The sequence below is a fragment of the Diabrotica virgifera genome, chromosome 2 (assembly GCF_917563875.1).
Source record: "Diabrotica virgifera virgifera chromosome 2, PGI_DIABVI_V3a".
Lineage (NCBI taxonomy): Eukaryota > Metazoa > Arthropoda > Insecta > Coleoptera > Chrysomelidae > Diabrotica > Diabrotica virgifera.
Genome location: NC_065444.1, coordinates 76,420,906 through 76,565,084, shown reverse-complemented (window position 1 = coordinate 76,565,084; position 144,179 = coordinate 76,420,906). Strand labels below are relative to the sequence as shown.

General features: G+C 33.0%; 3 protein-coding genes across 3 annotated transcripts; all 3 read right to left on the bottom strand.

Annotated features, from left to right (window-relative positions):
- Nucleotides 1–73,979: 73,979 nt before the first annotated feature.
- LOC114334517 (cytochrome c1, heme protein, mitochondrial) lies at nucleotides 73,980–105,457 on the bottom strand. The gene is made up of 5 exons (XM_028284579.2): nucleotides 105,167–105,457; nucleotides 104,963–105,010; nucleotides 103,022–103,170; nucleotides 83,764–84,056; nucleotides 73,980–74,540 (listed from the first exon to the last, which is right to left on the bottom strand). Exons 1-5 carry the CDS (start codon nucleotides 105,236–105,238, stop codon nucleotides 74,179–74,181), a joined length of 924 nt encoding a protein of 307 aa, XP_028140380.2. The 5' UTR covers nucleotides 105,239–105,457; the 3' UTR covers nucleotides 73,980–74,178.
- Nucleotides 105,458–113,197: 7,740 nt separating this feature from the next.
- Nucleotides 113,198–120,054, bottom strand: LOC114334515 (golgin-45). The gene is made up of 4 exons (XM_028284577.2): nucleotides 119,366–120,054; nucleotides 117,979–118,178; nucleotides 116,009–116,345; nucleotides 113,198–113,476 (listed from the first exon to the last, which is right to left on the bottom strand). The coding sequence occupies exons 1-4, from the start codon at nucleotides 119,900–119,902 to the stop codon at nucleotides 113,318–113,320; spliced, it is 1,233 nt and encodes a 410-aa protein (XP_028140378.2). The 5' UTR covers nucleotides 119,903–120,054; the 3' UTR covers nucleotides 113,198–113,317.
- A 4,712-nt stretch (nucleotides 120,055–124,766) lies between these two features.
- LOC114334516 (charged multivesicular body protein 5) lies at nucleotides 124,767–132,636 on the bottom strand. The gene is made up of 4 exons (XM_028284578.2): nucleotides 132,467–132,636; nucleotides 132,085–132,402; nucleotides 125,165–125,401; nucleotides 124,767–125,101 (listed from the first exon to the last, which is right to left on the bottom strand). The coding sequence occupies exons 1-4, from the start codon at nucleotides 132,533–132,535 to the stop codon at nucleotides 125,057–125,059; spliced, it is 669 nt and encodes a 222-aa protein (XP_028140379.1). The 5' UTR covers nucleotides 132,536–132,636; the 3' UTR covers nucleotides 124,767–125,056.
- Nucleotides 132,637–144,179: the final 11,543 nt, after the last annotated feature.

Sequence of the window (144,179 nt, the reverse complement as noted above, 5' to 3'; positions counted from 1 at the left end):
TAGAACTAATTTTATGATAAAACTTACCGTTTCGCGGAAACTCGGTAAAAACCATATTTGGTGACCTTTGACACCCGCGTAAATTTTTTAGCTCGGGTCGGAGTTATGAGGACTTTTTAGATTTCATTTATGATGGTGTTTGAACAATCCTACCAATTTTCAGCTTGATGGTAATTATTGTAACCTCACTCCTATTTTTGAGTCTAACTAGACCGGTCTAACGAAGCAGCAATAAAAGTAGGATGGAAAAACTATTTCGAGAGTATGCTAACAGATCAAGTACAAACAGACACAGCCCATGCAGTACCTGAAATCAAGATAACAGAAAATCTAACCAATATAATGATAATGAATGAATTAACATACCCACCCACAAAACAGGAGATAATGGACACCATTAAAGCACTGAAGAATAATAATGCCCCAGGGATTGACAACATACCAGCTGAAATTTTCAAAATTGGTGGGCACACACTGATAGATAGATTCCATAAACTAATAACAGACCTGCAGAACACTGAAGAAATTCCAGGAGACTGGAAAAAAGCAATTATATGCCCAATCCACAAGAAGGAGGACAAACAACTTAACTACAAAAACTATAGAAGCATATCCCTACTCTGTGTGAGTTATAATAAATATAAGTTGTTTAGGTTTAGGTGGATCGTAAACGTCATTTCACAGAACAAATTAAAGGAGAATACCAGGCCGGTTTCAGACCAGGACGGTCTACTATTGACCAGCTTTTCAACATAAAACAAATATTACTTAGCCTGGAAGCACGACATAGATATAGTCGGTTCGCTAAGCTCAGACAGTGATTTTAGTAAGTAATTTTGCCAATTTCGTAAAATTGGCATAAAAATAATTACTAAATAGTTTGTAATTTTGCCAATTTTGGCTAAATTGGCAAAAAAAAATGACCTACTAAAATCACTAGCCTGTTGTGTCTGAGTTTGGCGAACCGAATATATCTACCAAATCTTTGTAGATTTGTGACAAGCTTATGTTAACATAAATAGAGATAAAATGTACATGTATCTTAATTTTGTGTGAATTTGTGTATACCAAGGAAATTGGTACAGTTAGTTCAAGCCACCATGACTCACACGTGAGTGTGAGTCAAGTCACCATGAGTTCAAAATCAATTGACAGATTCCTTCCAGGTATTTAAAGGGCTAAGACAGGGAGATGGACTAACACCGTCTCTGTTTAATATATGAATGGAATATGTTATAAGAAAAATGTCCGTAAACCCAAACAAATTATTTTTTAACAAGTCTAAGCAGATTTTAATGTACACAGATGATGTAAACTTGATGGGAAGAACCGTAAGAGACACCAAAGAACTTTATGTGGAGCTTAGCGAAAGAAATGGGGCTGGCCGTCAACGTAAATAAAACTAAAGCGCTAATACAAGCAAGGAAACAACAAAACTTGCACAATTTGACAATAGACGACGCTAATATTGAAGTAGTAAAACATGTCACATACTGGGTGTACAGATAACTGTGTACAGCAGCGAGGAGAAGGAAATACGGAAATGGATAATGCTGCCTAACAAAGCATACTTTTCTTTGTCGCAGGCGTTTGGATCCAAAGACAATCATAAGGAAGTAAAGTTTAGAATATATATTATAAAACCATCATACGACCAATAACAATATATGACGTAGAAATATGGATCATGACAGAAAAGACAATAAACCTTATAGTCCAGAAAGCCACTGCGCATCCGCTAGGAAAAATATTCTAATTCGGATTTTTTGCACAATCTTACTCAAAAAGGACTCCTTTTAACAAATTGGCATGTTGTAAGGGCCAAAAGGTGGTCAAAACTTTTTTAAACGTTTTTTTTTTGTTTTTTTCCTAAAATTATTTTTTTTGCATGGAACAAAGTTTTTTTAGATTTTTTGGATCATTCCAAACAGAAAAGGTCTTTAGTGACTTTTCTCTAAAAATGATAGTTTTTGACATATAAGCGATTAAAAATTGAAAAATTGCGAAATCGACCATTTTTAACCCTCAAAAACTATGTGAAAAAGTTAAAATTTGAATGTTGCCAAAGTAAGTTGATATTCTTTAAACATCGATTCATGAAATCCCAAGAGTTTTTTGCAGTACAATATTCAAAACTCCTTTGTTTTTTAATTGATAATCAAGCGTGCGCGACACTATTTTCCACCGACAGTATGGTGCAAATAAAAGGAATAAATTCGTTATTTCGTAAACCGGCGACTTTAAGGAAAAATCCCGAAACAGGTCGATTTGTATTTTTAAGTTACGATATTATGGCATATATGATATACTACTGACGTCATCCATCTGGCCGTGATGACGTAATCGTTGATTTTTTTAAATGAGAATAGGAGTCGTGTGCTAGCTCATTTGAAAGGTTCTTCAATTCTATATTTAGTAATATAAACATTTATATAATTATTTATACAGGGTGTCCTTCTAATTCTTTTTTGTCAAATAATTTAATTTAATAAAAATTTTTTGGACACCCTGTCTAAATAATTATGTAAATGTTTACATTACTGAATAGAGAATTGAAGAACCTTTCAAATGAGCTACCACACGACCCCTATTCTGATTTAAAAAATAATCGATTACGTCATCACGCCCAGACGGATGACGTCACTAGTATACCATACATGCCACAATATCATAACTTAAAAATAAAAATCGACCTGTTTCGGGTTTTTTTCTTAAAGTAGCCGGTTTACGAAATAACGAATTTATTCCTTTCATTTGCACCATACTCTATACACATGCAACGGTGGAAAATAGTGTCGCGCACGCGAGATTAGAAATTAAAAACAAAGGAGTTTTGAATATTGTATTGCAAAAAACTCTTCGGGATTTCATCAATCGATGTTTAAAGAATATTTACCTACCTTGGCAACATTAAAATTTTCAGTTTTTCACATAGTTTTTGAATGTTAAAAATGGCTGATTTCGCAATTTTTCCATTTTTAATCGCTTATATGTCAAAAACTATCATTTTTAAAGAAAAAACACTAAAGACCTTTTCTGTTTGGAATGATCCAAAAAACCTAAAAAAACTTTGTTCCATGCTAAAAAAATAATTTTAGGAAAAAAACAAAAAAAAAACGTTTAAAAAATTTTTGACCACCTTTTGATCCTGGCAACATGCAAATTTGTTAAAAGGAGTCAGTCCTTTTTGAGTAAGATTGTGCAAAAAATCCGAATTAGAATATTTTTCCTAGCGGATGCGCAGTGGCTTTCTGGACTATTATTAATACTTTTGAAAAGCCGATATTAAGAAGGACATTGGGACCCATTTTCGACAATGGTATATGGAGAATAAGGTTCTACCACGAGTTAGAATTACAAAGAACTCTCTATAGCAAATCATGCAAAAATACAAAGATTACAAATATTGGATAGATGAAATAGTGAAAGAATGTAAGAAAACTTTAAAATATGCTGTATAGGACGGAATACAATGCGAATGATAATGATAAACGCAAAGTATCCGTATTTGCAAAAAAGAAGGTATTATTACTATATTAAACAATGGTACTATTAGCTGAAACAGCTAGTCCAGAAAGCCACTGCGCTAGGAAAAATATTCTAATTCGGATTTTTTGCACAATCTTACTCAAAAAGGACCCCTTTTAACAAATTTGCATGTCGCCAGGACCAAAAGTTGGTCAATAATTTTTTAAAAGTTTTTTTTTTTGTTTTTTTCCTAAAATTATTTTTTTTGCATGGAACAAATTTTTTTTAGGTATTTTGGATCATTCCAAACAGAAAAGGTCTTTAGTGACTTTTCTCTAAAGTGGATAGTTTTTGACATATAAGCGATTAAAAATTTAAAAATTGCGAAATCGACCATTTTTAACCCTCAAAAACTATGTGAAAAACTGAAAATTTGAATGTTGCCAAGGTAGATAGATATTCTTTAAACATCGATTGATAAAATCCCGAAGAGTTTTTTGCAATACAATATTCAAAACTCTTTTGTTTTTTAATTGCTAATCAAGCGTGCGCGACACTATTTTCCACCATTGCATGTGTGTGTATGCAGTATGGTGCAAATGAAAGGAATAAATTTGATATTTCGTAAACCGGCGACTTTAAGGAAAAATTCCGAAACAGGTCGATTTTTATTTTTAAGTTATGATATTGTGACATACATGGTATACTAGTGACGTCATCCATCTGGGCGTGATGACGTAATCGATGATTTTTTTAAATGAGAATAGGGGTCGTGTGCCAGCTCATTTAAAAGATTCTTCAATTATTCTCTATTCAGTAATATAAACATTTACATAATTATTTATACAGGGAACCCTTGACACGATAGAAGAGGAACGGTTATGTATGTGTATGTTATAGAGTAGAGCTTCACGATATTCGATAAAAATATTGATATTGTATTGATATCGTATCGAAAATCGATACGATACCGACACAATACATTCCTTAGCAATATTAATGTCAATACGATACTCATTATCTGAAATCAATACAATACTTTTTTATTGTCGATACACTTGCCTCGATATTATTGATAATATCGATATCGAAAAAAAAAGAAAACGCCACGAGAGTGCTGCATAAGGCCTATATACCCCAGGCTGTGGGTGAAAAAACGTGATATAATTCAGGAATTTTTGAAACCTATCAGGTGTTGTAAAGGACGATGCCAGGAATAACTTCTACTAAAATGTGACCAAAAATATTGTGAGCTTTTTTATTTATTGCGATTTTCATTTGTTAAATTTGCAATTTTTAAAGATTTTTAATTTTGCAGCTTAGGATATTGATTCTAGAGAAAAACTTTTTAATAAAAAGTTGTAGTAAATTAAAAAACCTACAATTTGAGCTATAATAAGTTTAATTTCGTTTATTGGTTATTGCAAAACAGCCTGCGAAAAGTCCAAAATGGCCGTTTTTTACAATTGCGTTATTTATTGTACAAATATTTTTTTTTATTTTTTAAAGCTTTAAAATGAAGATCTTTCAATTCCAAACATAAAAAAATTGTAGGGCCGGATTAACGAATTTGTTGCTTAGATATTATAAATTGATTATCCCAAGAGGTCAAATGTTGAAGGCTATAACTTATTGAAAAAAAAAATCATAGAGAGTTGGTGAAACATCCAATCTCCTTATAAAGAGTCATGTTTTCATATTCTGATGTAAATAAATGCGTAAAACATTTTTAAACCTCAAATTTTTGGGTTTGAAAATAATGGGGCAAATATCGTTAAAACATTTAGAGCTGAAGCGGCCCTGTACATCCTATGAGTTTCTAACTTACAGATTATTGTTGCTGAAAACGAAACGAAGATTTATAAAAAAATTAAAAATTTCTACGACCAACTGAAGTCGAGCTAAATGTTGGGTTTGAAAATAAGGGGGCAAATTTCGTTAAAAACATTTATTAGAGCTGAAGCGGCCCTTTACATCCTATGAGTTTCTAACTTACAGATTATTGTTGCTGAAGACGAAACGAAGATTTATAAAAAAATAAAAAATTTCTACAACCAACTGAAACCGAGATAATTGTTTCTTTTTTCTTAAATCGTAGTGCCTTTATTTATAACAATTAAGAAATTATTTTACAGTCATTGACTAAAGAAAGACTTATTTTATTTTAAAATAAAAATTATTATAAAATATAGTTACATTTAATTATTGAAAATTATTTTTAAAATCGGTGCTTTTGCGAGCTGCCGAATTTTGCAAACCGCCCGGCTCGCTTCAAATCCCCGCGCTTGGAAAATTTTTACGTAACTTGTATTAAATTTTGACCGAAAACAATTTAATAATATTACCATTATAATATACAGTCTATTTACCACTGTATTTGTTTTTTTTTGATAAACTTTTATATGTGAAATCTCATTTCTGAAGAAACAATATTACAAAAATGATACGTATACATATACAGAGTGAGTTTTATGTATGAAACACTCAATTATCTCGGAAACGGCTTGCACGATTTTTATAGATTCTGGTGGATAAGGTTTTTCTGAGGCGGCCGATATTATAGTGGCAATTACATTGTTGTCAGATTTTCCGTTTTTCCGGAAATCTAATGAACTTTCTTATTTCGAATAGAACACCCTGTATATTTTTTACGTTTTGAAGTCCTAAAGAAATACTGACTATTTTTCATGTTATATTCCCTATACCTAAATGCCATAATTTCGGAGTTATTGCTACATTTATTTTAAAAAACAATTTTAAAGAAATTATAAAAATCGATTTTTTCCGTTGAGGTAAATATTACTTTAGGTTCTTTGAATCATTGGGAACAAAAAAGATATTTTGTAATTTTTCTATAAAATCAATCGTTTCCGAGTTATAAACACTTTAAAACTGAAAAAAATCGAATAATGACGATTTTCAAGGTTCAAAAACACAAATAAAAAATGTAATTTTAGAAATTAGGAAGTACCTAAATTCTAGCTCTATCCTTTTTCTAGGAGCTGGTCATAAGAGTTTTTGGTACGTTTTATTCTAAAACATCGCTTTTTAATTTGTTAATAAAGCGCATATGAGAGGACGGGCGATCGGGCTGTATTAACAACTAAAAAAAAAAATTTTTTAATATAAAACAACTTCAAATATTTTATAATATTTTTTATTTTAAGATAAAATAAGTATTTCTTTAGTCAATGACTGTAAAATAATTTCTTAATTGTTATAAATAAAGGCACTACGGTTTAAGAAAAAAGAAACAATTATCTCGGCTTCAGTTGGTTGTAGAAAATTTTTGTTTTTTTATAAATCTTCGTTTCGTCTTCAGCAACAATAATCTGTAAGTTAGAAACTCATAGGATGTACAGGGCCGCTTCAGCTCTAAATGTTTATAACGAAATTTCCCCCCTTATTTTCAAACTCAAAAATTAGAGGTTTAAAAATGTTTTACGCATTTATTTACATCAGAATATCAAAACATGACTCTTTAGAAGGAGATTGGATGTTTCACCAACTCTGTATGATTTTTTTTTCAAAAAGTTATAGCCTTCAACATTTGACCTCTTGGGATAATCAATTTATAATATCTAAGCAACAAATTCGTTAATCGGGCCTTACAATTTTTTTTATGTTTGGAATTGAAAGATCTTCATTTTAAAGCTTTAAAAAATAAAAAAAAATTATTTGTACAATAAAAAACGGCCATTTTGGACCTTTCGCAGGCTGTTTTGCAATAACCCATAAACGAAATTAAACTTATAGCTCAAATTGTAGGTTTTTTTAATTTACTACAACTTTATATTAAAAAGTTTTTCTCCAGAATCAATATCCTAAGCTGAAAAATTAAAAATCTTTAAAAATTGCAAATATAACAAATGAAAATCGCAATAAATAAAAAAGCTCACAATATTTTTGGTCACTTTTTAGTAGAAGTTATTCCTGGCATCGTCCTTTACAACACCTGATAGGTTTCAAAAATTCCTGAATTATATCCTGAAATCGACCTATTTTTCACCCACAGCCTGGAGTAATATATATTAAACAGTTAGAATATTATAACAGTTAGATGCACAAGCGCGTATGCTCTCCATTAGTGCGAGAGAGAAGGACGATGAACCCAATAAGTCAATCAGTTTCGATATTTTATTTTTAAAGTCATCAGACAATATCGACCTTTTTGGAAAAGGAAATTGAAAACTACTTGTAATCTGCAAGACCTGGACCAGATACAAATATTTTATTATGGTGGAAATCATATAGTAGTGTTTTCCCCGTTTTATCTTGGATGGCTATGGATATTTTGTGTGTTCAAGCGACGTCCATACCAGTCGAGCGGCTTTTTTCTGAAGCAGCGCTGGTACTAACGAATAAAATAAGCTCTTTAAAAGATAAAAGTATCAAAGAACTCATTTGTGTGAACAGATAGATGAAGAGGATCTTCATCAGATCGAACAGATAGATGAAGAATCGTTTTTTTTTTATTAATTTAATTTAATCCTTTTTATGTCGATTCGTTACCGAGTAGTATTGCCAATATCGATACACGATACGATACGATACTTCATTGGCATAATCAATACATTACTCAATATGTACTTAAAAAGTATCGATATTGTATCGTGTCGTGAAGTATGTATGCATAAAGTATGTATGTATGCATAAAGTGTGCCTACAGAAGAAAGTTACAACTACATACTTATATTGCACGATATTCTGAGGAGTAAGTGGTTTTGCTATATTTACATGAAAGTCTATTTACCATTATTCGTAACAACGACAAGATAATGACAAATCAACCAACGATGTTGATAACTTGCCGGAGTATTGTACTCGTAGACATTTTCTCTCCACAATCGGCAAAGCAAAGAGTGATTTAAAGGAGCTAATTGGTATTCTAAGTACGCGACAACCAGGTACTGGTGGCGCCTGAAAGTCGCCATGAAACAATACGAGTCAAGACGTGATATATAGAATAAATTCTTGCTGCCTACTTCTTACCTGTGCAATGGCGATAATGACGACTGTTCTGCGAAACGAGGACAATTTGAAATAAACAAATTTTCAAAATAGCGTCTGTCATGCCGTTTTGTCATTACATTACATGTGTCATGAAATTTGATCTCCCTTTTATAACATATTTGAGTCAACAAACCATATATTCAATAATAGTCTGGGCTGATTATCGGAGAATAGGCCATTTTTGGGAAAAGTTATTTACCAGCAATTTTATTGCTGGAATCGAATTATAAGATCCTATATATTAATAATATAGGTATGCAAAGTCCTCAGATAGTGTGCTACTTTTTTTATAAACAAAATGGCGCCCGAAAATCGTGTTTTTTTCAATTATTGCTCTATAACTCCGAAGATTTTAATTTTACAACAAAAACTCTCAAATAAAAATTCACCGTGATTAAATTATGCATAGAGACGTGTTTTTCCCGATCTGCTCCGATGAAAATTTTCCTCGGAAAATGCGGGTTTTCCCAACAAAATCTTTAATTTTCAAATAAAGTTTTAGATAAGTAATTATCTACCAATATTTAAATAATTTGGTGACTTAAAAGCCTTCTTGGTTTAGATTATCGTTCCAGAAGCTGATGCAAATTAAACGAATATTTTAGCAAAAATTTAATTGTTAATTAATAATTTACGGTCGCAATAATAACCAAAATAATTATGATACACTGATCAAGCTTTGAAATCTTATAAACATGAGATGCCTTTTTAACATTTTGTCGACAAAATATAAATCTTTTATTTTTTTGCACAATCTTTAAATGCTTAAAAAAATAGTTATAAACAAATTAACGTTTCTCAGAAAGTTTTTATATATTGTAATTCTAAAAAATAGCTAAAATGCGCATTTCAAATATCTTGAAAATGAATGCTTTAAAACTTTTTTGCAACCATTTACAAAAAAGTTATGAAACAGCAAAATAAACATACGATTACTACGGTGTTTATACATTTTTTTAATTCTTTCAAAGCGTAGAAGTGAGTATAATGTACAAGCTAATTATTTACAAAAAAATATCTATTATCAATTTAATGTTTATATTTTAATTAAAGATTATAAATATATTTTTTTGTAATTTACACGCGCGAAAGTAGAATAATACAGCACTGTAGCTGAAATTTTCACTCTGAGCGACGACCGGCCGCGCGAGACGTACACTTTTATAAATAATATATGCTGCGTGTCAGTCGCTTCGAGTGAACATTTTAGCTCCGACTCTGTATCAGGCCTACTTTTGCGCTAAAAATTACAAAAAAAAGTATTTTTAATCTTCGATTAAAATATAACCATTGCACTAATTTTTGATATTCTTTGTGAGTAATTAGATTGTACCATAGACTCACTTTTAAGCTTTGAAACAATTAAAACAAATTATAAACAACGGAGGATTCGTATATTTACTTTGCTGTTTCATAACTTTTTTGCGAATGGTTGGAAAATTTTTTTAAAGCATTCATTTTCAAGACCTATGAAATACGCATTTTAAGTATTTTATAAAATTAGAATATAATAAAAAATTTCTGAGAAATGTTAATTTTTTATAACAATTTTTTTTAAACATTTAAAGATTATGCAAAAAAATGAAAAATTTATATTTTGTCGACAAAATATTAAATAGCCATCACACCTTTATAATCTTTCTAAGTTTGATCAATGTCTCATGATTATTTTGGTTGTTATTGCGACTGTAAATTTTTAATTAACAATTGAATTGTTGCTAAAATATTCGTTTCATTTTCACCGGCTTCTGAATTTATAATCTATACCAAGAAAGCTTTTATTTCACCAAGCTATATAAGTATTGATAAATAATTATTGGCCCAAATAATTTATTTGAAAATTCGAGATTTTGTTGGGAAAACCCACATTTTCCGAGGAAAATTTTCGTCGAAGCAAATCGGAAAAAACATACTTTTATGTAGAATTAAATTGGGGTGAATTTTTATTTGAGTGTTTTTGGTGTAAAGTTAAATCTTCGGAGTTATAGAGCAATAATTGGAAAAAATACGATTTTCCGGCGCCATTTTGTTTATAAAAAAAGTAGCACACTATCTGCGGACTTTGCATACCTATATTAATAATATATAGGATTTTATAATTCGATTCCATCAATAAAATTGCTGGTAAATAACTTTTCTTTGTACTTTACTAATTAGACCAGCGTATTATAAGCCAGCGTATTTTTTTTTCAAAATTTAAAGATTATGCAAAAAAAAAAGAAAAATTTATATTTTGTCGATAAAATATTAAATAAGCATCTCATCTTTATAATCTTTATAAGTTTGATCAATGTATCATGATTATTTTGGTTATTATTGCGATCGTAAATTGTTTATTAACAATTGAATTGTTGCTAAAATATTCGTTTAATTTTCACCGGCTTCTGGAATTACAATCTATACCAAGAAAGCTTTGATGTCACTAAGTTATTTAATTATTGATTAATAATTACTTACCTAAAACTTTATTTGAAAATTAGAGTTTTTGTTAGGAAAACCCGCATTTTCCGAGGAAAATTTTCGTCGGAGCAAATCGTGAAAAACATATCTCTATGCAGAATTTAATTGTGGTGAATTTTTGTTTGGGTGTTCTTGTTGTAAAGTTAAAATCTTCGGAGTTATAGAGAAATAATTGAAAAAAATACGATTTTTCGGCGCCATTTTGTTTATAAAAAAAGTAGCACACTATCTGCGGACTTTGCATAACTATATTATTAATATATAGGATCTTATAATTCGATTCCAGGAATAAAATTGCTGGTAAATAACTTTTCCATGAATTTTGCTAATTAGCCCAGAGTATAAACAAAGTGAAGTGAAGTACGAATTAAAGTCATCAATACATTTTGAAAAAAATATTGTTGTATTTATTTAATTATATTTTTTATACTTTACTAACACATTCGCAGGCGTGTCTGCAATTGCAGACACATAATATGTGTAGGGACAAGTCTGCTACCTAAAATATGTCGTCTGTTATTTCAGAAACAATAATAGGTACATAAAATATGCCATGAAAGCATTTTTCGCTTTCTGCAAGAAAGAAAGAACACCGAGCTCCTCCACCAAAAAATGCTGATGTTCTGAGTCCAAAATATACCTACCAAGTGTCCGCGAATGTGTAACAAATTACGTGTTTTTTTTCATTCCTTTTTCTTCTTCACGTGCCTTATTAAGGCTTCTCGATCTTCTCCAAAATGGATTAATTTTCCTGCATTTGATATTTGAGTCTATTTACGAATGTTTTTTTAACCAAGAAACTTGTTTTCTTCCTACACTTCTACGGGCTCTTTAAGGATCAGTTGTATTATCGACTTCCCCTCACTATATATTCTCTATTTTTATTGACCCTTTGTAGTACTTCCTCTACCGAAAAAGAAAAACGCCAGACAATGTTGCGAACACTGCACTATCAGTCTAATGTGCCACATACTAAAAGTATTTCTCAAGATTATTCATCGAAGAATATAAACGTACGTGCATAAAAAATCGGCCCACTTAAAAATTTGGTCATTTTTGATGTCTTATATTTTCTAAACCTGTTGGCCGATTTAAGTGATTTTTTGAACATGTTATAGCCTGATTCTTTAGTAATACCAATGTACAGTAGAACCCCGCAAATCCGAACTAATTGGGGGGACAGCCTGTTCGGATTCCGAAAAGTTCGGATTATCCGAAAATTAGCCTAACTAATAATTCAAAGCTTTCGTTGTCGTTGATTTTGATTCGCAACATGTTCTAGCAAGAGTGTGGACAATTTTTTTGGGACTCAAGTTGACTAGAAGTAAGTTTATGTTTAACCTTTTTAACCACTACGTGTAAAGTATGTATGTATTCATTTTTAAGAAATTTTAAAATGTAAAAGTCCTATTAATCCTACATTTTTTAATTCTCTAGTTTTACTCTCTATAATAAATGTTTTTAAATTTTTGTCTTAAATTTTTATATTTTTTTCACTTTTCATTGGTTCGGATTTGCCGAACGTTCGGATTTGCGGGGTTCGGATTTGCGGGGTTCTACTGTAATAATATTGTTGCTAAACAGGTAAATTTTCATTGTATACCGGGTGTACTAATCAAACTGTGTTTTTTTCTCAAAGTTCGCATCACTGTGTGAAATATTCTAGCATTTATAAAATACTAAAATTAAAACCCAACTATAGCCTCAGGTTTCTTAACATTCTGTTTTTTTATTCATTCGTTTATATTGGATAATAAAAAAGTTAGGTAATTTAACAACTAGACATGTTCTTCATCAATACACGGTATTTCTAAATAAGTGCGACAAACTTTAAGGGGTAGTTCTGCATGAAAAAATAATGACAGTTGGCTTTATAAAGGTATGTCCGCAAATGTTTCGTTTCCGAGATACGGGATGTTGAATTTTTTCTTAAAAACTGTTTATTTATTTATTGCTTTAAAATCAGTTGAGATATGCAAATGAAATTTGGTAGGTTTTAAGAGATATTCTCCTTTTCATGAACATTTTTCAGTGCGTCACAAATTATAGAAAAAAAGGTAAGTCCGTGATAATACACATTTATGACATTTATTCTAACGTGACATTTTAGTTAAATCTGACAGTTGTCAAATTTTATTTTCAATTTGGAATAAAACCAAATCAATTGTGTCTATTGCATTTATAAAATGGTATTTTCTTTCATTTGTATAGTCTTATAAATTGTACAGATTATATTGATAATATTATTATTTTATTTAATAAATAATTCTTTTTTGATTATGGCGCCATCTATCGACAACTAGAATAATCACCGAACTAGAATAATTACCGAAGTATTCCCAGACGTGCCTTTTTTTCTGTCACATACAATTTAATGCGTTAGAGAGAAATCGAAAAACTGTGACGCACTGAAAGATGATCATGAGAAAAAGAATAGTTATTGCGGATTATTTGACATAAAATTAAGAATTTAATATTCACCATGGGCGTACATGCGGGTAATATGATTGGTCATATTACCCGTATGCGCGCCAATGGTGAATATTAAATTCTTAATTTTATGTCAAAAAATCCTCAATAACTATCTCTTAACACCTACCAAATTTCATTTGCATATCTCAACTGGTTTTAAAGCAATAAATAAATCGTCAGTTTGTAAGAAAAAATTCAACATCCCGTATCTCGGAAACGAAACATTTGCGGACAAACGTCTATCAAGCCAATTGTCATTATTTTTCATGCAAAATTACCCCTTAAAGTTTGTCGCACTCATTTAGAAACACCGTGTATTGATGAAGAACATGTCTAGTTGTTAAAGTACCTGCCTTTTTTATTGTCCAACATAAACGAATGAATCAAAAAGCAGAATGTTAAGAAAATCTGAGGCTATAGTTCGGTTTTAATTTCAGTATTTTATATATGCTAGAATATTCCACAGAGTGATGCGAACTTTGAGAAAAAAAACAAATTTTGATTGGTACACCCGGTATGCAATACCTGTTTAGCAACAATATTATTACAGTGGTATTGTTAAATAATCAGGCTATAACATGTTCAAGAAATCACTTAAGGCGGCCAACAGGTTTAGGAAATACGATTCATCAAAAATGACCAAATTTTTAAGTGGGCCGATTTCTATGCACGTAACTTTATAAAAAGTTATGAACAAGACATTGGACAAACTCAGTTCGGATTTAGAAATGTTCAAGGAACCAGAGAAGCATTATATGCAGTAAATGTGCTTATACAGAGATGTTTAGATGTAAACCAGGACATCTGCTTCCTAGATTACAAGGCATTCGATACGGTGAAACATAATCCGTTAATAAAACTACTGAGAACAAAGAACATCGACACATAGGGATACAAGAATAATAAATAATCTGTATTATGAACAAGAAGCTGTCGTAAGAATAAATAATTTAAAAACTAATAAAATAAAAATCAAAAGAGGTATTAAACATGGCAGTGTCTTGTCGCCATCACTGTTTAATGCATACTCAGAGGAAATATTCAAAAAAACATTAGAAGATGAAGTAGCAGGCATAAAAATAAACTGCCTACCCATATGTGAAATTATATATCCTGATGATACAATACTAATAGCAGAAAATATTACAGATCTACAAAGAATTTTAGATAAAGTTGTTGCTACGAATGAAGAATTTGGTCTGTCACTAAACATAAAGAAAACAAAACTCATGGTTATATCAAAGAAAAATTATAGAAACATCAATCTACACGTAAATGATAAGACGATAGAACGAGTTCAGAATTATAACTATTTAGGGACAAACATTAATAAAACAAACGATTATACCAAAGAAATCAGAGATAGAATAGAAAAGGCTAGAAGTGTATTCAATAATATGAGACAAATATTACGTGGTAGAGACCTCAGTCTAAATCTTATAAAACGAGTACTAAATTGTTATGTATGTTCTGTTCTTTTATATGGTGTGGAGACATGGACTCTTAATAAACAATGTTTCAATAGATTGGAGGCATTTGAAATGTGGACATATCGAAGAATGCTGAGAATCTCCTGGACAAATAGAATAACCAACGAAGAAGTACCAAGAAGAATAGAGAACAGCAAAGAGATACTGGATCCAATCAAAATAAGGAAACTACAATATTTGGGTCATATAACACGTGATGACACAATAATGCAGGGAAAGATTCAAGGAAGGCGCAGCATTGGTAGAAGAAAATTGGAGAGAATGTTTTGGATGCAGCTCAACTGAACCTTTTCGGACTGTAGTGTCAAAAGTTAAAATAGCGAGACTGATTGCCGACTTTCGTCGCGGAGATGGCACGTTGAGAAGAAAAAGTACTTTCTAAACTTTATCTAAACTTAGACGGCGTTTGGGAAACACTGTTCTAGCATATTGGTCATATTTTTTCTCAACATCTTTGCTTGTTCTCATGTCTTTCAGTTAATTGTTTCCATCCTTTTCGATTTTACTTTTGATGACATCTGAAATAGTGATATTGCGCTAATATAATTTCTCTATCCGTCTTAGCCTGACTTATATATCGGTAATTAAATAATCAGACCCAATATCTGCTCCACGACATATTGTCACTTAGGCCTGGATACCACGTACCAAAAAAAAGTTTATTAATAGCAAGCTGAAAATTTGTTAGTAGCTTAGAATAGAATAGAAATATGCTTTATTGTCACTGAAAATTATACAAATTTTATGGACAAAGCTTAATATAAAGTCAGAAAAAATAAATAAATAATAACAATAACAATAACAAATACAATTTTCTGGAATTTGATAAATCGTCAATATAAAAAAAAATACAAAAATACAAAATATAAGTTAATAAAGTAAAGAAAAGAAAAAAAAAACAAAATCGATATATTGCAACAATTAATAGAAATTGCGAAGTGAACATACAACAAAGTAAACTATAGATATGTACATAGGAACTAATAAGTTTAAGCTGCTGCATGTGACACCCAAATATAGATAAGTTTGGTTACTTGTACATTACTGTAATTTCTTAGTTAGTCATTAAGAAACTCTTCTACTAAATAATATGGTCTTTTAGATAGATGAGCTTTTGTCATTTTACGGAACTTGGGGAAAGATGTTGCAGATTTGAGTTGTAAAGGAAGATGGTTGTATAGTTTTTTTGCGGAATATAATATAGATTTCTTTACTAACTCAGAGGACGGGATCGGTAAATAGACATCAAAAGTTGAATTTCTGGTGGAGTAGTCATGAAGAGGCCTTGCTGGAAAGACATGCATGTGTTTACGAATAAAGCAAACAGATTCTAAAATATATAATGATGGAAGGGATAAAATTCCGTGATCTTTGAAGTAACTTCTGCAATGTGTTGTTCTTCTGAGGCCAAACAGATACCTTATTGCTCTTTTTTGTAATTTAAAAATAACATCTAATTGGGCAGCTGTACTAGAACCCCAAAAAGGAAGACCATATCGAAGATGAGACTCGAACAAGGAAAAATATGTTAGTTTAGAAGATGCTAAATTGAGTTCTTTCGAAACAGATATTATAGTATAGCAGGCTGAGGCGAGTTTCTTACTTAACAAATCGATATGAAGGGACCATTTGAGGTTGCTGTCTAAAAAAATAACAAGAAATTTTACAGAATCAACGGTAGAGATCTGGCTGTTATTAACAAGCAGGGGTTGAAGAGCACTTTTATAGTATAATGCTTACTGTCTTATCCACGTTAAAAGAGAGTAAATTAGAGTCAGACCAGGTTTTTATCGTAAGTAAATCAGAAGTTATAGTTGCATGAAGAGATGCAATAGTTGAGTTGCTCCAAGTGATACTGATATCATCAGCAAAAAGAAAGATTTTTCCATCGATTTTTAAATCAGTGATGTCATTTATAAAGATAAGGAACAGTATAGGACCCAATACTAAACCTTGTGGTACTCCACATACAATGTTTTTGAGACTAGAGTCAGTATCATTTGCTCTAACTAGTTGTTTCCTATTAGAGGTAAGATTGGAACCAATTCGAAGAAATAAATCGAATTCCATAGAAATTTAGTTTTTTTATCAATATGTCGTGATTTACACAATCAAAAGCTTTGGCATAGTCACAAAAAACAGTGGCAGTATAAAGTTTATTGTTTATTGCTTGGTAAACCTCATGAAGCACAGAAAACATGGCATCAGTGGTACATTTATTAGTTAAAAAGCCGAACTGATTTTGGGATAAGATGTTATCAATGAGAAAGGACATAAGTCGGGTTTTTATAAGTCTCTCAATAATTTTGGAGAGTACCGGTAGTAAGGCAATAGGTCTATACTTGCAAGCATTAGATTTTTCACCACCCTTATGAAGAGGAATAATAATGGCTATCTTTAGGCACTCTGGGAATTTGCCTCTTTCAAAGGAATCATTAATTAGTGAGACAAGGATTTCCAACACATTTTCTGTGAGATTTGAGAAGATTTTTATGGATAGTCCATCAGTACTACAGGATGATTTGCTTTTGATACTATTGATCGTTTGGATCAGTTCAGATTTATCGATTGGTCTTATAAAGGGGATGAATTCGAGAACACTCCTGAATTAGGGAGATAGGAAATGGGATCTTTTTGCGGCAAAATAGTAGAAGTTATATTTTTACTCACATTAACGAAGTATTCGTTTAGATTTTTTTCTATTTCGAAGATCGTTTATTATGGACCAAGTTTCTTTTGCAACACTTTTAGAGCTTCCCAGACGATTTTGATAGTAGGATTTTTTAGCTGATTTGATGAGTTTTAGATAGGTCACCCTGTACTTGGTGATATATTGAGTGACAGAGACGTTGGTAGCAAACTTCTTGATATACAATAGTGAGCGCATATTTTTGGCTGATATGCGGATACCTTTGGTAGCCTAGGGTTTGTGATGTTTTGGCTTAATTGAAATTAAAGGAAATGCCTTATTGAAGATAGAGACAAGCTTTTTTAAAAAATCGTTGAAATTATAGTCCACGTCCGCAAAAGGAAAATGCCACTCAGAAGTTAAGCATAAATTTTGAAATTTATGAAAATTTCGAGCGGAAAAAATCCTACCTAAACGTCGGGTTTTCGAGGAGGGTTTGCTGAAGATGTTAAATTTCGTATATACTGCTTTATGATCTGATAATCCCGCATTAATAATTGTAGAGCAGACATCAAGGCGTAAGAAATCTGATACAATACAGTCAAGTATGGAGAATTAACATGCATTGAGAGACCATACGATTCAAATATGTTGACTAAGGACATTTGGGTAGCACAAGCAGCATCATAATTAATGTTGAAGTCCCCGCATAAAATTTTTCTGCTTTTATGAGGCAAGTCATCTAACAAATTTAGCAGGTTCTGAAAAAATAGTTCCACAGGAGAGTCAGGTGATCTATAGATGCAAATAATGTAAAGATTAAGATTTTTATTATAAACTAAGGAAAACTCAAAGAAGGCTTCTTTCGACAGAAAGTCATATTTTGTTATCAGAGAAAAATCATTATTCAGACGTTCGGAAACAATTAGCGTCTCTTTGCAAAGACAATGACGTCGACTTTGCAAAGTAACAAGACACTTACTCAACACACACACTACACATTACTCCCCTGACTTAGTGATAAGTTATACAATTACGTGGCTAAAGGTTCTAGTTCTAAACCAAAGCCAGAATCAGAGAAAAAAAAATCATTATTTCTAGAAAGAATTAGGGTGCCTCCATGAGCTGAACTTTGACGATCATACCTAGCAGTAGCAATTGTAGTATATTTTTCTACAAACAAAGACTCGTTGACTTCAAGCCAGTGCTCTGTAACAGCAACTATCGGGGAAAATCCTAATTCCTCTAGAAACAAAAATAATTCGCCAGTTTTATTTCTTATAGAACGAATATTAATCAGAACCATACTAAATTTGTCATCACTAAAATTATTCGAGGTTTCTAGTTCCTCAGAACACGTCGTATTATTTAAAAATTTCGTCTTCGAGAGCTAGTGGAATAATAATTTCGGTGATATTCCCTTGATTTTTGTAGATGTATGATTCTTTCTGAAATTAAAAAGACTTAAAAGCAGCAAGATCAGCTTCCACCTCAGCTGGTCGAATTCCATAGGCATCATTAAATTCCTGAAAATTTTTCTTAGCTCTTCAGTCTTGGTAGGTAGTCCTTCGGAAGCCAAAAATAGTTTTACACTGGTATTGGTATATCCATTATAAAATACTGAGGCAGGCTGGTCGTGTAGAAAAGCAAGATGTAGCTTAATTGCTTTTAAGATATCCGGTTCCCTTAATCTTGCTAGAAGATATCGACTGTTTGAGTTATTCGTTAATCTAACTCTTGGTGGTGTTAAAGGATCCAAATTTATGGATGGTTCCAAAGTATCTTTCTTAACGAAATTAATTTGGGAACGGAACGGATCTTTAGATTTGCAAATCTAAACGGTGTCTAGTCTGACCAACTTTGATGTACGGGAACACTGGAACAGGGGAAGTCTTAATTGTGGAACAGGTCACAGGTTTCAAACGTCAGACTACGAAAACGTCCCATGTATTTTGTCGGACAGAACTTCTAATTGATTTGTGACCCTTTCATTAAACTCTCATGTAAAAGTCGGACTGTTATTTGCCACCAATATAATTCCTGTCATTTGACACGTTCGGACTTATTAAAATGCCCAACATATTGGTCATAAATTATATCATAGATTATGGGGTCAAAAATAGGTTGATTTAACCTGATTTACCTATATCCAATAGTGCACACAAAAAAGTTACAGCCCTTTGAAGTTACAAAATGAAAATCGTTTTATTTTCATATATCGAAAACTCTTGTAGATTTTTTATTGAAAATGGACATGTGGAATTCTTAGGGAAGCAACATCTTAAAAAAAATAAAATGAAATTTGTGCACCCCATAAATATTTTATGGGGGTTTTGTTCCCTTAAACCCCCCCAAACTTTTGTGTACGTTCCAATTTAATTATTATTCTGGCACCGTTAGTTAAACACAATGTGTTTAAAACTTTTTTGCCTCTTACTACTTTTTCGATAAGGCAGTGTTTATCGAGATATTTTGAATATTTGTCGAATCCACCACATATTGTTATATGGTCAAGTACGATTCTAGAAACTTGTTAATATAATCTGAAAATTTATTTATAATTTATATTTTTATAGGCTATTGATTATATTCAAAATAAGATAGCTAAAAGGAACTACAACGTTAACGGGGTTTTATTATTTCATATGGTCAATGGACATCTATATATGAAAAAACCGCGGAGTGCTACCATTTAAAGGGGTGCGTTTTTGATAAATGGGTGGATTAGTCCCTGGGCACAGGTTACATTAGGATGAGTTCTATGCACTTTTGGTACAAACATATCTACATAAAAGTTGTTCCTGGTTAAATTTCCTATCTAAATATCACTTTTTAAAGTCAATGATAATTTTTTTTACGAAAATATATTCAAAAAAAAGCACAAAGAAACCCAAAAGAAAGAAATTTTGTTTTTTGTCCCATAACTTTTGTCCACGAGGATATAGGCATAGATATTGCTTTACAGCAAAAAAACCTACATATTTCTTCTTTAAAATGTTGTTTGGTAGAGGTAATTAGGATTTATAGTTTTCGAAATATGATTTTTCAAAGTTCGCCACTCACAGCAATTTTGGGCAATTTTCCTTGTTATTTCGCTAATATTGTTCTGTAACTTTTTTCTACTTAACTTTAGGTATATTCAATGGTACACGTAATAGGAATAGAAATCAATTACCTTTAAAATGGCCTACTGTATAACGTTGTACGACTTATTTTAAAAAGATTATGCTTTTTCAAGGTTTTATACTTTTAACGATTTTTTATAATATAATATAAAAATAAAATAATATTATTATATAATATATTATATAATATTATATATAGTATATATTTTATAATATTATATTATATATTATATATACCTAATATAAAAAATAATATTATTTTTTAAATTTTTTACGATTATTTTTGAAATTTCTCATTACAACTTTTTTTTTCATGTACATGAATATACTATATATTGCTCAATAAAGAGGGCTTTCTTTCTGTTCTTTAAAATGGTGTATCATCTACGTATATTTAAATATGTAATGGAAACCGAGTGATTATTTGATATTTTTTTACCTGTATTATTTAAAATTATTTCTTTTACAAAAATTACATAAACATTGGTCTTAGAAAACATCACTTTAGTTAAAATTATTTAAACGTTGACATTTAAAAAATTTTCAAAATCAAATTCCATCTGTTCGTTAGCATTAGCTTCAATATTTTCCTCTGACACCTGTTATCTTAGAGTTCCCACAATTATTACCCATGCACATGCACCCTTTGCAGAATATTGAACAACTAATTCCTATGTTCCTACAACCGCAGTTTTTTTACATCCTTTGGTACATTTACATGTTAATCTTTCAAGCAAAGCTTGTGGTGCAGGAGCTTTGAGAGTAAATATTAGAATTAATTCATATTTTGAAGTTTGCCCGTCCGAGTCAAGCGGTACCAAAGTATTACCTATAAAAAATAAGATTCAATCATAACACACAATCACATAAAAAAGTTATAATGAGGAATTTAAAAAATAATCCTAAAATCAAAAATCGTTGCAAGTACTTATTACATTTTGAAAGAGCATATCTTATTCAAAAATAATCCTAGAATTTTTTATAATACACCATTTTAAATTAAACAGAATAATCTTTCTTTTTTATTATATAATATATACCTAAATGTAGAAAAAAAAGTTATAATGGGAAATTAAAAAAATAATCGTAAAAAATATAAAAACTCGTTAAAAATATAAAGTCTTGAAAAAGATAACCCCTTTAAAAGAAGTCGTAAAACATTATACAGTAGAACATTTTAAAGGTAATTGATTTCTGTTCCTCTTACATGTGCCATTGCCTATGCCTATAGTTACGTAGAAAAAAGTTACAGAACAATATTTGCGAAATAACAAGGAAAATTGCCCAAAATTTCTGTGAGTGGCGAAATTTGAAAAATCATATTTCGAAAACTGTAAATCCTATTGACCTCTACCAAACACCATTTTAAAGACAAAATATGTAAGTATTTTTTCTGTGAAGCAATGTCTATACCTATATCACCGCGGACAAAAGTTATGGGACAAAAAACCAAATTTCTTTCTTTTGGGTTTCTTTGTGCTTTTTCTTTTGAATATATTTTTGTAAAAAAAAGTATCTTTGACTTTAAAAAGTTATATTTAGATAGGAAATTTAACCAGGAACAATTTTTATGTAGACGTGTTTGTACCAAAAGTGCATAGAACTCACCCTAATATAACCTGTGCCCAGGGACTAATTCACCCATTTCTCAAAAACGCATCCCTTTAAATGGTAGCACTCCGCGGTTTTTTCATAAATAGAGATTCATTGACCATATGAAATAATAAAACCGCGTTAACGTTGTAGTTCCTTTCTATAGTACATAATCAATAGCCTATTAGGTATATTTTGAAAAAGAAGCCACATCTCGATACAAGGTGACTTATCAAAAAAAGACTAAGAGGCAAAAAAGTTTTAAAAATACTGTGTTTAACTAATGGTACCGCAATAATAGTTTATTTTAAACGTACACAAACATTTGCGGGGTTTAAAGGAACAAAACCCGCACAAATTTTTTATGTAAACATATTAAAAAAGAAGGCGCATCTCGATAAAAACTGGCTTATCGAAAAACTAGTAAGAGGCAAAAAAGTTTTATAAACCTTGTGTTTAACTAATGGTACCACAATAATGAATTAATTGGAACGTACACAAAAGTTTGGGGGGGGGGGTTTAAGGGAACAAAACCCCCATAAAATTTTTATGGGGTGGAAAAATTTAAGTATAATTTTGTTTTAAGATGTTCCTGCCATAAGAATGATACGTGTCCACTTTCAATAAAATATCTCTAATAGTTTTCGATATATTGAAAAAAATCGATTTTCATTTTGTAACTTCAAAGGGCTGTAACTTTTTTTATGAGCACATTTGTACTAAGGTAAGTTAGATTCAATCGAACTATTTTTGACCCCAGAATGTGTGGTATAATTTATGACCAATCTTTTTGGGACACCCTGTATAAATAGACTAGGGCGGATCTGTTTTGAGGTGGATGTGAGAGGTGGCATTCGGATTTTTTCATATAAAGTTAGGTGACAACTTCAATAATTATAATTGACTTATGCTCCTTCTCAAATATGCCCGGAACATTAATAAAAAAATTTAAATATTTAAAAATTTCGAAAAATATCGATTTTTTTTTACTTTTATTGCTTATAACTTTAAAACGATTCATTTTGGAACAAAGTCGTAGGGAAAGAAAATAAAGATAAATTGAATTTTGTATAATATGCGCTGGTTTAAAATGTCTTAAATTATTACCCATTCTGCAAAATAGTAATAAATAGAAAATAAGGGGGCAAAAAAGACTGTTTTTATTCAATGTTTTTCATCCGCTTTGGTTGCACTTAGAACCTTCATAATTGTCTTAGAAAATTCTTTACAACACACTTAAATCGTCTACTAAATTTCATTAAAATCGACCTATTAGATTTTGCATAATAATTTTGCAATCTAAATTTTTTTAAAAAAGCTCAAATTTTTTAAAAACTTTCTGAACAAAAAGTAGTCTCTTTAGAAGTTTTTTTTGCTTATAAAGAAGTTCTCTACCTACGTTATACACTTAACAGAATTAAAATCTGAAAATTTAAGCGGCCCAGTACCGTTTTAAAGTTATAAACAATGTTTTGGCTTATAAACAAATACAGTGAGGACGTTTGAGTTGGAATAAATGAATTTTCTTGAGAATGGGAGACTCTGGAGATAAATCCCGAAACAGATCGATTTTTATTTTTAAATTATAATTTTTTGGCATAAATATCATACTAGTGACGTCATCTATCTGGGTGTGATGACGTAATCTAAATCTAAATATTTGAATTAATTTAATTCAAAATTTTTTTAATTCAAACCCTGTATAAATAATTAAGTAAATGGTTATATTAGTGAATACAAAATTGAATACCATTTCGATTGAGCTATCACACGGCACCTATTCTCATTTAAAAAAATCATCGATTACGGCATCACGCCCAGATGGATGACGTCACTAGTATGATATAATATACCAAAAAATTAGAATTTAAAAATAAAAATCGACCTGTTTCGGGATTTATCTCCAGAGACGCTTATTCTCGAGAAAACGAATTTATGCCAACTCAAACGTTCTCACTGTATTAGTTTATAAGCCAAAAAATTGTTTATAACTTTAAAACAGTGCTGAGGCCGCTTAAATAATCCGATTTGAATTATGTAAAGTGTATTAGATAGGTGGAGAACCTCTTTATATGTAAAAAAATTAGCAAACTTCTACATGGTCTACTTTTTTTTCAAAAAGTTTTTAAAAATTTAAACTTTTTTAAAAAAATTTAGATTGCAAAAGTATTCTGCAAAATCTATCAGGTCAATTTTAATGAAATTTGGTGAATTATTTAAGTATGTTGTAATAATTTTCTAAGCGAATTACGAAAGTTCTAAGTGCAACCAAAGTGGTTGAAAAACATTGAATAAAAGAGGCGTATTTTGCCCCCTTATTTTGTATTTATTGTTATTTTGCAGAAAGGGTTTTAATTTAAGACATTTTTAACCAGTCGTTTATCATTCAAAATTCAATTATCTTTATTTTATTTCCGTACGACTTTGTTCCAAAATGAATCGTTTTAAAGTTATAAGTAAAGAAAGTAGAAAAAATCGATGTTTTTCGAAATTTTTAAATATTTTAATTTTTTTATTAATGTTCCGGGCATATTTGAGAAGGAGCATTAGTCAATTATTATTGTTGAAGTTGTCACCTAACTTTATCTGCAAAAATCCGAATGCCACCTCGCACATCCAAGAATAGACGCTTTTTCACAGATCCGCCCTGGTCTAAAAGTTTACTATTGAATAAACTTAAAAACAACTTGCTAGTTTTCAGAATCATAAACTTGTCAGGATAACACGTTCCACAATAATTTAAATCACGTTCCACAATTAAAATTTCCCTGTTCCAGTATTCCCATAAGTACATCAAAGTTTTTCCGACTAGACACCGTTAAACTTTTAACAATTTTTTAGCTTGCTATTTAACTTTTTTGGTACGCGGGATCCAGGCCTAACTCCATTATTTCACTGGTAATAATTAATAAAAAACAAATAAAAATTAAACATATTAAACACGTGCAAGGAACACTTTTTTTTCTTTCTCCCCTTCCTTATGCCCTTTCAGGTGTAGGATTTGGGTTTATATAGTTATGTTACATATTATTAACCCTTCCATTCTTTTAGATTTCCTTAGATATTAATTATTCCTTAGATATTATTTAGATTTCCTTAGATATTAATCTCTTCCATTCTTTTCTGTCTTGTGCTATTACATATTTTCATTTCTTCAAGCGTTTTCTGTTTAATATTTTCCGCATCTACTATGCATTTGATGTATCCATTTTTTCCTCGGTCTGCCTTTTTTCTTTTTTGTAATATTTCTTATTTCGTGAATTTTTCTCGTTATTCAACTGGGTTTCAATCTCATCAGATCCATATGTCCATACCAGTATAATTGTCTCTATTATTTTGTTTATTATTGGTTCCTTTTTGGTTATCCTTCTTATTGTCTCATTTCTTATTCTATCCCATTTGGTCTTTCTGACTATAGCTAGTAGATGTCTCATCTCCATTGCGTTTATCCTACTATTATGTTTTTTCTGCAAAGCCCAATTTTCACCCGTAATATTGTATCGTCGGTATCTCAATCGTATTATATATTTTCATTTTTGTTTCTTGTCACAATTCTTTTTTCTTATAACTGGCACTAGTGAGTAGTACAGTTTGTTCGATTTTTTTGTTCTGTTTTTACTTCGAGGTAATTATACCTCCAAGATAATCATATGCGGTATCTATTTCCAGTTGAGTATTTTTGCATTTTATATTTATTTCATTTTCTTCCTTTTCGCCCATGACCATTATTTTATTTTATTTTCTCGATGTTAATTTCCATTTTTAGTTTCTCTATTTCCTCTGTCCATATGTTTATAAGTTTTCGCATTTTGGTCGCCGAATCTGCTATAACGACTATGTCATCCACACCAATAAGGTTTCTATTTTTATTGGCTGTAATTTTTGGTATCCTATTATTCTATTGTCCGTGTTTGGTTGGTTCTTTCTCTAGTATTTCTAATCAGTTCGTTCATTACTATTATGAATCGTAGCGGGCTAACACTGGCTCCTTGTGTGATACCCCCAGTGACGGATGTAGAGATTTGCCTTGGGAGGGTAAATTTACCTCGGGGGGGGGGGGAACTTCCACCAATCGAAAGAGTTCCCTTCATTTTCCTAACTAGCGTGTTTGCTGTGTTGAATTTGCTTTTTGTGGTTTCAGTTTCATGTCAGCTAATATATTTTTATGTTTTAACAATTTTTTTTCTTTAATTTTGGACCTTGCTGTTCTAGGGAGAAAATTTCCCCATTTTTCCTCCCCGTAGATCCGCCACTGGATACCCCTCTTCACTCTTCTCAATTTAATTCTTCAGATCTGTCTCCTGCTATCTGTACACGTCCTTTTACTACTCTGTAAATATTTTCATTTATTTTTATCAGTGAAATTGGTACTTTCATTTTCTGCAAACATTGCCATATAATTTTTCTTTCTATAGAGTCGAACGCTGCTCTTAGATCTATGAATGCCAGAATGAGCTCTCTCCCACGAGTCAATACTTCTTTTTATTATACATATTTCTAATGATTTAATGTTATTACTATTTTCGTGTATATTTTAAAACATATCGATGAAAAACATATGGCTCTATAATTTTCGCAGTTTACGTGTTCTCCCTTTTTGTATATTGGCACTATAAGGATATTTTGCTAGTCTTTTGCAATTTGTTGCTTTTTCCATGCCTCTTTGTATATTTTCCATATAATAGTCAGTTTATTCCTTCTTCTCCCATGCACTTTACCATTTCCAGATCTATGTCATCATCCCCTCCAGCCTTGCCTGTTTTTACGCTTGATACTTCCTGTATTACTTCTTCTCTACTTATTTGCTCTATTTCTTTATTCTCGTCATCTTAATATATCATTGTCATCTAAATTTATTTTCGTAGTATTCTTTCCATACTTTAGCTATCTGTTCTGCATTTGTCTGAATTTGGTTTGTTGTATCTATACATTTGTATCCTTTGTATCCATATAACGAAAAAACTGGATGAAATAATGTAGAAACAAAATATTAACCTGGGAAGAGGCAGCAATATTCTGTGCAGGGCAACCAATCAGTTTCCCTGAGGGTCCGTTTCGAAAACCTATGACACTTCCGGGGTCCGGATTTATGCTGCCTGTGTCTGACTGTTCTGATTCGGTTTCTTTGTGGATTCTTGTTAAAAAATATCCCCTCGGGCGAAATTTTTGGGCAGAAATTGTTTGATATATTTTTTAACAAATTCAAAACATCACCTTTTTTGCCCGCGAAAATATGTTTTTAGCATTTTTGGGTCATCTTAAATAAAAAAGATCTGAAAGATCTGTCATTTTATTAAAACAAGAGTTTTCAAGCATCGCAAATGCATTTCGCATTTTTCAGATTTTAAATCGCTTATAACTCGAAAACTATCAACTTTTCACAAATATGACAAGAGACCTTTATTGTTTATAATTACCCAAGAAACCTAAAAATACATTTTTCGAGGCAAACAAGTAATTTTGAATTTGCTTAAAAAATTGTTTCACCCGGCACCCTTCTGATTTGTTTAAAGGGGACATTTTTGAACAGGAATCCGCAAAGAAATCGAGTCAGAAACATTTTTCATATGAAAGTGGCCTCACACATGGACTAATATGGAAAGGAAAACTAATAATATCTGATTGTTTTTTGGTTACTGTATACAGGGTGAGGCAGATAACTGGCCTATTAGAAATATCTCGAGAACTAAAGGCAACAGAATCATGAAATTTGGAATACAGGGGTTTTGAAGGATGATCTATTAAATGAAAATATTTTCATCTCTTTGCAACTTCCGGTTATACCTCGTTATACTTATACTTCGTTTATACTCCGGTTATACTTCGTTTTTTTAAATGGGATACCCTGTATATTTTTACATTGTTGGATTCTCTTCGATGTCTTCTTTCTTAAAATATGAGGTTTTGTAATGTTATACAAGGTATTTTAAAAGATAATTACTTTTTTTTATTAATTTCGTAGCAATATTCACACTCTGTAGAATTGTAGTAGTTTGAAGTAGAAATGATTTTTAATATAGTCTACTATTGTTAAGAATCATTAGCATAGCTATATTTTCAATTTTAGTATACAGGGTTGGTCGAAACTCGGAATGAGTATTTTCTGAGTTTTCTTAAATGGAACACCCTGTATTTTAGTATTGTAATGAAATGATATTTTATGGTACTTTTTTATTTTTTAAGCATTGCCTATACCTAACTGCTTTAATTTGTGCTTAATTGTTAATCGCACCAACAATCTTAACTACGTAGGTATTTTGATAGCTAAACCATTATTGGTAATTTTAAGAATCAGTCTGGATTAATATGTATTCATTTCTGAAAAATTATTTATAATTGAATATTTTCACGGCCAACCTAATAAAATTTTACGTATTTTTTGTTGCAATTAATGTTAAGCTTGAATCACCAATAACTCACAAATTAAAGCAGCTAGGTATAGGGAATACTTATAAAATAAAAAAGTACTATGAAATATCATTTCATTACAATACTAAAATACAAGGTGTTCTATTTAAGAAAACTCATAAAATATTCATTCCGAGTTTCGACCGACCCTGTATACTAAAATTTCAAAATTAGCTATACTAATGATTCTTAACAATAATAGACTATGTTAAAAATCACACGAACGTAAGCAGAGTTTTTAGTGTCAAACTATTACAATTCTACAGGGTGTGAATATTGCTACGAAATTAATAAAAAAAACGTAAATATCTTTTAAAATACCCTGTATAATATTACAAAATCTCATATTTTAAGAAGGAAGATATTGAGGAGAATGCAAAAATGTAAAAATATACAGGATGTCCCATTTAAAAAAACGAAGCTATAAGCAACTTCCGGTGTAACCAGAAGTTGCAAAGAGATGAAAATATTGTCATTTAATAGATCATCCTTCAAAACTCCTTTATTCCAATTTTCATGATTCTGTTGCCTTTAGTTCTCGAGATATTTCTAACAGGCCAGTTATATGCCTCACCCTATACTTTTCTGTAAGTTTTCCTGGTACAATAAATAAAATATAAATTCATTGTGTATTGTTTTGATGTTATTATCAGTATATTTTGAAAACAGCAGTATTGTAAATTGTTACTGAGAATATGTTAAAAATTAGGAATTTATATTTTGAATGCTAATGAAGTTTTTAGACATCTTCAATTTTGTAGAAAGGAAACTGAGGAATTTAAAATAAAAAATCATAGTACAAAATGCTAATTAACATGTTATCTATTCGAAATTAGTTTCAATTCAAGGTGTTTGTTGCAAACTTATTAAATCTGAAAATTATTTTAATTAAATGCACATCTGAAAAGTACTCCTACTTAACGTATAGTAGAGAGGAAATGAATATAAAAAAATGCACATGGCAATTTTATATTACAGCTTACTTAATTTCAAAATTAATGATTAGTAAGTATAACAAATAACAATAAGGGGGAAAACTCTTTACAAAATTAAATTATCAGAAAGAAAAAATAACATTTTTTATGTACAACCCTGTCTGAAGTTTGGAGTGAGTTTAGTGCAACTGAGTCTCATTAGGTAGTTGAGATATTCATCTGTTAAGTGAGATCTCTACCGATTTGTAATAAAGTTCATTCTTGATAAAGCGGCTTCGCACACATAAGTTGAGTCAAACATAGTACACAATTTCATGGCCAAACATTTTCAAAATTGCCAGACACTAGGTATATTCTGAATTTATTGACGGTCCGCACAAAACTAGCTCACGGTCCGGATGCGGACCGTGGTCCGCTAATTGGTGACTCCTGTTCTAATGCATGACAAAAAGACTTACAATAGTTGTTGTACTTGAATGTAAACATCTAAAATACAATATCGCATATTAAAACTTCCGACAAGTCACTAGCAACTCGCTGTCACGATTAGTCCATTTTGCTCTTTTAATTTATTCTATTGGTTTTTATCGGGATGAATCTAACAAGAGACTTTGCATTGTTTCGCATTGAATATGCGCTAATCTTTTATCTGCTGATAATATCGCAGACTAATAAAATCTTCTGACGACCATTAAAACAATCTTGGAGGCCTTCAAGATATAAGTCTGAACTCTTCTCTTCAAAGAGTTATAATACTGGGGCAGGAGCGGGTACCGTGAATTTAAAGGGAATAAAAGTTTTTATATTTTCATACTGAGCAATATCCCATCAGATCACAACCTCCTTGCCTCGAAAATGAAACTAAGGGTAAAAAAAGATAATAAAATAAAAAAAAACTAAGGTAGGGGAGACCGGGGCAAAACCAGGCTAGGGGCAGAACGGGAAATGCATCGGTGTGCATAACTTATAGTCGTCATAATATCGGCAATAGCGCCATTCGAACGAACGTGGGTTGACTCACTTCAGTTGTAGCAGTGTATTATTCTCAGAAAATACACTACTACTTATGCAACCAAACTTACCGAGATTATTTAATATTAGGAGATTGTTCAACAATCTGTCACAAGACTGTCACTTTTGACGTTTTTGAAAAAGGGGAAAGGTCTTTCAGTTTTGATGGTGGAAGTTTTCCGTCAAGTTTTATAGAAAAATAAGTAAATGTCGTACAGTGGATGATCTGGATCATTTAGAAAGAGTATTCTGGTTATTGAGTGGAGGAGAGTATTGGTTGGTGTTGATTTTTGTTTAAAGACAAGCAAATCTTTGTTGAAGGTTGTGCAAAGGATGGATCAGTCTACACTGTAAGCCCTATGTTTTGTCACTTTGTCAGCTACCGTGCCGTGGAGGCTTTTAGTAGCAGTACGTTTGCCTGAACATATTATTTATTTGGAGATTATTTATGTTTAATTTATATCATTAATAATATCTATAATTTGTTGAACTCAGCATCTCAGGTACATAAAACCCAAAGTGCTGACATTTTTTTTTTGTTCAGTTTTTATAGTTTTTAATTCGGTCTTTATTAAATTTAATTTGGGTAAAATAGTAGTATAAATAAGCGTCCTCTATACAAATAGTACCTTTAGGTTTTACAAGTTAATTTTTTTATATATTTAACGGGTTTGTGTTTTCTATCTTGTTTGACTATTTTATGTTTAGTTTTTTTTTGGTTTCTTTGCTACATTATTGTTAAGACTTTTTAATAAAATAAATTATTAATAATTGTCATTTTTTTACGATTGTCATTTTTTTATTATCTTAAATTTTTTTATTTAATCCACCTACATTTCAGATAATTTTACAGAGTAATTTGGCTATCAGTTAGTTCCTGTTCGATTGTATCCACAAGGTAAGTTTAGGTAAGGTAAGGTAAAATCCTACGCAGGTAGGTTGGCGTCCAACTTTTCGTTTTCTTCTTCGTCTTCTTCTTCGTCTTCTTTCCAATTTTCTTTAATTTCTTTATCTACCGACCACGACCCCTCCGAATACTGTAAGGGGCAACGGTGCACTTATTCATAGGTATATGTTGGGACCTTCAGGCTGTTGCCATTTTATAGGCACCTAAGGTTGCCGCATAGTCATTAGAAAGAAACTTTTAGTCACGTAGTGTGCTTCTTTACAGACATAAAATCCGTTTTTTTTTGTTTTGTTAAAAATTTTGGTTATATTTATAGAAGCGCTATAAGATCAGTAAGCAAGTTTTATCACGTTTTTCATTCAAGTATGATAGATTTACTGAATTTTAATATTGCCTACTGTGAACCGTTTTATATCTTTTACGTTAGAAATTACTAATTTTATTTGAAATGATGTCGGTTGGGGCAAAGCGGTCGGGGCAAGACGGGATATTATCCCATCTTGCCCCGCTCTCCTAAATTGCCACTACTTTACAGCATTTAAACTTTGTAAGAAGAATCTGACTAAAACTAAAGAAGAAAATCAAAGAAAACTAAAGAAGAAAACGAGATGGACACTGACTCATCAGAAGATGATGAAAATTGTGGTTGCATCTACTGTGGATACCTACTTATATTTGCATTCTACTATTATATTTGCAGTCGACTGAAGGATGGGTAGTGTGTAGTGTCTGCTATGGATGCAGTGGCGGATTAAGAATCTTGAGGCCCCTAGGCAACCCAAGCTAGGAGGCAGGAGCGTCATTTGAAATTTTGCTAGGGGGAGGGCAAACATTATATATACAATACATTATATATGCAAACATAATACAAAATTGATCTATTTTTTGGAAATTTCAGTCATTTTCAGAGTCAGGGGGGGGGCAAAAGCCCCCCTGACTCTATCAAATGACGCCCCTGCTAGGAGGCCCCTCAAGAAACTTTTATCTTTTCCCTCCAAAACCCTTTGATAACCCCTCCATCTCCGACCGGCATCTCTTTGATATATTAATATTAGTGGACATTTTGTAGATTTAAACTTAAAATTTTTTTTTCATTTTGTAAAACGTGTTGCTTAAAGAAAAAAAAGAAATACATAGTCAAGAAACTATTTATATAATTTTTATTAAATTTTGCAATAAAAAATTATTTTAGTCTTTTTTTTGTCATAGTTATCCATAAACGAACGATTCATTTTAAAGTATAATAATAATTTTTCTAATAATGAAAACAAAAAGAAGGGCGTAGAACAAGCATAGTATCCTACTCACATGTAGTGGCTATTACTTATTCTGATGAATAACGACACTCACCTTCGGCTCGTGTCGCAAACTTCATCATCGTGAGTAATATCCATCATCACAGACATGCTCGTTGAATGATATACCACTACTTATTATTACATAACTATGTAATTATAAATAATTTTGGATTAAATATAGTTTGAGTTTTCAAAGCCTTATAATTATTATAAAGCAACTTTTCTGAATTTCATAGAAACAGAACGACTTAAAATATCTTCTACTTCCAAATTTTCGAGCACATCATTCTCAATAGCCATAATTGAGCGAAAAGGTAGTATTTTTTGTGCCACTGTCTAACGGTGACAGTTTTTAATAATTTTCATTTTGGAAATGACCGTTCGTCTGTTGCATTTGTAATAATTAGCGTAAGATAAATCTTATAAGCTACTGACAAATTTCGAAACTTCGATTCGAATTTGTTCTCATAAAAATAACCCAAAGAGACTATAAAGCAGGAATAAATTGTTTTCGCTACAAATCCTGAAGATGGACTATAAAATATTTGAACTGCAGTAGTTCATCTTAAATTTCAGGTTCAATATCATCAGTATAGCTTTCATGTAGTTTTAAAGCACACTCCTTTGTCTGAGTATCATTCAGTTTTGGAAAAACACACAAAATACGAAACACTGAGTTACTGACTCGTACGCTGTCAACTGACGACTCAGCTCAATAATCAGCTTATCCGAAATTGGTAGATTCGTTTCAACCTTTAACTTTTCTCCACCCTGTAGAAAAACTTCATTGAAATTTAGCATCATCAAAATGTAGTTTTCTTGCTCGCGTTTGTTTACTCTCGTCGGTATATTCAGAGTACTGTAGATCGCAGACCTTCTGCTCGTAGTAAGCAAAATTATCTCTTTTGGATTTTAAGAACTCCAAAAGTAATTTTAGAAGCTGAACTGCAGTTTCAAGTTCAATCTCTTCTCTCTGTAATTATTTACTGACAGCGTTGATGAGTTCTAAAAATGTTTCTGTTTGGACATTTCTTTCAACAAACACTTAGCCTCACGAACTGTTTCAGCTTTCTGATTAGGGTCTTCAGTAAGAGTATGAAGAGCAGATTTGAAGGCGTTGTAACCTTTAGACAAAGCTCTGGTTGCATCAGCCCTTGCAGTCCATTTAGTGCTGCTTGTTCTTTTAAGGACAAGGTTTAGATCGTGGCCAATGGGATCACGTAGTTGAGTTTCATTTAAGCATTTGATCGTAGCTTCCCAACGGTGGGTAGAGGCTGAAAAAACATTGTACACGGACTGAACAAATTCAAAATACGATATTGCTCCAACGGGTCCAACGCAGCTTTTAGCACCGACTAAAGCGAGTGTGCGGCACAAAAAATGTAAATTGCTTTTAAATTAGAAGTTTGTTAATTTTAGATAAATGAGCCTGGAGACCATTGTATTTGCCTGGCATGTAGCGAAAGGCATGGGTAATGAAGGAGAGGGTAGGGAGTGGGCACTACACTAACTTATTTGTTGCTCTTGCTCTTACTACTTTTCTAAGAAACCGTGCAGACTGACAGGAAAGTACTGTTCCTTCTACCAAACGGCATTCATTAGCGACTTATTCTCACAAAATAGGCTTTTTATATTAACAAAATATGCATTGTAATGTAATTTTATACGTCCACCATTAATTTTCTAGTATTGCGCGATATTTGAATTTTTCAACATAATATGAATTATAATTTTTATTTAAATCTAATTATTATTTTTTCAATTTGGTCCCTGCGAGGCCCCTAGGCAAATGCCTACTTTGTCTATTGGTTAATCCGCCACTGCATAGATGGGCTCATAATTCCTGCGAAGGTGTTGAGAATGAAGGCGAAGGTACTCATATTTGTGAACTCTCCCAACCTGACTAAAATACATTCCCATTTTGCCCCGTAGCATTTCCCATTTTGCCCCGGTTACGGGGCAAAATGGGAATTTCGGACTGATAAGTTAAATTCTTTATAACCAAATAACTAATCAATTTGGATTATAAATAAAGTAAGTTCTATGAAGTTTAATAGCAAGTGATCCTGTCTAACTTTGTTATATTTTAATACACAGTTTAGTTTTCTTTCTATGATTTTTTCTTTCTTAAGTATCCCGTTCTGCCCCGGTCTCCCCTATCTAAATACTCAGTTGCTCAAGATAAACGAAATACGCGCTGAAGCTTCAACTTCTATCAATCAAGAAATGAAAAAATTAACCTTAGAAATAAAAAACACTGTCAACGTGAGCAAAATCAAAGATTCTATTATAAAGACACAGAATTAAACTACAAAAGGAAGAAGAAAGCCGAAAAACTTGGATGACTCAAGAAATACTGGAGATCATGGAGCAAAGAACAAAATACAGAAACAAAAACCCAGAAAAATACAGAGAAAAACATAAATTAATAAGGAACAAAATATTAGATTGTAAGGAAAAGTGGATGATAGACACATGCATTGAAGTGGAGGATATTTAGAAGAAACGTGATCATAATATTTTACACAAAAAAGTAAAATAATTATCTGGAAAATCACGAACAATCACACCTCACCGATTAATTGACACAAACAATAAACCTATTAATAACCGAACTGAATTTAAACAAGTATGGACTAAATATATTGAAGATATTTTCATGGACACAAGAACGGAACCAACACAAATTGATAGCAAGGAAGCTCCAATAATATTAAAACCTGAAGTCCAACAAGCTATAAACAACTCCAATTCTGGCAAAGCTCCTGGGCCAGATGAAGTTCACATCCAGCTGATTAAACTTATAGATAAAGAAAATTTAAGCGCGATTACTACTATCCTCTTTAATAAAATATACAAAGCTGGTGAGATACCTAGAGATTGGCTACTATCGACCTTTGTTTCGCTGTCAAATACCAAGAACCCCAAACACTCTAGTTACTATAGATTGAGCAGTTTAATGTCACATATTGAAAACATTTTTAAAGGTTATACATGCAAGAATATTCTGAAAGTGTAGAAGTTCTGGGACATATTGGTTATTAGTGCACCGTATGTAACGCACAGCTGAATCTTATGTTTGTGCGTCACAGTGTTGCCATGCCATTTCTTTCATAATTTCAATCAATGTTAAATGTACCTACAAGAATAATAGAATAAGAACGTTTACTTCTCCGTCATTATACTAGTAATCCGGTCAACTTAGACATCAAAATAGTTGGCAAATAACAAAAATTGCCGGAAAGCCAAATTTTGGTGGAGAGCTAGAGTTTACCATAACAAATAAAGTTTTAAAAGTCCCCATCGATCCCATGTGTGCAACAAAAACTATTCGGGGTCAAAGGTCAAAATTTGATATTTTTTGGATTTTTCTCGAAAACGTTAAGTTTTATCAAAAAAAAAACATCAAACCAAAGTTGTAGATCTTAACATTCTCTACAAAAATAGTTCTTACAATTGTTTTCCTAAGAGTTACCATTCCTGAGATATCGCGATTTTAAAAGTTACTTTATACATTATATGCACATATAAGCCACGTATACAGGGTGAGGCAAATAAAAGGCCTATTAGAAATATCTCGAGAACTAAAGGCAACAGAATCATGAAAATTTGAATCAAGGGGTTTTGAAGAATCATCTATTTAATGAAAATATTTTCATCTATTTGCTACTTCCGGTTATACCGGAAGTTGCTTATAACTTCGTTTTTTTAAATGCGACACCCTGTATATTTTTACATTTTTGGATTCTCTTCGATGTCTTCTTTCTTAAAATATGAGGTTTTGTAATGTTATACAGGGTATTTTAAAAGATAATTACGTTTTTTTATTAATTTCGTAGCAACAATCACACCCTGTAGAATTGTAGTAGTTTGACATCTAAAACTCTACTTACGTTGAAATTACTTTTAATATAGTCTACTATTGTTAAGAATCATTAGTATAGCTAAATTCTTAATTTTAGTATACAGGGTTGGTCGAAACTCGGAATGAGTATTTTCTGAGTTTTCTTAAATGGAACACCCTATATTTTAGCATTGTAATGAAATGATATTTTATGGTACTTTTTTATTTCTTAAGCATTCCCTATACCTAACTACTTAAATTTGGGCTTAATTGTTAATCGCACCAACAATCTTAACTACGTAGATATTTTGATAGCTAAACCATTATTGGTAATTTTAAGGATCAGTCTGGATTAGTATGTATTTATTTCTGAAAAATTATTTGTGATTGAATTTTTTCACGGCTAACCTAATAAAATTTTACGTATGTTTTGTTGCAATTAATGTTTAGCTTGAATCACCAATAACTCACAAATTAAAGCAATTAGGTATAGGGAATACTTATAAAATAAAAAAGTACCATGAAATATCATTTCATTACAATACTAAAATACAGGGTGTTCCATTTAAGAAAACTCAGAAAATATTCATTTTAAGTTTCGACTAACCTTGTATACTAAAATTTCAAAATTAGCTATGCTAATGATTCTTAACAATAGTAGACTATATTAAAAATCACTTGAACGTAAGCAGAGTTTTTAATGTCAAACTATTACAATTCTACAGGGTGTGAAGGTTGCTACGATATTAATAAAAAAACGTAAATATCTTTTAAAATACCCTGTATAATATTACAAAACCTCATATTTTAAGAAATAAGATATTGAGGAGAATCCAAAAATGTAAAAATATACAGGGTGTTCCATTTAAAAAAACGAAGTTATAAACAACTTCCGGTATAACCGGAAGTTGCAAAAAGATGAAAATATTTTCATTTAATAGATCATCCTTCAAAACCCCTTTAGTCCAATTTTCATGATTCTGTTGCCTTTAGTTCTCGAGATATTTCTAATAGGCCAGTTATCTGCCTCACCCTATATATATATAATGTGGCACTTAAGACAAGTATAAATGCCTATTTGTGTCTCTTTTATATAATATTCTGAAAATATTTCTTCAAAAGATAATCAGTCCCAAACTGAATTTCCTCAATCCACGTGGCCTTGAAAAACATTTGGCTATACCATTGTTTAAAAAAGGACAGATTTGATTGTCATAATATTATCTGTTTCTTTTAGTGCTATAGGTTCAGTTCAAGTGAATATAAGTACTTATTACAAGCGTCTACCATTTAGCAGACATTACGGGCTTACAGTGACAGTGGTATTTGACGGCTACACAGTGACTCGACAAAGAATATTAAAGCTGCAGAACAACGTCGTCGAACTACAAAAACATCATCGGGTTCCGAGATTATCTTTGATGAAAATATAACAGTTCCAGCGAATCAATAACAATTTTTCGTTAACATTAATAATAAATCTCGTTTCATTTCCATGTTAACTGACAAATTAACAGCTGCGAATACAAGCTAAAAATGACGCAGATGTCCTTATAATTGAGACAACAATTGAAAAATTTAAGGCAACAAACACAACAATTGTAGTTGGTGAAGATGTTGATTTGTTAGTACTGCTTACTGCAAGGACTCCAGTAAATAAAGTTATTTATTTTCTGAAACCTGGAAGGGCTCAACAGCGAACAGAGATATATTCTTCGAAAAGTTTATCGGCTTGTCCCAAATGCCAAAAGTACATTTTATTTTTACATGCGATAAGATAGATAGATAGATAGACATTTATTGTTTTTAAAAACTACTGTTTTATAACAATGAGTTTAGTAAGTACAGAATATAACTAACAACTAGTCTAGAACATAAATAACTATTAACAAATTTAAACAAAAGTTAAGCGCTATCACTAACTGAAATGGAGAACTTGGTTTTTTTAATAAACACCAATGAAGGAGAAACTGAAGTACAGAATATAACTAACAACTAGTCTAGAACATAAGTAACTATTAACACCGGCTGCGACATTGCATAACCGGCTGCGACACTACATCAGCAATGTACAGAAGGCGCAAAACGTCAGTACTTAAATTATTCGAAAAAAAGATTTGACTGAGACTGACTGCTGTAAAGTTTTTACAGAACTTGATTCCACACCGCAAACAATAATTACGGAAGGAATTCGCTTTCTTCTTGCGGTTTATGGAGCTCCAAAAGAATTAGTTGTCTTGATAAATACCGATACTTAACTTTTGTAAAAAATACGCGAAACAAGAAACAAGTACAACTATCATGTCTTCCTCCAACATCAGCATCGGCTTTTCAACATTTGTATCGAGTATATTATCAAGTTCAAACAATGAACTGAATCCAGAAGACTGGGGTTGGAAATTAATAGATAATACCAGAGAACCATAACCACAGAGAACAATAATTATTATTACATGTACTTGCGCTGGCCAATTTTTTTTGTGACACGGTGACAGGAAAATACAGAGTGTCTTATATGTTCGTTCATGGGTATTCTTTCATTTTTCCGACTGTATATCTTTTTAACTTACCTATATGCATGTGAGTAATCAAATTATTTAACTATTCCCCTCACTATTAATTCCATTTAATTTATTCTTGTCATCTGCTACTCTTTCTGACGATTATTTCTTAAAAGAATGGCAGAATTGGCACACTTTGGTTTCTTCACTTCTTGATGTTTGATATGTGTTGTTTTACCTTCTAGTTTTTGGGATAAAATATCACCGTCCTCCCTCCGGGAGCTTCAACAATCCTCAATCGCCTTCGATACAACAAGGAGGAACAAATCATCTAGACTGCAACAACTAATCTAAACTGCAAACTAACCAACACCTGTAGGCCTGGTGGCCCAGAACATCCACGTCGCCAGAGCCAGTTGCAGAACCAACAGCAGTACCATTCGACGTCAAGAAGTTACCATCGAACCGATAAGCCATAAGTAGGGGAGAGTTGGACAAAACCGGGTACCACTCCAAAAACTTTCTGTATCTTTTGCTATGTGAGAGTAGCAAATGTTTGCTGCAGATTGAAATATTCTCAAATGACTTAAGTTTGATATGCCAATGCCAATTTTTAAAATCTTTTTATATACTTGGCTTGGTTGGTGTCACTGACTCCGCAAATTTTGTAATCCATTTTAAAAATAGTTCTAGGCTACCTAGACACCTGAAATTTTCAGGATAGCTTAGAACTAGCTAATAATGCAATATTTAACTGCTATTATACAGGGTGATTAATTATTAGTGGGGTGAAGCTCCGTAGATCCGTTATAGTAATAGATACCGATAATACTTAATTACAAAAATTGTAGCGAACTTTGAGCTTCACATTAAAAAATTAGCTAGAATGTTACAGGGTGTTCGATAAAATAGTGGCAGACCAAACTTATGTTTTCTTTTTAAATAGAACACCCTATATTTTATTTTATATTCGAAATCCTCATAACTTTTCGATTACAAAAATATAAAGGTTTGGTATGTTATACGGGGTATTTATAAAGTTATAACCAATTTTATATGAAAATCGTAACAAGTTTAACTACCTGTATAAATAAAAGCAAGCACAAGGTCAATGGTTTATTGACGTCATATTTTTTTATTTATTGTCAAAATTTTCGTAAATGTTTGTTTTGCTAATTTTGTTTATATTGAATACAGGGTGAGACAAAACGCAAGTACATTATTTTCTCAGTAATTTTAAATAGAATACCCTGTATTTTATATCATTATCGAAAAGTACCATTACCATACTATAATTTTTGTATAACATTCCCTATGTGTACATTTATTAGTTTTCGAGATATTTTCATTTTTCAGAGCAAAATTATTAATAATTACGGGTCTAAATCTTTCCAAATTTTAAGTAAGCCATGACTGAATAATTGTCTAAAACTTACAATTTACGATTATTGATTATCAATATGTAATCAAAGGTGGCTACAATTTTTGTTATTAACTTTTATTACTATCTATTACTTATAATGGATCTACAAAGCTTTACTGACCAATCACGCTGTATGGATTATTCATTTTTTTTTAATTTCAAACTATTTTAAAAATGTGACTACTGCAATGATATTTTAAAGTACGTTAATAAATCGATATCTACAAATTGATGGTGCCTAAGTGGCATGAGACTGCAGATCTAGAGGTCCCCAGTTGGAACCAGGCTGTTGCGTATCTTTTTTTACTTGTTTTAATAAATAATTAAAACTTTATATACTTAAAATTATATATACCGTTTTAAACAACAGTGGTATTTGGTATTTTAAAAAATACTATTTTATACTAGTGTAATTTTTGGAATCATAATTATAAATAACAGTTAATACATCCACTAAAAATTTATATTTTATATGTTAATTATTCTTTTCAAATATGTTGTGCCCTACATAAATATGTACATGTACAATAACAAAACCGTGATATTATAAAAAGTACTTTTTCTACTCTATGTCATATTATGTATAAGTTTTTAGTTTGTGAAAATTGTCATTATAGATAGCAGTGCGTGAAGGATTTAAAGTGTGCGTGAAGTAACAATGTATTTTAAATGGGATTTACTTTTTCGCAGTTTTTAACTTTCGCGTTGTCATGGTCACAATCCTTATCTTTCGCGTTGTCATGGTAATGACAGTATGACCAATGAATTACAACAAAAGTTTTGACAGTTTTGTGGTTTGAAAGTAGTTAGAACTTTTAAATGTCAAAGTTCTAAAAATTGTAGAATAGAAATGAATTCCAGTGACGAAGAGTTACAATTTTTATATTTGTTTATCGTAGATAAAATATTGTATGAAACTGTACGTGAAGTACTTTTTGCGAACTTACGCGATTTATAGCACTCACTCCGTTGTCGCTCGTACTCTAACGCGTGCGTTCGTAAAAAGCATACTTAACGAACTGTTTCATAAAATAACTATTTTTATTAGAGTATAATTTTTGGAATGTTAAGCATTTTATCGTTAAATCGTTTATCGTTAAATAATTTTATATTCTTTCCTGTAAATAATAAAAAGGTTTTATTATAAAAAAGTTCTTTTTATAAAAGTGCAATTATTAAGAATATTCTTAGAATATTCTTATTTTTTTTTTATTTTTATGAAAATATTGCAAAATACCCGGTTTTCTCCAACCGGTATGATAAAACCGGGTAGTAACTTAATTACCATGTAAAAATACTAATGGGCAGAAAATAAAATATTTATTAAAGTATGTGTACACAAATATATGAACAGAAGTCACAAATAACAACTTCATTTACATCATCATAGGCACTACAGGCGTCATAAGCCCATTTGGTGCAAGCCACACATTTTATCCAGCCTTCCTTCGCATTATAATTTGAAAATAGTTAATTGTAATATGTATAGACACGCATCGTCATTATTATCTTCTTCCTCCAAACTCTTCAAAATTGTGTTTTTGGTGTAGCCCTTTTTACCAAGTTTTTTCTTTTTTTGTCCAGTTCATTTAGTTTTAATTTTTTTACGACTGGAGATTTTTTTTAACTTTTCCAACTAGCTTTCTTACTAGCTTCTTCAACAGAAGAAGCCACACGTTGTAGTTAAATAAAAGCAAAAAACCACTGCAGAAACTGGAAGTAACAAGAGGTCTGATAAAATCGGGTACCCGGTTTTGTTGATTTTCGGACTACCCGGTTTTGTCAAACTCGTAAACAAGACATTAATGTTATTTAAATTTTTAAATTATGATATAATATTCAAAATTTTTGGCGAAATTAAAAGTAATATACTAGGTTACATGTACTTATTAAATTTTGAAATGACCATTAGATATTCATTAGAGGAGAAAACAGCTGTCAACTTACCTTAAAAATCGAGTTTCCTGCATCAAAAAAACAGGTGAGGTCTTACTGCTCCGGCACAGATTACTCAAATGAGGTAGAAATGAATACACACGACTGTTGGTGGTAAAGGGACACTAATTTTAACATTGTCTAATAGATAGCAGCAGACAGTTAGAAGAATTAAGGGGTACCCGGTTTTATCAACCTACCCGGTTTTGTCCAACTCTCCCCTATAATCTACAAATTGTTATATTAGTTTTTGGCAAGAATTTGAATATATTTGTTAATGCATTTAATAAGTCATATTTTTATTATATCTTTATTGAACAATAAACATGATTGGTTAAAATATTGTTTTGTTTGCTTCCATTCTGAATTTTCATAGTTCATATCTAAGATTAGGACAAGACGAACACACTCCTTGAGAGACTGAGCTAAGCTAGGGTGAACGATAACTATCTTGGTTGGTTGAAATGTTATTTTCGAATATTATTTCAATTAGCCGGGGTAGTCCATCGTTATTTGTTTCAGCTTCATTAGTGGAGTCGGCACTAGAAGAAGAAGATACTGAGCAAAACAAAAAAATATACATGGAAGCTCGGACATTTGCACATTAACATAAATAAGCAATTATGAAGAAAATTTATTAGCCGTTTAGTAATTGAATATGATTTACACCATGAAAAATGGAGTTTGGAGTTTCATTACAACCAAAAGTGGCTGGATTCGTGATATTAAAAGTGGTTTAATGGCCTCAATGACTATCTTCTCCCGGAACTCTAATATTTTTTATATTCTTGATAGCTTGTTGAATTTCCTCCCGTGATATTTATATTCTTCGATCCTGCATTATGTATCTTTCGTATTGGCTGTTCGATGAGCTCTGGAATAACTTGAATTATAATATAATGTTTCATAGAATCTTTTTACTATATGCCTGTTCTATCTGAGACTATATTTCCATTTTTGTTTTAAGTTGGAAGATTTCCTTTTTATTTTCGATTTTCTCCTCAAGATTTTCATCCTGTTGTTTTCTTCTATAGTGCTTTTAATTTTCTCGTTCCTGTATTTTCTTCGTCAGATAGCTTTAGAGATTTCCTTGACTTTTCAGTATTTTAGTCACTTTTTAGGTTTTTTTGTGTTTAGGTTGTTTACATCTCTACATCTGTTTTGGTAGTGTTCCTGAGTAAGTTACTGTTGATATATTTTTCAAATCTAACAATAAAACACTGAAAACGTTTGTTTTCTATTCTTCCACAAAATTTTTTACAACTATGTGACTATAGCTGTTTCGGCAGAGTGCCTTTCTCAAGTGATTTAGTTTACAATGGTTTGCCTATTTAAAGTCTTTAACTGAAGAGGTTGAGGAGTGGGAAGCTGTTTGTTTTGAGTTGGTCATTCAGAATTATATATGTATTTTTCAATTTATTAATTTCCATAGATTCTAATAAAGATAGCTTAAGGCCTTTATTTTGAATATGCAGGATTTGAAACTGTTCATTAAAAGAATGATTATGATCTAGTAGGTGAAGTGCGTATGTAAAAGTGTCCGTTTTTCTATTGTTGGAAGCCTTTTTGTGTTCTGCTATCCGTTTGTCAAAAGTTCTGCCAGTTTGACCGATGTAAGTTTTCGGACAGTCACCACAAGTTAATAGTTTGTAAACACCACTCTGTAGTTGTTTTCTCTTTCGGCTCTTAGATCCCAAGCAGACTGCAGTCTTTTTAGTCGGCCGATGGTTTAGTCGGCTTCTTAATCAGTACATAACAGAGAGGTATGCAGATGTGCACATTACACCGATTCGCCGACACATACCTCTCTGTACTGTTTAAGAAGCCGACTAAACGGACTAAACTATCGGCCGACTAAAAAGTCTGCAGTCTACGAGGGCTCTTATTGTTCTTAATATATTTGCTTAAGTTGTTGTTAGGTCTGAAAGCTGGTGTCATTCCTTTCTTTTTTATGTATCTGGCTATTTTTGTTGTTATCTTGCCAGTATATGTGATAGAGCAGAAGGTACTGGGTTCTTTCTGTGGTGGTGGATAGACTAATTTCAGGGCTTTCTTATGGAGCTTTTAGTTTAAAATTTTGTTAATTGTTTGTTCGTTATAGCCATTGTTTACTGCTATCTGTTTAATGATGTTCAGTTCTATCTCCAAATTATTTTTTGACATGGGAATTTCTGTCAGTCTATGTATCATGCTATGGTAGGCTGCTAATTTGTGTTGTGTAGGATGGGATGATGAATTGTGTATAGTTGTGTCAGTATGGGAAGGTTTATGATATACGGAGAATTCATGTTTGTTGTGTAGTCTGGCAATTGTTACGTCTAGAAAGTTTATGGACTTATTCTGTTCTGTTTCTATTATGAACTCAATGTTACTATGAAGTGAATTAATGTATGATAGAAATTGGTCAAGTTGCCTGTTAGTTCCTGTAAAGCATACTAGTATATCATCCACGTATCTCCACAATATAAGAACTGTTTAAATAAGGGATGTTTAGAAATTGTTGTTTCAAGCTGGTTCATAAATGTATCTGATAGCAGTGGGCTTAGAGGATTACCCATAATAAGTCCTGCACTGTTGTTTGTGTATATTTGATTATTGCTATCAGATATATTTATGAACCAGCTTGAAACAACAATTTCTAAACATCCCGTATTTAAATAGTTCTTATATTGGTGGAGATACGTGGATGATATACTAGAATGCTTTACAGGAACTAACAGGCAACTTGACCAATTTCTATCATACATTAATTCACTTCATAGTAACATTGAGTTCATAATAGAAACAGAACAGAATAAGTCCATAAACTTTCTAGACGTAACAATTGCCAGACTACACAACAAACATGAATTCTCCGTATATCATAAACCTTCCCATACTGACACAACTATACACAATTCATCATCCCATCCTACACAACACAAATTAGCAGCCTACCATAGCATGATACATAGACTGACAGAAATTCCCATGTCAAAAAAATAACTTCGAGATAGAACTGAACATCAAAAAGGAAACAGTAGCGATCAACAGGTAGCAAAAACGCGTTCCAAGATTGCGGCTGTAATTTTGAATATTTTTTCGAGATATTTGGCACAGGTATTCGTAATATAATAAAGAATGGCGGTGCAGAGCCCAATTTGAAAAATATATTAGTATGTGGAAATTACTCTGTAATTGAATAAAATATTAAAAAAACGAGCCTGTACCGCCATTAAAAAGAACAAAAAAATACACTTTCTTCAAATAAACTTTTTTATCCGATGCCTAGATTTTTTGTCATTTTGGAACTACTAAAATTTTTTATTTCATTAGTAGTTCCAAAATGACACAAAATCTAGGCATCGGATAAAAAAGTTTATTTGAAGAAAGTGTATTTTTTTGTTCTTCTTAATGGCGGTACATGCTCGTTTTTTTAATATGGTATTTAATTACAGAGTAATTTCTACATATTAATATATTTTTCAAATTGGGCTCTGTACCGCCATTCTTTATTATATTACGAATACGTGTGCCAAATATCTCGAAAAAATATTCAGAATTACAGCCGCAATCTTGGAACGCGTTTTCGCTACCTGTTGATCGCTACTGTTTCACCTTAAACAAATAGCAGTAAACAATGGCTATAACGAACAAACAATTAACAAAATTTTAAACCAAAAACTCCATAAGAAAGCTCTGAAATTAGTCTATACACCACCACAGAAAGAACCCAGTACCTTCTGCTCTATCACATATACAGGCAAGATAACAACAAAAATAGCCAGATACATAAAAAAGAAAGGAATAACACCAGCTTTCAGAACTAACAACAACTTAAGCAAATATATTAAGAACAATAAGAGCCGAAAGAGAAAACAACTACAGAGTCGTGTTTACAAACTAACTTGTGGTGACTGTCCGAAAACTTACATCGGTCAAACTGGCAGAACTTTTGACAAACGGATAGCAGAACACAAAAGGGCTTTCAACAATAGAAAAACGGACACTTCTACATACATACTTCATCTTCTAGATCATAATCATTCTTTTAATGACAGTTTCAAATTCTGCATATTCAAAATAAAGGCGTTAAGCTATCTTTATTAGAATCTATGGAAATTAATAAATTGAAAAATACAGATATAATTCTGAATTACCAACTCGAGACAAAAAGCTCCCCACTCCTCAACCTCTTCAGTTAAAGACTTTAAATAGGCAAACCATTGTAAACTAAATCACTTGAGAAAGGCACTCTGCCGAAACAGCTGTAGTCACATAGTTGTAATAAATTTTGTGGAAGAATAGAAAACAAACGTTTTCAGTGTTTTATTAGATAAAATGAACTTCCATCAAGTAACGGTCGAATCCATCAATTATATTTTTCAAAGTTCATTTGTTAGGCTATCCAAGATTTAAATTTTTTACTTTTTATAATCTTCAGTCTATCTTGCTTAATATTATTTCTACAGTTACTCGGACATTTCTATGATCGTATGCGACAGAAAATTTATTTAAGACTGTAACATCTTTAACTATCTGTAACTTGTAACATCTTGGTTAAAGGTAAATTGGGACTGTGATGAAGAGATAATAACCAGGATTGAAATATCACGTAAGGCTTTTATGACCTGGAAACCAGTTTTATGTACCAAAGCCTGACGTTGAATATTCGCAAGAAGGTCCTGAAATGCTATGTGTGGTCTATATTATTGTATGGTTTTAAGACGTGGTCGTTAAAAACCACAATGATAAATAAATTAAAACCATTCGAATTGTTATTCTATCGGCGAATCCTAAAGATATCGTGGGTTTCGCACACTTCCAATGAAGATGTTCTCCAAATGATGAATTCATAACGTCTGCTCATAAACATCATAAAGAGGAGAAAAACAGAATACTTCGGTCATATAATTAGAGGACTTAAATATCATCTACTTCGCCTTATAATACAAGGAAAGGTGGAGGGAAAGAGATGGATTGGTCGAAAGAAGCTTTCATGGTTGCGTAATATTAGACAATGGTAAGGAACCACAGTAGAAGAATTATTTCGCGCAGCAGCCGATAGAGAAAGGTTTCAGGAACTGGTAAACATGATGATGACCAATGTCTGAATACCGACACGCGACACGGCACCTAAAGAAGAAGAAACCTAATTTCAAACTAAAATTGTGGCTTATTCCCAACTAAAATAGTAAATTGCATAAGATACCACAAGAAAATAACTTCAGAACAGTATTAAAAAACTAATTAGAGTCGATTGCAGAAATGAGAGGACATATGACATATATTAAGATAATGTACGGTCAATAGTAGTAGGTACATATATACTTATTTTTTTTTAGGTCTCTCTATCACATGTATCATTTATTTTTGATATCAATATTTAACAATTAGTATTTACGGTAGATATAAATTGAAATTGATTTACTTGGTGTGTCTATGTTCAAATTATTTATATAGAATTTATAGACATAATATTAGCTATATCCTCTTAAGCACGCCACTGTTTTTACATTGACATTACCAATAATTAACTTCCTTTTACTCTAGGAAAAAAACAACAATAAGTTTAAAGGTAAAATTGTCGGTGCCTATGAAGAATAAATATTGCATTACCACACGGAGTGACTAAACAAACCGCGATACGTACCTATTTAATGTAACATACATTATCTTTGGAATAAGATATTCATTGAAAAATTATTAAGTATACATTATTATTGAGTTAAGACATGTGGCTCTCTTGCTCTTATTTGTTTTCTTTTTCCCTTTATTTTTATTCCCTGTAAAGGGAATATTATTACTCTGGGCTAATTAGCGAAATACAGTCGAACCCGCTTATCGGAATAGCCTTTGTGCAAGGCAAAAATATTCTTATAACCGGGATATTCTAATAACCGATCATTGGTGGCTAGTCGAAATTAAAGTGTTACCGAATATACGTAATAATATTATTTACATACTATGCCAATGTGTAGTTTTACATACTATGCCAATATGTAGTTTTATTACATACTATGCCAATATGTAGTTTTATTACATACTATGCCAATATGTACCTACATAATCAGTGTATGCAAATGGTTTTAGGTCTTTTTACGTCAATAATACAGTAGTGTAACTAGTACTTATCTATGTATGTGTTAAATACCAAATTACATTACATGTATATGAATGAATACATTAGGTAATTAATATGAAATGTATGCAATATGTAGATATGTAAATATTTTCTTATTAAAATGCATATATAACAAAATTACTTTTTCTTCTTGAGAAATTATTGGTAATTATAGCTTTTTCGTTGTTAATCCATGTGGTCATCCTTAATCCTTAATCCATTCGTTGAATAGAAGTTTTATTGGCGTCAAGAAATGGATTGTTACATTCTTGTTCTTTTCCCTTCTTTTCGAATTTAACAAAGCCATAATTCACATCTTGTAAACAAGTAGGTACTCTCTGAGTGAATTCTAAATAAACTGCTTCTAACAATTTTATAACAGGCAACAGTGCCTTTGTGTAGACAAATAAAAATTATTTTATGACCCATGCATTTGTCGGCCATGCTGCCCATGCTAAAGATCGAATTGGTATTCGTAACAAAGTAATAAATATTTATTACCCTAATAATATATAATCCAGCACTACAGGCCGTTGACGACAAACCATAATACCAAGCATAATTTAAATTTTTAGTAAATTGTAAAAAAAAAAAATTCTTTGACCTGCAAAATATGCTAATAAGCGGTATTATCTAGTTAGATCCTATTCCAATAAACAGATAAATTTATTAAGGAGTAAATGGAAATGTTTCGGGAACTTGAATTTATATTCCATAAACCGGGATATTCCTATAACAGGGATTCTAATAAGCGGGTTCGACTGTACAAGGAAAAGGTATTTACCAGCAATTTTATTGCTGGAATCGAATCTTATAATTATATATATTAATAATATAGGTATGCAAAGTCCGCAGATAGTGTGCGACTTTTTTATAAACAAATTGGCGCGCACATAAAATCGTGTGTTTTTTTTCAATTATTGCTCTATAACTCCAAAAATTTTAACTTTACACAAAAAAAAACTCAAATAAAAATTCACCGTAGTTAAATTCTGCATCGAGACATGTTTTTCCCGATTTACTTCGACGAAAATTTTCCTCGGAAAATGCGGGTTTTTGCAACAAAATCTTTAATTTTCAACTAAAATTTTAGGTAAGTACATAATTATTTATCAATAATTAAATAACTTGGTGACATAAAAGTCCTTTTGGTATATATTATATTTCCAGAAGCCGATGGAAATAGAATGAACAGTTTAGCAACAATTAAATTGTTAATTAAAAATTTACGGTTGCTGTAATAACCATAATAATTATGAAACATAAGAATAACTACGATTTTTGTATAAAAAGGCACTATACCCTATAGTCTATAGTCTATAGGTACCTATCTAATGTACTTTACAGAATTGAAATTGACCTATCTAAGCGGGCTCAGGGATATTTTAAAATTGTAAACAATTTTTTGGCTTATAAATAAATAGAATATCTCGGCAACTATTAAATTAAGTTAAATTATGAAAACGGTATCGGAAAGGACGCGACAGGGGCAGGACGCTTCTTTTAAAAGAAAATATGCTTCAACTTGGTTGTGTCTCAGGAACCACTCATCGCAATTAAAAGTATTTTCTTTTAAAAGAAGCGTCCTGTCGCGTTCTTTCCAATACCATTTTCATAATTTAATTTAATGGTTGTAGAGATATTCTATTTGTTTATAAGCCAAGAAATTGTTTATAATTTCAAAATATTCCTGAAGCCGCTTAAATAGTCCAATTTTAATTCTGTAAAATACGTTAGATAGGTGTAGTGCCTTTTTATAAAAAAAACCATATTTATTCTTATGTATCGTAATTATTATGGTTATTATAGCGACCGTAAATTGTTAATTAACAATTTAATTGTTGCTAAACTGTTCATTCAATTTTCATCGGCTTCTGGAAATATGATCTAAACCAAAAGGGCTTTTATGTCACCAAGTTATTTAATTATTGATAAATAATTACTTACCTAAAATGTTAGTTGAAAATTAAAGATTTTCTTGGAAAAACCCGCATTCTCTGAGGAAAATTTTCATCGAAGTAAATCGGAAAAAAACATGTTAGGTCTGAATCCCGCGTATGAAAAAAAAGTTGATTAATAGCAAGCTGAAAATTTGTTAATAGCTTAAGGGTGTCTAATCGGACAAACTTTGATATATGGGAACACAGGAACAGGGGAAGTTTTAATTGTGGAACAGGTTAAAAATTTGGAACGGTCAGACCACGAAAACGGCACATGTATTTTGTCCGACAGAACAGAATTAAACTCTCCGAACAGAGATTAAACTCTCATGCAAAAATCAGACTGCTATTTATCACCAAATGGGCGTTTTAATGAGTGGAACATGTAGAATATGTCAAATGACAGGAATTATGACCGGTGATAAATAGCAGTCTGATTTTTGCATGAGAGTTTAATCTCTGTTCGGAGAGTTTAAGTCTGTTCTGTCGGACAAAATAAATGTGCCGTTTTCGTGGTCTGACCGTTCCAAATTTTTAACCTGTTCCACAATTTAAACTGCCCCTATTCCAGTGTTCCCATATATCAAAGTTTATCCGACTAGACACCCTTAAGCTATTAAATTTTCAGCTTGCTATTAATCAACTTTTTTTTCATACGCGGGATCCAGACCTATGTCTCTATGCAGAATTTAATTACGGTGAATTTTTATTTGGGTGTTTTTGGTGTAAAGTTAAAATCTTTAGAGTTATATGGGACATCAGCAAAGAAATTAGAATACGTATAGAGAAAGCCATCTCCTGAAAACTTTTTTAAAAATTATACATAAAAGAATATATAAAAAGTGTGAAGAACACAATATTAACGCTTTCTGGTAATCAACAAAACACACATATATATCACAATTCACGTCTCTACATCTTTGAAAGAGAACTTGTATTGCAAAAAGTGCCTCTCGAGTACCCAATGCATCCCTGAAGCCGAATGTGTCATATTATGACACACAAACACACAATTCGGCTTCAGGGATGCATTGGGTACTCGAGAGGCACTTTTTGCAATAAAAGTTCTCTTTCAAAGATGTAGTTTGTGTGTCATAATATGACACACAAACACACAATTCGGCTTCAGGGATGCATTGGGTACTCGAGAGGCACTTTTTGCAATACAAGTTCTCTTTCAAAGATGTAGAGACGTGAATTGTGATATATATGTGTGTTTTGTTGATTACCAGAAAGCGTTCGATAGAATAAAACATGACGAACTGATGAAAATATTAAATTCAATTGGTCTAGACAGCAGAGATTGCCGTATAATAAACAATATCTATTACGAACAAACTGCAGCTGTTAGAGTAGGGGATCAGTTAACAGACGACATAAAGATAAAAAGAGGTGTGCGACAGGGATGCATATTGTCCCCATTATTGTTCAATACATATTCAGAGCACATTATGAACCTAGCGCTAACGGACATAGACGAGGGAATACTTATAAACGGAGAACGATTGAACAACATAAGATACGCTGATGATACTGTTATTTTTGCAGATATAGTCTTGAAGGTCTGCAGACACTTGTCTCCAGGGTGGAAATGGTCAAAATGAAAAAAATCTTTAACAGCCACGATATAAAATTGGAAATAACAGTTCGTTTACTAAAATGCTACGTATTCTCCGTTCTTTTATATGGCGTAGAGTCATGGACCTTAACTGAAGCATCACTGAAGAGACTCGAACATTTGAGATGTGGTGCTATAGACGCATGTTGAGGATTTCCTGGATAGACAGAGTTACCAACGAAGAAGTTCTACATAGAATGGGTAAAGAGCGCGAACTAGTCGTAACCATAAAACGTCGCAAACTGGAATGCCTGGGCCATATGCCATATAATGCGCAATGAACAACGATATGACCTACTTCGGACCATACTTCAAGGTAAAGTGCATGGGAAAAGAGGTCCAGGACGAAGAAGAATATCATGGCTGCATAACCTGCGAAAATGGTTTAACTTAACCACTATCGGACTTTTCAGGGCAGCAGTCAACAAAGTCAGAATAGCCATGTTAGTGTCCAACATCCGTAACTGATAGGCACCATAAGAAGAAGAAGATAGAGAAAGCCAGAGCTGCATTCTTTAAAATAAAGAAACTTTTATGTGGAAACAACATTACTTTGATACTGAAAATTAAATTAGTGAGATGTTATGTGCTCTCTACTCTTTTGTACGCTGTCGAAGGTTGGACTTTAACAGATACACTTCTCAAGCAATTGGAAGCCTTTGAAATGTGGGTATATCGGAGAATCCTACGAATAAGTTGGGTGGATAGAGTTCGTAACGAAGTTATTTTGCAGCTGATGGAAAAAGCCACGGAAGTCGTCAGAACAGTTAAAAATCGAAAAATTGAATATTTTGGCCATGTTATGCGACACCCAGATAGATATAATATACTCCATTTAATAATACAAGGCAAAGTAGACGGAAGAAGAGGGCCAGGTCGAAGAAGAACGTCATTGCCTAAAAACCCGAGAGAATGGTTTAACAGATCCTCTGCATCCCTTTTCCGAGCTGCCGTCAACAAAATTACTATAGCCAATTTGATAGCCAAGGCTCGGTAATTGAGCACGGCACATGAAGAAGAACGAATACCGTACAGTGTATAAACGAATGGACACTAAATAGAAAACGAATGGAACAACCGCATAAGCAAAATGGGGGAGACACGTGTGCTCAAAATAGCAAGAGATAAATCTCCCATCGGCAGAAAAAGTATCGGACGACCGTGTAAAAGAAGAAATGACAACCTTCCATAGAGGTATCAATCCGCCTAAGATAACCAGAATTGCTTACAAAGATGATTAAGAAAATGACATTATTATAAAAAGACAGTATAAGTATAACACTCTTCACTTATACTTATAATCGGCTTAGCGTGTTGTTTGGGATTATTCCTTTGTAATTATTTAATGAATCTTGTTTACTCCTTTCCTTGTGTATAGATGTTATCCATCCAGGGCCGCGCCAAGGCTTTCAAGCGCCCCGGGGCAAGAAATTTTAGGCGCCCCTTTCGTCCTCCATTTGTAAGTAGTTTTTTGCAACTTAGTGAATCGGTATACCGTATTCACTCCATGCGTGACTATAATAGTGGGGTGGTACCTTGAAACGATGCCAACGTGAAAAGTGGCGAAATATGACAATATTGGAGGTATCTTTATAATGTCATTGTCATTGTGTGTATAAAAAATTTTGTCAAAAATGGTATATAACTGTTACCTATTTGTCATATTATGCTTAACGTCAAATTGTGAGATCCAAAAATATCAGATGAAGGAGATAAGCGCCTGTCATGCACAAAGCGAAAACCTACAATCTATTTGTTTCATCATCATTCTCTTTGCCTTTATCTCTATGCTGGGTCAGCTTCCCTAATTGCATTTTTCCATAAGTTTCTGTCTTGGATCATATCGATATTAATCCCAGTCTTGCCTAAGCGTCTCACCCCAGGTCTTCCTTGGTGTTCCTCTCGTACTCCTTCCAGTAACCTGCAGTTCAAGAATTTTTCGTATTGGGTGACTGACGTCTCGACGTTGAACATGACCAAACCATCTTAACCTATGTTCCCTCATTTTGGCATCTATTGGTGTCACCCCTAGACTTCCCCTAATATACTCATTCCCAATCTTATCCTTCTTTGTCACTCCAGTCATCCATCTAAGCATTTTCCGCCACATGCATTCGTTGTTTTTCTTTCTTTTTAACTGTCCAACATCCAGTTCCGTACATCATAGCTGGCCTTATATGGTTTAATAGAATTTTCCCTTCAGCTTCATTGGAATTTTTCTGTCACGCAACAAACCACTCGCTTTATTCCACTTCATAGTCTATTCAACTCTAATTCCACTACATGCATCTCTATCTATTTCCCCATTACTTTGTAATACCGATCGTAGGTAGTTAAAACTATTACATTTCAAAAAGTTTTAAACCCTTTTCCTCAAGAGATTGTCTCCACTGTTCCAGTTTTTGTTCTAAGGCGCTATTACTATTTCATACTAACACTACACCAACAGCATACATTAAGAACCATGGAATGTTACCCTGTATAATAGCTTTGCTGTTATCTGATCCAAAACATAAAAATAAATAAAAAATAAGCACTGAGTTTTGGTTCTTGGTACACGTGCAATCCTACTTTCATATGAAATTTATCAATCTCTCCCACACCTGTACTAACACTAGTCGTTATTCCCTCATACATAATATCTCACACAATCTTTACACATTCACCAGGCACTCCTTTCTTAGTTCCACAGAATCTTTCGAGACATTCTATCATCATATGCTTTCTCAAGATTTACCCTATAAGCGTTTGTTTCTTTATTCCTGTATTTTACCATCAGCTGCCTTATAATGAAAATTGCATCTGTTGTTGATCTGCCCTGCATAAACCCAAATTGATTATCGCATATTTCGGTTTCTGCACGTATCCGTTTATCAATTACTCCCTCCCATATTTTCATGGTGTGACTAAGCAGTTTTATGGCCCTATAGTTTGTACATTGTTGTATCGCCCATGTTTTTGTAAACAGGTACTAATATATGTACTGCTTCTCCATTCGTCTGGCATTTGTCCAACTTCTCTAATTCTATTAAGGTACGTATCCATACAAGGGTGATCTGCGCTCGGTGTAGCTGTCAAATGGATACGACATGCGCTCCCCTACATATAAACCGCAAACCGGTTGAATCGAACCACTTAAATATTTCTGGTTTGATTTCACCAGTGGGTAAAATCCTTCTTTTCCTTAGTCAATGTCATTACTTTTGTTTATTGTTTCTGGTAATAAAAAAAATTTCTGGTAATTTCGGTATTGTCAAAAAAAATTTTTTCGGCACCTACCGGCGCCTTTTCAATACCGCGCCGGGGGGCACCGCCCCTTTTCGCCCTTATGGACGGCGCGGCCCTGTATCCATCCTTCTCCTATGTCTGTGGTACGTGCTTCCCATTTATGTATCGGTTAAATCACGATGCGACTATTTTTATTAATCTATAGTGGATCCATTGTTTGGGGGTTAGGTATTCTTTGGTATTGATATTTGATATTAATCAGTGTTTGTTTATAATTTAGTTTTGTTTACTTTATTGTGTTTCAACGTTTAGTCATATACTCATATTAAGATCATCAAAGTTAGCTCTCTGTGACACATAATGAGAAACAAAAAGTACCGCCTCCCGCAACTGATCATCCAGGGTATGATTGAAGGAAAATGGGGTCCCAGTATGCGCCAGATTTCATGGCTCAGAGACTGGACCTTGATTTAACATCTTTGTTTAGAGCCGCATTGGACATTTGCAGATTTGCCCGTGTAGTCGCTAATCTCTACCACAAGAAGAATATGCTCATATTCATTTAAGAAAGTGGTCTAGTCTTTTTTGTATAATTGTGTGTTTTATTTTCCAAGCTTTAAATATGGTATTGTGATCGGTCGATATTTTGTTAGTTGTACGTCTTTTTCTGTCGGTTCTCCTTTTTAATTATCTAGATAAGCTGACAGCTGATGAATTCAAATTGAAAATTCTCCCATGTACGCTATTTATCGGTCTGTTTGCTTTATAAATAGGTATTAAAAAGCTCGGAATATATTGTCACCAAAGATTCTGCATTCCGACGACCTAGAAGAGAATTCTCTCTTTTGTTTAAATAGATGTCGATAGTGCATCCAGCAGCAAAATTGTTTATTATTTTACTTAGTTTACAGCCAGATTTAGTTCACTTCACCACAGGTTTGTTCTGATGACTCTAAAAAGAAGAAACATGTGTCAACTGATGGTGGTGGCCCTTGAATCGAATTAAATCTAAACATGTCTTTCCTAATTTTATTTTACTTATATTTGATGAGTAAAAAGCAACCGGAATTCTGTTGGATTTTTATCTAGATAAGCGGACAGGTGATGAATGCAAATTGTAAATTCTCCCATGTCCGCTATTTATCGGTATGTTTGTCTGCTTTATAAATTTTAGAAACCTCAGATTATAGATTGTCACAAGGGATTCTGCATTCCGACCTAAAAGAATTTTCTCTTTTGTTTTTATTTATCATTTTTAAAAACTAATAGGTATATACCTATACGAGGTGGTTTTCTTGTTGAAAACGTTTTCTTGTTGAAAATGTTGAGAAAACGTGGTTTTCTTGTTGAACAATAAATATTTTCACTCGCAAATAGCTTGAAAAGTATTTTGACCACTTCGGTGGTGACACTGAAAATTACAGGGTATCTCCGTTCCGTATTTCACGTTAATTTACTAGGTAGGCTAACATAAAGTTTTTGTTACACAAGTCGTATTTAGTACCGTTTTAAAGAGGACGCCATTTCCAATTCGGCGGGGGCGTCCCGACGGAGTTTGTTACGCCACTGATTAGGTACTCATTACTCTAATACCTAACCTGGCAAGGTTTATGACGAAAATTATGTACATGTAAAAAACTAATCAAGCATATAAATAATATAGCAAAATTATTTCTGCTTACAAATAAACAAATATATAATAAGACATAATAATATGTCTTATAATATTATAATACATACCTATATAAATAATATTATAATAAGAATAATAAAAAACAGAAAGGACTTTTGAATAAAATAATATTTTTGAATATCCTTTACGTAGCGCCATCTATCCATTTATACTTATATTACTTAAGAAGGATCATAATGACATCTGCTCTAATTGTACACATGATATAATAAGAAAATGACAATAGATAGCGCATAAGGCAATTTTTTTATTATTATTTTCAATTGAAAAATATGTAATATAACAATAGCACAAAAGTAAATTATATACAGATTTGTGTAAAAAAAATTTTTATGATTTTTTTGCAAAGTTTTTACAATGTTTACTATGTAGGATTACGCCACAAATTGATTGTAATAAAAATTACATTTTTAACTGTTGTTTGCCGTTTCGATTTTCATTCCGGAAATCGTGCTCAAAAAAGATTATTTTAAATAAATTATGAGTAAATATACCAAACAGTTCTTTTTTGAAAACGATTTCCGGGGTGGAAATCAAAGCACTTAAAAAATGTAATTTCTATTACAATCAATTATGGTATTAAATCATTTACAAAAGACGTGAATTTGATACGGAATTCGAGGTAGGTATTTCTTTAGATTGGTTCCAATCTTACTTGGATGATAGGAAACAACTGGTTAGAGCAAATGATACAGACTCTAGTCTCAAAAACATTGTATGTGGGGTACCTCAAGGTTCAGCATTGGGGTCCTCTACTTTTCCTTATCTTTATTAATGGCATCACTAGTTTAAAAATCGATGGAAAATCTTTCTTTTTGCTGATGATACCAGTATCACTTGGAGCAACTCAAATATTGCAACTATTCATGCTACCATAACTTCTGATCTACTTACAATAAAAACCTGGTCTGACTCTAATTTACTCTCGTTTAACGTAGATAAAACAGTAGCATTGTCTTATAAAGGAGTCCTTCAACCCTTACCTCTTAATAACAGCCAGATCAGTACCGTTGATTCTGTAAAATTTCTTGGTATTTTTTTAGATAGCAACCTTAAATGGTCCCACCATATCGATTTGTTATGGAAGCAACTATCCTCAGCTTTGCCATGCTATAAGATCTGTTTCGAATGAACTCAATTTAACATCTTCCAAAATAACATATTTTTCTTTGTTCGAGTCACATCTTCGTTATGGTCTTCCTTTTTGGGGTTCTCGTACAGCTGCCTAATTCGATGTTATTTTCAAATTACAAAAAAGAGCAATTAGATATCTGTTTGGCCTCAGAAGAACAACACATTGCAGAAGTTACTTCAAAGATCACAGAATTTTAACCCTATTCCATCTTTGTATATTTTAGAAACTGTTTGCTTAATTCGTAAACATCTATATGTCTTTCCACCAAGACCTAATCATGACTACTTCACGAGAAATTCTACGTTTGACGTCTTATATGCCGACCCCGTCCTCTGAGTTAGTAAAGAAATCTATATTATATTCCGCAAAAAACTTTACAACCATCTCCCTCTACAACTTAAATCTGCAGCATCTTTCCCCAAATTCCGTAAACTGACAAAAGCCTACCTATCTGAAAGACCATATTATTCAGTAGAAGATTTTCTTAATCAATAACTAAGAAATTACAGTACCCTTTGCACAAGTAGTATTTTTATTATCATTTTTGAAGATATTCTTCTTTAGCGGCGAATCGATTGAGGGTAAAATTTGATTGATCCGCGCGCATGCGCACACCGACAGTATGGTATTATTTGTTATACGGGCTCTGATTGGGTGTTGAAATTTTGAAATGATCTGTCAATAATTGTTCAATATGGAGGTTATCGGTAAACAAAAATATTGTATAATATTAGTTTTTATTGATGTGTGGACAGAAATAAAATCAAATTTATAATTATAGTGCCTTTTTAAATAGTTTTGAAAAGCCGCAGGTACGTAATTCTAAATGTTTCAGTTGGAAATACCTAAAGGCCGCGTCCCACCATCAAATAATTTGATCAAACTGGTTTGAGCAAACTGAAAGTGACAGTTAGTGACGTCACATCCTGAGTGTTCATTGTGGATAATAATGAAAAATTTTAATTTTAAATAAAGTACAAACAAGTTAGACAACTCAATAGGGCTTTTCATTCACAGTCATTTGTTTCGAGCTTCTGTCACATGTCGTATAATCCGTGTATATTAATATTATACACAGATTATACAACATATGACAGAAGTTCGAAACAAATGACAATCGATGAAAAGCCCTATACAAAAAAATTGATCAAACTAGACTGATAGTGAGAGCACAGATTTTTAGAATTTCAAAAAAACTGCAATTGTGACGTCACTTTGACGTACTTCCGGAGTTTGCTTAAACTGTTTGATCAAATTATTTGATGGTGAGACGCGGCCTTGATAGTTTCAATACCTATCTATTTGGAAAATGTAAACAAAATAATGTAGTTACCTATTAGTAGGCAATGCTTTAATTTACATAATCTGATTACGAACAAACTTTCTACAAATCTTCATCTCATATATCGTTTTCTTACTCTATATTTTGTTGTATTTTATTTCGACAAAAATCAAACTAATAATTTTATTAAATTCATATAAATTTATGGTGTAAACGTTTAGTTTGTGTATATTCCAACATGACGTATACGAGAGTTTGGTGCAGTTTGAAATGGCGTCAACTTTCGTACGGCGCGGTAGACGTGAAGTGGGTTCAAGCCCCAAGCAAGTTATTATTTTTTTATTTTTTTTATAGATTTTATGATTGTATATATATTATTATATAATTTTTGAAGATATTCTTCTTTTTTGAAAGTGGTAGATAAGAAAGTTAGTTTAATTTTTAAATAAAATAAGTACAAATAACCTTTTAAGTATATTTACTTCGTTTAAATTACCTATTATATAATAGAAGAATATCTTCTTACGTGCGTACAAGTACACACACATTCTTTTTTTTTGTCTATATTTGGGTGTCATATGCAGCAGCTTAACTTTTAAACTTATTAATTACTAGGTAGACTATGCATTTGCAATTTACTTAAATTTTGCAATTGATTACTTCTATTTAACTTCATTATTATTGTTATTATTGTAAATATATTGACGATTTATGTAATTTTAGTGAATTGGATTGTTATTGTTTTCTTTTCTTGACTTTTTATAAGCTTTGTCGATAAAATTGTACAATTTTTCATGAAAATAAAGCATATTTCTATTCTATTCTATTCTATGATAGGATCACGTTGGTGGACCTAGTTGAATTGATGCTTCTAGTGAAAAAAGCTAGAAGCGGCTTAACCCTTTCAGCTCCGGTGACGCGTACGCAGGTCCAAAGATGACTATTGGCCAGTGCCGTTGACGAGTACGCGCGTCCACGTTACGTGAGTATTCAAACGAAATTACTTCTGCCGGCACAGGACAGAGATATAAGGCTGGAAATATTGGGCGCCGTCCAATTCACCTAAAACCTTGAACTTGTCAAACGTCACGCGCATGTCCTATACGCTCCAACTCGTATACAGTCACTTCATTGAGAGCTCCAACTCATATACTTGACATTTCACATACTCTGGTGAAATTATTCGTTTTAGCTTCATTCATTTCAAGCTTAATTCCTTAATGTCCTTAATCGGACTAGACCATTAGACCACTATTATTGACAGATGACAGCCTAGCTTGGAAAACAAATAATAAATAAATTTTTATTTTTAGTGTTTATTTATACATAATATTCATTCTACAACATAGAGAAATAAAAACAAGATTGTTTTTATTTCTTGTTTTCTTTCTTGTTTTTATTCCTTGTTTTATTTCTTGTTTTTATTCCTTGTTTTTATTTCTCTATGATTTTTGTAATAATCCAATATAATCCTAGGAAATAAAGGATAAATATGAAAGCAGCCTCTTTTAATAATTAGACTAGTTGATGATTGAAGTAAACAAAAGAAGCACAGCACCTAACCCGTTTTGCGATGCGTCTACTGAAGCTGAAACTACTGTCTCTAATTCAATATCATCCTTGATTGAAATATTGATATGGGTCAATCAACGATATCATAAAATTGTAATATATATATATATATATATATATATATATATATATATATATATATATATATATATATATATATATATATATATATATATATATAATCGGTTTAAAACGTCCTCCGACGTCTTCCGATGCCCAATCTCCATGCATCTCTATCTTCCCAAAGGTCTTCGTCTAAACCTCTCTCTCGGATCTCTCTGTCTATTCCTTCTCTCCAGCTCTTTCTGGGTCGGCCTCTTTTTCTTTTTCCATTTGGTGACCAATCTAGAATCTGTTTGGGCAGACGGTGTTCTGGCATTCTCTGCACATGTCCATACCACTTTAATTGTTGTACTATCTTCGACAATCGTATGTGTGACTCCCATAATCTCTCGTATACGTTGGTTATTAACTCTTTCGAGTTTTGATTTTCCTGCGGCACGTCTCCAGTAATCGATCTCCGTGGCTTGTAGTGTTCTTTCAGTAGTTGTCTTTAATTGCCACACGTCACTTCCATACATTACTATGCTCTTTATAATAGTGTTGTATATTCGATGTTTATTTTTTTTGGATATATGTCGATCCCAAATAATACTATTTAGTTGCGATATGGCCGTTCTACCTTGAATGTTTCGTTTTTTTATAGCCTGATCTGATTTGCCGTCGTCCGTGATTTCTACTCCTAAATAAGAATATTTATTGTTGTACTTAATGTGTTGTCCGTCATTTAAAATTAGACTCTGCTCGTTGCCACCGATGTTCATGTACATTGTTTTATCTATGTTAACTTCAATTGTAATACAGGTTTATTAATTAGAACTTGTCTTAATTTTTCAAAAGAAATTTTTATGTTCATTTTCCCAAATTAATTCATTTTTTTAAGTAATTGACGTAGTGGATATCGGATATGTTATGTCTGAGAAATTACCAATAAATTTACTTACATAAGTCAGCACAGTGACGGTTTAAGGCATCATGGGGCCCTAGGTGGCCATAAGAAGTAGGCCCCTTTATATCGACCATTTACTTAAAACAAATTTACAGATATTTATGTTGTTTTGGGAAGTAGTTATGTACTCCAAAAATAAATTACGACAATGTAAAAAAGATCATTTTTCTTTTTTTTTACATTTCGCAACAACTGCTCATTAATATTCAATATATGCCAAAGAAAAAAAGGGATATTGTGTCGATATGTGATTTTGCCCTGGGTATGAGTGCCACCCCTTCGGGGGTAAAAAAACATACATTCAAAATAATGGATAACTGATTAAATTCTAAGTAGGTAACTTTTGTTCTATCGAGTTTTTTCACTAAATTAATACTTTTTGAGTTATTTGCGAGTGAATATGTTCATTTTTCAACAAAAAAAAAAACACCTTTTTAGACAGTTTTTCGCAAATAACTCCAAAATTAAGTATTTTATCGAAAAAGTATTCTTAGAAAAAATATAGCCTATACAAAATTTAAAAAATGGTGTATGTATGAAGTATGTAGACCCAGTGTAAGCAGAACTGGAGCTAATGAAAAGTAGATTCTTATTCGACAAATTCCAAATCAAATATTTCAACGTAAATTACCAAAAAATGAAGCACTTTTCGGTGAAAAATCATCATATTTTTTTATAGTGTTAAAAAAAGTTTTATTTTTTTTTAATAAAGTTTCAAGTATCAAAATTAAGTAAGTAAAGCTTAAAATAATGTTGATTCCTTCTTTTGGCACAAAAATCTTGAAAATTTATGAAAATCTTGAAAAAACTTATAAGTATATTATGTATATGATCTATAAGTTTCACCGGTTCACAGTGCTTATATTTTAAACCATTGGGATTTAAAAACAAATTTTTTGAAATTTTGAAAAATAAAATGTATTTTTTTTTTCAAAATAACTTAAAAATTATTAGTGGTACCAAAAATCTTAAAGAGTAAAAAATATAGGTTTTGATTTTCTGAATATTTCAGATTTTTGCTTTTTTTTAAGATAAAAATTATTGGTTAAGATATGACTGTTCAAAATTTGCATACCCTGGGTACAGAATTTTTCATTTATTAAAAATTAATAAATGAAAATAGTTTCTATCCTTGTGGGATCGGTACTCACCGGAGTGACCGCAAACGTTCGGATACAATTAGCGTCTGTTTGCAAGAACAATGACGACTTTGCTAAGTAACAAGACATTTACTCAACACACACACTATACCCACTACACTAGGTAGCTGATTGAAAAAATCCACTGTACCATGCCAATGGCCATTAGTTGTCGAGGCATTAAGCTAAATAAAAAAAATTGCACACACTCGTGATTAGTGACTTGTTCAAGCCCTTTCTACTACAGCCCTTTTATAAATAAGCACTTTATACCGATGAAACTTACAGAGCATATAAACAATACACAAGTAAAGTAGCTTGTGAAGCAGTAAGGATTAATTTTATTTGGGATGCTAATTAGGGGGTTATTTTCACCAGTTTTTTAACCCACAAAATGGGATCAACTTTATTCTGAGCGTATCTTGCTTACTTTTTATGATGGAAATTTTTTTAAAAAACAAGAATCATGCTTTTTTAAAACATTTAAACAAGTTATGATGAGTTTTCCATGAAATATTTGATTTGGAATTTGACGAATAAGAACCTACTTTTCATTAGCTACAACTCTGCTTCTACTGGGTCTACAGACTGCACACATACACATTTGCTAAGAATATTTTTTCGATAAAATACGTACTTTTTGAGTTATTTGCGAAATACCGTCTAAAAACGTGTTATTTTTTGTTGAAAAATGAAGATATTCACTTGCAAATAACTCGAAATGTATTGACTTGATGAAAAAACCAGGGTAGGCAAAAACAAAAGGATTTTTCAAAAAAAAACCAAAATTATCAGGATTTTTTGTTTAAACCAGGTTTATTTGGTTTAAACCAGGTTTATTTGGTTTAAACCAGGTTTATTTGATACAAAGTATCATAAGTCTAAATACTTTAAAAATGAATAAATTATTTTATAAAATAATAGTAATAAACAATAAAAAAAATGATTAAGACAACTTTTATTTTTCAACATATTCAAAATAGCTAAGAAAGTAAAAAATAGAATTTATTTATTTTAATTTTCTTCATTTGCGGCAGCTGTATAAAAAAACTTTAAATAAAAACACCAGTTTGGAGGTTCAGGTTTTTCTTAAAAAAAAACCAGTTGATTTAAACCATGGTTAAACCAAGGTTTTAAGCATGTTGGTTTAAACCTACCAACCCTGGAAAAACTGTATTGAACAAAAGTTGCTTAGAATTAGTCAGTTTATCCACTTCTGGGCGTATTTTGACAATATATTTTTTCACCCCCGAGAAGGGGTGGACTCAACCGTAGAGCAAAAACACACATTAGCACAATATCACTTTTTTATTTGACATGTTAGCTATGCTTGTACCAAATTTCATGTCAATCCAACTCTTGTTTCAAATCCAAAGTTTCTTTCAAATTCGGAGGTTTTGCAATATTTTACCGTGAGTGAATGGACTATAAGGCCCATCGGTGGGTAGAAATTGAAAAAAAAATGTAACATTTTAAATTTTTTTTTAAATAATTAAATATTAATTAATGCATTTGTGTGGGATGCGGGCCCCATCAAGTGCCCGGGCCCTAGGCGGCGGCCTAGTCCGCCTAATGGTTAATCCGGCACTGAGTCAGCATACCTAACAGTCTCTGAAAATCTTTTTTATTTTCTGGTCTACGAAGTTGAGTATTTTGGATTTATCTGAACTTATACCGTTGCCTGAAATTATATGACCCATATAACAAATTTGAGTTTTACCTAACTTACATTTTGACAAATTAAATTTAACATTGTTTCTCTTAGCAATTTTGAAAACTTCTTTGAGCTTGGCATCATGCTCTTCTTTGTCTTTTCCCCAAACAATTATATATCATCAATGTAGGCACCTATGTGTCGGCACCATCCATTTTGAAAATTTCCTTGAATTTACTATGAAACACTTCTGGAGCCGATATTAAGCCATAGGGCATTCTAAGAAATTTATATCTCCCGAAAGGAGTACCAAATGTGCAAAGATTATCTACTACTTTCTGCTGTTAATGGAATTTGATAAAACCCTTGTGTTGCGTGTCTAATGTAAGTACTGAAACAGTTGCATTGCGTAATTTACTCGTTATTTGATCTAAAGTTGGAATTTAACAATGTTCTCTTTTAACAACCTTATTGAGTTCAAAAGGATCTAAACAAATTCTCAAGTACGTTCTTACAAGTACCAAAGGATTCACCCATTCTGAAGGACCTACAACTTTTTCAATAATTTTTTGCTTTTCAAGATTGTTTAGACTTTCTTCTAAATTTTTAAGTAAAGGTAAAGCTACTTTTCTTGTTGGGTGTATAACTGGTTTTGCATTATTATCAATTTTTATAGCATACCTTTTATTAATGCATCCTATGCCTGAAAAATATCTTTAAATTGTTCAATTAAAATATTATATTCTTCAAAATCATAACCTACACTCCCTACACTATTTACTTTAGATATTAAATTTAATTGAATACTAGAATTTAAGCCTAAAATTGCTTCAGTTTTAGAATTTACAATATTAAAGTCTAAATCATGTTCAACTTTATTTCTTTCACAGTGTAATGTGCATTTACTATACCTACCACATTAAGATTATTTCCAGTGTAAGATTGTAGTTTTGTATTGGTTTTCATGATTACCCTGTTAGAAAATCCTTTCTAAATTTTCAAAAATACCTACTCATTGGTAATACACAATGGTAATACATTTGCCATTGCACCTGAATCTATTTTGAAAGTAATTTTATGTTTATTTATATTTAAATCTGCAAACCATGCTATATTTGTGAAATTATTTTCCCCTGCATTAACTTCTAGTACATTGCCTATGAACAAATCATTACAACTACTTGTTATATTTGTGAAATTATTTTCCCCTGCATTAACTTCTAGTACATTGTCTACGAACAAATCATTAAAACTACTTGTTACCTTTGGACTTTTAGTTACAGTATTTATTTCATTAACTTTTTGTTTTGAAATTTTTTCTTTCTACATACTGTTGCAAAATGATTTGGTAATTTACAAAAATTACATACCTTACCAAAGGCTGGACAATTATTTATTCGATGCGACCTTTAACCAAATTTATTACAATTTTGTATATTCTGACTCTTTGTATAAACAGATGCAGCACAGGAAAACCCGAGAAAAACAACAAAAATATAAAGACCTTAGAAGAGAAGAGAAGTGCATTCATAGAAGAAAAAAGAGAACTCATGAAAATAGAATACTAGAAGAACTTGAGGCATTAAAACAGGAAAATCAAACAAGAAAATTCTATAAAACTCTGAATAATGCAAGAAAGGAATTCAAACCAAGGCTAAGACTATGTAAGGATAAGGAGGGGCACATACTCAATACAAAAGAAGAAATATTGAAAAGGTGGGTGGAACACTATAAAGAACTACTTACCATCGAAGTAGAAGATCCAAATCAACCGAACCCAAGAGCAACCAACAATACACCATTAGAGCCTCCATCAATTCAAGAAGTACGGGATGTAATAAAACACCTAAGAAATAATAAATCTCTAGGAAGTGATGGTATATCCGCGGAACTTATTAAATATGGAGGTGCTACCCTGACTAATCAAATATATAAAATAATACTAAGAGCCTGGACTGAGGAACAAATCTCGGAAGAGTGGTGTCTTGGAATCGTTTGCCCGCTACACAAAAAGGGTGATCAATTGGAATGCAGAAACTATAGGGGAATAACCCTCCTTAATACAGCTTACAAAATATTTTCGAGCATTTTATATGGTCGAATAAGTGCATATTCAGAGGAGCTTCTTGGAGAATATCAAAGTGGTTTTAGGCCTGGTCGATCAACAACAGACCAGATCTTTGTGCTAAGACAAATACTGGAAAAAACCAATGAATTCAATATCGACACATACCATCTTTTCGTAGATTTTAAATCGGCCTATGATAGTGTCCTAAGAAATAAATTGTATGAAGCCATGGATGAATTCCACATCCCTGACAAACTGATAAGATTGGTTAAGGCTACAATGCGTAAAGTCGTTTGCAAAGTCGAAATACAGGGCGAACAATCACAGGCGTTTGAAACGAATATTGGGCTGCGACAGGGAGATGCGCTGGCGTGTCTCCTCTTCAACATAGCTCTGGAAAAGGCGGTCAGAGATGCCCGAATAGACAACAGAGGAAATATTTTTAATAAATCATCCCAAATTTTGGCATATGCCGATGACGTGGACCTAGTTGCCCGCACAACATGCAAACTAGAATAAATGTATACCACCTTCTCAAATGCCTCAAAAAATATGGGCCTGACAGTAAACGAGGAGAAAACTAAGATGGTGGCATCAACACCCAACAATAGAGCCAGAAACATCGGCCACCAATTCTCTGTTGATAACTCTACCTTTGAAGTGGTGGACAAATTTACATACTTAGGCTCCCTGATCACCAAGGAAAACGTCATGACAGAAGAAATCAAGCGAAGGGATAATCCTAGCGAACAAATGCTATTTTGGACTGAGTAGACATATGAGAAGCAGAAACTTAAGCCAAAAAACAAAAATAACCATATACAAAACCCTTATACAACCAGTGTTGACATATGGATCGGAGACATGGACCATCTCCAAGGCGGATGAAAACCTTCTGCTTATATTTGAACGAAGGATCCTGAGAGGCATATTCGGTGGCATCTGTGAAAATGGTATTTGGAGGAGGAGGTACAACTACGAGGTATACCACAGATATAAACATATATTTGGTGGAAAAGACGTAGTATCTCTTATAAGAATAGGACGACTAAGATATGCAGGACATCTAGCAAGATCACAGCATAACAACCCTCCTAGAAGAATCCTTATGTCACAACCTGTGGGAAGTAGAAATAGGGGTAGGCCAAAACTTAGATGGAAAGATGGTGTAGATGAGGATGGGAGAAAAATAGGCGCAGCAAACTGGCAACGGTTGGCAATGGATAGGACTGACTGGCGTAATAGACTTGGGAAGGTCGAGGCTCTTTCATAGGGCTGTAGCACCATTGATGATGATGATATTCTGACTCCTTCTGATCTCCTCTGACCTCTTGATGTTTCTCCTTCCCACCACCTTGATAACGATTACCTGATTTGTTGTCTGCTTCCACTTCTATTACATTACTCGAGGCTCCTACTCTCATCATTTCACTTCTGGCTCTGGATGACTCTTTACCTGGCAAAAGTTCGATTGCTTTCTCCAATGTAAGACCATCTTCTTGTAATATTCTTTCTCGTATTTCATTGTTCTTAATGCCACATATAATCATTGTTACAATAAGACTATCTTGAAGCTTTTCCAATTTGCAATTACCTGCCCTTTTCTTCAACTCAGTTATGAAATTATTGTTTGGTTGTCCTGGGTCTTGTTTGTAAGTAAAGAATTTATACCTTTCATATGCAATATTTTCTTTTCCTTGGAAGTGTACTTCAAACTTTTCCAATCAACATTTTAACTTATTTTTTTCGTCCTCTGCCATATGTTATTGGTATATAACAATGATACAAACCAAAGACGTATGACATAGATATATTAATATTATGTGACATGACAGAAGCTCGAAACAAATGACAATAGATGAAAAGCCATATAATACACGGATTATACAACATATGATAGGAGCTCGAAACAAATGACAGTCAATGAAAAGCCCTATTGTAACAGTCTGAAGCCATTGTTGCTTCTTTTATTTTCTCCATGTATACCTATTGCTTTGCCTGTTTCCTCATTCTTTATGATTAGTCTAGCATTTAAATACCCTATTACTATGAATAATTGTTTACAATCACCATTACATACCATTAATTTTAAGAAAATGTTTTTCTGATGAATTTTCATTAAGATTTATTTATATAAAGGATTCACCCCCATGTTATAAATATTACAATGGTATACATACCTATATTTTCAGGGTATAAAATTGCAATTGTATTTACATAAATCGCACTGTCTTTAGAATATGTATATTATAGTACCTATAATCTATTACTTATAATTAAAAATATTTATTGTGATTATTTACAAATTTAGATACAATTTGATCTAGATTTATTAGATTGTAAAAATGAATTGAATTATTGTAACTTAATTGATTACTGTCCATTTCAGAAGTTTCCAAACTACTGGCAATCTCCACTGCTCCCTCCAAGTCTAGATTCCTGGTGCCTGGTGCCCAATAGTCTTGCTTGTATTTTTTTGGAACATAATCCAAAAACAAATTGGTTCCTTATGGCAGACTTTAGATGTGCTTGAAAATTGCAATTTATATAGAAATTATTGTACTGATTCTCCTTCTACTTGCCGTCTGCATTTAAATCTGTAAGTTTCAGAAATTTCCAAAGGAACAGGATTGTAAAAATTGTTCATTTTTAACAACTTAGTCCTATATTTTATCTATCATCTGCTGGTTATACACATATTTTAGAAATATATACTCTACTTTTCCAAAAACTACTTTATATTTTATTTTTATGATCTATTTTTATTATATATCATTTTAATAGGTTAGGTAGGTGTAGGTACTTAAATCAAATCTTCTCTTTTTCTTCCCATTTGTAATACAAACTTATCCAACAAACATAAAAGTATAAAATACTGTTTATACTCTTATATTATATTTGTGGGATAATACATGTTCTATACTTTTTAATCGATATAATACATATAATACCGACATCATTAATTCAATTTCTAATTATATTATGTATAAATATTATTCTCAATATGTATGTGAGTTGGTGTGTATATGAATAGGGTTGTATCCAGTTGTATCCAACTTGGCGATTATGCGTTTTCGTGACTATTTCTGTGTTACCGACATTTCACAGTTTAGGCGAATTGGGGGCGACCCGGAAATATTACAACGCAGCTGAAAGGGTTACCTCAGGCCCGGATGATCCCATGAACGAGTTTTCGTCTGCCGCACGCATGACGTCACTCACAGAGTAATTGCGGGCGGGATATATAGAAACCAATATAAATAACGGCCAGCTTTTCTTATTTTATTCAAATTACAAAAGGAAAAAATCTGAACTTTACACAGAAGTTACTATAATATATGTAAATATACACCTTTTTGTCCAAGAAATTTCAAAATAATTGCCCACAAGTTAAAATTCAAAAACATATTAGAAAGCCAACCAAATTTGTATAAATAACTTAAAAACTAAACGAGTACATAATCACAAAATATGTTCGAGCATTGTTTTATATTTAGTTAGGTTTGAATAGAGCGTGTAATACTAGAAAGATAAATATGTGCTGTTTTCGACTTAACGTTTATATAAATAAAGTCCTTATTCCTATTTATTACTAAACTTGGCAAGTAATATGCTAATAAAAATACGTATGAAATATGCGCATAATATGCAGTATTTTAAATAAAATATGCATGCTGTTTTCACCCAATCATGAAAAAATGTGAAAACGTTGAATTATTCACGCCCGTCTGTCCGTCCGTAGACGCAACTTCTCCGTCATTATACCAGATAGAATGACAAGTGACCCAGATAGCATGTAAACTTGACGGAAGTTTGATTCTTCTTTGATTTTTCATTGCTGCGTCAAATATGACGAGACAAGTTTGCTGCAATATTATGGCAAAGATGATTATTCAAGTTTGTAGCAAATTTGCTTCAAGCTTAGCTTTGCACAGCCCGCTTCGATTCGGTTTTCGTTCGGCGCCCCGACTGATGTCCCGCCCACGACAACGAAAGTGTTGCCACCCGGAGGGAAATTTCTGTGATTGCGAGAATTTTCAACATACAATTGAAAAAGTTATCTCAAAAGGGAATTTTTGCTCCATTCCAAATTGCACAATATTTAAAAAAGTCAAAATATTTGAAAATAATTCAACATATTTTCGCAGGTTTTGTAAATAGGAGCGAATTTTTTCATAAAAGTGAGAATTTTTAAGGTAAGTTGAGGGAAAAAGCTTACTTGATGGCTGGCAACACGGGAAGAATAATCTGCTACGCGGTGATAGTTTGTTGTTGTGGTTATGTTGATATTTTTCTTCAAGTTTTTTACAACTTAAATTTTCCGTACAATTCTCCGAGACTATTACCTTAATTATTATTAATAAGCTGAAGCCTATTTTCTTCATTGTTAATATACCAAACTGCATATGCATGCTTACGGCATTACAGATTAGTATCTACTTATTTTGCTCTGGTCAACTTTGGTGGCATTGAGGTAGAGGTAAGTCTTTTTATGTTTTTTTGTAGCTTCTAACTACTCACATACTATTTAAAATAAATTATATATTATAAAATGGATATAATAAATAAATTTTAGGTTTTATTGTAAAATTGTTACTTTAACATCTTTTTACCTCTTTTAATAACATAGATTAATTCTGTTCACACAGCAAGCGTTTTTAACAATTCCTATTTGTTTCAGTGATAGACAAAACAAAGCATCGGAATCTGAAGCTAGGGTGTTTAATGTAAGTTCCAATGAATAATTTTATACAATAGGTTGTATTTTAGTCGAGTGATTAATAAATAGTTACATAAAATGGTATTGTATTTTTTATTCACATTGATTTATTCAAATTGTGGATAGTATCTCAAAACAAACCTTAAGCAAGTTTGTATCAAGTTTGAAAAAACAAACTTCATACAACAAAACAAAAACAAACCTTTAGAAAGTTTGTTATATCAAGTTTGAAAAAACAAACTGCATGCAAGTTTGTCACACACCAACTAGCAAGTTTGATTTAACCTTGCTGCAAGTTTGCAAAGTTGCCATGGCAAACCTGCAGCAAGCTTTCATGTTTGATGTATCAAACTTGTTGCAAGCTTGAAACAAGTTTATATTGTTATCTGGGGAGGTGTCGAATGATAGCGTATATTCCAAGGATGGTACTAAAGGTGAGAAATTTGACCTAGAGCTTCCGGTTTTAGAGTTGCAACCGGAAGTACTGTTTTAAAGTCACCGGAATAGTACAAGCGATATATTATTCGATGCGCCTAAGCAAGAGGAGAACAAATATATACTTCCGGTTTCATGACTGTCTGTCCGTCCATCCGCGAATATAACTGCTACGTTACTAATACAGATATAATGGCAAATGAGGTGTCGAATGAAAGCTTATAACCCAAGGATCATAAGGACCTAGGATAAAAGATCAGAAAATGGCATCGGGCTTTTTGTTTTAGAGTTGCAACCGGAAGTACTGTTTTAAGGTCACTGAAATAGTATAAGCGATATATTATTCGACGTGCCTTAGCACGAGGAGAACAAATAATGTAGAGATAATTTTGGTTTTTATATAATTTCCGGTTAAAGAGTTCTAACCGAAAGTTCCGTATATTATAGTCGCAGAAATAGTACACGTGACATATTAATAAAATCGTAATGAAGAGTTGAGCTTGAATCTTTAGTTTCGGTTTTGAAGTCATTTCGGTTTAAACAATTATAACTGAAAGTTTAAGAAATAAGTTTTAAGAAAATAATAAATTGTTCAGTGTTTAATCTTTCCTGCTGGCTCTTTTTTTTATATAGAAATTTGCTCAAGTTATAAACACACATTCGCTTACTGTTGATGAAGTTCAGAAGATCTGATGCTTTTTAGTGCAGTGAGTAATTTTTAAAATGTCTGGTCAACTGATTTCAATTGTCGTACAACGCGACCTCTTTTTTAATGACCGTTTATAATAATTCTTCATAAACATAAATTTAATTCAAAATAAATACAGTAAAACCTCCGTTAACGGAAATAATTAGGGGGAGGCCGTTTCGGATAACAAGAATTTCGGTTAAAAATAACATTGTTTTTTGATTCTTCTTTTATCAAATTACATAGTATTGGAGAGATATAGCTGCAAAACATCGTTGTCAAAGGAAAACAAAAGAAAATAGAAGATTTCTTTTAAAAAACACCCAAAACATATTAATTTTCCTTAATTTTATTGTTTTTTTTATTTATTTTTATTGACGAATTATTTAAACTGTCAGCAATTTCGGTTAAACGATGTTTTGGTTAAAAAGGATTCGGTTAACGGAGGTTTTACTGTATTCACCTAATAATTCTGGACGCTTCAAAATGAATCAGATCGGTTGCATAAACAATAGAATCACGGGCGTCATTTGGTAGGGTTAGGGGAGGCAGTTGCCCCCCCCCTGAAAATGACTGAAATTTACAAAAAATGCTTTCAGTTTTCATCATTACATCATATATAATGTATTGTATATTATACATGCTTGCCCCCCCCCCCAATCAAAATTTCAAATGACGCCCCTGAATAGAATGTTTATGCTGACCGATATGGTACATTCTGATTTAACGCCAAAATTGAAGGTTTAACATATAATTGAAAAAGTAGAATATTACATACAGAGATAATTACTTTTAAACACTTCTCATTTCATAATGGGATTCAAAAAGAAGCCACAAAAGCTCAAATAAACACAAATTTAACGAATTTATAAGTGAAAACTGCAACTTTTAAAACAACTCTGTGAGTGACGTAGTTCGCGCCAAGGAGGATCCGCCCACGACTGCGCACCATCCTATCTCTGGTTAAGTGTATCGTGGTATTGGCTTATATTATCATTATGAGATTGATGAGAAACAGAAAAAAGCGACACTCGATGCGTCGCGGAAATTGCGTAGTTGATGGGTGGAGGTTTTTGTGGTTATAAAGTCCCAGATTTCCATCAAATACAGTTTGGATTGTCTTGAAAATATTTTCTCTTTTCTTCCCCACGATAAAAAATGTTATGAAATAAAACTGCATATATTTATTATTGTTTTTTTATTGAAACATAACGTGACACAATAATAATAAAGCCTGGAAAAAATAAATAAACCAAGGTGGCAAATGCAAACCCCAGTCAGTTGGAAAGTCTGTAAATATGTACAATAAAATTAGACCTTAAGATAATAATAACTATGGTAGTCACGCTAAACCTTGTTTAAAATTCATCTACAATACTTATTTATTTACTCTTGGGCCTAAATTCAATCTTTCTCGATTTCAGTGAAGAGAATTTGAGTTTCTTAGCATAGTAAGTGATACCAATAAGAAGAGAAAAGATGCCGATCACTTTGATTAACATTTTCTTTCTGTCATCATGCTCTGGCTCTGACGTCCATTTTAGGAACACAGCGACGTCTTTGGCGAGTTGACTGGCAGTTGCTGGTGTTCCGTCACTGTATTCTATGGTTTCATTATATAGGGCTTGTGCCATCGAAATGGCACCACCGGGGAAATAGGGGTTGAAGTATTGTCCGTCTCTGAGGACCACGCCCGCTGGCGCGTCGCAGTAACCCGTCAAAAGGGCAAATATGTAATCTTCGCCTAAAACAAAAGAATTATTAAGTATGGTAAATGCACAAAAACTGTCAAATCAAAACATCAAGCGCCCAAATATCAAAAACCAGAATAGATGTACAAAGAAAATAACATTTTACTCTAGTTATCAGTGATTTAAACCGAAATACTCAACACATTCGCTGACCATCTTGAACTAACTCCACATGGCTGATAACACGTCTTTAAATGGTTCGTTTAGTATCGCAGTACTACCGCCGACACTCGTGCGTCGTCGCCATCATCATCAGTGGCGTTACAGCTCTTTATGAGCCAAAGCCTTCTTCAGAACAATTCTCTCTGGCAACTCTTCTCCATGCTCTAATTCCAATAGATTTTAAATTAGTTTCTATGTTGTCTTGGTACCTAAGTCTCGGTCTTCCTCTTGCTCGTTGTCTTATCGGCCCTCTTCGATCAAAAACTTTTCTGACTATGGCATCTTCCTCTCGTCTGATTACATGACCTATCCATCTAAGGGCTTGTTTATATGCAGGCGGTTTGCCAACGTCGACGTCGCGGTTTACCTGAAAAACAAATGCAACCGCTCATCATCGTACATATGCAACCGCGAGTTTTACGCGGTTTACCAGCGTTTAAACAGGTTAATCGCGACGTTTACGTTGGCAAACCGCCCTATCTGAACAAGGCCTTAGGCGTGCTACATTAATGAATTGTACAACGTCAGGTTCTAAAAAATTTCTATACAACTCAAAATTTTGTAACGCCTGCGCCACAAACCTTGTTGTTTTATGCCACCATAAATTCGTCTTAGGATTTTTCGCTCAAATCGTTTGAGCAGTTCTTGGTCATTCTGAGTAAGTGACCAAGTTTCTGAGCCATATTTTAGCACTGGTCTTATTAGTGTTTTGTAGACAGTCAATTTAATTTTTCTAGGTATTTTTGAGGCAATCTGTCTTCTTAAGCCATAGTAGCACTTATTGGCGAGCACTATTCTTCTTTTAATTTCTTCACTGACATTTTTATCTTTAGTTAGCAGAGAGCCTAATGCCAGATTTCACCAACGATACCTAAACAGTTGCCTTATTAAGTAATTCTTATCGATAGGAACTTTTAAGTCAATACTTAGGAACAATCGCATTTCACAACTAAAAGAACTGCTTATCTAGGAAATGCTTTCCTAGGTATTACCTAGGGTACGTTTGAACTATTTTTGATAAATAAAAAGAAGAATAAGATGACATTTCCTTACTTTTTCGATTATTTGTCATTATTGTTTGTTTCCCAATTTGGTTTTATCCAGTTTTGTACTGTTATAGTTATTTTATTTAGTAGTTTGTTATTTGTGCATTAAGTTTGTATATAATAAATATAGTCTTGTATGTTATTTGTATATGTACAGTGAAATGGAGGAAAAGAAAAGAGTTGTAAATTTCACATATGACGAAAAATTGAAGTTAGTTAAATTGTCATTAATGAAATAATTTTAAAATAAATAATATGTTGAAAATTGCTTTTTATTATTAAATTTTTAATGACACACTTTTAGTTATATCATGAATGGGGTTTTGAAACACAACACTAGTTTGTTAGGTAGTAGGTAGACTACGTAATTTTGTCAACAGACCTGTAAAAAACTCCAAATGATTTTCTATATTTTCCAACACATATTATATTATTAATATAAAAGAGAATACAAAATTACAACTAATATACCTAATATTACAGAATAACAGAAAAATTAAGGTAAGAAGCAAATTATTGACAAACGTCACAAGTCCATTAGTCACAATTGTAAAAATATAACCTGACTGTCAACGATAAGTAATACCATTGTTTATATAGGGATAGTTGGTCAGCCCAATAGGAAAATTTGTTTGATTGAAATTGAGACAGTCACCAGATGTCCCCACAATTTCTGTCAGGGTCGCAACGTCAAAATGCATAGACACCAAGTTGGATACGATCCTATTCATAACACCCCAACTCGAATACATATTAAAAAAGAATGTGTGTGTACTTTGTACGCACGTAAAAAGTTATACTTCTATTATAATATAATTTCAACGAAGTAAATATACCTACTTAACAGTTACAATACAAAAAATTAACAATAATTACCAAAAATGAACCAAAACCAATGCCAAATATTAAAAAAAAAAGAAAAAAGTATGAATCGTCCGGGATTTGAACCCGCAATCTCGCGATTTTTTGATCTCTGGTCCAATGCTCTACCAACAAGGGCATCAAGCCGCATGCTACCTACCTTTCAGATATACATAATTATACATCACGGTGACAAGTGAAATATAAAAATAGATGTTTTATTATTTTACGCCCAAGGAAGACAAATCCAAAGACACAAAATTATAATAAAAAACCTTTTAAACCACCTTTTTCAAATTGCGCAAGTTGTATTATTAATATAATGTTAATAAATGAAATACAAATATTTTGACGTTTCACAATTTGACAATTCACTTTTAACTTTAAAAATTTTAAAGCACTAGTGCCTTAAAGTAGCATTTTTAACGCTCCTATGGAGTCCTAAAAATTGCATTTTTAACACGTTTAAAAATATATTTAAAAACACTAATATATTCTTTCCACACCTTTTCTGGACTGATACATACATAAATTAAAACATTTTGAAGTATAACTTCAAAAATATAATATGAAAACTATTTAGAAAGGCAGTATAACTATTAACTAACCTTTGTTTGTTGTTTCTCTTCCCACAAATTTTAAAACGTAACAACCATACATAACCAAACCGCCAACCGTCCAAACCACAGCTGCGCTACAGCTGCCATATTGGATAATTTTTGACATGTCATTTGAACATCCAATCAGAACAAAGTTATAATGCGCATGCGCCCGGATCGTAGGTTTTACCATATAAAAATTCACCCTCATATCGCGCGTAAAGAAGTATAACTTCAAAAAATAAATATACCTATATGGAAGGATATATTTAGAAATTGAATTAATGATGTCATGCTATTATATAATATATAATGTATAGTAGCATGACATCATTAATTCAATTTCTAAATATACTCTTCTAATATATTTATTTTTTTAATGTGTATGCGAGTTGGGGTATTATGAATAGGATCGTATCCAACTTGGTGTCTATGCATTTTGACGTTGCAACCCTGACAGAAATTGTGAGAACATCTGGTGACTGTCTCAATTTGAATCAAACATATTTACCTATTGGGCTGACCAACTATCTCCCTATATAAACAATGGTAATACCTAAAGTTTAGGGAAATCGAAATCCGTATCCTAACGTAAGGTAATGCTTAAGCGGTTTAGGCAATTCTTATCGTATGGTGAAATCCGTTTTAGAGTTAGGAAGTACCTAAACACACTTAGGTAATTCTTAAATATTTAGGTATTGTTGGTGAAATCGGGCATAAGTATATGAAAGTGTCGACACCTTCCAGTTCTAGGTCGTCAATTATTATTCTTGTAGGTGTCGGGTTGCTTGATCTAGTGCAACACATATATTTGGTCTTTTAAACATTTATATTTAGCCCCATTCTCTGTGTAGATGCTCTTAACGTCCGAAATGCTTCAGTCAGTGATTCTTTAGATCTACCTATGATGTCTATGTCATCTGCGTATCCGACAATTTGTACTGATTTGTTAAAGATAGTACCATTCGTATTAATTTGGCACTCTCGAATTATTTTTTCTAATGCCAGGTTAAATAAGAGACACGACAGTCCATCACCCTGCCTTAGTCCATTTTTGCAATGGAAGGGTCTTGAGAAATCGTTTTGGATTTTTACCATGCTCTCTGCTCCTGTGAGCGTAAGTTCAGTTAATTGGACAAGTTGAAGCGGTATTTGAAATTCTACCATAGCAAGTACAAGTTTACCTCTATTAACTGAGTCGTATGTGGCTTTGAAGTCCACGAATATGTGGTGGGTGTCGACGCCGAACTCTAGGGCTTTTTCAAGGATCTGCCTCACTGTAAATATCTAGTCCGTTGTTGATTTATTAGGACAGAAATCGCACTGATATCCTCCTACTATTTCTTCAGCGTAGGGGAGAAGTCTTTTGTACAATACGTTGGACAACACTCTTGTCTTGAGCGTCGTCGCCACTCTTGATAAAACCCTCGTGTCGTAGGCGTGGGCACTGAAAGAGTTGCCTATAAACTGCCGATATGTCAAATGAAATAATCATTCAATAAGTTAAAGAAATAAAGTTTGATGTAGCATCGTAGATAAAAAAAAGTCTTCTTGCAATGAACTGGTTTCTTTAAAAAGAAACTGCATAGAAAACTGACACCGAAAGTAAAATTACAACAAATGAAAACAAAATATGTAGTGAATTTAACACTAAATTCATCAATCAATTTAGAACTGACAATAATCATGGAATGTTGTTCAGAAGCTATTTTCTTATGCCATTTTAATATTACTTATTATCTTTAATGAGAATTATCCATAGTTTCAAGTGGTGTCTCCTTATAAACAATTTTACCCAATTTGATGAAACTCTAAAATTGTGCTTACTATGAAACAATAATTTGGAATGCACATAAAGAAATAGCTATTAGGAGACAAGTAAGGCAGATAAAGAGATGAAAGAAATGGTTGAAGATAAAAAGATATTAAAGAAATTGACAATGAAATTTACACAATTCTAAATTTGTACATCAAAGGTAAAAAATAACTAAAAGAGTGAATTAAATAGTGAAAAAAAGTATAAAAGCATAATCTTCTTTCTTGGCTCTATAACTCTAACCCATTCTACATAGATCACTTGTTACTACATCCTTCCATCTTTTTCTTGGGTGACCAACTGACTTTGTGCTATCAGATCTTTCACACAGAAGTACACTTTATCATTTGATCTCAGTACATGTCCTGCCCATCTTATACAATTTGCCTTGATATAAATCATACTAATTTTTTTTTGTCTCCACAGTGTGCTCAAAGTTCCTGGTTACGTCTTCATCTCCCTTATCTTGTTATCTCGTCTCTACAAGACCCAAAGATTGTCTAGACTAGAGGATCTTCCGTTTTAAGACTAATAATTTTAAATAGATGGTTTTGCTTGTTTTCGATTCAGAGGGTTGCATAATCGCTGGACAGCTGTTTCCACCATTTCAGGCTTCCTCAACAGCGCTAGCATGCACTCCTCTGAATCGAAAAATAGCTCAACCATCAATTTAAGGGGAACTTCAAAAGTCATTGAATTTCCCATTGGGACGCGATACAGCGACATCTCTTAACAAATTGAAGAGTCTCAAATGCAGAATTCACCACTCAATAAAATTAAAATGGTAAATGGTTATTTAAATCTGAGACTCTTCGTGTTGAAAGTTCTTTCTGGTACATCCTTAATCTGCGACTTTTACAATTTATAAGACCGCAGACGACAAATGGTTGTTGAAAATATACAAAGAGGCACGGGAAAAGCAGCAAATCCCAAAAGACTGGCAAAGTAACCTTATAGTGCCAATATACAAAAAGGGAGAACACGTCAACTGCGAAAATTATAGAGCAATATGTTTATCATCGGTATGTTTTAAAATATACACGAAAATAGTAGAGAAGAGGCTAAGACAAGAGGTAGAAAAAGAACTGGGAGAAGAACAAGCAGCGTTTAGACCAGAAAGACAGACAAACGATAACATTTACATCATTAGAAATATAATAGAAAGAAGTATTGACTCGGGGGGAAAGCTCATTCTAGCATTCATAGATCTAAGGGCAGCATTCGACTCTATAGAAAGACAAATTATATGGAAATGCTTGCAGAACATGAAAGTACCAAGTACACTGATAAAAATAATTGAAAATATATAAGGAGTAGTAAAAGGACGTGTACAGATAGCAGGAGAAAGATCTGAAGAATTCAATTGGGAAAGAGGTATCAAGCAAGGAGACAGTCTTAGTCCGCTACTATTCATAAGTCATGAATGAATTGACTAGAAATACTGGAGAAAGAACGAACCAAATACAGACAACAATAGGATACCAAAGATTACAGCCAATAAAAATAGAAGCCCTACTGTATGCGGATGACATAGTCCTTATAGCAGATTCCGTGACAAAAATGCAAAAACTCATAAATATATGGACAGAAGAAATAGAGAAATTAAAAATGGAAATAAACATCGAGAAAAGTAAAATAATGGTCATCGGCGAAAAGGAAGAAAATGAAGTAATTATAAAATGCAAAAATACTCAACTGGAAATAGTTACAGCATATGATTATCTTGGAAGTATTATTACCAATGATGGGAAAATAGACCTCGAAATAACAAACAGAACTAAAAAACAAATACACTGTACTACGCACTAGCGCCAATTCTGAGGAAAAAAGAATTGTCCCACGAAACAAAAATTAAAATATATAATACGATTGTGATACCGACGATACTGTATACAAGCGAAAATTGAACTTTACAGAAAAAGCATAATAGTAGGATAAATGCAATTGAGATGAGACATTTACGTGCTATAGCCGGAAAGACCAAATGGGATAGAATCAGAAATGAGACAATAAGAGGGATAACTAAACAGGAACCAATAATTAATAAAATAATAAAGAGGCAATTAAACTGGTATGGACATCTGATGAGAATGAAACCTAGTAGACTAGCAAGGAAAATTCACGAAACAAGGAATATTACAAAAAAGAAAAAAGGCAGGCAGAAGAAAAAATGGATACAGCAAATAGTAGAAGCAGGAAAAATCAAACAGAAAACGCTAGAAGAAATGAAACTAATAACACAGGACCGAAAAGAATGGAAGAGATGGGTGAATATGTAGCTAAATTAAACCCAAATCCGACACCTGAAAGGGTATAAGGAAGGGGAGAAAGAAAGAAAGAAATCTGAGACTCTTCGTGTTGAAATTTCTTTCTGGTACATCCTGAATCTGCGACTTTTACAATTTATAAGACGGCAGACGACAAATATAGAAAACAAAAAGGACTCCTTGCAATCACATTCCGTTTTCATTCGTCTAGGAAAAGGACAGAAGAGGAACTTTCTAGTACTCAAATCTGAGTAAAGATAGAAAAGTAAATAGATGGTTTTGCTTGTTTTCGATTCAGAGGGTTGCATAATCGCTGGACAGCTGCGGTCTTATAAATTGTAAAAGTCGCAGATTAAGGATGTACCAGAAAGAACTTTCAACACGAAGAGTCTCAGATTTAAATAACTATTTACCATTTTAATTTTATTGAGTAATTCTGCATTTTAGACTCTTCAATTTACTAATAATTTTGTTTCTCACTCTATACGCCAGTCAATGGGAGCAAGAAAAGGATATTACCTCCGAATTTTATCCTACTGCATGGATTTTAATGAAATTTTGGGAATAGCCTCTACTTATCTCCTTATTCAAAGTCTACCCCATGCCAATGTGTGCTTTTATTTTGGGGGTGGAAATTTTTTTGGTTAAAATAACCACGAAGTCGCTAGAGAACCTAATTCTAAGCAAAAATTGTTCTATAATTTTTTCTGGTTTCTAATTCTAATTCGTGGTTGAAAATTGGCCATTTTCATTGAAAAATGACACATTTTCGGACGGTTTTTTGCGAATAACTTAAAAACTATGCATCTACCGAAAAAAACTATATAAAATATTTTTGTAGCTTATAAAAAAACAAAGAGACTCGTTCCTTCATAAATCTTCTAGTTATAATACAAAAAGAGATATGGTAGGTGAGAAGAGTTTGTTTTTTGGTGCATGCTTAAATCGGTGTATTCAACTTGAAATAACAGAGAAACGGTCGATTTAAGGTGTATCATGCTACCAATACCTTTTAGAGTGCTTGAAAAGACCTTTAAAATGAGCAATATTAAATGTCGATTACACTCAATCTAAGCGAGATATGGTGCAAAATATTGATGGCTAACGTATTTTAAGAAAAAATGGGAAGTATATTTTTCACCCCTCATCCTTCAGAATTTAAATACATCGTTTTCCTTCTAGAATACTTCTTATTATAGTGTTATTTCTATGTTCAAAAAGTTGGACGGGTTTAAAATGAATGGTTTTTGAAATAAAATAAAATCAAATTATAGACCGCATTTTTAAATTTTCATAAAAAGCTTCCTTTTTCTCCCTGTAACTTGAAAACAGGAGATACAAAAACACAATTTTTCACTAAAAAACCCCTACGTTTATGTTTGACATCTTTTTTTCGTATCTCTTATCATTTTCGAGTTACATGGAGAAAAAGGAAGATGTTTTAAGAAAATTTGAAAATGCCCTCTATAATTTGAGCTTATTTTTTTCAAAAATCATTAATATTAAACCCGTCCAACTTTGTAAACATAGAAATAAAACTATAATAAAAGTATTGTAGAAGGAAAACGATGTATTTAAACTCTGAAGGATGAGGGTGAAAAATATACTTCCCATTTTTTTCTTAAAATACATTAGCCATCAATGTAATCGACATTTAATATTGCTCATTTTAAAGGTCTTTTTAGGCAGTCTAAAAGGTTAGTATTATTATACACCTAAAATCGACCGTTTCTCTGTTATTTCAAGTTGAATACAGCGATTTGAGCATTCACCAAAAAAACAAACTTTTCTCACCTACCATATCTCCTTTTGTATTATATCTAGAAGATTTATGCAGGAACGAGTCTCTTTGTTTTTTTATAAGCTGCAAAAACATTTTATGTATATAGTTTTTTTCGTTAGGTGCATAGTTTTTAAGGTACCTACTCGCAAAAAACCGTCCGAAAAGGTGTCATTTTTCAATGAAAATGGCCAATTTTCAACCACGAATAACTCAAAAACTATTGAGTTTGCAAAAAAAAACATAGAACAGTTTTTGCTTAGAATTAGGTGCTCTAGCAACTTCCGTGGTTATTTTAACCAAAAAATTTTCCACCCCCGAGAAGGGGTGGGAACCACCCCAAGATAAAAGCACACATCGGCATGGGGTAGACTTTATTTCCTGATATATTCCCTGCTTACTCTGAAAATATCAAGTAAATCGATGTAGTAGGAGGGAATTCGGAGCCAAATATCCTCATTGACTGCCCTACTAGTTCAGTGTCCACATCTCACTTCCACATGTTATTCTAGCTGCTACATATTTTTTATAACTTTAATGTAATATAAAAAAATAATGACTTCACAAATACTCAAAATGTTTCTTGTTGCAAATATGATAAAAAGATGTAAATACAAGTTCTTGTAATATTCAAAGCTGAAAGAGATAAGGTAAAAATAAAAATGAAGTTGTATGAAAACATTACCTCCATGTCTGGCAGATACAATATAGCTCAAATCTGGAGGGTAGGAACCATTGTTGGCAGCACGAGCTGCTTCTTCATTGGGGTATGGACTGGGGAAGTAGTCAGATAACTTTCCTGGTCTTTTGAAAAAGTTACCCGTGTCATCGGGACCATCTTCAATCATTTGTTCTTCAGCTTCAGCTTTGGCTTCTGCTTCAGTGTGGGAAACTCCAATTAAGTTACGGTAAGCAATGAAGCGCATTGAGTGGCAGGCAGCACACACTTGTTTGTATACTTCATAACCTCTTCTTACACTACAAATAAAATTAACAATAAATATTTTTCAAATGTGAAGATAAGTAAGACAAATTAAAGATTCATTGAAATTTAAAATTTTAAATATTTGTGTAATTATAAATATTTGCCCTAAAATTCTCGGAGAACTGATTGTTAATTGTGGTCGAATTTTAAATTATAGCGCCAATGTTAGGGGCTTTGATAGTTTCAGCATATCAGCCATTGACAGATGACATGACATTCATTCATTATGTAACATTATTTGGTTAGGCAGGCTTATGGGAAGAACACTAGCTTATATTAAGAAACTTTTATGTATTATGTAATGTTTTAAATCAAGAAATTTATTAGTCATTGAGTTTAGTGCCATCCGAATTTAATTTATGAATCAAAAGGCCAACATAATGTAGCGGTTATTAGTGTAATTACTTCTAATTACAATAAAACTAGCGGTTCGTAATTTATATACGACTTTATTTTTTATTTATACAAGTTTACTTTACAAACTTTAGCTTCAGACTAACTCTATTTACAAATATGTCCTATTTATATATGCGATACAGATATTCCAGAAATATCTATATATCTCCAGCTATGTCCATGTGACCGCTTGCACGTCATCGTCGCTGCATCGGCGTATCTCGAAACATCGATAGTGTTCTGTCTGTCCGGAGACGGGAGCTGGTATACGAGGGTAGGTCAATAATTATTTTGTTACACTGCTCCCCTCTTAAGATCTGAGCGTCCCGATCAGCAACTCTAGATGGCCCAGGATGGCGGAATCTACAGGATTCTCCAGCTCTGCATACACCCCTAGAAAAGAAGTAACAGTCTACTGTCTTTGAAGGGTATGACATCTTCGGGTTCATGCAACACACAGTAATCCGTACGCCAGTTTCTCTGAAGATCACTTCCAGCATGCTTCTCACAATCTTCCAATCCAGATTTTCTACTGCATGGCCAATTTTTGGTAAAGCCAAATCTTTGATGTCATAATTACAGACCATTTTCTTCAAATTAGTTAGAGCACGCCATATGTTCTCGTAGCTTGGCGTGTCCGTATAAGACTTCCTGGTCACTATATACAGCAAAGATCGAGGACCATCTTCCAATCGCAATACTCTTCCAATTTTAGGTTGTTGATTCCTTAACTCGTCCAGGCGGCCGAACTTTCTATTGAATACGGACGAGATTCCTTTAGTCATCTCGAGGTCTTGTGCAACACAGTGGGCTAGAGAGACGTTTTCTGGAACACCAAACAGATCTTGCTGAACTTCTGTGGTCACGCCGAATCTAGCACTCTTTCTTTCTGCGTAATTTGACATAAATTGATTAAAACTTGGCTGTGCGACATCTTTCATCTCCTGTTGGAGGACTCGTGCTTCTTCTGTTTCATTTGAGCCAGCATATGGTGCAAGACGATTTATGTGAATAACTTTTGGTTTACCGTTTGGCAACTTCTTAATTCTATATATTACGTCATTTATTTTCTTCTTAACTTCATACGGACCTTCCCATTGTCTTTGCAGTTTAGGACACAAGCCTCGACGACGTTGCGGATTATAAAGCCAGACAAGATCACCTACTTCGAAGCTTTCATTCTTGCATCGAGAATCATATTGATCTTTCATTCTGTCACTGGCTATCTGGATGTGTTGTCGGGCAAGTTCATGAATGTTGTTCATTCGTAATTTCAGGCGGTCAACGTAGTCTTCGCCTGCAACATGTTCCTCGGAAGGTCCGCAGCCAAACTCTAGGTCGCAGGGCAACCGAACTTCACGACCCAACATCAGGCAGGTTGGTGTTTGACCTGTAGTTTCATTTACGGCCGAGCGGTAGGCCATCAGGAATAAATGAATGTGTTGGTCCCAATCCCGCTGATGTTCAGATACAACTTTGGACAAGTGTTTACCCATCGTTCGGTTCATCCTCTCGACCATTCCATCTGATTGAGGATGCAGGGGTGTTGTTCTGGTCTTATTGGCACCAATCAATTTACAAACGTTTTGGAAAAGAGCTGACTCAAAGTTTCGCCCTTGGTCGGAGTGGATCTCCAAGGGAACACCAAATCGGCTGAAGAATTCTTTAACAAGTACCTCTGCAATGGTAGCAGCTTCTTGATTCGGTAATGCATAGGCCTCGGTCCATTTCGTAAAATAGTCCATGGCTACCAGAATGTATTTATTTCCAGCATCGGTTTCTGGAAATGGACCTGCAATGTCGATTGCTACTCTTTCCATAGGACTTCCAACATTGTACTGTCTCATGGGTGCTCTCTTTTTACCAACTGGACCATTACCGGATGCACACAGTTCACATTTCCGGCACCATCTTCTTACATCATCTTTACAGTTCACCCAATAGAACCGTTCTCGAACCTTTTGCAGAGTCTTCGTAATACCAAAGTGTCCACCTGATGTACCGTCATGCAACTGACGCAATACTTCTGACACTTTACTTTTAGGTACAATCAACTGAAGCTTAGATTCTGTACCATCATCGTTCTCAAAGGTTCTGTACAGAAGATCATCTTTTAGTATCAGGCAATTCCATTGGCTCCAGTAGGCCTTGACTTCCGGACTACATGCACTAATGTTTTGCCAACTAGGTCTCTCACCTCGACGCATCCAATCCAATACTCTTTTTATACATGGATCGTCTTCTTGGGCTTCTTGTAACTGTTGTGGCTGCCATTGCTCATTAACGACGGTGGTTCGTCTCACGGGGCAAAATCGTTCCTCTAATTTGGCACAGTGATTACAATTTGCACTGCATGGTCGTCTCGAAAGGGCATCAGCATTTGAATGAACTCTTCCGGCCCTGTGTTCTATCTCATAATCATATTCTTGTAATCGTTCTAACCATCTTGCCATCTGGCCCTCTGGATTACGGAATTGTATGAGCCATTTTAGAGCAGCGTGATCGGTGCGAAGAAGGAACTTTCTGCCATACAAGTATTTATGGAAATGTTCGCAAGCCTTCACTACACCCAGCAGTTCTCTTCTGGTAACGCAATAGTTTCTTTCCGGTTTCGACAGGACTTTGCTGAAATAAGCGATGACTTTTTCCTGTCCGTCCTGGATTTGGGAGAGAACAGCTCCTATAGCACTGTTGCTAGCATCGGTATCCAAAACAAATTTTCCTGCCTGTCCCGGGTAGCTTAATATCGGTGCACTGATCAGAGCCATTTGTAGTTGTTCGAAAGCTTTTTGGCACTCTTCACTCCATGTATATTCTTTGCCCTCCTCCGTCAACTTTGTTAGGGGCTTGGAGATATTGGCAAATCCTTTGACAAATCGTCGGTAATATGTACATAGGCCAAGGAAACTTCTAATTTCATGTTTATCTTTTGGTACTGGCCAATCTTTAATTGCTTCAATCTTTTCGGGATCAGCTGTTACACCATTACTCGATACAATATGTCCCAAATACTTAACTTCTCGTCGAAACATGTGACATTTCTTCGGACTTAACTTCAAGTTCGCTGCCCTCAATCGTTGAAAGACTTCTATTAGATTCTTGGCATGTTCATCAAAGGACCTTCCAACCACAATTACATCATCCAAGTAAACCAGGCATGTTTTCCATGTTAGACCTCTTAAAACTGCCTCCATTAATCTTTCAAATGTGGCAGGGGCATTACATAAACCAAACGGCATAGCCGTAAACTGCCAAAGCCCTGATCCTATCGAAAATGCGGTTTTCTCCCGATCGGCTGGCTCCATGTCTACTTGCCAATATCCACTTTTTAAATCGAGTGTGGAAAACCAACGAGAACCGGAGAGAGTATCCAATGTATCGTCTATTCTGGGCAAAGGATAACTATCTTTTTTTGTTACCGCATTGAGCTGGCGGTAGTCGATACAAAAACGCGTTGAACCATCTTTCTTCTTTACCAGAACTACTGGTGATGTCCATGGACTGTTCGATGGTTCAATTACCCCTTGTTTGTCCATATCCTTGATAATCTCTTCGGCTTCATCTCTTTTCGCAAATGGAAGTCGTCTAGGCCGTTGTCTGATTGGCTGAGCGTCTCCGGTATTTATTTTATGCGTTACTATGCTTGTTTTGCCCTTATCCTTCTTATCAATAGCAAAAACATCTTGATACTCTATCAGCATAGACCTTACTTTTTCCGTTCGTTCATAGTCAAGGTCTTGGCATCTTTCAATGATCATCTCGACAAGGTCTTTTGGATACTTTGACTTTGATGATTTCTCATTGGTATTCATAGAGCAAATTGAAGCCACGGGAACACACTGTCCGATCAAAGCTCCTCTACTTAACTTAATAGCAGTTTCCCTTAAATTCATAACTCTTACAGGGATGACATCTCGAACTTTTACCAAAGTTTTCGCCGTTAGGAACTCGACATTTTCTACATCTTCGACCATCCTTAAACTTCCCTCTCGGCAGTGTCCATCAAGCATGGTCATCAGAATTTTCTCACTATTACCGGGTATGGTTACGTCGCATGTAGTTAGTAAGCGGATGACATCTTCTTTGTCGTCGTGAAAGGGCAACTCTTCACCGTTGATCCTGAGAACTCCATTTTGAACATCCAATATTGCCCCCACTTTTCGTAGTACGTCCATCCCCAATATGAACTCGTCGGAGATCTCGGCAATTAATACTTGATGTTCAACTGTGGTCTGGCCAATGGATACTGACATATTAGCCTCGCCATATGTATTAATTAGCTCACCAGTCGCTGTTCTAAGCTTTACTGTTGCAGGTGATAATTTATTATGGTCTCGTACTACATCTGGACGTGCGATAGTTCTCGTTGCACCTGTATCCACCAAAAATGATCTACATCTATTACTGATACGACCTTCGATGTATAAGTTGTGGATTCCACCGGAGGACGTAAGGTTAACAGTTACTATGGGGGCTCTAGTTCTCGAGGTCGGCAGTTGCCCCTTGGTGTCGACCCGCTCTAGTTTTCCGACGGCTGTACGATCTTCTTACAATTACGACGAATGTGGCCTACGTCTCCACAATTCCAACATCTAGGCTCGCGTCTCTTTGGCATCTGATTACTTAATACTCGTTCATCGTTGTGTTCGTCACTTTCTTCAATGGTTCTTACTCTATGGCCTCGTGAAGTTTGACTAGCCGTTTCGTGTTCCAATGCAATAGCAAGTGCTTCATCTAAAACTTTCGGTCTTGCTAGTCGTAAAGCTTTCTGTAGTTCATTATCTTTCAGCCCATTGACGAAGGTATCTACTACAATTTCTTCTAAAACGCTGTCTGGCACCTCTGGATAAGCCAACCGCACCACACGAGCCACATCTGCTTCAAATTCTTGCAGATTCTCACTTGCTCGTTGACTTCTACTTCGCAGTTGTGCTTTGTATACTTGTTGTAGATGGGCATCTCCATAGCGTTTTTCTAGACGAGTGAACAAGGTCTGGTAACAATTTTCTTGACCCTTGGGAATTGACCTTAATATATCTGCAGCATCACCTCGTAAAGCAGCAGTCAAGGAAACAGCCTTTTCTTGTTCGGTCCAATGATTGGCGGTCGCAATAGCTTCAAACTGTCTAAGATATATGGACCAAGAGGACTTTCCATCAAATGGTGGTAATTTGAATCTCATATTATGCGACGTTTCGTCTCTCGGTAGTTCATCTTTCACTAAAGGATCTAACGCTGCTGCATTAACTGATGGTTGTACTTTTGTATCGGTTATCCTGCTCTCTAGCTGTTTGATCTTTTCTTCTACGGTCTCTACACTTTTCTGCATCTTATCGAATGTTCTAGAAACTTCTTCAAATTTCTCATTGTTCTGTTTACAAACTTCTTCTAGTTTTTCGTTGTTTTGCCTACAGACCTCTTTAATTATTTGAGAAGTCTCATCGAATCTTTTAGCAACATTTTCGAATTTCTCGTCGCTTTTTCTACTAGTTTCATCAATCTTTTGAGAAGTCTCGTCGAATCTTTTAGCAACATTTTCGAATTTATCGTCGCTTTTTCTACTAACTTCTTCAAGTTTTTCGTTGTTTTTTCTAGAAGTTTCATCGATCGTTTCAGAAACAGTTTTTAATTTCGATAAGATTACTTGCTCTGCTGACTGGAAGTGGAACGTCTCTGGGTCATCTCCGTTCTTCGTGAGGACATCCTTGAGTCGTGCTTGTAGGACTATCTTGCACCCACTGCTGTCTAATTCGTACTCTTCTAATTGTTCACGGAGCTGTTTTATGGTCAGTTCTTGTAGCAACATCTTTGGTCGGCACACACGTACTTTTCAAAATGTCTAAGTCTTTCCGAATACCGAACAATCAACGCACTTCAATTATTAACGACGAATAAAGTTCAAAAGTCTTTTAAAAGTCTCTCCGAATACCGAACAATTAACGCACTCCGATTATTCTCGACGAATAAAGTTCAAAAGTCTTTTTTTTTTTACTTTTCATTTATTTACACTCCACACCGTTAACACCACTGTAGCGGTTATTAGTGTAATTACTTCTAATTACAATAAAACTAGCGGTTCGTAATTTATATACGACTTTATTTTTTATTTATACAAGTTTACTTTACAAACTTTAGCTTCAGACTAACTCTATTTACAAATATGTCCTATTTATATATGCGATACAGATATTCCAGAAATATCTATATATCTCCAGCTATGTCCATGTGACCGCTTGCACGTCATCGTCGCTGCATCGGCGTATCTCGAAACATCGATAGTGTTCTGTCTGTCCGGAGACGGGAGCTGGTATACGAGGGTAGGTCAATAATTATTTTGTTACAATAATCTTTATTTTTAATTGAAGATTGTTTTAGAATCGTTGTATTGCTTTCACATGTGTAAAATTAATAGACAAGCTTTACAGCTCTTGCCACTGTCTACATAGGGGTATTGTATCATAAGCTTTCGTCAAATCCACAAATTATAGATTTGTTGATCTATCCCTAGTCATTATTTTTTCATTTAAATATAACATAGTGTATTATTTGTCTGATCTAGCTCCATGTGACTGTATTATCCCATAAAGTTAAATATATACTAAAACAATTTCAGACTACAGAAGCTGTAAAACACAAATATGGCAAACACTATAATAATGTTCACAGAAAAAGTTCTTCAAGCACAAAAACTATAAATTTAACTTTGAAGTATCTGTATGTAAGTCTTATATTTTCTTAACATATTATAATTATAGTCCAAGAGGTAAGACCGTTCCCATCTGAAAAAAATTTCTGATTCGGTTTCTTTGCGGATTCCTGTTCAAAAATGTCCCCTTTAAATAAATCTGAAGGGCGCCGCACAGTGGTGAATTTCGCCGAAAACCTGGCCAGAATGTAAAAACTTAAGTTTATAGGTATACCCCGAGAAATTTTATATGAACCTTGCTCTGTAGGTTTTTGAGAATCATAAACGGCCGTTAAGGGTAGAACAATACAAGCAGATCATGCATGGGCGCCCATATAAAAAATTTTAGGGGAGGGGCCAGACATGAAGATGTTGCACATTACATTTTGTATTATTTGGATGACAATATATATTTTAAAGCAACAGAAAATCTAGGGGGGCCGTGGCCGTGCCCATGGGTATGGGCGCCTATGAGATCATATATTTATATTAGTGTAAAGTTGTGATTGAACGACAGCGGACCAATAGTCCAGGGCGCATCTGTTTTGAGATGGACGTTGAGAGGTGACTCAAATTTTTCTGCAGAAATTGCTTGAAAATAAATGAAATAATAATATTTGAGTTATCCTCCCTCTCAAAAAGGTCCGGAACATTGTTTAAATAATCAAAATGGCAAAAAATGAAGGAAAAATTTGATTTTATTCTTCGTTTTTTGATTATAACTTTAAAAGTATTCATTTCCGAGAAAAGTTGTACTAACATAAAAGTTGCGTAATTAAATTTCCTACAATATAGAATTGGTTAAAAATTTAAAAAATTGTCACCCTAGTTGCAAAATAGCAATAATTGCGAAAAAAACATACAAAATCAAGTATTGGCATTTTACGTTTTTCAACCATTTATGCTACACTTAGGACCTTCATATTTCACCCAGAAAAACTTTATGATACAGTAAAACAATACTGTAAATTTCATTAAGATCGGTTCAATAGATTTTGCAAAATAAATTTCACAATTCAGTTTTCGCAAAAAAAAATTCATTTTTTCAAAATGTTACAGGACCGCAAATAAAGCAGATAGCAAGTTGAAATTTTTTTTTGCTTATAAAAGTGTACTGTACCTTTCATTTGCAATTTGCAAAATTAAAATAGATTAATTACCACGGCGTCAGGAAATTTTTTAAATAAACATTAATTTTTGGTGCTACGCGCAGGACAGCGGTGTTCAATTCACACAAGTTGATTTCCACCAAAATTTCTTCCAATCTTTATCTAATATATTATTTTCTTACTCTATATTTTGTTGTATTTTAATATTTTAATTCCACAAAAATCAAACTAATTTTATTATTGTTTGTGAAATATTGTTTAAACAATTGCATATATTTAAAAATAATAAACTTTTATTCTCTAAGTTAAAATATATGAACAAAGAAAGAAATAAAAGTGATATTTCAAAGGATAGAGTGTGTTTTTATTTTGCAATAAACAAATTTATTTATTTACATCGAAATGTAATAAAAATTAAATGTATCAATCATTATCAAAGGTAATTGGAATGACCAATCAGAGCAAACTATCCGCTGTCCTGCGCGAAGCACCAATAATTAATGTTTATTTAAAAAAATTCCTGACGCCGTGGTGTTAATCGATTTTAATTCTGCAAAATTGCAAATGAAAGTACAGTACATTTCTATAAACAAAAAAAAATTCAACTTCCTATCTGCTTTATTTTCAGTCCTGTAACATTTTGAAAAAATGAATTTTTTTTGCGAAAGCTGGATTGCGAAATTTATTTTGCAAAATCTATTGAACCGATCCTAATGAAATTTACCGTATTATTTTACTGTATCATAAAGTTTTTCTGGGTGAAATATGAAGGTCCTAAGTGTAGCATAAATGGTTTAAAAACGTAAAATGCGAATACTTGTTTTTGTATGGTTTTTTCGCAATCATTGCTATTTTGTAACAAGGGTGACTATTTTTTAAATTTTTAACCAATTCTATATTGTAGGAAATTTATATACGCAACTTTTATGTCAGTACAACTTTTCTCGGAAATGAATACTTTTAAAGTTATAATCAAAAAACGAAGAAAAAAATCGAATTTTTCCTTAATTTTTTGACATTTTGATTATTTAAACAATGTTCCGGACCTTTTTGAGAGGGAGGATAACTCAAATATTATTTGATTTACTTTCAAGCAATTTCTGCAAAAAAATTTGAGTCACCTCTCAACGTCCAAATGTACTAATATTTTTACAGATGCGCCTTGGTCTACAAATGAAAATTAATCGTGTTATACAATAATATTGGGGCATTGTTTGGTTTTCATTTAGAACTATAGACGTGTATTATTTTGTTAGTTTATAGTGGATGCTATGTCTGGAGGTAAGTAGAGTATTTTAATATACTTTTTAATTTTTTTTTCGTAAAATATACTTTATTTACAACATATTTGCAAAATATTGCCAAGAATTTTCAATCGTTTTAAGTTTTCCAAGTTTTAAAAAGGGAAAAGTAAAAAAGTCTACTTTGCTCAGCAAAGATATTTTGCTTAATAAATAGTTCAAAATGTTTATAAATAATCCTCAAAAAATCATCTGCAGCTGCAGCCAGGTGCATCCTTAGCGGAATTTTTCATTTTAAAAAAATATAACATGCTGGAGAATTTCTACATTAAGAGACTTTAATGCTATATGGTCAGTTAATAAAGTAAGAACAAAATATGAAGCAGCTGATTCAGTAAATTTACAGTTTTTTTACACAAGAGCCGCAGTTTTTTGTTATTTTTTTTGCTTTCTTCTTCTTTTTTTTAATCCTTAAGTCCTTTTATTCTTATGTATAATCCTATGTTTTGCTTCCTTATTTTTATATTTTTTAATTATTATTGGTCGTGTAAGCCAAAAATTTTAATTTTTTAAAAATGAAATGCATTAACGAAACTTTGTGTTAAGAAGCCACACATTGGTAGGTAATATTTATAATTAATCGGATCCATTTACAAAACAATTAAGATGTATTAAGAGTTGATCTACCTATTTTTGGAAAGTATTGTTTATGCATTTTATTTTTAAAAAAGCAAAATTTTTGACTCGTACGACCAAAATTATTAAATAATATAAAAATAAGAAAGCAAAAAGATAGGCCTATACATAAAGGTAAAAGGACTTAAAGATAAAAAAAGAAGAAAAAATAAAAAAAAACAAAAAACGGCGGTTCTTGTGTAAAAAACTGTTAATTTACTGGATCAGCTGCTTCATATTTTATTCCTACTTTATTAACTGACCATAACATTAAAGTCTCTTAATGTAGAAATTCTCCAGCATGTTACAGTTTTTAAAATGAAGAATTCCGCTAAGTTTGCAACTTTTTGCAGATGATTTCTTGAGGCATATTTATATACATATTGAATTATTTATTAAGCAAAAAATCTTTGCTGACCAAAGCTGACTTTTTTACTTTTCCTATTTTAAAACTTGGTAAACAGAAAACGATTGAAAATTCGTGCCATCATTTTGTAAATACCTATGTTGTAAATAAAGTTTATGTTAGGAAAAAGAATCTAAAAAGTATATTAAAATACTCCACTTACCTCCAGAATAATATACGTCTATAGTTTTAAACGAAAACCTAACAATGCCTCAATTGTATAACACACTTTAATTTTATTCGGTCCGCTTTCGTTCAATCCCAACTTTACACTAATATAAATATGTGATATATGCTTGTATTGTTCTACCCTCAACGGCCTTTTATGAATCTCAGAAACCTACAGAGCAAGATTTATATAAAATTTCTCGGAATATATAAACTTAAATTTTTGCATTTTGGCCAGGTTTTCGGCAAAATTCATCACTGCGCCGGGCGGAATTTTTGGGCAGAAATTGTTTAACAATTTTTTTAAACAAATACAAAGTATCACATTTTTTTACTCCTAATAATCTTTTTTGTTGGGTCATTATAAACAAGAAAGGTATCTTGTAATTTTTCTCAAAAATTGACAGTTTTCGAGTTATAAGCGATTTAAAATCTAAAAAATGTGAAAATACGCATTTTTGAGGCTTAAAAACAATATTTAGATTAGTATTTATGAGGTTGCCAAGAACTTAAATTGTAGCTTAAATATTCATTTTCAAGATTCTGAAGAGTGATCGGCACTAACTTCAATTTAGACCGTTGTTATTTAATTGTTAATTATGCGTGTCCATCCGATTTTTTTGCCGGTGCGGCGCGCTCCATTTTAACAATCTCTTATTTTCTCCGAAAAATATTATTTTTTGAGACTTTTTAAATAAAAAAGATTTCTTGTTATTTTTCTCAAAAGTTAACAGTTTTGGAGTTATAAGCGATTTAAAACCCGAAAAATGCGAAAATACGCATTTTCGAGATTAAGATTATGATTAAGTTCAAGATTCTGTAGAATAATCGGGTCTTGTTTCAATTTATACAGTTGTTTTTTAATTGTTAATTATGCGCGACCACTGCGCAGCAGGGCTGCTTAAATTTCGAGTGAACGAGCATAATTAACAATTAAAAAACAACGGGCTAAATTGAAATAATGATTATAAAAAAATGTTTTTTGGATAAAAAAAGGGGATTGTTGAAATTTGTTAGGAACATTTTTAAAAATGTCTGCCCGGCACCCCTCAGATAAAGTAGTCTCTCTTTATAACGATTCCCTATATAACGATAATTCCTCTATAACGATAAACCTTGTTTGGTTCGTCAGAAGGACAATGTATTGATTCTTTCTCTATACCAATATCAATCTCTCTTTATAGTGATCACATTTCAGCATTCAATAGTTGTTGATGACCTCACTTTTCAAGAAATAACTGATAACCATACCCTGCGAATTTTACCAATTAAAGATAACACTTAATGGGGTCAAAGGGAATAAGTAATAAACATCTTGTGTAGGTGTCACTTTATAAAAATGGATTAGTGATTCATTTTGTAAACCACTGTAAATACAACATTCAGCAAATATTTGATGGTTCAAATTTCAATCCGGTGTGCAGGCAGACAGTTGAGTAACATGTTTTTATTGTTTGGGCGGCGTGCCTTCACACAGATGTTGTCATCTATTGATGACTTCTCACTCTCACTTCCAGTTTCGGTTGTATCTCAGTCTGTGAACAGTCAACATGTTTTCGAAAAAGCGTAAAGTACTCTGGGTTGAAGTACTTTCCATATTATTAAAAGTTACCCTATTTTAAATTAATATAGGTTATTTAGTATTTTATTTTACAGTAATATTATTATTACAATAACGAATTTTGTCTCTCTCTCTCTGTATTGGGACCGTGCAAGTTCGGAAAAGCGACACCTGGTTTCTTCGCTCTGCACTTTTATTCGCACTTTTAATTATATTGGCCAATCGTATGGTCCTGGTTGCTGGATAATTGTCAAGGCCATAGTCCAAAAAAAATAATAAGAAGAAGAAATAAGATTTAGGTTATGTTATTAAAACGTAAACAATTGTATGTAGTAAATAAAATTAGTTATTAAAATGCAGTACTGCAAGCAAAATACAATTAATTAAATTTACCTTTATATAATAATTGCATATCATATCAATATTGTGAAGCAATATATAATTTTTCTTCTTAAATGACAATAGGTATGAAATGTACGTCAATTTGACAATTTCAATTGACAATATGAATTATTTAAGAAAAAAGAGGTACGCCACTGTGTTGATAAACAACGCAATTTTGAGTGCTGTGATATTTCATCCGAATTTCGGAAATATCGAGAATTAGAAATTGTAAGAGTGAACTGTGAGCAAATAATATACTACAACAAAGTGCTGAGAGTGTTAGTGACACAATAGGACTAATAATATTCGAGGTAGGCTGAAATCAAAATAACGTGGCGTCTTATCTGTTGGTAGCGATTTATCTATCCGCAAGGTTGAATTGTAGATGATCGTTGGCGCTAGCAGATAGGCAACACATATTACACATTCCATAGGCGTATCAGAGGAATACGGAATGGATGAAATGAGCGAGATGGTTAAAGAAGTAACAAACGGAATGAGAGAGATAGCAAATGAAATGAAAGAAATGAGAACTGAGCGTAAAGAATTAATAAAAATTGTCAAAGATTTAACAAGTGAATGGAAGCAGAGTTTGGAAGAAGTAAAAGAGATTAGAAGAGAAAATGAAGTAATGAAAACTAAAATCAGGGTGCTAGAATATAAACTTGAAGCTATGGAAAAGAAAGAACGTCGAAATAACATTATTATCACCGGATTTGAAACTGCAGGAGATACTATAGAGCTAAAAGAAGATATAGAGAATCAGTTGCAAACTTTTCTTGGAACAATGTGTGAGATAAAAGAGATAACGAAACTGAATAAGAGAATGTGCAAGTTAGAATTGAGTACATATGGTGATAAAGCAGACATAATGAAAAATAAGAACAAGTTAAGACATATTAAAGGAAGAAAACTTTTTATTGATGATGACTATACGATCCAAGAAAGAGAGATTCAAAAACAACTAAGAGAATATGCAAATGAACAGAGACAAAAAGGTAATGTTGTAAAAGTTAAATACCAGAAGATCATTATAAATGATGAAATATGGAAATGGAATATGGAAACTGGCACAATTGAAAAAGAGAGCAACAGAGCTAATCCAAAAAACTAATAAAAGCAGAGGCGGACAAAACGATGACAAATTCGGCAATGAAAACGGAAAAAGAAATGGAACTGAAAGTTATAGATAAGAAAGGAGAGGTATGGAGAACAGCGACATGGAATGTTAGAGGAATAAGTGGAAAAGAGTTAGAATTAGTAGAAACCCTTAGCAACACAAACTATGCTGCAATAGCCATCACTGAGACAAAAAAAAAGGGAGCTGGGACACAAATAATAGGAGATGGAAATCTATTAATATACAGTGGTGTAAAGGAAACTGAATGGGCCAGAGCAGGAGTAGCCTGTTTGATACCCAAAGATAAAGTAAAAGGTATAAGAAATTGGGAGTTCATCAATGAGAGACTATTGAAAGTATCAATGAATTGTAGTAAAAGCGATATTATAACTTTGATTGTAATATACGCACCTGGAGAAAGTGACAAAGCAAACGACAAAAATCAATTTTGGGAACAACTACAGCAGACAGTAGAAGATTATGAGGGAACACTCATAATATTGGGAGACTTCAATGCTAGAGTGGGAAACGAAAACATGAAATGGCAAGGAGCTATAGGTAGGCACGGAGAACACACAATTAATAAAAACGGGAAAAGATTGCTAGAGTTTTGTATAGATAATGATTTAGTTATAGCCAACACTTTCTTTGAACACAAGGAAATACACAAGATAACAAGAGCAATGCCCCAGCGAAATGAAAAATCAATAATAGACTTCATAATTGTTCCTCGAGAAAAAAGGAGTAAAGTTAAAGATGTCAGAGTGAAAAGAAGCTATGATATAGGTAGTGACCATTATCTACTAGAAGGAGTATTCAAGAATAACAACAAAGTCGAGGACCGAAAACAGATACAAGACAAAAACTATAGCGGACGAATAAGAACCTATAAGCTGAGAAACTTGCAAACAAGAAATGAGTATATAGAAAAAACAGAAAAACAGTTTGCAAGGATTGAAAAGAGAAGACAAAGTAGAAATGTGGAAGAAAAGTGGATCAGATTTAAGGCAATACTATTAGAAACAGCAGGGCAAGTTTGCGGGTATACTAGAAGAAATAATCATAAAAAGCAGACAAGCTGGTGGAACAACGATATTAAAAAAGAAGTCAGAGAAAAGAAAAGGCTATGGAAAATGTACATACAAAAAAGAAATCAAGAGGCATACGATAAATACAAGGAACAGCGCAACAAAGTTAAAGTAAGGATAAAACAAGAAAAGCAGAACGACTGGGAAGAATTTGGAAGAACTATGGAAGAAAATAGTACCCAAAATACAAAATTATTTTATAGAGTATTAAAGAATATGAGAAGTAAAACGGAAATTAAACTACAGCAGATAAAAGATAGAAACGGAAATATAATAACTGAGGATGAGCCCATTATAGAAAGGTGGAGAGAATATTTCAAGGAACTTTTAAACAATGAAAATACAACAGCAGAGAATCGCACACAGATAACAGACGAAACACCTGAAAGAGGGCAAGAAGACGTTTATGAAACTAAAATAAAGATGGATGAAGTTGAAGATGCACTAGAAAAACTAAAAGTTGGTAAAGCAGCAGGGATCGACGGAATAGATGCTGAATTATTGAAATATCTTGGACAACAGGGTAAACAAGAATTACATGACCTACTAAATTTAGCGTGGACAAACAAAAAAATCCCAGAGGATTGGAACATTTCAATAATACTGCCTATACACAAAAAGGGAGACACGAAAGAGTGCAGTAATTATAGGGGTATATCACTTCTCTGCTCAGCGTTGAAAATCTACGAAATTATCCTAGAAAAGAAACTACGAGAAATAGTTGAGCCTCGACTGGCGGATATACAAAGTGGATTTAGACCATCACACAGCGTACAAGATCATATATTCACACTACAGCAAATTACTGAAAAAACACTGTTAAAAAACGATACACTGTACCTGGCGTTTTTAGATATGAAAAAGGCGTTTGACATGGTCAATAGAGAAGGAATATGGCAAAGCCTGATAAACAAGAAAGTAGATGAAGAACTTGTAAGTGTAATAAAGAGTTTGTATGTCAACACAAAAAACCAGGTCAGGACAAGTAACTTAATCTCCGGCGAATTTTCTAATAACGACGGGGTTAGACAAGGTGGAGTGTTGAGCCCACTGTTATTTATTTCCGTTATGGATGAAGTTATTAAAAAGTGTTGGAAAAAAACTAAAAAATGCGCTATAGGGTATAGAAATTTGCAACAAATAAAAATTGAAGCCTGTGCATTTGCTGATGACATTGTATTAGTTGCAAGAACTGAAAAGGCTCTCGCAGATAACATTAGAATCTGGGCTGAAGAACTAAAAAACTACAACTTAATAATAAATATGGAGAAAACTAAAGTAATGACAATAGCCAACAAAGAAGCAACTGTAAATATTGAAATCGAAGGGCAAAAAATCGAGCAAGTAGACCTTTTTAAGTATTTGGGAATAATGTTAAACAACAAAGATACACAAGAAGATGAAATTGGAAACAGAATAAAATTGGCAACGAGAACTTATTATTCACTGTATAAAAATTTCCTAAACAAAAAAGAAATATCGAGGAAAACCAAAATGACAGTATATAAAACTGTGTATATGCCAATTACAATATATGGGGCAGAAAACTGGGTACTTAATGACAGACAAAGAAAAAGATTACAAGCTACAGAAATGAGATACTTAAGAAAAGTGGTGGGAGCAAGAAGATTAGACAAAAGAAGAAACGAAGATATAAGACATGAATTACAGGTAAAATCGCTCAACGAAAAAGTTGAAGAAAAGAAGTTAAAATGGGCTGGACACATGATAAGAATGAGTGGTGAGAGACAAGTGAAAATGACATGGGAGGCCAAAGCAGTGGGTAAAAGCAGGAGGGGCAGACCAAGGAAAAGCTGGAACACTAGTGTAAACGAAATACTCAAGAAACGAGGAACAACGTGGCAAGAAGCAAAAGTTTTAGCAGCAGATAGGAAGAAGTGGCGTAAATTTGCAGAGAGTATTATATAAAGGAGGAATCCTCGACACCTAATGGTAAAAGAGGCAACCGATTATGTATGTATGTATGTTTAATTATATTGGCCAATCGTATGGTCCTGGTTGCTGGATAATTGTCAAGGCCATAGTCCAAAAAAAAATAATAAGAAGAAGAAATAAGATTTAGGTTATGTTATTAAAACGTAAACAATTGTATGTAGTAAATAAAATTAGTTATTAAAATGCAGTACTGCAAGCAAAATACAATTAATTAAATTTACCTTTATATAATAATTGCATATCATATCAATATTGTGAAGCAATATATAATTTTTCTTCTTAAATGACAATAGGTATGAAATGTACGTCAATTTGACAATTTCAATTGACAATATGAATTATTTAAGAAAGTTGCAATATTGCTCCGCTATTCACGCACGATCGTTTCGCGTATCCCTTCCGAGTACTTGCACACCACGAATAACGATCTCTCCTTATACCGATGAAAATTCCCGGTCCCTTGCATATCGTTATAGAGAGAGAGAGAGAGGGCTGTATGTCTAAAGGAGATATTTTTGAACCAGAATCCACAAAGAAAGTGAATCAAAAACATTTTTCATACGGGAGCAACCACACACACTGGAGTTGTACTGCACATTAATTAAAATTTTGTATATTATTATTAACATAGTTTTTTAAAATAATTTATTGATTTATTAAATTAATTATTGCTAATGTGCCAATTAAATACCTATCATATTTGCGGTGTGCAAGTACTTGGAAGGGGAAACGAGAAACGACCCTGCGCGAGTCGCGGAGAAATATTGCAACTACCTTAAATAATTCATATTGTCAATTGAAATTGTCAAATTGACGTATATTTCATACCTTCTGTCAATGAAGCAGAAAAATTATATATTGCTCCACAATATTGATATGATATGCAATTATTATATAAAGGTAAATTTAATTAATTTTATTTTGCTTGCAGTACTGCATTTTAATAACTAATTTTATTTACTACATACAATTGTTGACGTTTTCATAACATAACCTGAATCTTATTTTTTCTTCTTATTATTTTTTTGGACTATGGCCTTGACAATTATCCAGTAACCAGGACTAATATAATTGGCCAATATAATTAAAAGTGCGAATTTTAGTATAGAGCGTAGAAATAGGGGTCGCTTTGCCGAACTTGCACGGTCCCAATAGCGCGGCAGAGAAACACCATATAATGAAAGGGGCGAAGGGCACATTAACAATTAAAAAAAACGTTTTATATTGAAATAAGCCTCGATTACTCATTAAATTCTTAAAATTGAATGTTTAGTCTTCAATTTAGGTACATGGTAACATTAAAAATAATAATTTACATGAGTTTTCAAGCCTCGAAAATGCATATTTTTGCATTTTTCACATTTTAAATCGCTTATAACTCGGAAACTGTTAACTTCTGAAAAAAAAAAAATTATAAGATACCTTTTTATTTAGAACGACCCAGAAAACCTAAAAAAATGTTTTTTTGAGCCAAATAGGAGATTGTTGAAATAGAGTGCGCCGCACCGGCAAAAAAATCGGATGGACGTGCATAATTAACAATTAAATAAAAACGGTCTATATGAAGATAGAGTCGATCACTCTTCAGAATCTTGAAAATGAATGTTTAAACTACAATTTAAGTACGTGGCAACCTCAAAAATACTAATTTAAATATAAGTTTTTAAGCCTCGAAAATGCGAATTTTTGCATTTTTCAGATTTTAAATCGCCTAGAATTCGAAAACTATTCTTACTTTCCTAGAATTCTAACTTTTCAGAAAAATTACAAGATACCTTTCTTGTTTAGAATGGCCCAGAAAACCTAAAAAAATATTTTCCGGAGCAAAAAAGGTGATATTTTGTATTTGTTTAAACAATTTCTGCCCAAAAATTTCGGCTTGCACCCTTCAGATTTGTTTAAAGGGTACATTTTTGAATAGGAATCCCCAAAGAAACCAAATCACAAATTTTTTCAGACGGGAGCGGTCTCACCACATTGACTAAAATACTGTACCTACAAGAAGAAAATGACATTTTGACAATATTTGTATAAAATCTAAGTTTTTGACAATATCAGAAAGAATAACTTTTGTGTTTAATTAACAGTAACGACTCAATAATTTATTTAAAAAATATCAGTAAATGTATAAAAAAAACAGCAATAAGCTAAAACGCCTAATGTCTTTACCTAGCATGATCCAAGGAATTGAAAGTTCCAGAATGACTCCAAACATTCTTTGGAGGATGCAATTCAAGATCAGATGCTTTAACTGATTGGTCCAAAGCAAACAGCAAGGCACCAGTACCACCAGCAATAAGCCCTAAGCTTCCCAAAAGCTAAAAAACAAATTAGAGAGTCAGAGTAAGTAAAATACAATTATTATTGTAATAAAATAAATGTCAATAACACCATTTATATTATGCTCACTATTACTCTTTTTACATTGTCCCTGCCCCAAATTTTAACATCCAGTACTTTTTAAATTAAACTCCCAACTAGAAAATGTATACTCTTCCCAATGGCATTTAGTAAGAGTTGATTCACACAAACCACCGATTCTAGAAATTAAATGTTACTGGATATGTTCAAATCGTGATAAGTAGTTGAAACGGTCAAAACAAAGAGATGCACACTCATCAAAAAAGCATTGTGAGATTATACTCATATAATCTACATTTTACTGAATCGATCCAGGAACAGTCAACTCAAACTAGTAAGAGTTGATTCTATTTTTCCCGCAATCTACTTTTACTAACAAGGGTTAGGAAGAAGTCTACTTCAACTAGTAAAAGTTGAATTATATTTTTCAAATCAACTCTTACTGCTCGTTTTATTTGGAGTTGACTCGAACTAGGAATAGTCAACTCTTAACTGGGAATCAACTTGAACTGTACCAGTGAGTGCCACCATACTAGACACATAGGAACATTGAGCTATTACAGTCCTGGACCCTTCACTTGTTGCAATGTTTATTTTTATGTCTAGTGACATTTAGAACGTCAAAAATGTATAGTAACTGAATATTAACATAGAAAGTTGACAAAAAATAGATCAGCTGTATTAAATACAGCTGATCTAATTTTCACGTTTATAGTTGTCATTGTGTTAAAGTTGTAAAAGTTTTAAAGTATTGTAATATTCTTGGTGTTTAAATAAAATTACGTTAAAACAGAGTAATATTATGTATTTTTTGTATCGAAAAACAATTATTTTGAATAGTTTCTTGACAGTAACATGACAGGGATGAAAGTCACATCTGAGAACGGACCGGATTAGCCCATAAGCATAGCAATTAGGTACCTACCCATGTGTCTAATAGGGTGACGCGTGACGCTTACTGTGTAATGAATATTTCCACAGATTAAATAAAGAAAAAGTGAAATTTTTAAAATCCTTTCCATCTTGCATTGGTAATGTGAGCAAAGCTTCTTCAATGCCAAATATGTGATGCTCTTGTAAATGTTGCTTCACCAAAATGCTTCCTTTTTTCTTATTTTTGTATCTTTATTTTTCTCCTTTAAAATGTTTAATATTACTAATGCGACAGCAGCTTTTTTCTTTCCAGTAGAAAATTTTTGAATTGTCTAAATTACTTGAATTGCTTGTATGCAATGTAAACATTCACAATTCTACTCGTAACTTGTAACAATATTGACTGTTTCCACACTTTACAATAAATTTTCCCAGTATTTTTTCTAGTGGTCATCAACACAATGTACATGAAAATTAATGAAAAATACTGTGGGATTAGCTAGTCAATATCAAGAAAATAGTACTAAACTAGTTTGAAATTTTAGTTTAAATTACATAGAATCTGCCAGTGATGTGTTTTATGATAATTGTTTATGTGAAAGCGTTTCAAAGAAGCTTTTCCTTTACTAAAAGATTTAAAAAATACAAATACTGTATTTAACCTTTGCTTTGACATTTATCCAGAGGGATAACCTTAGATGAATTGTATATAACGAAAAATAATTATATAATGAACCCCCTAAATATCTTAATTACATTCTCTAACATAGATTGTTTAATTGTGAGCTTGTTCAGAGTACTTAATTACTTTTGGGAGTACCCAAAGTCAAGGTCCCCTGAGCTTTAAAAAATAATTTACAGTTATTAATTACTTACTGCTTTTCTTCCACGGGTCCATTCTTTTGTTGTGGAATACGAACTTAACTAAAATAAAAAAGAAATGTATAATTTTTAGTGATTCTCGGTAACAGATGACATAACACTTGTTTAAGTTAGTTTTTAAGCAGGTAAATGCTAGTTTTACTTAAATGAACAATGTAAATCGTCTAGACAACATTAGTAATTAAATTGTAACAATACCTGGCCCACAGAGGATAAGTTTGTTGGTTTTAAAAGACCAGCTCCACAAATTCGTCCTATTGTTGCAGCCATGTTGCCTAAAGGGTGATGTCAAAAACTATGCAGATAGGTTATGTGAAATTTATTTTGTACCCCTCGTACCCTTAGATTAGAGTAACATGAAGTATTTAGGTGATAGAAAGCTAGTTTGATAGAATTTAAGCACTTTTAGGAAGCTACTAAGAAAAAATATACAATTTTTTGACACTTTACGTAATACCAGTCTGAAGTTAGCACGTACAAAGATTATTATCTTCTTTCAAAGAAAAGAAGAGAAGCATACACTCTTTTGTTTTCTAGTTAATCTAATATTTCCACAGAAAAATAGTTAAAATGTTTTGAGATTTAACAAAAAAAGTGAATTTCATGTCGGGAAAGTATTTACTTAGTTACTTTTAGACAATTTATTTTACATTAGATTTCATCTCTAAACACACGTACTTACAGAATACAAACTAAACGTATGATAGTTACATAAACAGGAAGTATTAATACAATCACATACTTAAACCCAACACACTAAAAGTGTAAACTCGTTCACCAGAAACACACAATGAGTACAAATTAAACATTTGCTTTTTGATAAGTAATGGAATTTGGAAAGAAAAATTATGTGTAAAGTAAACGCCCAACAGTCTCCTCCACAGAAATATATAGCCTTTTTAACAGCCCAACCATTCATGGGAGACTTTTCTCTCCGAGCAGGTGCTACAGCTTTTCGGGTGCTTTAAACCATGCTATATATCGCCTAGTGAGAACAATATAGTGGCGAAACTCGAAAATTAACGTTTTTGAGTTAAGTCCAGCAATCGACATCTATAATAAATATGCCCTCTTTTATGTGCGATATCGGCTAACAATTATTTAATTTCCTTATTACTAGAGGGCGCCTACAAGTCTTTATGGTATTGTGAATTTGTCAAATATTTTGATGCATTAACGACGAAAGCACACCAAACTTTATATCAATACTGGCGAATCTGTAATTACGCCGTGCCTACATGTATTTGAAATATTAGATATTTTATTAAAGATAGTAGTACAATGTGCAATAGTGGCGAATAAGCACTTTTGTCTGTGTGGTCGTTTTTGCTATTGTGTTTTTTTTATAAAACTTCTTACTAGAGATACTCAGTTTCAATCGTTCTTAGGTACTTAGAAATAGCAAATTAAGAAAGCGTCTATCCACTTTGGATCAGTATTGTTTAATTCCACACTATCGAGAACCAATATTCATTTCTAAAAAGAAGTCTTACAAAATAAATCAATTCCTTCTACCCACAATCATTTCTTTAGTAGTTTGAAATACGAAACAAAAGTGAGTGAAATGATGAATTTAATTTTACTATTCATAGTTCTTTTGCTTACTTTTTATCTTTTATCATGTTTATCGTTTTCATAATTATTTAAGATCTTACTTTGTTATTTTTGTATTGTACTTTAGTTTCATTTTGCGCATAACTGGTGTGTACAATAAAATATTTTTTAATTATTTAAAACAGAAACTAAACTGTTGTAGTATAGTAGTATTAAAGTATAGTGGCGAAACATCAAATTAAACATCTCCGATAATGCAATAATGGCGTAACGCAGAAAAAAAATCAAAAATAAATACAATATCCATCCTTTCTTCAAATAAAATTACTTCTACTAATTGGTTTACATATCTAGAAAGCACATTATTAGAAAAATTTTGCAAAATGATTACCTATAAGTCAGTTATACTGTTTAGCAGTTTCATCAAAACTTCAAATACGATTATCTCTAAATGTTCATTTTGAAGTTTCGTCACTATTGTTCTCACCGGGCGATATTGTCATCATGTAATGTGCAACATCTTCACGTCTGTCCCCTAAAAATTTTTATATGGGCGCTCATGGGTGCTACACTCTACTTTCGAGCCCAAAATATCCTGAAAACTGTGTTTTCATCTCTAGGTAGGATACTTATTCATCAGACATTACAAGAAAAAACTAGCGCTTCCCACTCAATTGCTGAATTCTACCAGCAATAAAATCCCTGACGAATACATTGATCAACTCGAGAAAACTTCACTTTCTTATCTTTATCTTTAGATAAATCTCACTTCGAGCTTTACACACGGGGAACTAGAGATCGATTTGCTGTGGAATCTCTATCCCATTGTTCAATGACAATGTAATCCACATTAGCGCATTTGGGTGTTACCAGCGATCTGAAAAAAATACGGTAGTCCCTGACTCTGTCGTAAAAGACGATTAATGTGATGAAATGACTAATAATGTATCTTCTGCTTTTCCAAACAAATTCAGTTATACCATGACCATATAGTTTGAGATAAGGAGCTGCTAGAAGCGGGATGTACTAGTCAACAGACTACGTTTCTAGTATCCGAGAAGAACTCTCATTTCATAATCCGGAAGCATAAACGTTTAATCCTAAGTTGGACGTGCTTAGCAGGACATGCCGTCCTTTGGACATGACTGCGTAGAGGAATAGGTTTCTCAGCGTTTACCTATCCAACGTGCCTAGTCGAGAACTTATTCCTGCTTACGCGTCATCCATCCCTACGGTCCACCTTAAGGGGATAATGGACAAGTATTTGTTATGCGACACGGTAATGACTGACGTGCCACCCACTGTTAAACAGCCAACGAGTCCTACAGAAAAGGAATTCATAATCTAATAGTTGAAAACAAAATCTGAAATGAACTCTTTACCAAAAATGACATATCCTTCCATGATTACGTTAGGCTTTACAAGAAAATTTACGATAAAGGCCGCCAAGGAAATTTATTACAATGCAAGGCTGGCTAAATCAGGTAATGTTGCTAAGGAAACGTGGTCTATCGTAAATGAACTGAGAGATAAGACTTCTTCTCCCACCACAATCCCGACTTCTCCTGAGACCCTGAACAATTACTTTGTAAATGTGGCAAAAAATTTAACAAATACTATACCTCCTTCTCAGGATCCGATTTCATATCTTTCTCATAAGAATGTAGTTTCTTTTTTACACCCATAGTATTAGGTGAACTACGCTCTACAATAAATGACATTAAAAACAAATCGTCATATGGGAATGATGACCTCACTCTTAAAATGTTTTCTGCTCTACTTGATTGCACTTTAAACCATCTTACTACCTTAATAAACAGGTCATTCGAAACTGGAGTTTTTCGAAGCTGCCTTAAGACAGCGATAATTATTCCTATACACAAAGAAGGCGATAAAGATCTTGCTTCGAATTATCGCCCTATCGCACTCCTACCCAAGTTGTCGAAGATAATTGAAAGTCTGGTAAAAAAAAGAATCTTATCTTTTCTGTTGAAATACAAATTGCTTACTCCACATCAATTTGGATTCCTGAGTGACAAATGCACGAATGATGCTATGCTCTTCCTTTTCGATCATGTTTACTCCAGTCTAAAACAACCATCACTCTACAACAACAATTTTCTGTGATTTCTCTAAAGCATTCGATTGTGTAAACCATAACATCTTGACTGACAAATTACAGCACTATGGATTTAGGGGAAAGGCTCTTAAATGGCTTAAATCATATCTTAATAAAAGAAGTCAGTTTGTAAGGGTTGACACGAAGACGTCTTCTTGCATGCCATTAGAATGTGGGGTACCTCAGGGTTCAGTTCTAGGCCCTTTATTGTTTCTGATATACATAAATGACATCTCTAGTCTGAACATTAAAAGTAAAATATGTCTCTCTGCAGATGATACTAGTATTACTTGGAGTAACACGGATCTAGTATTATGGATCTTCGCAATACCATAGCTACAGACCTTGTCACCATTAAATCGTGGTGCGATTCGAATTTCCTGTTATTTAGCGTTTCTAAAACCAAAGTCCTACCTTACAACAGTATGATGCAACCTTTAGTACTTAATAACAACAGTCTAGAAGTAGTTGAATCGGTGAAGTTCTTAGGGCTTATTGTGGATAAGTCTCTAAAATGGAACTTGCACATTGATGCCTTACACAAAAAATTAAGTTCTGCTTGTTTTGCGCTAAGATCAGTTGCTACGGAAATTAATTTGTCAACATCTAGGACCGTTTATTATGCCTTTTTTGAGTCTCATCTTCGGTACGCCCTTCCATTCTGGGGTTCGTTGTACGACTCAATTTGAGCGTATTTTAAACTACAAAAGAGAGCTCTTCGTTACTCCCTGAGACTCAATAGTAGAGTTCATTGCCAGGAATTCTTTAAAAAATTTAAAATATTAACTCTTCCTTCTTTGTTTGTTTTTGAATCCGTTTGTTTAATCCGCAAACATGCATCAGAAGGTCCAGAGAGACCCACTCACAACTATCCCCTTAGAAACGTGGAGCATAATCTTTATCTGCCAACCCCACGGTCTGAGCTGGTTAAGTGCTCTATACTATACAATTCGAGAAAAATGCACAATCACCTACCATCTAACATCAAATCTATTGCAGCATTTCCCGCTTTTCGTAAGGCCTTGAAAGCTTATTTGCTTGAGAGAGCTTTTTATACAGTGAATGACTTTTTTATAAACGATTTGAATTCAGCAAATTGACTTGCAGGATTATTACTTTCGAGTACTTTTGTACATATTTGCAGCGGCATAGATCTTTTGATTTACTTTCCCTTTTCCTCGTTCGCCTTCTTTTTGCTCTGACGTTGTATACATATTGTTTGCAAAATTTTTAAAATTTTTTAATGTGTACTTAATAACTATAAAATTGTATTTAAGTAGTATAACTCACGCCATTTATTTGGTGTCTGTTTCTGTTTTTATTTTGTTTGTAGTTTTTATTTTTTATTGTATTTTTTATTTTGTATAAGCTTTGTCCACAAATTGTAAAAATTTTTTGACAATAAAGCATATCTTACCTAAATACGTCTCGTGTTCTTTGCTCTTCCTACCTACTACACAGAATATCACAACAACCAACCATTGGCGATAAGCAACCCGTTAAATACTGCCGTCGTAAGCAAAAACACTGTAAATTTAAATTGTAGATACTGCGTTTTTGCTTACGACGGCAGAATACAACTGCCTACCCTATATACCAAAAACACACCCACCCGAGAAGGCAATGATAAATCAGTTTGTGGTATTCTTCTTCTTCTCCAGGTTCTCTATCCGCTCGAACGTTGACAATTCTGATCTTGCATACGACACTTCTGAAGAGTTCGACCGATGTGAGCCCGAATCACCTCCGCAGATTTTGGAGACACAAGTGTCTCCTCTCCCGTTTGGCCCCCCACCTGCTATCTAAGATTTCCCTGGATAATCAATTGAAGTAGACTGGCAGGACCGCATTTAGGTCCATTGACGCCCTAGGCAATTCTCTAGTAGCCGCCCTTTAAACATAGACAACTAGCCGCCCTAGACAACTGTTTATATTACCTAATGGATAGAGCGGCCCTGAGTAGACGGTATTTATCATGTGTCTCAAATATTCAAGTTTCGTTTGTTTAATTGTGCTCACGATTCTTTTCTCTTTACCAATTCTGTGGATTACCTCTATGTTGGTGACAAATTCGGTCCAGGATATACGAAGAATACGTTGGTACTCCCACATTTCGAATGTTCCTTTTTTTTTCATGAGCGTGTCTGTCAGTAGCCAGGCCTTCACATCATATATATGGTTTGTTTTTTAATCAAGAGGAGTGATTCAAATTTACCGCGCTGTATTGCTCGTTTGTAATTGGTCCAACCGCAGCCTAGTTTACTCCACTGTTATAAAATTTTGACACTAATGACATTTATCAAATTTTGACACTGATGACATTTCATAGGTTAATTAAGTTATATCGGCGATTTTTGTGCTTTCTATGTTATTCCTTTAATTTTTAGATTGTTTGTCTGCTTTTATATAAAAAGCAGTTGTTTTTGGAACTCTTTAGCGACGTATTAATTTAATATAATATTTATGGATTACCGTTGAGGGCCGACTAGATCAACCAAAAAGAAGATGTATTTGGTTATTATTCTAGTGACTTTCTTGGGTGTGAATCTGTCTTTTTAGTTTACTCTTCCTGGTTAAGAAATAAACTATAGTAATTTTAGAGCAAGGGACACATTCTTGCTTTTGAGAAGCTTTTTATATTGTTAAATGCTGGTTCTATTCTCGCCTTAATTTCTGTGGGCTATTCCCATTTTGCATTTACGTTGGTGCCAAAGCATAACGGTCAGTGCATACACGGTCAATTAGTAGGTATGTTGTTTACCTGTAACTGTCGAGCAGGTTGTGGGTTTTTGCTTATCAGCATCCATTTTGTCTTCTAAGTTCAGGTCGTATTCCTCACTGATTGCATTAACCCTTTACATTATCTGTTGTAGTTCATCTATGCTACTGGCAAAGTTACTGTGTCATCGACATATCTTATATGTTGTTCGTAACTCAACGTTTATTGTTATGCCCCCTGTTGCATTTTCCATATGTTACCACAGAGTAAATATTGAAAAGGGGGTGGGAATAAGAAACACTCTAACGTGACACCTCATAATATATTCTTCTATGACTGATCTTGGCGAATGCTCTGTGGTATTACTCTTCAAAATCGTCTTTTTAGTGACGTACCACCGTTAACGTAGCATTTCATTTCGTAGTTTAGTTCTTTCTCGTGTTATAGTTGATATCTGATAGATAGAAAGTATTCGAAATAAAAAATGCTAAATTTTACCTTCGAATTTTTTATTGGGTAGCAAGCATGCAAACGTATTTTTATTTCGATACACGTGATTTATCTATCTAGTACGCACTTAAGGGACGGAACTTGATACCAACACCGTTTGAATCATTACACTGTACCATCCCTTGTTTCCCTGATAACAAGTAATTGGACTTCGTAAGTCCTAGGTTTTCAGCAAAGTAATCGAAAGTAGAACTATAAGTCGATATTTGAACTCTTCGTTTAACTTTGCGTCGATTGATATACGACTTTACTAATTTTGAGCCATTGATACTAAATTTTGGGTGATCATTGTTGACTTCAAAACCGGAACTAAAGATTCAAACTCAACTTTTCAATACACTTCGATTGATGTGTTACATGTACTATTTCTGCAACTATAATGGCACTTCTGGTTATAACTTTTTAACCGGAAATGATATATGTAAAAACAAAAATTTTACATTTGTTCTCATCTTGCTAAGGCACGTTGAATATTATATCGCTTATATTATTTCGGCGACTTTAAAACAGTACTAACGGTTGCAACTCTAAAACCGGAAGTCCGATGTCAAATTTAACATCTTTAATACCATCCTTGGGTTATAAGCTTTTATTCGATACCTCATCTGTCCTTATATCTGTATTAATAACGGAGGAGTTGTATTCGCGGAGGGACAGACAGTCATGAAACAGGAAGTATATATTTTTGTTCTCGTCTTGCTAAGGCGCGTCGAATAATATATCACTTGTACTATTCCGGTGACTTTAAAACAGTACTTCTGGTCAAATTTCTAAAACCGGAAGTCCTAGGTCAAATTTCTCACCTTTAGTACCATCCTTGGATTATAACCTTTCATTTGACACCTCATTTGTCATTCTACCTGGTATAGTAACAAAGGAGTTATATTCGCGGTCGGGCGGATAGACGGACAGGCAGCCTAGTTCAAATTTATCACCTTCTGTACCATCCTTGGATTATAAGCTTTCATTTGACACCTCATTTGTCATTCTACCTAGTATAATGACGGAGGAGTTATATTCGCGGTCCGACGGACAGACAGCCTAGGTCAAATTTATCACCTTTAGTACCATCCTTGGATTATAAGCTTTCATTTGACACCTCCTTTATCGTTCTACCTAGTATAATGACGCAGTAGTTGTGTTCACAGACAGACGGACGTGGACAATTCAAAGTTTTCACATTATTTTAAAAATGGGTGAAAACAATAGATTTTAAAATATGTTCAATACAGTTTCTCGACTTGACTCTGTAAAAACTTTATCTACTTTGGAATTATTTACTATCTTGAAATACCATTTGACTATTACTAAAATGAAACGCTTCAGAAATAGGTTAATCGATGTATTGTATAAATATTAAATAACGAAAAAAAACACCTATCAAAAAGATTATTGCTTATTTAAAAGTAGTGGAATTATACGAACATACTCCACCTATGGCGTGTCGTCATATGTTCTGGATTTCTCCCTTACAGTGTGAGCAACATGGATGCACAGATGGATATTGTAGAAACATCTGCTCGCTGCTGACCGACGAAGCAGCGCCTATAACAGCGCTGCAAAGAGCATCTGGTTTATTGCTAATGGCTACAGGATTGTTGAGCAACTAAAAAATAGAAACGGATGGTACTAATGGTAGAATGGTAGCCATAATTAAAGTTGGATCGTGGATCTTCATACGCACGTTATTAATACCTACCTGATAAGTTATTATATCACACAAAATCCACGAAGAATTTGTAGCTGGCTACAGGAAATTTCTGCCTTATTAATCACAAAAAAATTATTAAAATCCTTTGGTATACTTCGTCTAATTTACTAACCGTTGCACGTCATCCGCATCATAGCCTGTGACGTCACATGGTACCAACACGAAATATTTAGGCGGTAGGTGTGTTCTTTTTTAGAATCATTTTACCTAGTACACTGGAATTACAGCCATTAGACATATTTTATTATATACGCGTAGAAATAATATTTGACGAAATAATAATATTTCTATTAATGTTAACCTAAAGAAATACACAATAATACATATGTTTCATTTAATTTGTATAAATGGATTATAAAGCGTTTTTATGAAGCAGATTTGTTCGGAACACACTGTAACTGTAATCGAACGAAGGTGACATTTTAGAATAAATTGGTAACGTTTATTTGACAGTTGCGGTGATGACACTTCATATTATATTTACTGTTTTTATTATTTACTTTACTATAAAAAGATCCTCTACTACAAAAATATAAATTTCACCTAATTTTATCACGACTTGGAATAATCGAGGTATCTGACAACTTTTTTAGTTTCTATTGTACACATATACAAAGAAACCTACCGGCTTCATGCCAAGAGTTCGGAGCCGTTTTTTAATTATTAACAATGCAGTGCAAAAACGCTTGCACTGCAAATCTTAAAAGATTGTAACTTAATTCTTGTTCTCTATTTCTTAAGTTTTTACTTATTTACATTGAATATTCATTTGTTTTGTTATCCACGTTTACAATAATTATGTGATATATTTGATTTAAAATGGATTCAGGATTTTTTTATACTTTGGCAACTATGTCAACTTAGATCTCTGGAGTAGATAATGACGTGCAACGGTAAGTAAATCAGATGGACTATATATATTTATTAAAATCCCTTAAAGGGCTACATCACAATCACAGAACGTTTTTCATTTGGAAAGAGTATCATCAGTGCTGATACCCTCTAAGCAAGGTTGTTAAAATAAACGTTTTCAATAAATTTTCTTTTCTCCGAATATTTAGTTGTTAGCTAATGTTAAAAAATAAACTTTTATTATTTTACATTCGTATTACAACATGCTATTTTGTATGCGCGTTCTATTACAAATAAGTTATGAATTCCGAAAGAACGTTTATGTTTGTTTCATCGACTTCGAGAAGGCATTCGACCGAGTACAACATGATACACTTTTCGATTGCCTGCAAGCAGCAGGACTTGACCACTACGATATAAGACTGCTGAAATACTTATGTTACAATCAAGTAACCTCTATCCAAATTGGAGACAGTCGTACTGAAAAACTGCCGATAAAACGTGGAGTACGACAAGGTTGTGTTTTATCACCCACACTTTTTAATCCGTACTCTGAAGAAATCTTTAGGGAGGCTTTGGATGACAGACAAGAGGGAGTAAGGCTAGGCGGAGAAGTAATCAATAATATTAGATACGCTGACGATACAGCCATTCTTGCTGAAAATTTACAAGATATTCAGACACTACTAAATCTAGTCAGTGAAGCAAATTATCAGAGAGGTCTTAAAATCAACATTTCAAAAACAAAGTGGATGGCAGTTGGAAAGAATAATATAGATCAAGGTCAGCTTTCTCTTGATGGAGAGGAGTTAGAACGGGTAAATCATTTCAAGTACCTTGGCAGCTGGTTAAATGTAAATTGTGACTCTGATGAAGAGATAATAACTAGGATCAAAATATCACGGAAGGCTTTTATTAGCTGGAAACCAGTTTTATGTAACAGAAACCTGTCGATGAATATTCGAAAGAAGGTGCTGAAATTTTATGTGTGGTCTATCCTATTGTATGGTTGTGAGACATGGACTTTAAAAACCACAATGCTAAACAAAGTAGAAGCATTCGAATTGTGGTGCTATCGACGAATCCTACAGATATCGTGGGTTTAGCACACTTCCAATGAAGATGTTCTTCAAATGCTGAATTCAGAACGTCTGCTCATAAGCACCATAAAGAGGAGAAAAACAGAATACTTCGGCCATATAATTAGAGGACCTAAATACCATCTGCTTCGCCTTATAATACAAGGAAAAGTGGAGAGAAAGAGATGAAAGTTGGTAGAAAGAAACTTTCATGGCTGCGTAATATTAGACAATGGTGTGGCTGCACAGTAGAAGAATTATTTCGCGCAGCAGCCGATAGAGAGATATTTCAGGAAATTGTAAACATGATGACGGCCAACGTCTGAATACAGACACGGTACCTAAAGAATAAGATTATAACAAAATCAAGCATTACAGCCATAGGTAGGGGTAGTACTCAAGGCCTCTATAATGTCAAAAGTTTCATCTGTATTAATTTTGTTATATTAGAACGCGCATGCGTAAAGACCCACGTCGCAAACCTAAATATTCTTACCCTTTGAGCTTTCTTTTCTGCCAGTGTTGGTTGAACACCAGCGGCACTAAAAATATTTTTATCGTCCATATCACCTAACTTTAAATAATCTCTCAATTTTCTAGCTAATTCCAAATCGATATGAGTAACTTCTAATACAGTTCCGTAAGTTAAAACGGGCTGTTGGTGAGTTTCTTTGAAAACATGTTTGTTAATACTGTTTAATTGACTTAGTAGATCCAATAATTGAGAATGGATCTTCTTCCGTTCATCGAGAAGCATTTTGGTCACTTCTTGGAGTTCGTTGGTCCTATTTGAAAAGGCGGATTTCCATTTGGCTAGTTCCTCAACCATCAAGCTACAAATATCACATCGTACACATACTCATATTATAAACTGATATAGTTCTTCCATTATATCTTTGCACCTACATGAAATTATTCACGAATTACTTTTTATAATAGGTCTCTTTCTTACTCACAGAAACTAGTATGACAAAATTAAACCGCTTGTTGTGCTTTATACCATATAAACCTCAATAAGTTAAACAAGGATAAACAATACGGCATGTATTTGATTATTTGATACATTGTTTACTATGAATTTGTACGTTTATCATTTTCAGTGACAGTGACATTAACTCATTTGTTGTGTTTTTATTGGAATGTATAACTTATATTGTGTTAAATATACAGGGTGTAACAAAAATACAGGTCATAAATTTAATCACATATTTTGGGACCAAAAATAGTTCGATTAAACCTAACTTACCTTAGTACAAATGTGCACATAAAAAAGTTACAGCCCTTTGAAGTTACAAAATGAAAATCGATTTTTTCCAATATATCGAAAACTATTAGAGATCTTTTATTGAAAATACACATGTGGCATTCTTATGGTAGTAGTATCTGAAGAAAAAATTAAAGTGAAATTTGGACACCCCATAAAAATTTTATGGGGGTTTTGTTCCTTTAAACCCCCCCAAACTTTTGTGTACGTTCCAATTTAATTACTATTGTAGTACCATTAGTTAAACACAATATTTTAAAAACTTTTTTGCCTCTTAGTACTTTTTCGAAAAGTAAGTTTTTATCGAGATATTTTGAATATTTGTCAAATCCACCACATATTTGTATATGGCTAATTACAATTATGGAGACTAGGAAATAATATGAAAATTTATTTATGATTTACATTTTTAGGTATATTTTGAACCATATTAAAAAATAAGTAATATCTCGTTAAAAAGTGCCTTCTCGAAAAAATACAAAGAGGCAAAACAGTTTTAAAAAGACTAATTGTACCGCAGTAAAAGTTTAATTGGAACATACACAAACATTTGGGGGGTTTAAAGGAACCAAACCCCCATAAAATCTTTATGTAAACATATTAAACAAGAAGCCACAACTCGATAAAAACGGCCTTTTAAAAAAAATACTAAGAGGCAAAAAAGTTTTAGAAATATTGAATTTAACTAATGGTACCACAATAATAATTTAATTGGAACGTACACAAAAGTTTGGGGGGGTTTAAGGTAACAAAACCCCCATAAAAATTTTATGGGGTGCACAAATTTCACTATAATTATTTTTTAAGATGTTCCTGCCATAAGAATGCCACATGTCCATTTTCAATACAAAATTTCTAATAGTTTTCGATATATTCGAAAAAATCGATTTTCATTTTGTAACTTCAAAGGGATGTAACTTTTTTTATGTGCATATTTGTACTAAGGTATATTAGGTTCATTCGAACTATTTTTGGTCTCAGAATACGTGATTTAATTTATGACCTGTATTTTCGTTACACCCTGTATTATAGCATAGTATTATAGCAAATACGTCCACCGATAATAGCTATTTTCGAATTATTAAATTGACAGTACATATCGACATATGTTTCACTTAATGTTTTAATTTAGTTCGTTTGGAACTGGAACTGAATTATGACGTTTGTGCAAAGATATCATGGAACAACTGTATTTATACTACCTAGAGGCTAGGAATTTGCTCCTCCACACCTCACACTGACCAGATAACCATTCAGTATGCTCTTGATGTGATGTTAGATGATTTGCGGAATTCAACAATGCTCTTGCCAACGATAATTTATCTTCTGTTAAATGCTGTACTCTATTTTCCAAATCTTCTCCAACGGCTGCTACCAAGAGTGTTTTTAACTCGCTGTTGACCTACCACAAACAATGTCATGTCAATCATGGCTTTCTCTACGACAGACCAGAACAATTATGTTTACAACAGAGAAGGGTATGTTATTATTTTCAGGTTCTCTAGAAGCAAAAATGGCTAAAGAATATCCCTAAAAAATTGGGAAGCCTCACATATATTAGTATGTTGTATCAAATATTTTTATAAAGATGATGTCCGTAATGATACTTAAATGGATCAAGTTGGTTTATTATTAACTTAAAGTTAAAGTATTTGCAGAATTTATTGCGGAAGGTTATTTGAAGAAATAGTCCTACTAAAAGGAGATAATTATTTATTACTAAGCTAGAAGAATTGATTAACATTGATTAGCAGAAATCTAAACAGTTTAAAGGAAGAATTTACGAAGTTATGCAAGGAAGCATCCAAAAGGGGTTTAGAAAGAATCAAAACAAAATACCTAATATGCTCAAGAAAAAAAATTCAGTTAATGTGACAAGTTTAAATATTGGTGAATATGAAGGTAGAACACTTTAAATATCTTGGGTCTCAGTTAATGGAACTAATAATAGAAGCATTGTAATTAATATCGAAGCCTTCTGGAAGCCTTCCAAAAATTTCCCAGTTGTAACCGCTGTTTAATAGGTGCCAATACACTTATTCTAAAGCGAAAACCGAAGTAACTCATATATGTAATCAGTTACTCGTTTTACCCTAAGGTGTACAAGAATTACTCCCAGGGTTACCCGTAAGAGTTTACAATTGAATTTCGTGTACAAATTTTTCCCACTTTTTTTTTGTCTCTTGCTAATATTTTTGCTTCCGTCCGCGTTTTTCCTCTCTTCTTAAGTGTGTCTCCAATCACGTCATCCCATGTTTTCCTTGGTCTGCCTTTTCCACGTTTGTGTTGAATTCTTGCTTCCTACACTTGTGTGACTGGTCGGTTGTCATTCATTCTCTGCAAATGTCCCCACCAAGTTAATTGTTTATTTTCTACAAACTCCAACACAGAAGGATTGTGATAGTTGTATGTAGTAACTCATTTTATACAAATTTTTCAGTTATGAGGTCCTGCCTTTCTGCCGTCGATATGTAGATACTTATAAATGGACATGACTGTGTGAAGATGAAGATGTGTTGGCGAATGTGTTAAATATTTTGTAACAATCGATATAATCAAAATTTAACTAACAAAATAGCAGTAACTAACCTGTGCTTGGAATTTCAACTGATTTTCCAATAAATTATTAGATGACCTCAAATTCTGTAAATCAATCTCATACTGTTCCTTTTCTTTCTTCCACTGCAACAGAAGTTTCACATGGTCAATTTCGTCTACTTCTTTAGTGGCATTAATCTTATCCATCTCAAGTTTTCGGGTTTCTGACAACTGGGTTACAAGGTTTTGCAAATCCATGTCATTCCTAGCTACTCTTTTAGGGCTTCTATTAACTACTTTCTTACTACATAACAACGGTTCTACGGCAGCCTTATATGGTTCACATGGTACGAATTTTGGTTCCTTCTGTTTCTGGACAAAATAATTGGGAGCAACTTTGGGAGAAAATTTATGTTTTGGAGTCAAATACACGACTTTACTGCTTGGCTCCACAGGCCTTAAAGAGTTTAAAATCTGTTTGCTGCGTTTTGCAGCATTCGTGGGATTTATTATAGACTCCAGTGGGTGAGACATATTAAAAGTTGAGTTATCAATTCCATCGCCTTGAGTTCTTACGACTTTATCCATATTATTACACGATTTGATTGAGTGTATTAAAACTTTGATATGATTACTTTAATAAGCAATTAAAATTTATTAGTTGCGATGTGTTGGCTTCTACATAAATAAATAAATTGGAATATTTTTACTTGAACTGTCAAGTTTCTGTAAACATAACCAAAGTGATTTCTTCTTCTTCTGTTTTTTATGGGTTCGTAACTAATAAAATGATATATTTTTTATTGAATAAATACACCTAGCCAATAGGCAACCAATAAAACAAATAAGCGCAATACAGGTTGTTTGTTGTTTGTCTACTAGGATATCATCATAGTTCTCAGCAATTTTCAATTAAATACCTTTTTTTTTATTAATTTTTACATAAACATGCGTGCATAGAAATCGGCCCACTTAAAAATTTGGTCATTTGTCATTTTTGATGTCTCGAATTTCCTAAACCAGATGTCCGATTTAAGTGATATTTTTAATATACCTATGTTACAGCGTTATTCTTTAACAATACCGCTGTAATAACATTGTTGCTAAACAGGTAAATTTTCATTGTGTACCGGGTGTACGAATTGAACTGTGTTTTTTTCTCAAAGTTCGCATCACCCTACAGAATATTTTAGCATTTATAAAATACTGAAATTAAAACCCAACTATAATAGCCTCACGTTTTCTCAACATTCTGTTTTTTGATTCATTCGCTTATGTTAGACCATAAAAAACTTAGGTACTTTAACAACTAGCCGTGTTTTTCATCAATATGTACTTTTAAATAAGTATGGCGAAGTTTAAGGGGTAATTCTGCATAAAAATAATGACAGTTTGCTTTATAATCGTATGTCCGCAAAGTACCCCGCACAAAACCTTATGTAAATTAGGTCCCAGTGGAATTCGTTCATACTTTGGGAAAATACTTTTTGAAGCATCCTGATAAAAAGTTCGCATGGGCATGGGCACAACTCAAATCGTATGAAGGATTTTCAAGTCAAGATATAGAGGCACAAACTCGGAAAATTATAGGATTTACTGGGTATTCCAATTTCCTGAGTTACTGGTTATCTGGCAACATGTAGAAGTTTGGATTAGATAAGAGTACTAGCAGTCTAGGATTTTTTCCTGACTATCCAATGGCGACCTTTACCTTCAACGGACGTCATCTTCTAGAGTTTCGAGGGTTTTCGGCATTAAATTGATATAAACAGATTACTCATGGGGTTCTTGGGATCGCCCAACACTTGGGATTCGTACGAATATGCCATCAGAATTGATCTCCGGAGGACGTGGTGGCCAGGGCCACTGAAAGGGACGTCATCTTCTAGAGTTTCGATGGTTTTCGGCATTTAATTGTTACAAATGAATTACTGGAGGGTTTTTTGAGCTCGCTATACACGAATATACCACCAGAACCGATTCCCGGAGCACCTGGTTTCCAAGGTCAATGAAAGGGGCTCCTGAAGTTTCGAGGGTTTTTAGTACTACAATAATGCAAACGGATTAGTTATAGGTTTTTGGGGTTGCTGAACACGAATACGTGAATCACGTATTCGTGTTCAGCACAAACACAGGATCACCTGGTGCCTAAGACAGGTTATCTTCTGGGGTTTCGGAGGAATCAAATGGATTACTCTTAGGTTTTTAACTTCAGAAGATAACCTGTCTTAGGCACCAGGTGCTCCCATGCCTGTGCTGATCACGTATTCGTGTTCAGCAAACCCAAAAACCTATAACTAATCCGTTTGCATTAATGTAGTACCAAAGACCCTCGAAACTCCAGGAGCGCCTTTGCTTTTAAACCAGAAGGAGTAAACTAAAAAGACAGATTCACACCCAAGAAAGTCACTACAAAAATCACCAAATCATCATCATCATCATCATGGTGCTACAGCCCTTAGAGGGCCTCGACCTTCTCAATCGTTCTACGCCATTCTGTTCTGTCCCTTGCCTGCACTTTCCAGTTGCCGACTCCGATCTTCTCGGCATCTTGTGTTACCCCGTCCATCCACCTCAACTTTGGTCTACCCCGTCTTCTCATTCCCACGGGTTGAGCCGTTAGAATCCTTTTTATCATGTTCGATTCAGGGGCTCGGGCTACATGTCCTGCCCCCTGCAGGCGATTTCGCTTAATTATAGTGATAATATCTTTTCCACCAAACTTTTGCTTGTAGATATTCTGCAGTTCAAAGTTATATCTACGCCTCCATATTCCGTTCTCACAAACCGCTCCGAATATCTTGCGTAGTACCTTTCTTTCAAAAATTGATAGAGCGGATTCATCTGTTTTAGTTAGCGTCCATGCCTCTGCACCATATGTAGTCTAGGCGCCAAATAGAGGTCACCGTGTCATTTTCAATTCTGATGGACAAACTCAACGGTTTCTTATGGATTTTGGGCTGCTGATTACGAATTTCGAGGGGGGATTTCGATCCGAGTGGTCAAAAAATTGTTATAAACAATTTAATTGTTTATAAATTGTTTATAAGGCTCTGGCTCATAAACTAAAAGAGATAAAAAAATGTTTCAAGTAAAATTTGTTCCCTAATAAAAAACGAGGGAACAACCGTTTACTAAACTTAAATCCGACAATTAGAACTCAAGATACTGTAAAATTAGTGCACAATGCAAATTGCAAAATAAGTATTTTTTCGAAGCTTTACCGATCGTAACTCGGCTTCTACGCATGCAAATGAGCCTTATAAGGTGTCTTTTTAAAGCTTAATTAAGAGGCTTCCAAACAAAGTTTGTTAAATTATTTGATCTTCATTTGTTTTAAAGTTATATCCGTTTGAAGTTATAATTTTCTTAAAACAATTGTACAGTAATTTGTTTATAAAGGTTTCAAGCAAACTTGAGCTATAAACATTTATACTTTAATTAACAATAATGATAAAACAACTCAAAAGGAACAATTTGAGCTTACGAAAATGTTAAGTTTATTTTTGGCTAAGATGTCGATATTTTAATGGCACGCTATGAGGCGCAAGATTGGCTGACAGTCAAGTAAGTATGTATTCTTCGACGATTTATCGATCGTAACTCGGCTTCTAAGTACGCATGAAAATGAGCCAATATGTGATATCCATATAAAAATGGATCGAGTTCTTTTGCAGCATCATCATTGCATATAAAACGAGCATTTATGATGTGGCGGCATACACACAATTGACGGGCCTTGATGATGCTGCAAAAGAACTAGATCCACTTTATATGGATATCATATAGATAATTAGACTCTGAAGCCTCAAAAAGTTTTAGTTTTACTGCCTACAAGAACAGACTTGTACCACCATGTAACTGTTAAAATTTCGCTAAGAACTTATGCAGATGTAAAAAAGCTGATATTCCCTGTATATCTCTATGCAGATTTGCAGATGCATGAAAAAAAATGTTTGTAAAAATAGTATTAATAAATATTATCAACTTACTTTTTAGTTATAATTCTGAAATATTAGTTTTTAATGTTTTTTTCTCATTTAGTGCAAAAAATAGAAGACAATGTAAATAGAATGAAAGGTGATAAGAGGTACAGTATGATGATTTAATTATAAGAACTATATGATAAAATTTTATTAGGATCTTCAAAAATGAAAAATTAAGATAACGTATGTATACATAGAAATTATAATTTGCATCGAAAGTTAGCGCGTGAACCTTTACGCGGTGAGCCGATCTTGCGCCTCATAGCGGGCGCCATTAAAATATCGATATCTTGGCCAAAAATAAACTTATGAACATTTTCATAACCTCAAATTGTTCCTTTTCAGTTTTTCTACCATTATTGTTCATTAAAGTATAAATGTTTATAGCTCAAATTTGCTTGAAACTCTTATAAACACATGAATGTACAATATTTTTAAGAAAATTGTAACTTCAAACGGGTATAACTTTAAAACAAATAAAGATCAAGTAATTTAACAGACTTTGTTTAGAAGCCTGTTCATTAAGCTTTACCACGACACCTTCTAAGACTTATTTGCATGCGTAGAAGCCGAGTTACGATCGATAAAGCTTCGAAAAATACTTATTTTGCAATTTGCATTGTGCACTAATTTTACAATATCTTGAGTTCTAATTGCTAGATTTAAGTTTAGTAAACGGATTTTTCTTCGTTTTTTATTAAGGAACACATTTTATTTTAAACATTTTTTTTTATCTCTTTTAGTTTGTGAGCCAGAGCCTTATAAACAATTTATAAACAATTAAATTGTTTATAACAATTTTTTGACCACTCGGATCGAAATCCCCCCTCGAAATTCGTAATCAGCAGCCAAAAATCCATAAGAAACCGTTGAGTTTGTCCATCAGAATTGAATATGACACGGTGACCCCTCTGGCGCCTAGACTAATGTGAGAACGGGGACTATCAATGTTCTATACAGCCTTATACGAGTTTTTTGAGACAGACGTTTGTTAGATAAGTACTTTATAAAAATCATCAAATACATCTTCTTAATTGGTTCATCATATCGGCCTTCAACAGTAATCAATACATATTATATTATACTAATACGTCGCTAAAGAGTTCTAAAAACAAAGTTTTTTTTATAAAAAGCGGACTAAATATTAAAGGAATAATGCAGAAAACACAAAAATCGCCGATATAATTTAATTAACCTATGAAGTGCTAATAGTGTCAAAATTTCATAACAGTCCAGTAAACTTGCCTGCGGTTGAACCAATTACAAACAAGCATTACGCACGGCAAATTTGAATTACTCCTCCTGGTTTAAAAACAGTATAGTATATAAAAACCCTGAAATTCATATGGTCAAATTAAATCTAACACACTAGTGTAGTAACACTGTTATTCATTGTGCATGGTAAGCATAAGTTATTAATGAAAAAGTTGAACGCATTTTATTTAAAGGATATAACAAAAGTAAAATTTTTAAATAAACAAAAGCTATATTATAAAGTGTAATGACTTAACAATAAATTTATAAAAATATTTTGTAAATGTAACACTGCTTTGCCATTTTGAATTACAAATCTGCCTATGAGTACCTATGTGTAGCAAACTGGTTACTTACTAATCACTACAGAAAAATTTATCCATTGATACACATACACATTTTAAGTTTAAAAAATAAAACTAAAGCTTTACATATTGTACACATGTGTTAAAAAACTGTCCCTTACATGTTTTTAGTACATAAATCTCTGTGTGCACTTTTACTACTTCAGCTGTGGCAACCCAAACTCGTCAACTGGTACTGTATCCTAAAAATAATTCATATAAAATTAAATCTGTAATTGAAAGCTACATTTTTCTTTATAACATACCTTGCCACCTTTATTTCCAATAGCGGCTGCTTCTGGTTTCGTTGAAGGTGCTTCAGGGGCGTTGAGAACATTATCCAGGTAGCTCTGATCATCATCCAATGCCATTTCATCTCCTAAGGCATCCAGCTCTGCAGCCAGTTCATCTTCATCTACATCGACAGTATTATAGGTTCTGCCTAATGCTTCCTGTACTTCATCGGCTTGTTCTAACATATCAGCTAGTTCATCTTGCACATCCTGAAACAAAAAAGGAGTATGTATATTTTATCACATGTAAGAATTTTATATGACCCCCTAAATTTAGGTTTAGTTTGTATAAAGTGAATGATCACAACCCAATATGTAACAAACAGAATTGACACTCTGCAATAGGGTGGTTCGAAAAAAACTTTTTTTCTTATTTCAGATTGCTATAGTGCGCAAAAGTTGCCATTGGTATAGACTTGAAAAAAGCACTAATTATTATTTTTTTAATAATTTGTCTTCCGGTCGCGCAATGCCATCGAAGTTAGGAAAAATTGTGAAAAACCTTAATTTTTCAAATTTTTTTTAACAGGCCAGATGGTTTTAATTGCGTTCCTATACCATGAATTAACTACTAAAAGTATGTAAAATCAATATAAATGCACTTATTATACATTCATTTGTTTCATATCTTCCGGTTGCGCAACGTAATACAAAATGAGTAAAATTAGTAGTTTTTGCAAAATTTGGAAGTTTGACTGATTAGTACAATTTAATAATCATACGACTTTTAGAGATGCTATACGCTCTGAGCTTCGCTGGTGGCGCTCCTAGCGGATTACTAATTCAACTTTCACCGGTAATTTTTAAATTTATTATTTAATTGTTATCGCTTAACATTTACAACGCAAAAAAGTAATTAAGTTGTAATCGATTTTTTAAGATTTTGCTCATCATTTTGACGTTCTATTGATAAAATATGAATTTATTACTTCGGATACTTTCACAACTATCGTGTAGATGGCGCTAAGATTTTTAGATTAAATTATAATTACATATTACGGAACATTAAAAAAACTTAAATTCAGTATTTAAAACGTAAGTATATTTAAGGTAAAAATATATACCACAGCTTTGACCAACTAATATTTTTTATAATTAATGTTTTTAATTTTAATTTTAAATTAATCACTTTGACATTTATGTCAAATTTCCGGTAAACGTTTACAGACTTGCCACTACTGGCGCTCGCGAATTTGTAAATATCCCCTCTACGTACGAGCTCACAGCGTATAGTTTAATTCAATTACAATAATTTAGTCGGTCTTGACGGTCCAGTTAGCTGGGGCTCAGTCGATCGACAAGTTTAGTGGATTTGCGGTCGCTGGTTGGAGCCTCAGCTAGGTCATGAAATTTATAAAAGGCCAACGCCGTAGTATAAAACTCAATAGAGTCTACGGCTTGGTCTGGAATAAACTGGCGTCTGATCGGCCTATGGAGGAGCGGTACGGGAAGGAATAAGGGCTTCCGGCTTGGTGATACTCCTCCATAGATCCCTACCGAAGGGCGTTGACGCCTAAGAACGGTGTATACATACATACAATAATTTATTTAAAATCCAAGCACCTAATATACATTTTGATATTCAAGTGGAATTAGGTGGCGCAGCTTCGTCAAAAACAGCAGACTACCGAGAGGCGAGGCGAAAGTGACGAATGCCAGCGAAGCTCGCGCAGCCACAAATAGAGATACATGTGGGAAGACCTCTACAATGGAGTATTTGTCTTCTCCATTACAACGAACTGCCATTCCGCCACCTTTTCCAACACTTAGATGGAAATACAACAGGCACTATAGGATATCCGGACCGATTGGAAAGGCCCTACCTGTTGTGAAAGACTACCAGTTGTTGTTGATTTTAATCGTTGGCATCGTTGAGCGGTGCAATAATGTGGTTCTAATATAGCCGTCTCTGGAACTGTGTCCACACACTTTACTTGAAGCTACGGTCACTAGCTTAACGCATCTTTCAACTGCCTGTGTATGTACAGTACTACCAAAGTATCTATACTCATAACAGGCTTGAAGTCATTGCCCACATACTGTTTTATCTCTTCATTAGTCAATGTTCTTAGCAGTAGAGGAGAGTCAGTGTACTGGTGTTCTATTTGATAATTTCGTAATACTATTTAGCTTCAAAGTTTAAGTTTGGTGGTTTAAAGATTCTGATACGAGTCACTTTCAGATATTGCTTGCTTTTCCTTCATGATACGCCTAAAGCCCAGCTCTCGGATATGGTTTCTGTCATCAGTTACCATAGCCAAAAGTAAATTTTCGGGATGGGCAAAGTAAGCATTTCGTTGTAAAACGGGATCAACAACTTTAAGAAGCTCTTCTGGTAAGTACCTTGAATATTCAATGATTTTGTAATCATGTCTAGGCCCATCTGTGAATTTGTGGTTTATTTTTGTGGCAAACCACATAGGCATATTATAACATTTGAAAATGAATATGACAATCTCTCTCAGATTTTCAGAAGGGTTGGACACACTGATGTAGAAACGCAAAACTCGATTTGCAGTAGTAAGCCATCTTGAATGTGACGTTGGGATAGGATCACGTACCCACTACAAAGTCTTCTGAAGAATGTCCTGACTTGATGACTTCTGATATCTCAAGCAAGTACAATTATTGGTGCTTGCTAAGAATACGCTTGTCAACTTTTGGAATCTCACAATCAATAGGATTAAAATCAATAAGTGGTAGTCTTTCACAATCAGGTAGGGCCTTTCCAATTGGTCCGGAATATCCTATTGGGCCCGTTGTATTTTCATCTAAGTGTTGGAAAAAGTGGTGGAATGGCAGTTAGTTGTAATGGAGAAGACAAATACTCCATTGTAGAGGTATTCCCACATGTATCTTTATTTGTGGCAGCACGCGCTTCGCTGGCATTCGTCACTTTCGCCTCGTCTCTCGGTAGTCTGCTGTTTTTGACGAAGCTGCGCGACCGAATTCCACTTGAATATCAAAATTTATCTTATATGCTTGGATTTTAAATATATTATTGTAATTAAATTAAACTATACCATCTCTAAAAGTCGTATGATTAAATTGTACCAAATAGTGAAACTTTGAAATTTTGCAAAAACTACTAATTTTACTCATTTTGTATTATGTTGCGCGACCGGAAGATATGAAACAAATGTATAATAAGTGCATTTATATTGATTTTACATACTTTTAGTAGTTAATTTATGGTATAGGAACGCAATTAAAACCATCTGGCCTGTTAAAGAAATATATGAAACATTCAGGTTTTTCACAATTTTTGCTAACTTCGATGGCATTGCGCGACCGGAAGACAAATTAATAAAAAAATTATAATTAGTGCTTTTTTCAAGTCTATACCAATGGCAACTTTTGCGCACTATAGCGATCTGAAATAAAAAAAAAGTTTTTTTCGAACCACCCTACTGCAACCTTGATGAAACCACACATTTTTTCCGTGTTGTAGACAGATTGAGGCAAAAAGTTGCAGAACTCACTGCGCTTCTGCATACTTTCAATCTTGAAGATTTGACTAGCAACTCAGATGCATACTAGCAGAGTTGCTGCTGGTTTAACCTTGTACATTAATTTTAATATGTTGCCTCTTGAAGCTGTTGGAACCACTGATATCTGATTATACTGTTTGATAATTTATTTGATATATTTAATTCATATAATATTTCTAACCCTAAGCCCTACAATAGGGCTTTTAAAAGATTTTCATTGAGTCAGTCCGGTCAGATAACAAGATGGCTGAGGCTGCCTCTACAAAACGAGACTTCAAAAACCTCAAAGGCGCTAACGAGAGCGTCACTGTTGTTTGTTTTTAATACTGTGACTATATTCTGGACATTGAATCATCTATGAAAAGCACAGGAAAAAATAGAAAGGACATTAGTATAGTTGTCTAAAGGTGAGCTTATATGGGCAACAAACATTGCTTAATTATGAGCAATAATGGTTGATTGTGATGTGACAAAATACCAAGCAATTTATGGCAATGGCAATATGTATCGATTTGGAAAAATGTTTAGCAACTACAATATTGAGTGATAAGGAACAACTTGAAGAAACTACACCATACTTTCAAACATGAAAGCAATACATACAAGCAATTCAGTTGAACAGTCACTCATTCAGTCTACACTCAACAAGGATGACATTCTTGCAGTGGAAAGGAAAAGAAAGAAAGACAGAAAAGAAATAGGCACATCCAAGTGCAAACGTTTAGAGATTAAATTAAAACTGTTTTAGAAAGGCAATCTATAATTTTAGGATTTATATGCGTTTAAGTATATTTGGTATACTAGAGTTATTACACATATGAATCCTAAAATTGTAGATTGTCTTTCTAAAACAGTTTTAATTTAATATCTCCAATGTTCGATTACAAATTCTTTTTGACAAAATCGACATCACTGTGCTAAAAACTCTCATAAGGACTACATTGCCTATGTTCCTTATATTGTAAAGTCAAGGTGGGAAGGACTATAGATATGGTTCATTCCACCAACATACGTCTGTTTTGGATTATCGCAACAACGAATATTTCAGTGTGCAACATAAGAAGTACGAAAGTAAATGGCTCTAATAATTATTCCAAAAAACAGCAATGTAATTTGCAATTTATTTTCTTTCTTCATATTTTGCACAATAAAATATTCGTTGTCGAAATAATCCAACACAGTAGTATATTCGTGGAATAGGGTATAGAATGTCTTGTAGTCATTTTAAATTTCTTTTGATTAAAGTTAGCCCATTAATTACGAAACAGACTACCAATTCATGAGAGAACCAATTTTTGTATCAACAAAACTTGCCTTAAACCTTCTATTCCTAGCTACTAGGGATTCATACTAAATAGTGATACAGTATACTCTCTCTATAACCAACACAGATATTACGAGGTTTCGCTTATAACCAGGGCGATAGGAAGGAATGGAGAGAGTTCATTAAGAGCTAGGACACCTCAGAAGATTGTAAATTACTGTAATTTAATGAATTGTATTATAAACGGCCCAACACATAAAAGGTACAAATGGGTCTACTGATTGAGTAAGTAAGTATTCAAACAATATTTTAGCATCTTATATTGCTTGAAATGGCTTCACTATAGGAAGTTAATGTTTTAGAAAACCACATATTCATATTTATGCACAGGTATAATATTATTGTTTTCTAGTATAACGTGATCAGCTTATAACGAGGTGATTAGTTTGCCATTTCAGTTCTCGTTAAGAAGGAGTCTACTGTATACGTATTTTGTTATCCCACAAACAAGAATGCAAGTGAACACAAAAAAATGATGTCATTTTAAGGTGGCACCAGACATGCGATATTTGGCAAATACTGAACAAGTGCTTGCCAAATATCAAATATTTGAGTGCTCATGAAAGTGTTCGTTAAACGGCAAGCACCTTGCACCACATATTTGAGATTTTTCGTGTATCGAATCACTGTGGGAACAACAAATATATTCTAAACGAACAAAAAAGGTACATAACGGTTAGTGATACAAAGCTTCTTATAAATTTAGCCGCTTTTGTCATTAAGTCTGGTGGAAGTTTATTATTAAATAACAGAAAAAAAGCCAAGAATGAGAAGATGGTGTCACTTAATCAAACCACTTTTTAAGCTTTGTTTTGATTTTTGCGAACGGGCTCTAAATGATGCCATTAATGATTCCTTTTTCTTTTTTAACTCGCTTATGGTGTATTTCTCACCGATCTTAACGTGTATTCATTTTCATGCATCGTAAACATCATTTCGATTTTTATGATTTAAAAGATTCACATTCCATATTATAGGTTCATTTTCATATACATCCAAAAGTTGTAAAATACTTTCATTGGTCTACTCTATATTTACTATTTTCGGTATTTTTTACACTCTGTAGTAATAACTAAAGTACAGTGGGACCCCGATAAGTCGGCCCCCGATAACCCGGAAGTCCGGCTAACCCGGACCGATTTTCATCAGACAAAACAAACATTTTTTCACTTTGACTGAATTTTTTATCAAGAAATAAACAATACTGTATACAACTGTACGTAATTTAGATGTACTGTGCATATGTATTTCATGTTTTTGCAATTATAATGTGTATTTGTTTATTATTTGTATGTATTTTACTAATTTTTACCATATTGGCCGGCTAACCCGGATTTTCGATAACCCGGATCGGCCGAGGTCCCTATTAATCCGAGTTATCGAGGTTCCACTGTACTTTAATAAACAATTAAATAAATTAAATTAGATATAAACTTTAACCCAACATTTAAAAACTTGCTTATGCTTGCACGAATATGTAAATGAGAATAAAAATATTCAAACGGCGAATATTTGTTTACTTTGAAGTGTTGAAAAGACAGACAACATACGGGAACACAACAAATATTCTACAAGTACTAAAATTGGGCAATGCCAAATAGCAAGCAACCCCTCCACATTAATAGGCAAATAGCGAGCACTTGTTCAGTATTTGCCAAATACAGCATGTCTGGCGCTGCCTTTAAATGAACCAGTTGCAGTCACAATTCACAACACATAAAGGTAGACAACATATTATGTCTCAGCACGTTGGCTCTGTGTTACTTCCAATCATCCCTTTATACAGGATGTAAACAAATTGCCTTGAATTCCTATACCCACTGAATATTCGGCAACATATTTATATCAAACAATTAGAAGCTATGTCGCCAAAACAATTGCCACATTTTTTGAAATTGCACCATATCCCTCCACTAATTAATCCAGATTGATCCAATTGTGTTGTTGCACTTTGCACAATTGTTGGGCAATTATTGCATAAAAAAAACTGCCTCTGTAAGCGAGTAAATGCAAAACTCAAAAATTACTAAAAACTAAGTTCAGTTAACTTGAATTGAATAGTATATGAAAAGACTTACATCTATATCATCAATGTTAATCTTCTTAAACTCCTTTTTCATTTCTTTCATACCATCTCTCATAGCTACTACTGTGACTTGAGTATCTTTCAATGCTTGATGTGCAAAGTTAGCTTGCTCCATGTTGAAGGACTGGCCCCTTAAATTCTCTAGCTGACCTTCATACATCTTTTTCTGCTTGAGAATCCTGAGGGCCTTCTGTTTAACAGCATTTTTGGCAGGCCCCTCTCGCATTTTAGACATTTGGTCTCTAAATTTACGCAAGTCATTTTCTAAGGCATTAATTTTTTTCTCTACACCTTCAGCTCTTTGATCCACCTAAAAATTGTAGTAGATTAGCAGTAATTATACTGTTTTTATCAAGTTTTTGAAAGATAATTACCCCTGATATAACGTCAGTTATACTTGGACCTGGTTCCTTTGGTTTTCCTTTTCCGAATAAACGATTCATTTTGTATTATTATAAATTTAATATCAAATTTTTAAAGAATTATTTTTGCTTAATTAGTCATCCAAATTCTTAAACAAAACGTCAATGTCAAAAGTAAATTAGATGTCAGTTTACTCAACTGCCGTGAAGTTCGCCCGAATTGTTTTTGCTATTTTTTAAAAAACCATAGGCGGACGCATATTTTATAATACAATCAAATTCAAATAAGAGAAATAAAAAAAAGGTTTATTGCGTAGACAATAGATTAACTTTTTTAACACTGTAACAGTCATAGCAAAGGAGTTTTAAAAATACTTTTTTAATTCAAATTATGAGCTATGTTTTAGAGGCCACCATCATCGTCTTACGTACGTTTCACTCTTTTGAGATCTTTAGAAAGGTCTATGGTCTGCTCTGAATCAAGAAGGAAACGAACTGTCTCACTAAGCATTATTATGATATTATTATATCAAGACACTTAGAATTAGATATGTGGGGAATACCATATAAAATAGTTTCTAAAAAAATTAGATGTCCGACAATGCTTTCTACTTTAAAAAAAGAAGATGGAACATTTACAGAAAGTTGGGAAGAATCGGCCGAAACATTACTTAATGTATTATTACCTCCAGATAAATTAGAAGGAGAAACAGTAGAACAAAGAAATATAAGAGAAGAACCCAGGCAACCAACTGACGTCATATAACGTCGAGGAAACGTCAGTTTTGGTTGAATATATACACGTATTTGAAAATTACGTCATATAGACGTCTTTTGTAGGTGACTTTAAATACGTAAGATTAATGACGTTAAAGTAACGTTTAAAAAACGTTTTCTTTTCAGACAGTTTAAGTCTGACGTCACAAAATTGGGAGGAGCTTGTTTGTATTACTCCAAACAATTTCGTTAAATAATTTTCATAATAAATTTCTCATTTATTGTTTACGTGGTTTGTGTCTTGTGTGATAAAATAAGACTTTTCGTTTAGATATTTAGTTGAAGAAACGTGTTAATTAAGAGATTTGTATTCGTTTTTGCTCAGTGAGTTAGTTTAATGCAGTATTCTTCTTGACAACTGTTTGAGGTTATGTTTATTTTCTGTTAATGAACTAATTATGTGTTATCGACTTTTATCGAGTAATTTGTTAATAAATTATTTATTAGTTTGTATGTTTTTTCAGTTTTGACACAGTAAGTAGGTATACTTATATAAATAGTGAAAATTCTATAATGCGAGGGCTGCTACAATCATGCAGAATCAATGTTAGATTACTTCTAATGCACAAGCGATCTTAAACAAATAGTAGTATATCTTCATCGACACATGAGACGTAGACCTATAGGTTTCATGTTACCTATTTTTTATATACTACCTATTTTGAAACATCTGAAAGAGGTCACTTTTTGAAAGTATTAAAGACGTGAATATTACCGACGTATAAAAGACGTCACCTTTTAGACGTTTTAAAATCGTCACAATTATGACGTCAAATCGATGAGACAAATTCACGTGATTTTCAACGTCGATACTACGTCATAGAAACACGTCAATTGGTCATTTTTATGACGTGTTATCTACGTTATAAAAACGTCGTTTGGTTGCCTGGGAAATGATACAAGAATACCAAATAGAAGAAGAAAAAGAAATAGAGGAATTCACAGAAGAAGAAGTATATGAAAGTATGAGAGAAATGAAAAGAAAGAAGGCACCTGGACCGGATAATATTCATGTTGAAATACTTCAAGCATTGTCGGAACAATTAATTCCAGTATTAACATCATTATATAATGAATGTCTTAGACAAAGAAGGTTTCCCAATAATTTTAAACAAGCAGAAGTTATAATAATACATAAAGGGGAAGATAAAGATCCTGCCTTACCGAAATCATATAGACCGGTATGTTTATTGAATACAATGGGAAAATTACAAGAAAAATTACTATGTAAAAAATTAAATCAAATAAGAACAGAAATTGGATTACATCCTGGTCAGTATGGTTTTAGGAAAGGTAGATCAACAGAAGATGCAATAAATAAAGTATTTGAAATAGTAAACGAAAGCATAAAAAAGTATGTTTTAATGGTCTTTAAAGACGTGTCTGGGGCTTTTGACAATCTTTGGTGGCCGTCATTCTTTGAAAGACTTCGAAGAATGAGATGTCCAAAGAATCTGTACGGAAGTCTCAGAAACTACTGTCAAGACCGATATGCAAGCCTAAGCTGTCCAACAGGAAAAAAGACAAAACATATCACAAAAGGATGTCCACAAGGATCAGTTTGTGGACCTATGTTCTGGGATGTAATGCTAGAGGAACTGTTGGAACAATTGACTATAGATCCTGAAGTGCTTGGAAGCATAGCATATGCAGATGATTTGTTGTTGATCATAGATGCAAACTCAAGAAGAGAATTAGAAAATAAATCAAATGAAGTATTAGTAAGAGTAAATGATTGGATGAATAAAGTAAAATTAACAATATCAGATTCAAAAACAACATATAGTTTAATAAAAGGAAATTTAGAAAGAGATCCAATTATAAAAATTAGAGGGAAAACAATAAAAAGAAAAATGGAAACAAGATATTTAGGTATTATAATAGACGAACAAAAATTATTTACAAAACACATGAATTGTGTCTGTGAAAAGGCAACAAAGATCATGCATAGCATTGCTAGTCTAGCACAGAAGGAATATAGAATTTCGTTCCGACAGATGAGAATATACCTAAGTACAATACTTGCATCAATTGTAGGGTACGGTTCAAGTGTATGGGCACATAGATTAATAAATAAAAAAAACGCAGAAAAATTAAATAGAGCTCAGAGAGGATTTCTTGTAAGAATGACGGGAGCATTTGGAACAACTGCAACACAGGCACTCACAGTTTTAACTGGAGTAATGCCAATGCATTTAGAAACACAAAAAAGAGCATGTAATTATTGGCCAGAAAAAGAAAAATATGAAAAAATAATACAAATAATAGGATTAGATATAAGAAATAAAAGAGAATTAAAAGAAATAATAAATAGAAAAAGACAAAATGAATGGGAAAATTCAACAAAATCTAGACATTTATACAATTTTATACCAATATTAGAAAACATTCCAAATTATTTTAATCCAAAACAAGGTTTAGTACACTTTTTAACAGGACATGGACCGTACCCAACATATTTGGAAAGATTTAACTTAAAAGATGATGCATATTGTGAATGTGGAGAACTAGGTACACCAGAACATATAGTGTTACATTGTGAAAATACTATAGAAAATGAAGAACATAGAGAAATGAGAAGAAGATTAGAAAGAATTGAAATAAGAGATATATTACAAAATGAAGAATATTTTGAAATATTAAACAATCTCACACAAATAATATCTAAAAAACAACAAGAAATCTATAATAATAGAAGAAGACAACCAATAATCCAACCCTGATGAAGTTGAGTAAGATAAAGTTAAAATAAATAAAATAAAAAATTCAAAAATAGATATTTACAATTATAATAATAATAATTCAATATAAAATAAATAAATAAAATAATAATTCAATACATAATTCATGAAATAAAAAAAAAAGAAAAAAAAAACTACCAACTCTCTTCTGAAAATAGAGGGACTGTCTTTATAACTTAGAAGGGAGTTGATAGTACCAAAAATATTTTAAATTGTTTATTTAAATTTGTTTGTTAAATGTAATTAATAGATTATGGCAAATTGTTAATTGTAAAAATAGATTTAATAGTTGAGTAAAAAATGTAAAAATATAAAAAGAAAATATCTGTAATCCCATCAGGAAAAAACGACCTGGATTAGTAACTAGAGGCCAGGTCATATGTATAAATAATAAATAAAAAAAAAAATGTCTCACTAAGCACAATTATATACAATAGTTTTCTTTTAGACGCTGATATTTGCACGAATTCGAAAATTTAAAGACTTCTATTGTTGGAACCAAGTCCTGATGACAACCCAAATCTTGCCTTCTAAAATTTACAAGGCAAACAGTGGCGTAGCTAGGGTGGGGCGGTCCGCCCCAGGTGTCACCCCTGAAGGGGTGACACCCGAGAGACCCAATCACAAAAGAATGAATCGTTACTTTGTGACTTTACTCACGTAACAATCTAAATCTAATTGATATTATTTTGTGAACACACAAAGCCGAGAAAAGTCGAGGTCAAAGAGGCATTTCTTGGATTTTTTCCGTTAAAAGGAAAAAATCAGTTAATCTAAGTTGATCTAAGTAACAAAATTCTCAAGAAGCTTAAAATTGATCGTGTAGAAATATTATGAAGTGTCGTTCACAGGGATACGATAATGCAGCTGTTATGAGCGGCGTACAAGGAGGAATACAAGCTATTATTAAGACAAAAATCAAAAAGGTCATTTTCGTCGGATCTATTGATCATTTAATTAATTTATGTGGCCAGCACTCTTTTGCGCAAAACACATCTTGTGTAACATTTTTCGGAACTGTAGAATCAATTTTTAATTTTTTATCTGGTTCCATTAGCTGCTAGGAAGTGCTTATTAAACACGGCAAAACATCTGTTAAGCGACTTTACACAACGCGTTGGAGTTCTCAGTCACTGCACACTATGCTGGCTGCAGTTAAAGTATTGGCACAACATTTTTATAGTATTGTTGCTTCAATTGAGGAATTATCTCATCAGCAAGAAAATTTATACACCAGCGGTGCTGCACATAACCTTATGCCCGCTTTGTGCAATTAAAGGCATAACCGTTGATCAATCAGCGACCAAAATAGGGGCACTTCGTCTCTATATTAAAGAAAAACGTAATCATATTATAAATGAAGCAATACATAGATTTTGCCACGAGAAAATATGAGGACGACGACATTTCCACCTAAAACTAATTCGATGAAGAAAACGAATGCATGGTGAGTTAGCTACCGATATAGGACTTACACATCGATACGAACTTCAAAAAGATATGTTGGAATGTTTTGACATATTCAATGTTGAACTAGAAACTAGATCAGTCCGTTCATATGGCTTCATTGTTCGAGGCTGTGCCGACACCAGGGCCCCGTAACCGGGCGTGCAACGCGTGCGGCGCACGCAGGCGTAACCCCAAAGGGGCGCCAAACCGAAGGTTTGGTAAATAAGAAATATTTATTTTAAATGAGATAATCATTTTTTATATACAATTTTAATTATTTCATGAACAGTTAGAGAAATCTCAAAAATCAAATATTGTGTTATTACTGAAAAAATAATTATTCCCGTCCTGAAATGTTGAAATTACTCTGTCAAAAATATGTGAGCTCCACACTCTCGCCGAAGTCGATCGAGGTTCAACAAGTACGAGAGTGTAGACGGCCACCTTGTGCAACTTTGCCTCACTTCGTTCTACTTCCATTCTCTGTCGGTCTGGCCCGTCCGATTCAAAGGGATCTTTCTCGGTATCGCACCGCTCTTTGTCGGTATCGCACTTCCTCGCGAAGTAGAACGAGTGTGTAGAGAGGTACTTCGGACTTCGGTCAACTTTGGCGAAGTAACTTCGCCAAGAGTGTGGAGCCCGCTTAAGCGGGCTCCACACTCTCTGTTCCTTCCTAATGTTTTTCTTTGAAGTATATTGAATTACGCTTGGTATACTATCCAATCGATTTTATGTTGTAAACTAAAACGACACTCAAAATAGTCAAAAATAAACATCAAATCACACTTCTTGACGAGTAGAAACATAAATTAACACCCATAAACCGCAACTTAGCAGTTTTACTCCAACAAAAACACAACTTACTGGATCAAGTAGTTTTACTCGTATAAAGTGAACCTTTAACTCGAATTTATGATAATTACCCGTAAGTAAACAAATACTCTATGAATTATGATTATGTATTTGACTTGAGTATCTTTTTCCTTGTCGCCTATGCGTTTATTAGGCACAAACATTATTTACTCTTACTGGTGAACGGGTGGTTTCCTGCAGTGAAAATTTTATTTTATATTGGTGTTAATAATTACCTACACGACTATTATCGCAATATCCGTTGGGTTTGTTTTGCCCTGATTTTAAACTTTTGTTTTCGTGTAAAAATATTGGACAATCTTTGTTATTTGTTGTTATTTTAAGTGGTGTGGAAATTAAATTAATTGTGAAAATGGTAAGTATCATAAACATTGCATAGAATAATATAATAATTCATTTTAAATGGTTATAATAGGGTTTCCTCTAATAAAATCCACAATTTAGAATTTATTAACAAAAAAAAAGAAAATAAAACAGACATTGTGTCTGCGTAACTTGGAACCATATGGGAAACTTTTTTATTATTAATTTTACGGAAAATATTTATTCTTCATAAAATGCTTTGCATAGTCTAAAAACTAAAATGCAACCAAATATAAAACTGTGTCAATCTTATGAGTATCAAAAATATGAATTTCGATCAAGAGTACCTTATATTTCACAATATCGAAAATTATTATTATGAAAAGTTGTTTGGAATTAATTAAAAATTATGTTTTAATATGCAACGCCCTTTTCATTTATTACGAATAATGCGATAACTCTTTTATTGTTATTCGTTAATTAATTAATAATGATAAAAGACTTATCACATTATTTCTAATAAATGAAAAGGGCGTTGTTGAAAAGTACAATTAATGTACGATAAAAAGTTCTTTCTAAAAAGCTTTGCATGGTCTAAAATCTAAGATGCAACCATCAAATCCTATCAAATTTTTATTATATATTTCAATATTTCAATTTCAATTTCAATTAGAAGGATGTAATTGCATATAGAAATATGTATGTATAGTTTTTGCTGAACAACTTTTCATAATAACTTTTCAATATTGTGAAAACTAAACGTACCGAACTTGACCGAAATTCATATTTTTTGACATACTTTGTATAAGATTCATAAAATTTGATATTTGATGGTTGCATTCTGAGTTCTAGCCGATGCAGAACTTTTTATGAAGATTAACTTTTTCTCGTAAAATTAATAATAAAACAGTTTCCCATATGGTTCCTAGTTATGTAGACACCCTGTATAAAATTGGTTTGAAAACTTTGAAATGACAAAATATTATTGTTTATTTACGTAAATGTATATTTTTAATTTAATATGCAAGGTGCTTCATTAATGTAGCAAACAATTTAAGGGAAAGCCGCAAAATGTCGCCTGTCAAAATTTTCAATGTGTTTTAAATGTATTTATTTTTTTCGAATCATGAGAAAACTAATAAGTATTTTTTAAAATTTTTAACGCAGAATGAAATATAACGTTATTGCCGAGGGCTGATAGTCCCCCAAAATAAATAAAAAGTTTTTTTTTGAATTAAATATTTGCAATTATTAAAAATCACACTAAATTTTCTCTTTTATTTTCACACCTGTAACTTATTAAAATAAACATTATAGAAGTTTTCAAGGACTTTCGTCCTCAGTAATAATGTAGTCTTTCATTCTGGGTTTAAATTTTTCAAAAATATTTATTAGTTTTATACAGTATATTTTTATGTATAGTAGATTTAAAGGGCGCTAAAATATGTCCCGCACGCGGGCGCAAATCAGCCTTGCGGGGGCCCTGGGCCGACACACACTTTGCTTTTCCGCAAACAGTGAACAGTTGAAATTAGCTGTTTCAACATTTTGTGACTTTTACCATGAAGAGGTATCAGAAGAAGACCTCCTGCTAGAAATACCAAGGCTCAGAAGACTTTTACCAGCGGCCAATATTACAGTTATCTAAATGGTTAGCTTTAGCTGTAGACTTTTTAAAACTCATTGTGGAATGGGATTTCATGGAATCTCTCCCAAACTTAATGGTCGGCTTAAAATTGTCTATGACCATTTTTGTATCGGTTGCTTCATGTGAGAGAAGTTTTGGGAAGCTAAAATCAATCAAGAATTACTTGCGAGAAACAATGACGTCAACAAGGCTAAATAACCTCGGTTTATTAACCCTTTGCGGTCGTTGTCTATGGGCAAAATCACTAGTAATATTCAGGTTGTCCCGAAAAGATTGCTCATAAATTATACCACAGATTCTGGGGTCTGTTGACCCCAGTCAAAACTGACTTTTCGAGAAAGTACTAACAGGCAGAAAAGTGACGACCGCAAAGGGTTAACTATCGAACATAAAGCAACACAAAACATAAATATAGAAAATGTGATTTTCAGAGTTTGTCGCTAGTAAAGCTAATAGACCTGGATCCCGTGTACCAAAAAAAGTTTATTAATAGCACGTTAAAAATTTGTTAATAGCTTAACGGTGTCTAGTCGGACAAACCTTGATGTATAGCAACACTGGAACAGTGGAAGTTTTAATCGTGGAACAGTTTAAAAATTTGTAACGTCAGACTGCGAAAACGTTCCATGTATTTTGTCGGACAGAACTTCCAATTGATTTGTTACCATTTCATTAAACTCTCATTTTCAAAAATCAGACTGGTGTTTATCACAAACTGGGCATTTTAATGAGTGGAACCCGAACAATATGTCAAATGACAGGAATCATATTGGTTAGTAATAGCAGTCTGATTTTTGCATGAGAGTTTAATGAAAGGGTAACAAATCAATTGGATGTTCTGTCCGACAAAATACATAGGATGTTTTCGTAATCCGACATTCCAATTTTTTAAACTGTTCCACAATTAAAACTTCCTCTGTTCCAGTGTTCCCGTACATCAAAGTTTGTCCGACTACACACCGTTAAGCTATTAACAAATTTCAGCTTGCCATTAATCAACTTTTTTTTAGTACGCGGGATCCAGGCCTATAAAACAAAATATTTTAATTCATTCACATACTGTAAACCAAAAAAGTAAATGAATTGTTATATAGAACTGTCGGGAACTAGAGAGTGGTAGCTCAAGATAGGGAGACATAAAGAAACATAGAGGAGGCCTATGTTCAGCAGTGGACGATTACGGCTAGATTATGATGATGATGATATACTATTTAATGCAGTTTCGTTAACTATAATACTTAATTTTTTCATTATTCAAAACATACTTTTATCGGATTTTCGTTGATTTTAACAACCTTTATTTTTAGGATTTGGGGTGACACCATCGATTACCGCCCCGGGTGTCACCCACGCTAGCTACGCCACTGAAGGCAAACGAACGATAAATAAAAAGAAGACTAGGAGCAATCTAAGATTGCATTCTACAACCCGTCGATTTCTCGAGGTAAAATTCCATCGAATCTTAGTTCCTTATGTACTCAGATAGGAGTAAAACTAATAGAAAATGAAAAACAGTTAATATTTCATTGTTTCAGAGGTGACCATCATCCTTTTACGTAGAGATGTTTTGAGATCTCTTTTGAGATCTTCACAGAGGCCTATGGTCTATAATAGAAAACGGACTGTCTCACTAAGCAAAATTATAAAAAACACTTTACTTTTTGACTCTGTAGCGACTTTTAATTAAAATAAAGGCGACATTTAATTAAAAAATTTAATTAGAAGGCACGAATTTGGGTTGTCACTAGAACTTGGTTCCAACAGTAGAAGTCTATAGATTTTCGGATCTACAGGCAGCGCCTAAAAGCAAATTATTGTTTATAATTTTTCTTAGTGAGACAGGTCTCCTTATTGATTCAGAGCAGGCCATCGGCCTCTCTGGAGATCTCAAAAGAGTGAAACGTACGTAAGAGGATGATGGTCGTCTCTAACAGTGGCGTAAGCGGGGGGGTTGTGGTTATAAAGCCCCATTGGGATGTACTTTGAGCTTAAATTGGCAGCATTCCATATCCCCAGGGGCCCTCCAGTAGTTGTAACCCCCCCTTAGGATCATCCTGGTTGCGCCGTTGGTCTCTAAAACGGAATGAAATATTAACTATCTTTCATTTTCTATTAGTTTTATTCCTCTGAGTACAAGGAACCAAGAATCGATGGAATTTTACCTAGATAAATAGAAGGGTTGTGGAATGTAATCTTAGATTCCCCCTAGTCTTATTCTTATTTATCGTTGGTTTGCCTTGCAAATTTTAGAAGAAATGAATTTGTGGCTGTTTGGGAACAGTTTATACGCCTGACTGAGCCATAATATAGGTTTATAATCCTTTAGGTTACATTTGTCTCCTTTTCTGTAGGCATATGATCGAGTATAAATAGACTCTCGTTCCAGTCTTTAGGGATTTTGCAATTATGGAGATATCTATTAAATAGCTCTATCAGTAGTAGAAATTTTCATCTATCTTTGTTATTTTATTCTTGTTCTCCTCTTCCTTGTTATTGCTGTCTTTTTATAATTTTTTGAACATCCAGTGTCGGTCTTTTAAGCCTTTGTTGTTTTCTAGGACGTGCTCTATTAAGTTCTCGTCCCATTTCTTTAATGTCACATTTTAGTAATCTTCTAATTGTTTTATTTAGTCCTACGCATTCTTGAGTATCTAGAGTAAAAAATTACAATCATTCGAGCTGTGGGTGTGGAAAAATTCTGAGAATATTGTGAACAGTACACGTCACAAACAAAGAGGCTCTGAGAAAGATGAATGAAGATATGGAAGTCTTAAGCACCATCAAAACAAGACAATTATAATATCTCGTACATATCTCTCCAATTGATTATGCAGGGAAAGATTCAAGGAAAAAGAAGCATAGGGAGAGCTATCTGAACTTTTCAGAGCAGCCGTCTCTTAAGTCCAAATAGCTATGATGATTGCCGACCTCCGTCGCGGAGATGGCACTTGAAGAAGAAGATTCGTGAGTGTGGCGTGTATTTTCCACTAGTAGTTGTCTTCTTTCCTTCACTAGTTACTGGTTTCGTTGCTTATTTTGTCTTTTTTCGTTTTTGTTGCGACCTGCAGTCCGGCTTCGAGAAGGTTTTTATGGTTTTGTTAACGTCGTCGATTTGGTTCAGATTCTGTGAAGTATCTGACTCGCCAAACCTTCCAGAATTCTTCTTCATTTGTTCGGAAAAATTGTGGTTTATTCACAGTAAAAATAGATAATTGTATTAGGATATCACAACAAAATATGTAGAACAATAATGATATATTATTGCACCCTTTCTTGTATTATATTTCAACGTTATACATAAAGTAAAACCTGCCAATTTGTGATAAACGTCTCTATTTTTCTCGAAACTGGGGTAATACACTAGATAATTGAAATCACTCTTTAGTTTTGTGGATAATTAAATACTATTGTTATACTTGTTAATAGAGGGTATTTTTAAACGGAATTATCTTTCGTCTTTTTTGTCGACTTTTTCACATCTAAATCCTTAAAAACTGGATAATATAGCTCTTCGAAAAATATTTTAATTAGTTTATAAATACAGGGTGTCCAGAAACTCTACCCACAAACGAAGACAGGAGATTCCTCAGATAATTTTAAGACAAATTAACCCAATTCACCTAGTCCAAAAATGCTTCCTAAGGGAGCTAGAGCTCTTTGAAGATGGCGTCATGTAATTAGTTTTTGTTAAGTACCTCCAGAATGCTTCTATTTACAAAAACAAAAATTGGTATGCGTATTTACTTTCCAGAGATGAATCGATTGCATCCATTGCGAATTTCTAGTACAGGTCTTGGGCGTCCGTTTTGGGCAGGGCAACAGTTATTTTATCACATAACTTTTTTGTCTTTAAATTTTAAGCATCTTTGACACTGGATTATTAAATTGTTAGCTATTCTAGTACCGAAAGATACTCTTGCTTCAAGTCGGTAGG

Coding starts and splice junctions, on each gene's coding strand:
- LOC114334515 (XM_028284577.2), bottom strand. CDS start 119,902: ATGGATAAAGTCGTAAGAACTCAAGGCGATGGAATTGATAACTCAACT. Junction 118,179..119,365: donor AGTTGAAATTCCAAGCACAG/GTTAGTTACTGC, acceptor TGTTTGTGGTAG/GTCAACAGCGAGTTAAAAAC. Junction 113,477..116,008: donor CAGAAAAGAAAGCTCAAAGG/GTAAGAATATTT, acceptor TCTATTTTTTAG/TTGCTCAACAATCCTGTAGC.
- LOC114334517 (XM_028284579.2), bottom strand. CDS start 105,238: ATGGCTGCAACAATAGGACGAATTTGTGGAGCTGGTCTTTTAAAACCA. Junction 103,171..104,962: donor GGACCCGTGGAAGAAAAGCA/GTAAGTAATTAA, acceptor TTTGTTTTTTAG/CTTTTGGGAAGCTTAGGGCT. Junction 84,057..103,021: donor AATTCCTTGGATCATGCTAG/GTAAAGACATTA, acceptor TTTTATTTGTAG/TGTAAGAAGAGGTTATGAAG.
- LOC114334516 (XM_028284578.2), bottom strand. CDS start 132,535: ATGAATCGTTTATTCGGAAAAGGAAAACCAAAGGAACCAGGTCCAAGT. Junction 125,402..132,084: donor TTAACATTGATGATATAGAT/GTAAGTCTTTTC, acceptor TTTTTGTTTCAG/GATGTGCAAGATGAACTAGC. Junction 125,102..125,164: donor TTGGAAATAAAGGTGGCAAG/GTATGTTATAAA, acceptor AATTATTTTTAG/GATACAGTACCAGTTGACGA.